The sequence below is a fragment of the Dipodomys spectabilis genome, unplaced genomic scaffold, assembly GCF_019054845.1.
Source record: "Dipodomys spectabilis isolate Male_0828 unplaced genomic scaffold, ASM1905484v1 ptg000002l, whole genome shotgun sequence".
Taxonomy (NCBI): domain Eukaryota; kingdom Metazoa; phylum Chordata; class Mammalia; order Rodentia; family Heteromyidae; genus Dipodomys; species Dipodomys spectabilis.
In genome coordinates, this window is record NW_024870679.1 from 39,745,001 (window position 1) to 39,859,009 (window position 114,009).

The window sequence follows — 114,009 nt, forward strand, 5'->3', positions numbered from 1 at the left end:
TGGAATTGTAGGCTCAAGTATTAGATTGTTAGCCTTAGAGCAAGTGAAAAAAGAGAACATGAGGTTCTGAGTTCAAGCCCCAGGACTGGCACAAATAAGAAAGAAGGAAAGAAAGGAAGAAAGAAAGAAAGAAAGGGAGGGAGGGAGGGAAAGGGAGAAGGGAGAAGGGAAGGGAAGGAAGGAAGGAAGGAAGGAAGGAAGGAAGGAAGGAAGGAAGGAAGGAAGGAAGGAAGGAAGGAAGGAAGGAAGGAAGGAAGGGAAGAAAGGAAGGAAGGAAGGAAAGAAGGAAGGAAGGAAGGAAGGAAAAAAGGGTGAGGGAGAGAGGGAGGAGGAGGGGGAGGGAGAGAAGGAAAGAAAGAGGGAGAGAGAGGGAAGGAGGGAATGGAGAAGGAATAAAGGGAGGGAAAAAGGAAAGAAGGAAGGAAGGAAGGAATGAGGGAGGGAGGGTGGGAGGGAAGGAAGAAAGGAAGGAAGGAAGGAAGGAAAGAAGGAAGGAAGGAAGGAAGGAAGGAAGGAAGGAAGGAAGGAAGGAAGGAAGGAAGGAAGGAAGGAAGGAAGGAAGGAAACAGAAAAAAGAATAGATTTAACTGCTGAAAAGAATGAGCAAACCCGAGAGAAGCCGGACTCGATGCACATATCATCATGAGATGAGATTTCACTGACTTTCAAGCAGAAACTCTAGAGTCTGGTCCAGGCCCAGGACTGGCCACATCTCAGCTGTGACCTTGGCCAAGTCACTAACTCCTCTAGGTGCCCTCGGCCTCCTCTTTGATTGCTCCATCTCCCACAGCCTCTGGGAGGATTCAATTTAAAAAGTAATTCCAAAAACATTATTTACTGGTATTCTTCAAATTGCTATCTGTACCAGGCACTGGGAAACTATGTAATGACACTTGGTAATCATTAACAAATGTGAGGAATTATTACAATCATAAAAATAAAAAACATCACATTCCTGTGTGCTATCCAAATAGCATTGCCAAGCAATATAATAGTAGATAAAATATATTGAAATCTTATTATGTTCCAGCCAGAGTAGTAAGCTTTTTATACCATTATATTGACTTCAGGATGCAGCCCTTTGAGCTAGAAGCTGTTACTGGCCCCATTGTACAGATAAGGAAACGGACATTTGCACCAGGTTAAGTAATTTTCCAAAGAACTTCTCTGTGCCAGAGGCCACTTTGGATTTGGGCCCATAGGACTTTTCACACTTCCAGTCTTGGGTCAAATCATTGTGTTTCTTTCCTTCCCAATATTTTCACTATTTCAATATGTAGTGTTTGGATGTTTTTAGATATTATTTGATGGGATCTCTTCCTCAGTCCCTGGTTCTCCCTTACGTAATTTTAAACAGGACTTGGGGGTCCATGGTGCTTCTGAAGGAAGCACTAGCCAAAGACTTCTCTGTTCCAGGCCCTTTCCTTTCCCACATAAGCGGACACGCAATGTTCCCAGGGCAGGGACCAGTATTCCCCTTTAGAGATAAGAAATGGAAACACAGGTGATAGAGGAATTTGCATAAGGGTTCACAGCATGTGACAGTGTTGGAACTAGAGACCGGATCTCCCAAGCCAGAGTCTTTACATGTTACTTCCTGGAAGAGAGGGAAAGGATGCTAACAGCTCTGTCATATTTAGCCAAATCCTGTATAGAAAAGATGGAGGAAGAATGATTCAAGCATGAAACATTTCTAGGAGTTTTAGGGACTTTCCATATTTTAACTTATTTAAGAAAGGTATTTTGAAAGAACCAGACACAGGGGCCCCATGGCTGTAATCCTAGCTACTTGAGAGGCTGAGATCTGAAGATCAAAGTACAAAGCCAGCCTGGACAGGAAAATTGTGAGCTTCTTATCTCTAATTGAACACCAAAAATCTGGAAATGGAGCTGTGGCTCAAGTAGTAGAGAACCAGCCTTGCATGAAAAAAACTAAAGGACAGAGCCCAGGCTCTAAGTTCAAACCCCAGTACCAGTTTAAAAAAAAAAGATTCTGAACAACTAAAAGAGTCCACTCGTGCTTATTCACGCTTATCCATGATAGTCAATATATTTGTTCAGAGGAAGCACAAGTTTCAGGATTTCAGAAAGAAAAAAAATCTTGCCCTTTATTTTTCTAGAGGAGAGAAAATAAAAGAGCACCCAGAATGCTTTCTAAGTATACACAAAAGCTTTATATGTGCACACGTGAAAGAAAATGTACATGTGGAAGAAAACTTTTGTTTTTTGTTAGTGGAGATTGACTCAAGTTTGCTAACTTTAAAATAAGTAACTTCAGGTGAGAAAAGTGAGCAACAGAAAAGAACATACACCATGAGTTTGGCCTGGTAAGTCATGGTAAAAATGCTGCCCTTCTTCCTTTCCTTCACCATGTCAGGCATTGCTAATAGATCATGGCACTATTTCCGGCTGATCCTGCAGAGAGCCTCAAGAATCTTCACACACCTTGCTCTAAGCAACTCCCATTAATCCATCAGAATTGACAGTCACACTGAAATCTATTTGTCAGCTCTGACAGACTTATAGGCTTTCTCTGTGGCACCAGGGGAACAAGAACCAACTCAAGCTGTTCTTACATCTCTGACTTCACTGAGGTTATCAGTAGGATGCAATCTAGAAAGGTGTTCTTGGGACCATGCTGATTTGGTTTAGACTTTACTGAAGAAGTGCTGGCAATGGTGACAGACTCAGCATGGATTACTATGCAGGTGTGAAATCTCACAACTTTTGAGTAAGCATTATCCCAATTGTTCCAGAATTACTAGGCATTGCCTTGCTTGTGGAAAGACCTAACACAAAATAATCTCTAGATGGCCTTGGTCCCAATTCAGGATTTTGTACTCAGTCAGGGTTAGTAGCAACATCTCAGAAACACATGTCTGTATGTTCAAAGGTTCTAAGAAACTTCTAGCTCAAAATGTGACAGAAATTTTCATATGTGCATATTTGAAATTTAATAACATATATATTTGCAGCACATTAAAATTTTAGAACAGAAGGCTGGAGGTGTACATCAGTGTTAGATGCTTATCTAGCATGTGTGAGGCCTTGGTTTGTCAATCTTTTAGCAAACATCACAATAACATCAATCCTTCAGCTGATTAATATTAAATAAAAATCTCCATTAATGTGTAATCCAAAGGAATGCAGCTAAAAGGACAGTAAAATTGTATAATGGTTAAATGTCTTGATTTAATTGTATTTTACTCTCAATATCATCACTCATGATTTTAACATAGGTCCCATGGTTTCCCTTATTTGCAGTAACTAGTATACATCTAGGATAATCTTACTAGACAAGCAGAAAAGGTCAAAAGCTATATATATATATATGACCCTATAAGACGATGCTAAGTAAAATGACCCCCAAGATAGGGACACAAGAGATTTTATCTTTGTTGTTGTTGTTTTTAATATATTATGTGATTTTTTGTTTCTTTTGTATGTTCTTCCTCCATGGTTTAACCCCTGTTTTCACTGTGTTTGATTCTGGTGCCCTGCATCTTGTATATGCATTTTTCAAATTTGGGGAGGGGAAGGGAAATAAATAACAAAATGCTGAAACAAGGATACAGGTTGACCCACTGTAACAATGAGATGTACAAGACAAGTATGTTGAAAATGAACTTTATAACTTTGAGGGGGAGAGGAGGGAGGAGTTGGGGAGGTGGGGAGGGAAGGGATGGGAGGGGGAAACACAGAAGGGGCACCTACGTGGATGTCTAATCGAAACTATTACCAATGTAAGAAGAGTTCAACACTAAAAATGCTTGAGTTGGAAATACAGCGCATCAGATGCCAAGCTAACTAAAAGAAAAGCATCCAGAGATTCTTGTCTAGAACAGAGGCTGGTAGAATTTTATCACATTATGTCATTGATGTTCTCTTCACAGAAGGGCCACCTAATGCCACCAACGTGGAATCCAAATGAGAAGGATGTGCTCCTATAGCAGACTGAAACTCTTAGCACAAAACCTTCTTAGGGTGTGTGGGAATCCTAGAAAACAATGTCAGTGAGCTGGGTGAGTTATTTTGCTTGCTTGCTTGTTTTTGAGACAGAATCTCATTCTGTGGCCCAGACTAGCATTGATCTCTAAATCTTCCTGCTTGGACCTCCTCCTGAGTATGGAATTCCAGGTATGACCTATCATGCCAGACTCCCTTGTATGTATGTATGTATGTATGGAGAGAGAGGAAGAGAGAGAGATAGTAAAGATGCTGTACAGAGGGGTTACAGTTACATGAGTAAGATAATGAGTACATTTCCTATTGAGCATTGTTACCCCTCCTTTGTTTTCCCCCTCCCATCCCTTCCCTCCCCACCTCCCCAACTCCTCCCTCCTCTCCCCCTCAAAGTTATAAAGTTCATTTTCAACATACTTGTCTTGTACATCTCATTGTTACAGTGGGTCAACCTGTATCCTTGTTTCAGCATTTTGTTATTTATTTCCCTTCTCCTCCCCAAATTTGAAAAATGTATATACAAGATGCAGGGCACCAGAATCAAACACAGTGAAAACAGGGGTTAAACCATGAAGGAAGAACATACAAATGAAACAAAAAATCACATAATATATTAAAAACAACAACAACAAAGATAAAATCTCTTGTGTCCCTATCTTGGGGGTCATTTTACTTAGCATCGTCTTATAGGGTCATATATATATATATATATATATATATATATATATATAGCTTTTGACCTTTTCTGCTTGTCTAGTAAGATTATCCTAGACGTATACTAGTATTGCAAATAAGGGAAACCATGGGACCTATGTTTCTCTGAGTCTGGCTTAATATAAGTTTTTCCAAGTCTTCCCATTTCCTAACAAATGGGGCAATGTCATTCTTTCTGATGGATGCGTAGAATTCATATAAATATATATATATATATATATATATATCACATTTTCTTGATCTATTCATATACTGAGGGGCATCTGGGTTGGTTCCATATCTTAGCTATAGTAAATAATGCTGCAATAAACACAGTTGTGCTGGTAGCTTTAGTATGGCCTTGTTTGTGATCATTTTGGTAAATGCCCAAAAGTGGGATTGCTGGGTCATAGGAGAGCTCTATGTGGAGTCTTTTGAGGAACTCATACTGCTTTCCAAAGTGGTTGAACAAGTTTACACTCCCATGACTCCCTTGCTTTTCAAACACTATACATATTTAACAGATTTCCAGAATGTTGGTGTCAGGCACTTTCCCAGGCTTTGCATGTATTAATCCTGGGATGGTGATGCTCACTTTACAAAGGAAGAGAATGAGGTACATGGAGGCTGTAACTTACCCACAGTAGTAAATGACAACATAAAAGTCCATAGATTTTCATCACTATGGATTTTCTACCCCTCTCAATATATATTTTATTCTGTTTTAGACAGAAAGAGGAAGAGAAGTATGATCCTTTCCTCTACCTTTAAGTTGGAATGGGAGGAAATTTCTCATCACAGTCTCCTCAACTCAAACTAAACAACTGAATGATTCTTGTTTCTAGTGATTTCAAGCAAATTCAGAATGAAGCCATGTTGTTGTTGTTTTGTTTTGTCAGTCATGGGGCTTGAACTCTGGGCCTGGGTGCTGTCCCTCAGCTCTTCAGCTCAAGGCAAGCACTCTACCACTTGAACCACAGCACCACTCCTGGTTTCCTAGTGGTTTATTGGAGATAAGAGTCTCACGGAGGAAGTGGCGCTGTAGCTCAACTGGTAGAGCGCTCGCCTTGAGCTGAAGAACTGAGGGACAGCGCCCAGGCCCAGAGTTCAAGCCCCACAACCGACAAAAAAAAAAAAAAAAGAGTCTCACGGACTTTCCTGCCCAGGCTGGCTTTGAACCGTGATCCTCAGATCTCAGTCTCCTGAGTGGCTAGGAGGCGTGAGCCACCGGTGCCTGGCAGCCATGTTGTTTTTGAAGGCTGAATTTTAACAGAACTTGGTTCAAATAAAATTGACTACACTTTATAAATGCCTAAAGCAGCCAGGTAACTGTGGCTCATGACTGTAATCCTAGCCACTCAGGAGGCTGAGATCTGAGGATCATGGTTCAAAGCCAGCCTGCTCAGGAAAGTCTGTGAGACTCTCATCTCCAATTAACCACCAGAAAACCAGAAGTGACGCTATGGCTCAAAGTGCTAGAGTACTAACCTTGAACAAAAGAACTCAGGAACAGTGCCTAGGCCCTGAGTTCAAGCCCCAGGACCAACAAAAATGCAAGTCATGTTAATAATGTGAGCGATAAAGAGCCTTACATAATTTAGTTGAGATTGGCTCAAAAAAGATGTATAGTTCTGCCAGGCATAGTCGCACATACCTATAAACTCAGCTACTAGAAGATGGAGATTAGGATAAAGGTTTGAGACCAACCCAGGCAAAAAAGTTATTCAGAACTCCATCTCAACCAATAAGCCAAATATGGTGATTCATTTCTGTAATTTTAGCTACATGGGAGGCCATAGGTAGGAAGATTGAGTTCTGAGACCCAACTGGGCAAAAATAAGCAACCTTACCTAAAAAAAAATAATAATTAAAAGTCACAAAAGGTCCAGGGAAGTGGCTGAAGTGGTTAAGCACCTGTCTAGTAACTTGGAGGCCTTGGGTTCAAACCTACTATGGCAAAAAAAAGTCTTAATTTAGAAAGAGACATTAAACATGAATGATGCCAAAGGCATACAGGTGCAAGAATCTGATGGTGGTTCTTCCTTCCATGGACGACATCTGCTTACAGAGTTCTGTCTGTATATCTTTAGGCAGCAAGTACGTGGGTAAATTCCATTTTGTTGCCTGCCTTGTATTTGCTGGACTTTTTTTTTGTCAGAACCAACACACTAACATTCATTGATTATAACACTATGAAGCTTCCATAATAAAAATTTGGTGCGGATGCACATATGTACACACACACACACACACACACACACACACACACACACACACACAGACGGGTCCAGACCTCTACCATGGGAATGTCTGTTTGTGTGGTTGGTTTACATATTATTAAACCACTCATCTGATCTCTAACGGCAGCCCTGCTGACACTGTCTGACCCAGTGTGACAATCTAGATAGAAATTGTAGGGTTGGCTGTTCAATGGCTGTGACTTTTAACAGCACTGCTTTTGGGCCTCAAATCAATTCTCTCTGTTTACAGACCATTTCACAGCCCTTTACCTGCAACATCACTTGTGTCAGTCCCATAAATACTTTGGTGTATATAATGCTTGAATTAGCATAATGGTTTAGGCCCTCAGCTCTTAGCCCAAAGAAGGACACGTCAACATGTTCTTTTCACTTAAGCAATTAAGAGCCATTATGCTGCTTCAGTGGAAATATCATCAAGGTTAAAGAGAATCCCAAACAGCCCTCTCACCTTTTTATTCCAAGTCTAATAAATGAGGCATAGAAATTGAAATGTTAGTAAACAGTCCTACTTGCAGGCTCTTTTTGCATCATGCTTAATCAGACCCTTACTCACCGGTCATTGGCAATGGATTTAGAAGTATGTCTATTAAATTGTTCATTTAGTGCAAGAAAATGGAGTTTATTGACTTAATTTCACAGAGAGCACTGATTTGTTTTTGCCACCTTTTTAAAACTTTGAGCACCGAGTTACATACAAGCATTTCTATGCTCTCAGTCTGCAGTATGTATAAACAAAGTTGTGTTTTTCAAAGGTGCTGAGGCTACTGTGCCTTTTGAAAAAGGAATTATTTGCAAGATCTTTCCAGATTGTGGTGTGTATGGTTTTTTGTCTTTTTGAAAATCAGCTGTGTAGAGCTAGAATTTGCATCTAATAAAATCCAGTTTTAAGTATACTTTGATGAGCTCAGGGAAATGTATATACATGTGTAACTATTATAATCAAAATATAGGCTATTCTATAAGCTTCACACACAAAAATCTCTTCACATTTAATCCCCTTTCCCTACTCCTGGTAACTGGTGATCTGCTTTTGGCCACTAGGAGTTTTACCTTTCCTAGTATTTTATATAAATAGAATCAGACAGTATTGAGTCATTGTGTTTGACTTCCATATTTCTTTCTGTTCTTTCTTCTTGGATGTCAGCTGTAGAAGATAATGCTGGAAATGCAACTTGGATGAAATCCACCATTTCCAGCCCAATGACCCTGAGCAAGCTATTGAAATTTTCCGGCCTTAATTTTGTCTTCCATAGAATGGAGTGGTGTCACAGAATCTGTGAATCCATGCATAGACAAGGTACCTAGAAAGTGCTTTGTGAGTGTTAGTGCCTCAGACTGGCCATTTGCTGTCTAGCTACCCCTTAGCTGCTAGCTATATACCTCACTATGATGACTGAATCCAATGGCTGCCATGAAGCAGAAGGGAACATGCTCAGGTTCTAGAAATATTCTGCATTTCAACTGTAATGGTAACTACACAACTGTAGACACTGTCAAAGTGCATCCACTGTACACTCAAAATAGGATTTTATCATATGTAATTGATGGTAAAGCTGTTTTTAAGTGTAAAAATAATAAAGGAATATGGAAAGAGTATGAGATATCCATATCCATTGGTATAAAAGCATCATGTGATAAGATATGACCTTGATCCTGTCATCCATAGAGCATGCTGCTTTATCAAATAAGGGTGGTGTCAAAGACTTTTGTAGTAACAATTATGGTACCTCCCACTGAACCAGTAAAAGCCCTGCAAGAAGCAAATGTCATCACAAAGTATTGTGTTTGTGTGGACATTTCACTTGTGTAGTATTATGAAAGACAACTGCATAAGTGTGTAAGAAAAAATGTAATTCACTGACATGGCATCAGCTATTTTAAGCAGCTTCAAAGTATCATAAACATCTGATTGGCTTTTGTACCAAAAAACCTGAGTTCAAAAACAGGTCATTACTGAGTACCAGTAGCTCGCAAAAACAGGTCATTACCAGACACCAATGGCTCATGCCTATAATCCTAGCTACTAAGGAGGTTGAGATGTGAAAAACACAGTTCCAAGCCAACCCAGGCAGGAAAGTCGGTGAGACTCTTATCTCCAATTAACTGGCAATAAGCTGGAGGTGGAGCTGTGGTTCAAGTGATAGAATGACCACCTTGAGTGTAAAAGCTAAGGGATAAAGACTCTGAGTTCAAACCCCTGCCTCTCTCTTACACACACACACACACACACACACACACACACACACACACACACACACTTCATTGAAATGCTACTTGCCTTTGGACACTGCCCCTTAAATTTCACCACTGTCATCATTCTCATTCTGAGTCAGGCACTCTGTCCCCTTCCATCATACCTGTTGTCACATTGCATTTTAATTACTGGTGTGTGTGTGTGGGGGGGGGTGTGTGTGTGTGTATCTTCTTCATGAGATTGTGAGATATTTGAAGATAAGTTCTTTTGTTTGCCTGTATATTTATATTCCCAGCACCCTGAACAGCACTTAGTAGGAGATCAATAAATGTCTGATGCATCAAATTCTAAATTCCTTTACCTTTATTTAATAATGTGATACAGACATTCCCTCCCAGCTGTCTTGTAATGTGTGCAAGGATGTGAAGTGAAAGAGTGCTACAGCGTGAAAACAGCAACCATGAGAAAGCATAGAATCAACAGCCAACCAGGAGAAGGCATAGAATCAACAGCCAACCAGGAGAAGGCATAGAATCAACAGCCAACCAGGAGAAGGCATAGAATCAAAGCCAACCAGGAGAAGGTATAGAATCAACAGCCAACCAGGAGAAGGCATAGAATCAACAGCCAACCAGGAGAAGGCATAGAATCAACAGCCAACCAGGAGAAGGCATAGAATCAACAGCCAACCAGGAGAAGGCATAGAATCAACAGCCAACCAGGAGAAGGCATAGAATCAACAGCCAACCAGAAGAAGGCATAGAATCAACAGCCAACCAGGAGAAGGCATAGAATCAAAGCCAACCAGGAGAAGGTATAGAATCAACAGCCAACCAGGAGAAGGCATAGAATCAACAGCCAACCAGGAGAAGGCATAGAATCAACAGCCAACCAGGAGAAGGCATAGAATCAACAGCCAACCAGGAGAAGGCATAGAATCAACAGCCAACCAGGAGAAGGCATAGAATCAACAGCCAACCAGGAGAAGGCATAGAATCAACAGCCAACCAGGAGAAGGAGAGCAGTAGATAAGACAAGTGCCCTCCACTCACAGAACTTCTGATTTGGGTGAATCACGTAACCTAGGAAGTTCAAGTCCCAGTTCCAGAGCCAGAGAACCCAGGTTATATTCCAACCTGACTGAACTCTGCACCTTTGAATGACTAACAAACCCCTCTTGAGCTGTGGCTTAATTTCTCATCCATGAACGAATGAAAACTACTTCTGTGTCCTTCATAGAGTTCCTGTGAAGATTAAATGAGATGATGTATATAAAGCCTTGGCAGAGTGGCTGACACAGTGTAAATACTCACAAGATGTTATTTTTCTAGCGTGACTCAAGAGTGTCATCTCTCAAGTCAAATAGATTAGATCAGAATTAAGATTCAGTACCCCGCTCTCTCTGTTTGAGCCTAGAGAGATAACGTGTCACCTCAAGTTCCCTGAGTGCAAGATGAAGATAAAAATGGTGCCCCTAGTAAGATTATTTCAAAGATTAAATGAGATACATAGCTGAGCTTGGTGGGTGCTACCTAGTAGCTAGTCATAAGGCGTAATGTCATAGGTCATAGCGCTGCTATTACTATAAAATCCTTGCTTCTCAACAGGAATTTCACTTCCCTCAAGTATGCTACAGATACTGTACAACAGCTATGGTGAGTGGTTGAAGGATGGAGAAAAACAGGTTTGAGGCTCAATGACCTGGGCTCCAGATCTGGATCTGCCAATTTCCTATTGTGTACACATCACTTGGCTCCCTGAGCCTCTTTCCACCAACGGCTGGCTTTTGGATAATACATGAGATTATATGGGGTAAAGAATGCATGACAATTGTAGGCATCTACCCTGAACAACAGGAACCAATACACAAGGACACGTGCACCTCCATGTTTATTGCAGCACTGTTCACAATAGCTAGGATGTGGAAACAACCTAGATGCCCCACCACAGATGAATGGATCCAAAAATTGTGGTATCTATACACAATGGAATATTATGCAGCCATTAGAAATGACAAAATAATGGCATTTGCAGGGAAATGGATGGAGCTAGAAGGAATCATGTTGAGCGAGGTTAGCCAAGAATGAAGAGACAAACGGTACATGGTCTCCCTGATAAGTGGATGCTAAATCCAAAATGTTAGGTGATACGACAAAACTAACAGGACTTAAGAAACAAAGAACTCCTGCTCATCTGGTTGAACCACTACTAAATATCCCCATGCTGCTGATCACAAATATGGTATATAACATGTGAACACTGTTATATATTACAGACTGTGATAGACAATTTGCTCCAGGAAAGTTAGAATGAACTTGTGACTTTAAATGAGCATCATTATTCCACAATACTGTGAATTTCCGGAAATTATGTAATCACAATCAAAAAAAAAAAAAAAGAACCTCGGGGAAGGGAGCGAGGGAGGGGATGGTAGGGGGAAAACAATGGAGGGGGTAACAATGTTCAAGAGGAAGTGTACTCATTACCTCACTCATGTAACTGTAACCCTCTGTATAGTATCTTTACAATAAAAAAAAAAAAAAAGAATGCATGACAAGGTGTTCTGTTAAACCCAGTTTAATGTCCAATCACTGTATTCTCCCAGTCAGGCACAACTGCCCTCTATTTATATCAATCAGACATCCTTCTACACTGCTCAGTCCTCACCCTGAAGCTATCCAATCATACTGTCCTACTTGGGGATATCGCACACCACTCTTCTGATTTTGCCAACTCTAAATTAATCTTAAATCTAAATTTCAAAATGTTTCTGTCTCCTAAACCTCTAACTCAGATTCTGAGCTCCACAACAGTGAGTACATGCTCTTTGGAATCCTCTAGGACTGAGGCTGCAGAGGATACAGGAGAGATGAGTTGGTTGACTGATTAAAGTTCACCATCAGAAGACAAACGATGGTAAGTACTTGCACCATCCAGAGTAGGATGCTGGCTATGGCCAAGGGTGAGAGGCTTTTCAGCAGCATCAATCCTTAGTTTCTCCAAACCACAGCAAGTCAACTTCCTTCTGATCTCTGAGGATGGAAAAGAAAGCACTGGAGCAATAAATAGACACATGGAAAAGTAGCCACAGATTATTCCATTCCTGCACTGTAGACATGAAGAACCCCTCTCAATCTTTAGATCATCAGGCCCTGATCCATAACACCTCCTTGGGCTTTGTGGCCTCTCATTCCCCAAGTTTAAGTGCTGGCTGTTTGGCTTTATTGTTCTTTTACACAATTGCCTTTGGATTTGGAATAAAACAGTTCATTTTGGCCTCTGCTCATACAAAAATGTCCACTGATATTGGTCTTCTTTTTAGACTTGAACCTAGTAAGAGAGAAACTACATATGAGATATAAGCACAAAGAGCCATAATTCTAGTGGTGGCTTTGAGTCACTGGTGCTGTCCTGGGGTAAGATCACCGGTCCTGCATTCTCAGGTTCCTTCTTCATACAACTTGGAGATCTCTCCTGGTCCTAACCCCAACGATTCTGAGTCATTGCTATGATTCATAGTTGAAACTAAAGGTTTTCTAAAGGGTTCGTGGCAATGCCTAATAAATGTATGTGGAATGATTACAAGGAATGGGTTTTCATGGTTTAACTACTAGGTTTAAAAAGAGTTGCCATAGCTACTATACCCTTCTATTAAACATACCAAATACAACAATAAATGCAAAGTTTAAATTTATGATTGAAAACCTTTAACAGTCTTTCTTCCACTATTCAAAATTACAAAAAAAAAAAAATAAATGTTTCATGTTTTGTAAGTTGTATTGTTTTGGTAAACATGAGAGTGATAGATCTAACCAAAGTGAAATATATATCTTAGATCATCTATCGTACCTCTTCCTACAGCATCCACATTACATTGCTCATAAAATAGTAAATGGCATAATAAAGGCCTTTCTTGTATCATGAGTCTTCTTTTGGCATAAAATTATCATCAAAACACCTCAGCATCCTGATATTCTAGTAACAATAACAGCTACAAAAAAAAAAAATACTAGAAAGGAAACAAACAGCCAGTTTCTAATTTTATTCTGCCTACTCGGACTATGCTAAGAGGGAAAAAAGATGACAAATAGCCAGAGAGATTTTCTTGACATCATGCTTAACTGAAATTTCAAAATAAATCAGTTGGGCTCATTTTTAAAGACCTACAACTAAATTATCATTGGGTCGTTTTGTTTTGCTCCCAACTGGGTTTCTAAGGGACTAGTGGTGAGATACAATGAGATCTGAAAATGGGCCACAGTACGCAAACATTGCAGTTTGGTTTGATTTAGTCTAACTCTTGTGTAATAACTTTCTTTGAAGTGTGGGTTGAGGAGCAGGTTAGGAGCCCGAGGCCACAAGCTCATCTTGTTCTTGTTACAACTCGGATGCCCTGCAGTCCCTGCACTATATATCAGAGGCTTGGCACTAGAGTCCCTGGGCTGATCAAGAATGGAGCCTTCATTCCCTGCACAGCACAGCTACTGAGCAGCAGGCAAACAACATGGTTGTGTTTGCTTGGGAAATCCTATTCCATAAAAGGAAAGAGGTGGGTCTTGGAGGAGCCTGTGAGCCAGAGGGGGCCTGATATTTCTCCCAAGTCAGGAAAAGAGGTGATAAAATAATACACCTTGTAAAAACAAAAAAAAAACTGATAGTTTCCCAGATCTAGGGAGAGGCAGAAGGAGTTTTCCCATTGCTGGCTGACCCCTTTACTTTTCCAGCTTTCAAATAACTATTTCTAAGCAGATCATCTGACCTAAGATAATCTCCAATAGTACATAAATAACTGTTCTGCTCCAATCCAGTCTGGTTTTCATGAGCAAATGAGGAAGCTACACCAAGCCATCTCTTAGGCCATATCCTACCCTCAAATTTAACAATTCTGACTCTGTAAGGCCTCTTATAGTTCACAAGGAACTAACCTTTTTCCTTCTACTGGTCACAATATTTTCCTGTAGCTAGTCTCAGAGCTAATCTGGACCATGTTTGGTTCTAGAAAATAATAATACCTGCACTGTTTCTTAGTATTTGTAAAATGATTTTTCATACAGTCTTTCATGTGATCCTTAGGAGGGAAAAAAACCCTTGCTACCCTCATTTCACACTGGTATGCTAAGGACAGACAAATCAGAACTGTCAGATCCCAGAGGGGAAAGGATCTAAAGAATTATAGAACCAACAGAACCCAATACAAGTATCTTAAGATGAGAGGCTGAAGGGCACCACATTAAATAAGGATGGGAAAGCCATCATAGTCAGGAGCTGAGAATCTACCTGCAAACTGATAAGCATCAGTGCCACAAGCAAAAAATGAGTTTTCATGAAGAGACAATAGACCAAACAGAAGCCTTACTAGTTTTGAACTGCTTCTTTCCTCTATGACAAACTTGGCCAATGATAGGGACAAGGGTAACAAGCATCCAATTGCTCAGGCTTTGAAAGGAAGAAGTGGGAGTTCATTTGTAGGTAGGAAAAAGTCACCTGGGACACTGGGGAAGGTAGGTGGGAAGTAACAGTTGTGGATGTTATACTCTCCCTAGACTATAGCACATGTCAAGTTCCCAACAGAATTTCTGGGTTAGTGTGTGTGTGTGTGTGTGTGTGTGTGTGTGTGTGTGTGTGTGTGTGTGTGTGTGTGTGTGTGTGTGTGTGTGTGTGTGTGTGTGTGTGTGTGTGTGTGTGTATGCTGGTCCTAGGCTTGGCTAGGCACTGCCATTTTTGTTCAAGGTTAGCTCCACTTCTGTCTTTTTTGTGGTTACTTGGAGATAAGAGTCTCAAGTCTTGGGCTGGGAAGGTGGCTCAGTGGTAGAGTGCTTACCTTGCATGCATGAGGCCCTGGGTTCAATTCCTCAGCACCACATAAGCAGAAAATAACAGAAGTGGAGCTATGGCTCAAGTGGTAGAGCGCTAGCCTTGAGCTGAAGAGCTGAGGGACAGTGCCCAGGCCCAGAGTTCAGGCCCCACAACCAAGCAAAAAAAAAGTCTCAAGTCTCAACAGACTTTCCTACTCAGGCTGGTTTCAAACTGCAGGGCTCAAATCTCAACATCCTGAGTAGCTGGGATTACAAGTGTGAACCAGTGACACCTGGCTTCAGGTTAGGGTTCTTTACCCTGAAAAAACATTCCGTTCTAGAGGTGAAACCCCTGTGAGACCCGGCCCTACCTTGGCCTGTAAGCTCTGGAGTCTTGACACAACTACTGTCCTTAGAATATGCCTTTTCAACAAATGATGGAGCAGCAATTTATTTCAAATATGGGGACAGAAAATTTAACTTTCATGGTACAAACAAGATTTGTCTTCATCCTGCTCCCAAATACAATCAATCAGATTAGTTTTGTCTAAGTCTTAAGACTGTTTCAAAGCTGTCTCCAGTGACTCATACCTGTAATCTTAGCTACTTGGGAGGCTAAGATCAGAATCATCACAGTCCAGGAAAGACGAGGCATAGTGAAGAGCATAAATTGAAGGATCATAGTCCAAGCTTGTCCAAGGCAAAAAGTAATACCCTATCTCAAAAATAACAGAAGCCAAAAGAGCTGGAGGTATGGTTCAAGTGGCAGACTACCTGTCTAGTAAGCATGAGCTCTAAGTTCAAACCCTAGAACTGCCAAATGCCTCAAAGTCCTTAATTCTTTTCAATGATAGTAACTCTGCCTTAGCTCAGGACTTCATCATCTCACCCAGAATTTTCTAGTGGATTTTCCCACTTTTGGAGAAGCCCTCAGGAACTCTGTCTCTTTACTTTTCCCTGTTTCAGTATACCCTCTATAGAGCAGCCAGACCATTTTCAGAAAGCATAAATAGTAGAGACCCATGCTCTTTTGGTCAATATTCCCCAATTGACCACATAAAATAGTGCCAGCTCTCAATGCTACATGGAAGCCCTGAAGTCTCAAGTTCAGTGATTAACACACACACACACACACACACACACACACACACACACACACACACAGAGCACAGACATTACCCTTACATACACACATATACAAACTCATACACACATACATGCTTCATACTTCCATGGTAACAAACTATTAGTATATTCTGTATGCAGAGTGCTGTGACATACATCTTTCTTTCTATATATTCTTCCCTCTTCCTGAAATGCCTCTATTCTCCCCACTCTCCTTTCAAACATACTGGAAAAAATCCTACTTGTATGTTTTCACATGTTATATGTTTGGTTGGGCATAGCCTCTCTTTCAACCTCTCCTTCATGTCCCAAAGTTAATCAGTTCTTCCTTTTTGCTCTTTTTTCTCTATCTTTGTATGTGGTTCTATCATTTTCTGAAATACAGTTACTTATATTCTGCTTCTCTGTGGTTCTTAGGCTCGAATACTATTTGTATAAATCTTCAGTACTTAGCACAATGCTTAACACTCAGTAGATTTCTGTTAGGCATCTGCTGAACTGCAATGGGGTCTCATAAACATATCTATAGTTGCTATTAAGTTAAATTTTCTACTATAGTACATATGAACATCAAGTTTTACAGTAGAAAAAAGTTAAATTCTTGACATTGCTCAGTAAGTTTATATTAAGTAAAAGGGATCCAAAACTAAGACAAAAGATCAGAATGAAAAAAGGGGAAATTGAACATATAACCTCTTGTTTCTTTCTGCTTGTGTCCTAAAATGCTTTAATCTGGAAGTTGGTCCTGAAGAACACTGGCCTCTTCCCAGAAGAGGAGATTTTTATATCAGAAATAGAATCATTCAGTCTATTCACCAAACTTTTACTGAGGATCAACTATACACAAAGCATGCTGTAGCCCTGGGATAAGCCCAAGGAATCTTTTGAAGCTATGGTGAAATAATAAAAGAATTTTACTAGAAGTATAGGTTGTTGATATACCTAAGAAGCCTCATTGCTTATTTTATATTATACCCAATGACTAGAATAAACTTTATAACTGATATAAAATAAGTGTACAGCTTTTGAGTATTTATAATGTGCTAGGAATTATTCTAAGCATTCAATTCATTCAACAACTATTTGTTAGATATAATGTGTTAAAGGCATGTAAGGATTCAACAATAAACACACAAACACACCAAAACCTATGCCCTCAACAAGCCAACAAATAAAAGAGAATTCCAGGTGGTATAAGTGCTTATAGAGAAGCAAAATCAGAATGGAAACAGAGTACTTGAGGAAAGAGGGCGTGGTTCCCTGGTAATGTTCACTGCAATTTTGTTGCCCATGAAACTGATACAAAGGGACACGGGGCAAAGATGACTTCAAGGATTTTTATCTCTGCCAATGAACAGACAGAATTGTTATTTGCTGATAAGGAAGACTATGAATGAGGCAACATGGGGAATCAGAGGACTTGGAGGCAGCTGTCATATATCCAGTTGGATATCCAGGTCATACACAAAGCTTGCCTCGATGTCACCTCTATAATAAATGATAGAAGCAGATTGAAACATGTATTCAGAAACTAGAGATGATATTTAGTCATAGAAACAAAAGTTACTGAAAGAATCTTTTAGGATCTGGCTAGTTTACACTACCATTGCCCCCAAATATTCATAAATTTGGTTTAAAACCCTAAAATAGACCTTAATATCTACTTCAGGTTCTTCTCACATCCTAGGCAAGTGAGGTTCAGTTAAGGGCACATCCACATTCTCTTCCTTCAGAGAGATGCACTACAAATAACTCTTGCTGTGTAGTTCTCAGCATCCGAACAGGCCAAAGAGCTGATGGTGAGAAACTAACCAACCACCAGTCACTGAAAAACTCATGATGTGTACACAGATTTCCCTTGTTCTCTTTCAACCAATATGGGTAGAGGTAGGAGGGAATACAAAAACAAAGAATGTGGTTCTAGAAATATAGCAATAGACAGATCCAAGGATGCCTCTTATAAATTGGAAAGAAACTGTGACCAATGAAAGAAAGACCTTTCAGAAAATTATGAACATCATATGAGACTGATTCTCAGGGTTGGAGGCAGTGAATAGCATAAATTGGAGGATCATGGTTCAAGCTGGCCCAAGGATGGCATGGCTCGGTTGGAAGAGCACTAGCCAATGACCGAACGCATCAGGTACCGACTTCAAGTCTGAATCTCAGACAGGAAGGAAGGAAGGAAAGAAGGAAGGAAGGAAGGAAGGAAGGAAAGAAGGAAGGAAGGAAGGAAGGAAGGAAGGAAGGAAGGAAGGAAGGAAGGAAGGAAGGAAGGAAGGAAGGAAGGAAGGAAGGAAATACGAAAGAAAGTGTTTCTCACTGACTGGTAGAAAAGCTTATGACAGCTCAGAGAACATTTCAAAGTCATGTCTATCAACTGCCCCCCACTCTTTGCTCATGTATAGATAGCCCATGAATACAATGAGCAATCATATTGGGTGGTTTGAAGTCTGCACCGACAGGGAACAAAAGTCACATAGCCATATCTACCTCTATTCCTCAGCAGTACATGAATGAAAATATGGATTTTTTTGCAGCTCAGACCTTACACATAATCCTATTACTATCCTAGGCACCTATTAAATATGATTGAAACAACGCCCATTGGCAGTCTTAAAACCTTAACCACCAGTTTTACTTCTAAAATAAAGTAAACTGCCAAAAGTTCTGATAAAAGTGACAATTTATATATTTTTAAGTAGTACAACTGGAATTTTCCTATAGCTGTAGACAAAGGAATTCGTACTCAGATAAGTAGAAGAGCACCAATAAATTTAAGGTAGCTTATGCAAGTTAGGCACTAATGAATGTCATCTTCTGTTTTGTCATGAAAAAAGATCTTTCTGCTGCTAAAGGAGACTGATTTAGATTATGAATAGCTGTAGTGATTTGCAAAAATGGCTCCAGAGAGATAGAATGAGACTCCATATACTCATGGCACTTGAGGTTTCTGCCCTTTTTGTTGAAAATTAATTTGTCCTGTGGGTTATTGGATTCTAGCTCAGCCAATGTATATTGCTCAGTCATCACAAATTTACTTAAAATTTAGTGGAGCTGAAGTTCATTCAACAAGACAAAAGTCTACAGTTGAAAGCTTCTAAAAATCTTTTTTAAAAACTGGCTAACAGTGTAATTGAAAGTGCTGGCTTCTAAGTAGATTCACATAATGTTTTGCAGGTATCAATATATACTATATTACTATGTGAGAAATAGATTTTTCACTTGTTTTCCAAGAAAAAGCAGACAGGGAGGATTTATTGTCCTTTGGTAAGAGGACATTTTGGTTGAAGATTCCCCATATTACGAAAATATATATCCCTAACACATGCCACAGTATATCATAGGTTTAACTTTATTAAAATAAATATTTTAAAGCAAATAGAGTATACAACTCTTCTTGCTTCTAAATCCTGAAAACATTATACACTTGAAAAAATAAAAAATAAAAGTGGGGCTGAGAAGGTGGCTTAGCGGTAGAGCGCTTGCCTCCCATGCATGAAGCCCTGGGTTCGATTCCTCAGTACCACATATACAGAAAAAGCCAGAAGTGGTGCTGTGGCTCAAGTGGTAAAGTGCTTGCCTTGACCTGAAGAGCTGAGGGACAGCGCCCAGGCCCAGAGTTCAAGCCCCATGCTGACCAAAAAAATAAAAAATAAAAAATGGACACATTCTATGTCCCTCCTTGAAGCCCCACCACTGGCAGCTGAACACCTCCAGGGAAGGGCCAGTGTCACAGGAGTCACACTTCAAACCACATCAAGATGCAAATCATTTTCTTTTTGACAAAAGGAACAGTAGCTTTGTGGTCATGTTTCCTTACCCAACAAGAATGAGATGAAAAGGAGATATTCTTCAAAAGAGGTTATTGTGAAAAGATGTAAAGGTGAGAAAGAAAGAAAGAAAGAAAGAAAGGAGGGAGGGAGGGAGGGAGGGAAGGAAGGAAGAAAAAGAAAGAAAGGAAGGAAGGAAGGGAAGAAAGAAAGAAAGGAAGAAGAGAAAGAGAGGAAGGAAGGAGGGAGGGAGGAGAGGAGGAAGGAAGGAAGGAAGGAAGGAGAGAAAGAAAGAAAGAAAGGAAAAGAAAAGAAAGAAAGAAAGAACTGGGTGGGATGGGAGGGATGAGTGAGAATGTTGGAGGAGGTGATATTGATCAAGAAGCATTGTAATCATAAACTGTTTTGTTGAATGGCCATGCCTTTGTACAACTACTTAAAGATTTTTTAAAGAGAACTAAAAGCTAATAATCTTTTTAATCCTTCAATTAATTTTTCTTTATAGACTCTATATTTCTCATTTATACCTTTAAATAAGTATATTTATAAACACATTTAAATAATATGTGTTTTTTCCTTTGAAAATCTAGATAATCTCAAGACTTACTTCAGCTAGGTGTGGTGGTTCACATCGATAATCCCAGCTACTGGGTCAGAGACCAACAAGAGCACAGTTAGGCGGGGATGGAGATTTATACTTGTAATTCCAGATAGGCATGTGTTGAAAGTATGGGGGCCCAAAGCCAGCCACCCAAACTGAGAGACCATATCTAAAAAAATAACCAAAGCAGAGAGTGCTGGAGGAGTGGTTAAGAGAACAAGCACCTATCCAGCAAGCTGAGGACCTGGATTCAATCCCCAGCACTAAAAAAAAGATTTTTAATAGTTAATATCACACCAGAGAAACTCAATTGTAATTAGGCGCCATGAGGATAGCTTCTAATTAAATTAATGACACACAGGTTGCAAAAAAGATTTATTTCATCTATTGATAGTGATTATACCAGATAATACGACTGCCTTCTACTGAAATTTATATTATTATTATTATTATTATTGTATAATTAAGAGCAGAACTCTAGCTGGGTAGGGGCACATGCCTATAAGTGCATGCAAGAAAGGCTGTATAGGGGCTGGGAAGGTGGCTCAGTGGTAGACTGCTTGCCTTGCATGCATGAAGCCCTGGGTTCGATTCCTCAGTACCACATAAGAAAAGAAAAAAGCCAGAAGTGGTGCTGTGGCTCAAGTGGTAGAGCTTTAGCCTTGAGCTGAAGAGCTGAGGGACAGTGCCCAGGCCCAGAGTTCAGGCCCCATGACCGGACCCAAAAAAAAAAAAAAAGGAAGAAAGGCTGAATAGGGCTGCCTGGCTACTGAGTAATTGGAGAATAGCTCAGATGATGTAGCAAAACCCTGACTCAAAAGTAAAAACCTCAATAAAATTAACCTAATAATTGAAAAAGCTAAACCTAGATGGTAGAACATTAGGATTTTTTTTTCTTTTTCTTTTCTTTCTCTCTTTTTTTTTTGGGGGGGGGGGGGCGGGCTCCGGTCGTGGGGCCTGAACTCTGGGCCTGGGCACTGTCCCTCAGCTCTTCAGCTCAAGGCTAACACTCTACCACTTGAGCCACAGCGCCACTTCTGGCTTTTTTCTTATGTGGTGCTGAGGAATCGAACCCAGGGCCTCGAGCATGCAAGGCAAGTGCTCTACCACTGAGCCACCTTCCCAGCCCACATTAGGATTTCTTATCTCACTAAGAAAAAAAAGCAAGTATTAATTGGGATAACCTGAACCATAATTTAGGACTTTTTGTAGGGCTGTCGAGTTTTGTTTTGCTCCTAAAACTGATCTACCACTGAACCGAACCAAGTCCAAATTTGGAAAAGATCAGCTCTTATCTTAAGGCACAATTACACACACACACACACACACACACACACACACACACACACACACACGAGCTACAAAGCAGTAACCAAAGCCAAGCCATGATCTTAAGGCACAATTACACACACACACACACACACACACACACACACACACACACACACACACACACACACACACACACACACACACACACACACACACACACACACACACACACACACACACACACACACACACACACACGAGCTACAAAGCAGTAACCAAAGCCAAGCCATGACACAAGGGACTGGAAGTTTTAGATTAAGAAATCTCTTCTAGTGGAGAACTAAATAACTTTTACAATTCTATCTATAGTTACTTGTTTCTATGAAGATTTATGGTGGCAACAGATATGCATCTTACCTTTGACTTTCTAGATTAAAGAGAGATGGTTTTAAACAGCTTCTGACTGGCATAATCTGGAATTGCAGATGATCCCCCCCTTTTTTTTTTTTTATAAATGCTAAAAGTGAACTTGCAAGCCAAATGAAAATGACTGTGCATGTAAGGAGCCTGGGTGGGGGAGGGGAGGCTCTACCAGCATACAACTAAACAAGTCTGACCTTCTGTTACGAGTACGATCTTTCGCCCTGGCCTGAATCAGCCAGGTGCAATCTGCACATGCTTAACCGAAATTAAAACTCCTCATGCGGCTGCTGCTTTAATTGATTGATGCTAAAAGTTTAGAAAATATAACCCAACCAGCTCTTCCAAAGCTCCTTTAACCAAGCCTTCGCCTTTGAAAGCAGCATCCTCAATTGAAACTGGCAGACCACATTTTTAGGTTTCAAGCAGCTCTGTCATTCTACAAGGAATGTGTCTGCCACTTCGCACGATAGCTTGAGCTGAAAGACATGTACTTTGAATCAGAGAATCAATAGAACACTTAATGGACAATTAGGAGAACAGCTGTAGGACTGTCAGAGACCCATCTGTACTCAGCTCAAATAGCAAGCCTGGACAGGGCCCGGGAAACAAAGTACACTGCTCCAGGGCACCGGCCCCAGTACAAAACCTGCCTTTCAGTTCTCATTTAATGTTAATATAGTGTTCTTTTTCATTACAAATTTTAACACGTGTAGAAAATTATGGAAATTGCTTAAGCCATTTGTCAACTTATATCATGTGAATTGATCAATAAATTTCACTACTTTGTTGTTAATGTAGATAAATTTTGGCATTTAATTAAGCTCCAGCGAAAATGTGGCCACTTTTAATTTCAGCAGATGCTGTTGTTTCATTTGTAATACATAACTACAGGGGTAAATACAACCCAATCATGAATTATCACTAAATATTTATAGACAACATAGTAATCCAGCAAATAGACACAGGAGATTTTTACAATAAGACAATTACTGTGTGGGAAATCTGAAATAGGTGGCGATGAACTCTAATCGGAGCCGTGAACTGAATCTTAATATCACAGCTCCACACAAGAATTACGTATGTATATTTTTCTCTAATGATCCTGCCTCCACAGATTAAGTCTCTATTCAGAAGAAATCCTTTCCAATTCTTTCCCCAGAATTGTTCTAAATGTTAAAAGATAGGTCCCTAAGTTTGTGGAGCTATGTTAAAATTTCTAAATTGAAAGCCCATCCTTTCATAGTTCTTCTGCACATTAAATGTGTGGGGACACACAGTGTGAAAGTTCTTTCAAAAATCTTGTCTTGCTTCTATCGTACAAATGACTTGGATTTTGTGTGTAAAGATGGTCAAGAGAACACTGGTGTGGGGAATGAAGACTAGACAGCCAGACAATGGAAAAGGCAGAATGAACCTTGTAGGTTTCCTCTATATGGCCTGAGGGGCCCCAAGATGAAATCCTGCTCAAGTCAGCCAGAAGCCCCATAGTTTTAACCCTCTGTGGCGCAGTCTGACGTGATAAACTGCCATCTCTCATTTGAGCAGGAATGGGCTGCCTCTTGGTGATTCCGCCAGTGCCTTCAGGGGAAAGGGGATTCAGAAATCACATTGCTGTCTTCTGGTGCTAGCCACTCCATGCCCACCCATTGTCCCCAGGCTTCATTCAGGAGGAGGGTGTGGCTGGCCCAGCCAGCGCTGCATTTTCAGCAGAAAAGCAGACCATGGGTGCTTGAGTGTAAATCCTCTGTAACCATTAAAATAAAGTTTAGGGAATCAAAGCTGACTCTTCGCTTCTATTTTTACAATGTCTTCATGTCAAACTGGCCATCATTGTGAAGGCAGTTTGGCACTTTCTTTTGCTCTGGCAGAACAGTACCTGGTCAGTGATGATTCCCTAAATTCTGACTCTATTAGAGAAATTAGAATTAAGCAGCCAAAGGGAAAGTGGATAGGGTCTTCTTGCTGAATCAAATTACTCATCTAAATCTCCAGCCAAAATTCTCTTTCTGGCTCAATCTCCCATGTTCATTTTTCTTTTTTATTCCAAAATTTGAATTTCCTAGGGCCCAGAGCCTATTTTTACAACCCTAGAAAGTAAAAAGAGGCTGGAAAATCTCCCTCTGCTCTAACAAAGATAATCAGGAATCCTTTGTAATCTCTGAAATCAGGGTTTCCATGAAATGTTAATGCAAGCATTTTTTACTCTCTAGTACAAGTGTATTATGTATACCTGTGACTCTGAGGAAAGTAAAGAAAAATAAATTATTCCTTAGATTAAGGAAATAGTAGATTTGTTGATATTTTATGTGGATATTGAAAAGTTAATAAAGGGAAGTTGTGATATTGCTGGAGATGGGGCTAGGGCTGTGGCACAGTGGTAGAGAGCTTGTCGAGCTTGTGTGAAGCCCTGGCAATACCAAAAAAAGTAAAAAAGACTGCCAGAGAAATAAAAATTAAGACCCTAAAAAATTGACAGTGTGGTAAATTAAAAATGACCACACACTGGACACAATGTCAAAAATGAACAATACAACTTGTGAGTGGGTATGGAATGGGAAAAACTGGGAGAGAATAGGGAAGGGTTGACTTTTCCAAAAATCAATGTACTCTTTACCTGATGTAACTGTATATAACTATGTAACTGTAACCCCTCTGTAACCTTTACAACAAAAAAATTATTTTTTAAATGGCCATAAAATTCTTTACCATTTCTCCCATCAGTAAATGAAATCTCTTTTCCCTACCCTTGAATCTAGGCTATGTTTTTGCTCAACAGAATTTATCACTGTGCCAGATCCTCATCCAAACCTGAACAAGACCTGAAAGCTGTCCATTTTTCCACTGCCATGCTATAGAAAAATTCAGGTTACACTACCAAATGAGAGGCCACTTGGAGAGTGGTACTGAAAATGAGAGACCATGGATGTTCAAGCTCCCAGCTGAAGACATAGCTTTACTACATGGAGAACCTCACAGCTGAGCCTAACCAACCATAAAAATCAAGAGAAGGTTAAGACAGTAAGTTTTGGGGTGACTTGTTACATAGCAATAAATTACTGACATCAAGATTTTATGTCTCCCTTCTCCTTTTCAGATCCTGCACTCCTTTTGAAAGCACAGCTGGCAATCAACATCCTGCCACTTGTAGAAGTGACCCAGTATTTCAATTAAAAAGAAAAAAAAGGAAACGGGCAGGGGGCGGGGGACGGGGGGAAGCTGGTGGTGTCTGTGGATCATACCTGTAATCCTAGCTATCTGGGAGCCTCTGATTGAGAGAACTGTGGCTGAGGCTAGTCAGGGCAAGAACACCTGCTTAATAAAGAGTTAGATATAGTGATGTAAGCATGTTATCCAAAGCTACACTAGAAGCCTCATAGGCAGATACTACCCTGGCATATGCTCAGGCAGGGAGTGAGATCCTATCTCCAAAATAAAGTACATAGCAAAAAAAATCAGGACTTGGGCTGGGAATGTGGCTTAGCAATAGAGTGCTTGCCTAGCATGCATGAAGCCCTGAGTTTGATTCCTCAGTACCACATACACAGAAAAAGCTGGAAAAGGTGCTGTGGCTCAAGTGGCAGAGTGCTAGCCTTGTGCAAAAGCAGCTCAGGGACAGTGCCAAGGCCCTGAGTTCAAGCCCCAGGACTGGCAAAAAAAAAAAAATCAAGACTTGAGAGTACCTGCCTAGAAAGTATGAGGAACTGAGTAAGAATTCAAACTAGTACTTCCACAAAGAAAAAAAAAAGATACTCATTGAAGTGGACATATTTTTAAAAGATGCTTAGATGGATGCTCTCTTAATTCACTATTATCTCTCTATACTATACAGCTTTCACTAAATATCCCAACTCTACATCAATACTCAAATCAGACACTGGAAGAAAGTCAGTTTCTAGAACAGAACTCTATTCCTTTTTAGGACTGTAGTCCTGATAACCAACTAATTTACTTAAATACAAGTAGACGTTTATAAAAGACACGAATTCTGGTATTTATGCTCTTCTATTAAAACTGACAGATATAAACTAAACTCTTTAAAATAAACTTTCTCTAAGCTAAAAGAACAAACCATAGTGCCCATAGAAAAAAATAGCAGCTCTGTCATATGGAACTTGGACAAATAATTTTATCTTTTTGGTCCTCATCTGTTTCCTCATCAATAAGAAAAGGACAGTCGGGCACTGGTGGCTGAGATGTGAGGACTGAGGTTTGAAGCCAGCCCCAGCATTCAAAGCCAGAAAGGGCTTAAGAGAGAGAGAATCAGATGTGAGTGAAAAGATCCAAGGTCTGAGAGTATTGATGACTTCTTCCTCTTCTTCTTCCTCCTCCTCTTCTTCCTCTTCCTCCTCCTCCTCCTTCTCTTCCTCCTCTGTTCTTCTTCTTCTTCATCTTCGTCTTCTTCTTCTTCTTTCTCTTCAACAGTAAGGAGGAAGAAGCAGAAGGAAAAGGATTAGCTCATCCTTAAAATACTTAAAACTTTGCCACCTCTCAAAGACGTGCCATTCTTCCAGATGATGTCAACTCTTAATCCCTTACCCATGTTAACTAGAAAGCTCTTCTCCATTGCCCAAAGCAGAAATGAATGTATTTTTAATCTAATACTCTGTTCCAGAATAATTAAGATGGTCATAAAATTTGCTTTCTCTCAGAAAGCATTTTTTCTTTTCTTTTTTTTTTTTTGTTGGCAGTACTGAAGTTTGAACTCAGAGCTTCTCACTTGCTAGACAAGTACTCTGTCAATTGAACCACACTTCCAGTCCAGAAAGCATAATCTTAACATTTTATAATTTCATAAAAACAAACAATCATAATAATTTGTCTTTACCACATGGTCTCTAAATGGATACCTACTCTTAAAAAAAAAAAAGTTCTTGAGTAGTCAGTGCATATTTTTCCTGTTGGAAAAACTGAGCAAAACTGTGGAAGGGCTTATAATATGAAGAGTAATAACTAAAACTCACTGCTTCTTACATCTGACATTGAAAATGCTGACTTAGAAATTATTTTGACTTGGGAAGTGCAGGCTTCAATGGAATCTTGTAACTATTATCCTATTTTACCTGTGGTATCTGAGGAAGGAACAATATGGTTTATTAACACAAACAATTCCAAAGTTAGAAGTTTTTGCCACTTAGAGAGTCAAACAGATCCAGGATTGAATCCTGAATATGTGACATGCCAGATGGACATTCTTGGACAATTTTGCTTAATCTAAGTCTAGGGTTTGTTCTCTAGAAAGCAAAGATTCTGTTATAACTTCAAGACAAATATATGAAGTACCTGGAGGAGTAAACTCTGAAAAATGCATTATAATTATAATGAGAGCAAGAACCTTATCTGTTTTGTTCATTCTTCTTTCTCACTTGCATGAAGATGTGTAAATAAAAGATTCTTACCATGGCCAATAGCCTCTTCCACCCTCTTCTCATGACCTGGTTATGCTGTTTATCTAATAGAAATCATTTGGTTTGACTGTCATCCCTTTTAACCTACTCTGCTCATTACTAATAAGGAATAAACCATCTAAATAACAAACAAACAAAGGTATAAAAGCTCATTGATTCCTATTAAATTAAGTTATAAATATGAATAAAAAAGAACCATGGCTCATATGGAATAGGAAAATCTCTACTCATAAAATGGGTACCTTTGAAATTGGGTTAATTTGTTAAAACAATCTGCTTTTTTTCCAGTTTTTCTAATGAACAAGGAACTCAGGTTTTAGAAGATCCCCGTGGAGTAGTTAAAATTCAATCCAAGAATAAAACAGTGTCTAGACAATTGCCCCAGCTCAGTCAGTGACCAGATCAAAATTAGAATCCAGTGCCAGGTGCCAGCAGCTCACACCTGTAATGCTAACTACTCAGGAGGCTGGGTCTGAAGATCACAGTTCAAAGTTAGCCTTCACAAGAAAATCCATGACTTTTATCTCCAATAAACTACCAAAAAAAAAAAAACAGATGTGGAGCTATGGTTCAAGTGCTAGTATGCTATCCTTGAGCAAAAGAAGCTCAGCGACAGTGCCTAGGACCTGCGTTCAAGCCCCAGGATTGGCACGCACACACACACACACACACACACACACACACACACACACACACACACATTTGAATCTACATTGCTTAATGACCCTATCATCCATTATTCAATTATTGACTATACTATTTGCCTCCCACTTTAAGAGAAAGTCTAATTTGTGGCATAAAGGAAACATTAGAAAATAAGGAACATGTGTTCTCTATTTTTTTCAAGTTAAATTTTCAACGCAACAAAAGAAAAAACTTGAACAATTGATCTTAAAAGCCAATAATCAAAGCTTACCCTCTGGTTCTGGGCAAGTATCTACTGCTGCCCCAGAGGAATACTCAATTCTGTTTACTTCCCTATCAACATACTGATATGTGGCCGGTAGTGGCTCAGGATAAGATTGTTCCATCTCCAAACCTATGCCTAATCAATCATCTCCAGGGAAACAAAGCAGTTCATTTGGTCTCTGCTTATAGTAGACACAAAACCAAACAAAAACATTCAACTCTGAAATAAAACTATTGTGAACCAATTTTTCTACAATTATGAAGCATTAACAAGGCCATGACAAAGCCCCAGGACTGGCGAAAAAGAAAAAAAGAGAAAAGTAGAAAAGAGAGCTGGAAAAAAGAGTTACCAGACAGGAGGCAAACCCAGATCTAAAAGTCTGGTGTTGCTTACATTTCCTAAGTACCTGATAACCACAGTATATGACATGAATTCATATTAAAACCATACTATCATCTTTCACCACTTCAACTATTATAAGCAGGAAACTAGGAAATAGGTAGGTGATAGGGAATAGAAAGTGTAGTTTATAAGACCTATTACCATAGGAATAACTTGGCCTGAAACTTGTGTCTCATTCTTGTATCCAGGACTAAAGACATACCAAATTATCTAAGAGCTTGCAGATAACCATAAATCTTCACCTTTATGTGCATAGATTCTAAGAGATAGTATACCTAAAGATAAATGCTGATAATTTCTGTTTTTCTTTTCTTTACACACAATATTAAGTATCCTTCTTTAATTGTGGAGGTCAGGTTAGCCACAGTCAAGGCCTGTCTGTGGCTTAAGACAAAGCTGATTTGAAAAAGATATAGCTTTTCTTCTCTTTCCAGAGCATATCAAATAACTTTAATAGATCACAGAGAATTGAATGCTAGTTCTTGAGAAGTTGATGTGTACATGGCAAAAATGTATATTAGAAGTATATTAATACAATTCTATCTCAACACATTTAATTTTTAAATGCTACATATACTTGTTTAATCTCCCATTTTTAAAATAGAAAAGGTTAGATTATAACATCAGGTTAGTTCTCTTTGAAGCAGGTAATAATTAAGTTGATTCACTGTTGCAATTACTGTCAAATCCCCCTTAATTACCAGAGATTTTATAGCAGCTTCATTACACGTCTGCTGTAATGCATTGTGGCCCTAAGGAGAGGTGTTGCAGGAAATTCTGCATAGCATGGATAATTCTAACCTGCACTTACACCTTCCAGCAAAAGCTCCTGCACTGAATTTATCTTTTTTTGACATTTTTCCCTGTTACTCATGCAGTTAAACGGAGGTAACATTACTAAAATACTTATATAGCTTTGAATGTTAGAATTGATTTCTTCATGGTTATGAGAAACCAAACAAAAAAAAGAGAAAGATGAAGAAAGGGTAAATTAGCCATCAATTATTGCTGAAAAAGCATGAAATCATTTAATAATAAATTCAGATTATGGCATTCAAATAGATATGAGATCTACACATCTTCATCAAAAATAATGTCTTACATTGTTTTCTTCTTATAGATATTTTATATATGAGGAACAAGACAAAAAATATTACTGAATCCTTAAGAGATAATCATAAAGAGGATAGTCGTCGCTTTTTATTTATCAATGGTTTTCCCTACCAATTTCTGGGGAAAATAATCATTAATATAAAAAAGACATTTTTAAGTTTTTCTAGTACTGCTTGTTTTCATTGGAAAAATCTTTACAAATCAGAGCCTGTAAATTGAATAAAGTTCAAAACAGATAACTGAATGCCTCTCAAAGGTCCCTTTTTCACCAAGGAATTTACTCCCAGAATATATTAGATTCAGAAAGGGCTGCAGTGTCAATGACACTATTGGCAGCTGTGTTAACAGTTAAGGGCCTGGCTTTGTACAGCAATACAGTTATTAAATTTCTCCAGAGACCATGACTCATTAATCAAATATTCATACATCTCTGTAAATACACACTGAACAGAGAATACCCTCAGAGCTGGGCATCCCAGTACAAGTGCTCTTTCATGTAACACTGACAAAATCCTGAGAACATGTGGTCATGTTTTGCATTTCTAATGCGCTATGTACTCTTTAATACTCTATTTCCTAAAAACAGAACACAAATGATCTTACTGATCCCAAGTGTTAGATGGTTACAATTAAAATTATTCCACTATTGCTTCATACCATCTTTTTTTAAAACAAGGACAATGAATTGATTCTTCTGTTCTTTGTTTACCATCAAACAAGTAATTTTTTTCCCAGGCGGATGAAGAAACTCAGGGCCATGCTCCTATTAATACAAGAATTTGTATTAGCATGAAAACAACAAATCACTGCTTAAACTAGGGAGGCCAAATAACATATTAGTAGACATGAACTTGCTATATTTTGCAAAGCCCTCAGTCTGTTTAATGCCACTGGGAGTCCCCTTCCCTCTAATTGTACAGTAACAAAAGGTCTTTCTTAATTGCAGTTTCTGGAAAATTGGGGTCTGATGGCCAGGCAAAGAAAAGAAGGCTCAAAATGTCACCTTATAGGTTCCTAACCTCAGGGTGGGCAGAATGTACCAGGGTAAAAAGGAGAGGAAAGAAGCATCTTATACAAACTTTCTACTTATCTTACAAGGCTTTTCTTTGTGTATGTGCCAGTCCTAGGACTTGAACTTAGGGCCTGGACACTGTCTTTGAGCTTCTTTTGCTCAAGGCTAGCACTTTATCACTTGAGTCACAATGCCACTTCCACCTTTTTCTGTTTAAGTGGTACTGAGGAATGGAACTCAGGGCTTCTTGCATGCCAGGCAAGCACTCTACCACTAAGCCACAAGCCAGCCCTTAACTTACAACTCTTAATGTGCAGTTTCCAAAGCAACAGGGATTTAATCCACAATACTACTTAGGTAGAAGAAAAATCTTTGTCAAATGTCCCCTCATCTCTTCTGATTACCTCTAGTCTACTTACTTAGACTGCCTGTGTTTTAAACTCTTTTTTCCTCTCAAAAAACAGGTGAAGGTAGAGCACTAGCCTTGAGCTGAAGAGCTGGGGGACAGCGTTCAGGCGCAGAGTTCAAGCCCCACGACCGAAAAAAAAAAAAAAAAAAAAAAAAGACTAGAAGTTAAAAAAAAAAAAAAAGGTGGAACATTGCTCTCTACAAGTCTTCTGTTTCCATCATATCTGGCTACTTCACCATTCTGTGTACTATTTTCTCTGCCCTCTCTTCTCTTAAAAACAAACAAAAAACACCCTATATTTCAAAAGGGAAGATTAAAAATATGTTCCAATTCAGAAGCTGATTTTTTTAATCTTAAAAGTCAAGTGAAATATAGATATCAAAAATTTTTAAAGCAGGAAGTGGCGCTGTAGCTCAAGTGGTAGAGCACTCACCTTGAGCTGAAGAGCTGAGGGACAGCGCCCAGGCCCAGAGTTCAAGCTCTATGACCAAAAAAACAAAAACAAAAAAAAATTTTTTTAAAGCAATCTTATAAAAGAACAAAATTGGAGGCTCCCTTCTCAATTTTAAAATTTACCACAAAGTTACAGTGATTAAAAAGTATGGTATTGGCATGAGGAAGACCATCCAGAAGCTAGAGATGGAGGTGAGTGGTACAGTATTGTACTTAGCATTTACAAGGCCCTGAATTAAATCCCTAGCACTAAAGCTGGGCGGGGGTGGGGGGGTGGGAGGGTGGAGGGGAGTCCAGAAATAAATCCTTATATTTATGGTTAACTGATAATCAGTAACAAAGCCAATACCATACAACAGAGAACAGAATAGTCTTTTATTTTTTAGCAAATAGAGCTGAGACAACAGGATATCTGCATTCCAAAGGATCAACCGTACACAAAAAGCAACTCAAAATGAAGAAAAACCTAAATATAAGAGCTAAAACTATAAAAGGAAATAGGTATCAATCTTTATGAATTTGGATGAAGCAATTGTTTCTTAAATATAACAGCAGAAGCAAAGGAAAAATAGAGAAAATGGACTTTATCAAAATTAAAACCATTTTGAGTTTCAAAGGAAACACTAAGTAAAAAGAAAATAGGCTTTACTTTTCACCATCACGAAAGTAAAAAAACAACCCACCGATTAAGAAACAGTTGCAAACCACACAACTGGTAACTGGTAACTGAGTTGTATCCACAAAATGCAAAGAATCCTTCAACTAAATAATACAAAGACAAAAGATCCAACTTAAAAATGAGCACAGAACTTGAAAACATTTCTTCTAGAATATAAAAATGGAAACTAAGCACATGGGAAGATGGTCAACATCACAAGTAACTAGAAAAATCAGGGTTGGTGAGGAGGTAGATTGCTGTTAAAATGCTGTAGTCACGTTGATGAAAAAAACAACTTGGTAATTTTTCAAGTAGTTAAATGTAAAGTTACTACATGACTAGCAACACCAATTCCTTTGCAGGGTCAGAAAAAAAGAAAACATAAGCCAACATAGTTATGTTGATAACTGTTAAAGAAGCATTATTCATAATAGCCCCAAAGTAGAAACAATCTCAATGTCCATCAATTGAAGAATAAATAAAATGTGGTATTATTCATCTATAGTATATTATCCAGTCACAAAGAGTGAAGTGCTGTTACATACTATGATTTGCAAAACTTTTAAAAAAGAAAAAAAAAAGGATGCTACATAGAATATAGCTAAATAAATAAAAATATAAAAACACCTTACTGAACCCGATTAATGAATGGGAGCCTAAAACAGAAAGAAAGGAAGGGAGGAAGGGAGGAAGGAAGGAAGGAAGGAAGGAAGGAAGGAAGGAAGGAAGGAAGGAAGGAAGGAAGGAAGGAAGGGAGGGAGGGAGGGAGGGAGGGAGGGAGGGAGGGAGGGAGGGAGGGAGGGAGGGAGGGAGAGAGGGAGGGAGGGAGGGAGGGAGGGAGGGAGGGAGGGAGGGAGGAGAGGCACCAGTGACTCATGCCTGTAATCCTAGCTACTCAGGAAGATATGATATGACAATCATGGATCAAAGTCAGCTGGGACAAGAAAGTCTGTGAGACTCTCATTTCCACTAAACTACCAAAACTGGAAGTAGAGCTATAGTTCAAGTGGTAGAATGCTAGCTTTGAGCAAAAGAAGTTCAGGGACATCTCCTAGGCCCTGAGTTCAAGCCCCAGGACCAGCACCCCTTCACCACCACCCCCAAAAAAGAAATGCTTTAAATCTGCATCTCTGCACTAAAACCACCTGTTCTAATTAGACTCCCTGATCTGAACTGCTAGGTGATTATCCACATCCCAATGTTCACATTAATTGTGCTGTTAGTCCATTTGTTCACAGACATCCATTGGATTTCAACTTTCTTTGTTTGCCTTTGTTGGATATAAAAGAATTTTTTAAACACATTTTTCTATTTTCATTCATGTATGCTATTTTAGTATAAAATGTATTTATCATTTATTATTACATGTCAATTATGTATCATGATATATAAATGTGTATTATAATTATCTTATGGTAAATGCAATTATCTTATGACAAAATGATCACAAACTTTTTCTTTGGTGCTGGTCTTGGGACTTAAACTCCTATCCCTGAACTTTTTTGCTCATGGCTAGGGTTCTACTAGTACAGCCACAGCTCCACTTTCAGGTTTCTTCTAGCAGTTACAAGATACAAGTCTCATAGACTTTCCTGCCCTGGCTGGCTGTGAACCGTGATCTCAACCTACTGAGTAGCTAAGACTACATGCGTGAGCCACTTGTGCCCAGCCATGAACTCATTTTCAATCATTTAAATGAATGGAGCCAGGCACTAAGGGATCAAGTCTGTAATCCTAGCTATTCCAGAGGCTGAAATCTGAGGATGGTGAGTTGCAGTTCTCAGCAAAGCCCAATCAGGAAAGTCCAGGAGACTCTTCTCACCAATTAACCAGCAAAAAGCTGAAGTGGAGCTGTGGCTCAAATGGTAGAGCACTAGTCTTGAGCAAAAAAGTTCAGATAGCACCCCGCCCTGAGGTCAAGCTCCATGTATGTGTGTGTGCACAAACACACATACTCTCTCTCTCTCTCTTTCACACACACACATACACACATTTCTAATGAGTGATAGTTCTCTATGGAATATTTCCTTCATTTCTCACTCAAGAATAAGAATATTTGGAAGGCTGTTTAAATTTCTGGAAAAATTAAAGTGTATAACAACAAAAAGTAATTTTTCTACCTAATAACAAACATCTTTTCCACAATTACAGTATTTTTCTTATCACTGTGAGAGAATAAGTAAAATCTTATAGTTTTAAATGCTTTGGCCATTGCTTGTCACCAATAATGTCGAGGAAGACTGTAAAAAAGAAAGAGAGGAAAATGCTAAGCCAAAATGTGTCTGCAGTACCAATTCTAAATATAAAAAGTTTATAGGCAATGACAAAGTCTTTAAATAACTATGAAAGCCACACAAAATTTCTTTAAGATTTTGAAACTGACTTAAGATTCAAACGTAAAATGATATAAAATTTATATTTTAGAATCAATAGGATGTTCTCAATTTTCCTGGCTTGATATTTCACCTTTTCAATTTACTCTCCCAAAACTTAGTATGGAAGCTCAACTGAATAACACTACTAAACTGTGGTGAGCTGACAATAATACTGAGGCTATCATCAATAGCATATTGTAAATATTTATTCTCTTTTAAAATTTTGGAAGACACTTGTTCTTTTATAAAAAATAATAATCCCTTATGTTTCCAAGAAATTGCTTCTATTATGAATTAAGAATTTCTTGCTTCTATTTTCCATTATTTTAAATTCTCAATTGCTTCCTCATGGTAACCTAACTGGTGATTTGATACCTACAAATTATTTATTTGCTCTTCTGTTTCCTGTTTTGAAAAAAATTTCAAAGTATTTTTTATACTTGGATATGAATTTGTATGGTCAAAAATACTTAGATGCCAAATTGAAGCTATTAAAGGTAATCTGTGATAAACCATAAAAATGAAACTTCTCCCTACTAGAAAAGAACCAAAGTAAATGAAAAGCTGGGTTGGTGTAATTTAATCAGTAATTAAATGCTTTCTGGCATGTAATAATAGAAGATTAACTAGAGATCTCCTACAGGTATCTAACCCAAAAGTGGACAGATTAAAAAGATGTCATTTTACTTCATTTCTTTTGTTGTGGTTTTATGGATTGTGTTGTGGTTTGTTTTTTTTTTGGGGGGGGGGGTCGGTCATGGGGTTTGAACTTTGGGCCTTGAAGCTATCCTTGAGCTCTTCAGCTCTAGCACTTAAGCCACAGCATCACTTCCTGTCCCCCTGTTGGCTTTGAACCGTGATCCTCAGATCTCAGCCTCCTGAGAGCTAGGATAACAGGCGTGAGCCACAGGCACCCCGCAAATATCAATCTTTTTTTTTTTTTTGTCTGTCATGGGACTTGAACTCTGGGCCTGGGCACTGTCCCTGAGCTCCACAGCTGGAGGCAAGCACTACTACTTGAGCCACAGCATCATTTCCTTTCTTCATCTTTTACTTTAATTTCTCTAAAACCAAGTTGGATTTAACACATATAGTAAGGCCTCATTAGGCAATGTTAAATCCTAAGGTTAACAGAATACAAAAGTGACCTAAATTCTTAATCTTCTAAAAGATGTCTTCTAACTAATACAAATTTAATGTGGCTGATTTAATGTAAAAGCAGAAAAATGAATACCTCAGGGAAATCTTTTTTGTATATACTTATACTATAAAAGATCTTTTCATTCGTTCAGTAAATTATGACTTTCAAAATTACCTGCCAGTGGTTCACATAATGGCAAAAAGGGATTCCAATTGTCAAGTCTTATGAAGAAACAAAAGAAATCTTCATTATCAAAAAGTCCTATCTAGAATTTAAAAATTCATTTCTGGAATGTTAATGGTAAAATCTACTATCTTAATATTGATGCCCAAATCGAGGATTCCCATCCCAATTCCAACAGAATGACCATTTTAGAACTTTGTCCTTTCTGATGTTCCCTTATTCCAGGCTAAGCACCATCATCCATAAGCTTTACTAACTGTGCTTAGTGGCTCTTTGAACTTGAAATGAAATCTGAGTTCAAAACTGAGTCTGCAACTAGGATATATACTGCTTCTATTCTAAACCTAATAATGCCATTTTTTTTGCCGCTTTCTCCCAAAAAGAGTAGCCTCATTTTTATCTAGTCCTCAGATAAAGTTCAATTAATAAACAAGCAAGATAAATCCAACAGCCTCTCTCAATTTCCATTCATGCAGTCATTTACTCATGTATACTACTGAATACTTTTTATATGCTTATTTATGGTAATGATACTCATTCTCAACATTTATTCTTAGTGATGTGGATGACTGTATTAAAAGATTTGTACATGCCCAGGCCCAGAGTTCAAGCCCCACGACCGACCAAAAAAAAAAAAAAAAGGATTTCTACATATTTTCAACATATTTTCAATGAGTACATATTTTCAATACAAACACAAAGAACGTTGCTGCCTTCTCTTACCATTGTCCAGGTGCAATTTGTTCCATTCCAAAATTGTACTTTAAAATGATCCCACAATAAGTTAGGAAAATACCAAGGCTCTTCTGTAATCCTAAGCTTTTATATAGTTCTTATAGAAAAATGCACAGTAAGTTGTGAGTTCTCTCATTGACCTATGACCACTGTGGCTATGTGGAACAGTAAATAGCAATGGCTTAGATGAAAGGACCGTCGAATAAAAAGTCTCACATACCATCAGCTTCCTGTTTCTATGCTGCCCTGACATTCTAGAAAATTAGTCTTGGACTTAATCTGTCCAGATTTTATCTAGGAATAAGAAAAAAATTAGATTTTGAACTATTTCAATTCAATAAACCATCCTTACCAGGAAATGTCAAACGCAATTTCTCTCATCAGGCATAGTAAAGCAATCTGCCCACTCTGTTTCAGTTTCACATGCAACTCTAAACAAACAGGGTTTTCTTATGGAAGAGATCAATGACTTTAGATGATACAAAATTTTATGTCTTTATAGTAAGTCACCTTTACATATTGAAAGAAAAGCTCTATAAAGTAAGATAATGTTTTGCTTTCAGAGCAACAATAGTATTTGCCTTCATTACAAATAAACAGAATTCATTTAAGATGTTATTCAAATGAAAGGATTAAAATAATCCCAACATTAAACCAAAAAAAAGGCATTTTATGTGCTCACACCTTTATTATTCATTTTATAACCCTGGCTCAACAATAACTCTTGTATTTTTATACCGTAAATTTGCCTAAGAGTAAAGCATAATATCCTATAGCAGATTTCCTTCATAAACGGTTCAACTGTTTAAAAAACATCACTACACTGTTTTATACAAATAGAAAAATCAGAGACATATTTATAGGTTTTTATATTCCATTTTTAAAACTGCCGAAGTTGAATTCCCATAAAATTTCATTTTGAGATAGGGAACAAACATTACTACTAATCCTTTGTCTAATCTAAGTGTCTAGTTACTATTAATAACAAAACCTATAGAAGGCTAAACAGGAAGTATAATAAGCTGGCATTATAAAATCACATGGCTATCACCTTAACTCAAAATTCTCCTTTTAATATACAAAAACAAAACAATTAGATATACTTCACAGGTAACAAATGCTACTTAATTATCAAGATATATAAACCACAAGTACACTCTAGCTGCATTAATAGTAGGCTCCTGGTCATTAATACAAACTGAGGCTTCTGAAACTAATTTTGTGGTCCCATTCTTTGAGAAGCCTGTCACAAAGCTCCAGTGGGCCAATGAGCAGAAGTAGAAGGTTAACAACTAAAAGGCTTACAATGAATGTAGTGATTCATTAGTAGATTTTAGGAAAATAGAAATACAACCAGAATCATTAATATTCATCAGAAAGCAAAATTAATTAAATCATTTTTCTGTCAGAAAAGGTATCTTTAAAGTTTTGTATTTTCAAATGTTCTTTCTTAGTACGACATATAAAATCAAGATGGTGAAAATAAAGCTTCAAGGGTACTCGTGACTCCTCATTTTTCCCCTTTCAAAGGTCTCACCAAGCACAAACACAGTGGTCTTTAAAGTAAGACAAATTCTTCTGTGCTAAATCTTTTTAATCGTCTCTTCTCATCCTCTGAAAACAGGTCTTCTTCATTGGTAGTAGAAGATGTAAAATCATAGTCTCTGGAATGGCCATTTACAAAAGTAAATAAAGGATATTTTTCCTTAGAAGAAAATTTCAGCATCTGTAAGAGAAGGTACAGAAGAATCCCTTATTGATTATATAATTCACACTAAAACCAAATGACTTTTAGCCTTGAATTCTCTTGTCAGATTCTTGTTACATTTATCCAGTGCTACTGTTTTAATTGGGTAAAAAAAAAAATAAAGGTGATGAACATCATACAGTTTATTTATAGGTAAATAATTCTTCTTCATGAGGACTCAAATGCCAAAAATTAAGTAAATGCTCACTTCTACCTCCAGCCTTCTCATCACATTAGCTTAGATTCATACTAAACAGTTAAGTTGTAAGCTAGGCTTGCTGATTCCAGTACCAAGGAAGCTGAGGCAGAATAAGGAGTTCAAGGCCAACCGGGGCTACATAGAGAAACCCTGTCTCAACAAACCAACCCTTGAAGAAAAAAAAAAAAACTTAAGTTTCAAATTACCTTTATCTTTTTTTGGTAGGAACAGACACGGAATAAAATGAAATTGTCTATGGTGAAATACTGGGAAAGATTGTTAACCTAACACAGATAAAAGACACATTAAGCTGAATCAGAAGGCCCTTTCTAATCTCAATTCTGCAATTTGCTTCAGTGTGACCTTGAGCAAATCACTCTTTCCCATCATCTACAAAGCAGGCCAAAGAATATCCAACTTCTCTACTTTAGAGAAAAGCAATAATGTAAAGTTATTTTTAAAATTAAGTTTGGTTTTTGCAAAATTCCTGTATTTGAAAAAGATAGTTTGGCTGAAATATTTCGGTAATAATATAGTCAACATAAAAAATTGTTCTAGGGCTGGGCGCTGGTGGCTCACGCCTGTAATCCTAGCTACTCAGGAGGCCGAGATCTGAGGATCGCGGTTCAAAGCCAGCCCAGGCAGGAGAGACCGTGAGACTCCTATCGCCAATAAACCACCAGAAAACCGGAAGTGGCGCTGTAGCTCAAGTGGTAGAGAGCTCACCTTGAGCTGAAGAGCTGAGAGACAGCGCCCAGGCCCAGAGTTCAAGCCCCACGGCCGACAAAAAAAAAAAAATTGTTCTAGGGGCTGGGAAGGTGGCTCAGTGGTAGAGTGCTTGCCTTGCATGCCTGAGGCCCTGAGTTCGATTCTTCAGCACCACATAAGAAAAAAGAAAAAAGCCGGAAGTGGCACTGTGGCTCAAGTGGTAGAGTGCTAGCCTTGAGCTGAAGAGCTAAGGGACAGCGCCCAGGCCCAGAGTTCAGACCCACGACCAGACCCAAAAAAAAAAGAAAATTGTTCTAGTTATAATCCATACTTTACCTTCTAAGTAACAACTCAAAGAATTTAGAAGGGACACCACACATAAATTTGGAATTAAAAGGCAATTTGAGCAATTTAAAATCTGTTAGATTCTTTCAAAATACTTTGGGAAGTGGGGGCTGGGAAGGTGGCTCAGTGGTAAAGCACTTGCCTTGCATGCTTGAGGCCCTAGGTTCGATTCCTCAGCACCAATAAGCAAAAAAAAAAAAAAGCCAGAAGTGGCGCTGTGGTTCAAGTGGTAGAGCGCTAGCCTTGAGCTGAAAAGCTGAGGGACAGCGCCCAGGCCCAGAGTTCAGGACTCATGACTGGACCCCAAAAAAAATAAAATAATAAAAAAAATAATAATTTAAGCAAAGCATTGGTGGCTCATGCCTATAATCCCAGCCACTCAGGAAGCTGAGATCTGAGGATCACAGTTTGAAGCCAGTCTAGGCAGAAGAGTCCATGAGACTCTTATCTCTAATTAACCACCTAAAAACCAGAAGTAGAGATGTGGCTCAAAGTGGTAGAGTGCTAGCCTTGAGCACAAAAGCTCAAGGACAGTGCTCAGGCCCTGACATCAAGTTCTAGGACCAACAAAAAAGAAAAAATAATTTTTTAAAATAAAACAATGTTTCAACAACCAAAAAAAATTTTTTTCTTTTGCTTTCTTTTCTTTTTTTTTTTTTTGCCAGTCATGGGGCCTGAACTCTGGGCCTGGGCGCTGTCTCTCAGCTCTTCAGCTCAAAAGGCTAGTACTCTACCACTTGAGCTACAGCGCCACTTCAAGTTTTCTAGTGGTTTAATGGAGATAAGAGTCTTACGGACTTTCCTGCCCAGGCTGGCTTTGAACTGCGATCCTCAGATCTCAGCCTCCTGGGTAGCTAGGATTACAGGCATGAGCCACTGGCACCCGGCTTTGCTTTCTATTTTTTAATGGTGTTTCTGAGGTTTGAACTCAGAGCCTCATGCTTGCTAGGCAGGTGTTCTACCACTTGAACCATTCTGCCAGCCCTTTTTGTTTGGGTTATTTTTGAGTTAAGATTTTGCTTGATACCCAGGCCATCCTGGATTGCAATCTTCCTATTTGTGTTTCTTCCATAATTGGGATGCTAGATGTACACTACTGCACCTAGCTATTTGTGGAGATGGAATCTCACATACATTTTTTGCCAGGATCCCCTTGCACTGTGATCCCCTGATCTCTACCTTCCAAGTGGCTAGGAGTACAGGCTGAACTACTGCTTCAAAAATTTTTAAATTTTTAAATAGTTTGAGACAAGGTCACATTTTCTATCCCAGACTGGCCTTAAATTGTGATCTTCCTGGGTATTACTGTTTTGTGCCACCACACCTAGCAGAAATAAATTTTCTCTCTATACATTCACACATACTCAGGGTCTCATACTCTACTACTTGATCCATGCCTTCAGCTCTTTTTGCTTCAGTTTGTTTTTCATACAGTCTCTCACTTTTGTTCAACTCAGCATACAATACTCCCACCTCCAACTCTGAATAGCTAGGACTAGAGACATGTCATACCAAGCATGACCCAGAAATGAGCTTTTCTATTGGCAATAAAGACCATCTAAGGATTCTGAAAATTTTACTTGAGTTACAGAAAATGCTGAAAAATCTCAATATTATTTACATCTACCATTAATCACGATCAGTTAAATATAATGTTTTAAAATAATAACTTTAGGGGTAAAACTAAATTCTCCAATGTCAACATTCAACTAAAGAATTACCCAATTCTTGTATATATTGCATTTATAGATTCTCTTGAAATCTGGCTTAAATAAATAAGCAGGCCTAGCATATAGACACACTGTTAAATTAAAAGTTAAGTAAGACAATATAATATAAAGAATTTTCCTTTCTTTTCTTGGCAGTACTGGTTTGTGAACTCAATAGCTCATACTTTCTAAGCAAGTGATCTATTACTTGAGCCATGCTCCAGACCTAAAATGCATATTTTACTTCTGTAGAAATGAACCATTTAAAAATAGCCATATAACAAAAAAACTAGAAATAATAAAAGCTAGATCTTATACTTCATATGCTAATTTACAGATTGTTTTAATCTATTATATTTACATCCTCCAAAAAAAGGCAGAGGGGCAAAATGTGACAAATGAAAATGAAGAGGCAAAGAGGGCACCAGATTCACCTGATGAATCACCTTTCATCACCAGCAAGTAGTTGGAATATAGTCCAAAATACCTTGTCACTTTACATTTTAATTTTAATGTCACATGTAAAAGTCCAGTATCTAATGAGCAAGTGTCCACATACAGCATTTTCAGATCAACACAGCACAGCTAACATTATCATCTCTCGCTCTTTCATTCAAGATCAAGAAAGAACTCATTTGAGTTTATAGCACAAAACTAAGTTGCTCATCAACATCATATTTAAAGCTGCCCCATGGGAAAATGTCAGACAGGAAATGTTTATCCCTTTGTTATAAAATGTACCTACTTTCTATAAACCCTCGTACAATGTCATCTTCTTACATATAATACCTCTTGATTCAAACTTTTGAGAATTAGAATTTTCTAATGTTTTCAGTTTATTTAAAATAATTTTAAAGGCCATTATATGAAGTCAGTGCCAGTGGCTCATGATTATAATCCTAGCTATTTAGGAGGCTGAGATGTAAAGGTTGCAGTCTGAAGCCAGCCTGGATAGAAAAGTCTGTGAGACTCTTATCTCCAACTAAGTAGCAACAAGCTTGAAGTGGAGGTATATATAGCTCAAGTGATGGAGTGCCAAACCTGAGTGGAAAAGATAAGGAAGAGCATGAAGCCCTCAGATCAAGCTACAGTACTATCACAAAAAAGGCAATCAGATGAAATATACTTTAAAGATTTATCTAAATTAGTTAAAAAGTTATGTCCACACAAATCCTGCATACATACATTTGTAACAGCTTTACTGTTTGGTAATAGCCAAAACTGAGAGATAACCAAAATACCCTTTAGTAGGTGAATGGATAAATGCAGTACATCCACACAATGCAACATTATTATATGCTAAAAATAAATAAATTACAAAGCTATCAAAAGACATGCTGAAACTTTATAAAAATCCACATTGTAAAGTGAAAACAGGGGCTGGGATAGTGACTCAGTGGTATAGTTTTTGTTTGTCTTGCATGCGTGAGGCCCTGAGTTTGATTCCTCAGCACCACATAAGCAGAAAAAGCTGGAAGTGGCACTGTGGCTCAACTGGTAGAGCACTAGCCTTGGGCTGCAGATCTGGGAGACAGCACCCAGGCCCAGAGTTCAGGGCCCACAACCAGCATTAATTAATTAATTAATTAGAAAAACAATCTGAAAGACTATATACATACTGTATGATCTCAATGATGTGACATTCTGGTAAAAACACCATAGAGATGGTAAACAGATCAGAAGCTGGGGAAAAGAGGGATGAATAGGAAGCACAGGCACAATTTTTATGGCAGTAAAACCATTCTATATGATACTATAACGGTGATACACATCTCTATATACTTGTAAACCCAATGGAACATCCAACTCATACTGTGGAGTCTTAAAGCTATGAATTTTAAATTTTAATTTTTCCTGAATTTCAAAAGGTTGTATAAGGAGATTACAATTGAGCTCATCCAAGTGTATAGTGCTTCTTGATCAGTCTTCTCATGCAAAGATGAGTCCTCTCATTGAAGTTATTGAATTTCACTGTTCCTCACAGCCACTGCAGTCACAGGATTGGACAATAAAGACATCAAATGAGAGCTCTCACACATTCAAATGTATTTATTAAATACACTCTTGTACAGTCATTTATCTTTAATGCCCACTTCATGGCTTCCCAACTAAACTATAATCCCCTTAAGATATTTGAAAGATATCAGACTAGATTTCAGAAGGATAAAACTATGAAATAAAACAAAGATCCCTCAGATTTTACTTAAAGAACATACACTAGGAGGACTCCGGGAAATGCAATCATGAACATAAGACTAAAACACTACCAATTTCAAATGAGAAATGAGAAGAAAAAGGAAACTTATTTCTCTTACACTTTGAGCCTACAGGTAAGTCACATGGAGGTAGATTCCAACCCAGTATAAGTAAAGCTTTAAAAAGAAAAAAGTAATGAAAACTATCTGAAAATTGAAAAGACATCGAAGAAACATCACATAATTTGAAATAAAGTTCTCTATCACCTGAAATAAAGATTAGATAATCTACTGCCTGGAACATGGATTGATGTATACATAAGAAACTATAACATAGTCCTTATGAGTACATATTCTTGAGTTACTATCTGAGGCTTGACTCTCAGCATTATCATTTATTAGTTGTGACCTTTATGAAAACTACTGAACCTTTCTAAATGCAAAATTCCTCATCTGTAAAATAGATATAACATTACCCACCTCAGACTAAATGAGATAATGTATACGAAGTGCTTAGCACAGTACCTGACCTACAGTAAAGACTCAACAAATGTTAGCTTCGGATTGAACAACATCAAGAGCTCTAGGATTTAATGTCTATAAAATATAAATTTAGTTCATAGCTAAAGGACAAGTGGTCAAGTGTAATTTTTCCCTTGTGTGGACATCCTTTCCCAACTTAAATGATTAATTTCCTAATATTTGTATTTTTCTTTCCAATTTTCTAGCCTCAGACATCAGCTCTATTAGGTAATATATTTGTCATTAAATCACTAGACTGGAAACAAGTAAAAAAGAAAAAAAAAAAGGAAAAGAAGGTGTAGGATTAAAAAATAATCTACAACAAGCCATTCACTAGGCAGCAAAAGAGATGTAAGCCTCAGTTCACAAGTTGGGAAGAGATGGTGTTGGCAGGGTACCTGAGGAAAATGAATATCTTGTAGAAGCTGGAGAGCAGCATACAAAGACAAAAGACTTTCCAATCATGGATAGAGATAAAGACACAATGAAAAAAAAAGAAAAACAATTTAAACCTACATAGACCCATTTTCCAAGTCCCACCTTACATTCAGTACTCTTCATCCCTACAGCACCACCCCAACAGAGGAAAATAGTCATTCCCTGGAAACAATGAATGAAGATGTAAAAGCTAGTATATTAAATGCAGTGATCATTTCAGAAGGTGAGGAATTAAGTAATAAATAAAATACTAAACTGTAGGACCCTCAGTATCCTTCACTTCTTGCACCAAGAGTACCAGTAAACAATATAAATTCCACAGGAGATGATGAAACTTCTCTACAAAAACACCAAACAAATCTTGAGGACAAGCACCACTTATTAACATGAGAGGATGAATCTATAAAAATACAAGCTCATGTGAAGTAAGCCAGGCCCAAAGAAACATAGGTCCCATGGTTTCTTTTATTTGCAATAACTAGTATATGTCTGAGTTAAGCAAAAAAGGTCAGATAAGGTGATGTTAGGAAAATGAACCCTAAGATATGTATTCAAATGTTTTTTTCTTTCATGCAATTGTTTCTGACATAGTTATAAGATTATTTCTTTGTTGCTTTGTATGTCCCTCCCCATGGTATAACCCCTGCTTTCACTGTTTTTGATGTTGGTATAATTTGTGGAGGGGAAGGGGAAAAAACAAATCATTTAAATAGGGATACAGGTAGACCCATTGCAACAATGAGATGTACAAGTCGTTATATCGAAAAAGGAACTTTACAACTTTGGGGGGGGGGGAGGATTCGGTAGGGGAGGGGGAGAATGGGAAGGGATGGGAAGGGGAAACAAAGGAGGAGGCTTCAATGCTTGATAAGAAATGTACTCATTATCTTGCCCGTGTAATTGTAACCCCTCTGTAGAGTATTTTCACAATAAAAAAAATACAAGCTCATTACATAGTGTTACTAGGACAGAAGTCATCACAGCTAAAAAGCCATGTTCATATATGAAGAACTTCTCAGCTTTTTAGTGTCCCACTCTTAAAAAGAAGGAGATACAGAAGAGCGGATCAGCAGTCATTTGGGTAAAAGCATCCAGTGGAAAACCAGATAGTTACAGGAAAAACAAAACAAAACAAAAAATAAAACAAAGAAATTATCTAGAAAGAAACATAATAGAAGAAAATTGAAAAAATTACTACAAATAAGTTCCTCAGGGGAAGAAAAGAGAGAAAACAGATCCTTTAGAAAAAGAATATAGGCAGGGACCAGTGGCTCACACCTTAATCCTAGCTACTCAGGAGGCTGAGATCTGAGGACCGCAGTTCAAAGCCAGCCCAGGCAGGAAAGTCCATGACACTCATATCGCCAATTAACTACCAGAAAACCAGAAGTAGAGTTATGGCTCAAACTGATAAAGCACTAGCCTTAAGCAAAAGAGCTCAGGGACAGTGGCCAGGCCCTGAGTTCAAGCCCCATGACAAAACCAAAAGGAGAATGAATGAATGAATGAATGAATGATATGAAAGAGGGAGAGAAAGAAAGAAAAAAGAAAAAAAAGAGAAAGAAAGAAAGAGGGGCTGGGAAGGTGGCTCAGTGGTAAAGCACTTGCCTTGCATGCATGAGGCCCTGGGTTCGATTCCTCAGCACCACATAAGCAAAAAGAAAAAAGCCAGAAGTGGCACTGTGGCTCAAGTGGTAGAGCGCTAGCCTTGAGCTGAAGAGCTGAGGGACAGCACCCAGGCCCAGAGTTCAGGCCCTACAACCGGACCCAAAAAAAAAAAAGAAAGAAAGAAGGAAAGAAAGAAGGAAAGGAGGAAAGAAAGAAGGAAAGAGAGGAGGAGGGAGGGAGGGAGAGTAGGAGGGAAGGAAGGAAGGATGGAAGGAAAGAAAAGAAAGAAAGAAAAAAGAAAGAAAGAAGAAAGAGAATATAATGGGAAAAGAATAGAATAAAGACAGAAAATAATCTTCTTCAATTTCAACAAAATTTCCCAAAATAGGAGGACAATCAATGAAAATGATTACAAACTCAAAAACATAATGAAGCTTCAGAATAGTAGAGATAAATAGTAGTATTCAACAGTTTAAGTAGAGCTACAGTAAACTAAGCATTTGTCTATTTGATCTTTAATTTTCATCAATATGAAGATTACAATGGCTAGTACAGTGGTTGTTATATTACGGTGGCTAGTAGCTACTACTGTTTTCATTAAAGAAGGTTAAATATTACATCTAAGGTTACACAATATATATACATGTTGTATTTATACAGCTCTCTTTCATATACAGAGAGAATGAGAGAGAGAGAAATAGATGGCAGCAATTGAGATTCAAATCTAAAACTTTCAGAGAAAAAAAATTTCATTTACAGGAAAAGAATTCAGAATGGCCCTGTCTCAAAAAAGAAAAAAAAACCCTCTGAAATTCTACCCCCTAATATGTCACACTCTTGTTCAGAACACTGAGGATCTCTTAAGTCAAGGCATCAAAGTATTCTAAAAGCAAGTTACAAAACTGTGTTATTTAGGCCATTATATTTAGAAGGACATTTCTTGTCTCTTGGTAACATCTCACTCACTTTGTGGTAGGTTTAAATAGGCAGGTTTCACGGACCAGTTATGATCTTTGAGAAAAATGGGATGAATACTCAAAGACAAATGTTTTTGTACTTCCCAATTAAATTTTGTCTTTAGAACTTCCACTCTAATGTATTTACTGTACCTAATGTAATCTTAGCCAAAATATTAGACATTTGCAGAGAGATATATACTAGAACATTCTTTAAAATATTATTTGGAATTAAAAGATGAAATAAATAATTCTTATTCTTTAAAACAAGCTAAGTAATAATCAACAAAACAAAAGTTTAAATAAAAATATTTAACCAGCTGGGTACCAGTGGCTCACACCTGTAATCCTAGCTACTTAAGAGGCTGAGATCTGAGGATTGTGGTTCAAAGCCAGCCCAGGCAGGAAAGTCCCAGACTCTTATCTCCAATAAACTACCAGAAAACCAGAAGTGGTGCTATGGCTCAAGTGGTAGAGCACTAGCCTTGAGCTGAAGAGCTGAGGGACAGTGCCCAGGCCCAGAGTTCAAGCCCCATGAATGACAAAAAAAAAAAATAATTAACCTTTAAATATAATATTGTAGAATTGTCTACTACACACCGTTTAAATAAATAATATGAAAATGTACAGATAAGGACTACCTTTAAGTCACTAGCAAATGAAAAAATTCAATATATATATAGATATATACATAAACACATATATATTTATATAGACAACACAAATGTTACATACTATTAGTGAAAAAAAAAAGTAACATGTAAAGGAATATATAGTGATTATATGTTATATATAATACATAGGTATTATACTCATTTAGGACAGTAGCTATTAGTGGGAGGTGGAAAAAAGGATTAAGACAGGGAAAGATAACCAAATTAAATTTTTCATAAACTCAATAATGGAATAAAGACATTTGTTCTGTTAGTCTTTACAGTTCCTATATGCCTAAAAATTAAAAATTAATATAATAAAGTGAGTATATTCTTAGTGCAGTTATTCAACTAACATACAAGATCCATGATGTTATTTTAATGCACTTTTCCAGCCTCATCCTTCACTATTTCCCATATCAGTGGTTACTAAGTCTTGGACATCTACACATCACCCTCATTATGTTTGCTATGTATGCTATCTCCCTTATGACTAATGAATATTTTTCTTTTCATCATTTGTAACTGAAGTAGCTTTCTATAATAAAAAATAGGAGATCACATGTTTAATATGCTAGTTATGCTTTTATAATATGGATATAAATAAATGCCTACAGATATTTATTTATATGTCTATAGATATATTTATATATCCATAGATATATAATGTATGCCTTAGAAACACTTAAAAACATCATCAAGTGTCACACAATTATAGGTTACACTGTCTTACACCAGTGGCCCTCAACTGGTGTATAAGATTGCAGGAGTCTTGTCAAAAATAGAGGCTCCCAGGAGACTACAATGCTTGATAAGAAATGTACTCATTATCTTGCCCATGTAATTGTAACCCCTCTGTACAGTATTTTCACAATAAAAAAAAATAGAGGCTCCAATGCTTGATAAGAAATGTATTCATTATCTTGCCCATGTAATTGTAACCCCTTTGTACAGTATTTTCACAATAAAAAAAAAAAAAAATAGAGGCTCCCAGGCCACCCACATCCCTAGGGGTTCTGATTCAGGCAGTCAGAAGACAAAACTTTTGCCCTGCATCTATCCTGGACATCCAACAAATTGTACTATTTGCCATTCTCTAGGTAAGCTCCACAGTGGGCTTCTGAATTTTTCCTATTATTGCCTCAGCTTGAAGTACTCCTCTCTCTCACCAAGTCAATGGAAATTAGACTACATTTTAAGACTCATTTTAAATATCACCATCACAATAAAGTACTTTGACTTGGATGTGACATCTCTCTCATTTCAACAGCCTTCCTTCCCCTATCAATTTATTTCCATTTCCATATGGATGCTTATCAGATTCAATGTAATATATGCCTACTTGTCTTATTCCCCCTCCTCAAGCATAAATGTTACCTGAGGGCATGTTTTATATCTTATTCAAAAGCAGAGATTATATTTCAGTCATTTTATGCTTTGCATACAATAGTTACTTACATATTTTCCGGGCTCCAGTTTAACAATTTTATTGCTATTTTAAAAATTGTACAGCACAGAATATTCATTCATAAAGCATTACAAGTATGAGACTCTAGACTCTAGCTTCACTTTCAAAATAAGAAAACCAAAGTTACATTCTAGAAAAAGTTAACTCTTAAGGTGTTTTAATTCTCAAGAAAATAGATTAATAAAAAATACCAAATTCAAGTTTTAAGAAAGAAAAGGAGGGAAAACTGTTTAATGTATGACTACCTAAGTAAAAGTATATTATTATTAATGTTTTGGTTTTTTTCTTTGGTTGGCCATGGGGTTTGAACTCAGCCTGGGCACTGTCCCTGAGCTCTTTTGCTCAAGGTAGCATTCTACCACTTTGAGCCACTTCCAAAAGCTCTACTTCCAAAAGCAAATTACTAAAAAAGAAAAAGTACTTGAGAATCTTTTTTAAGTATATTATTAAGTTATTAACTGACAGTGTTTGATGCTTGTACAAAGCTCCATTATCTCAAGATCAGCAAAGTTAACTGATCTCACAAAATTCTCAGTACTCTCAAAACATTACAAAAGAGTTTCTCTTTGCCTTAATGATGAATATTACTGATTCACTAGAAGCAATAATTTCTAGTTATTCCTCCAGTGTAAAAGACATTAATAACTCTTTTTAAACAGAAAACATCAATATGCAAGCCATCTGTAAATTGTTTTTTACTTGCTAAAAAATAATCTTTGTTCTGTTTCTACAGACTCTTCTACTGCTCGAAACATGATTATTTTAATCCAAATAGAAAACAAACTGGTGAAAATAGAACTTCTAAATGGAAGATGTTCATCAAAGCATCAATATGTCACAATATCACCTGACATGTGATATCACAATATCACATCACTTTATCAATACAATTATAAAGCTAAAATATACAAATGAATCCATCAACTGCAAGTATCAAAGAAAGAAAAAATGAAGAATGCGTGCTTTGCTCCCTTTACTTGGCCCTCCATGTCGACAAGGAGGGTACACAACAGCGCTGTGCGAGCTGAAGCGTCGGGAAACGTCCCCCATGCCTCATTTTTTCCTCTTCTCATTCATTTTCCTGTCACACTCCTGGCAAGTTTCCCCTTCTACATGTCAGGGCAAGTAAAACAAACCTACTTTATATGAGACTTTATACTTAACTTTTTATTCTATTTTTTTACATTGTTGAAAAATATAATTTCAACTAAGTATATCCATTTTCCTTAACAAATTAACTAGAAGTAAAACTAATAAAATAACTATTATATCTAAGTACAGGTTAAAAATTTTCAAAAAATGATTCTAGTATTGATTCCACTTATCATAAAGGATAACCTATAACTAGCGGTCCTAATAGAGACCCATCCAATTATACTTACCTCTGACGCCCGGAATCTTTTTTTTTATTTCCTAAAGTACTAAACACTCACAGACCATTAAGCCTCTGTAAATGTTTTAGCGGTAGTCAAGGACCAAAAACATGCAGAAGTTTAAAGGTAATAAGAAGTTAAATAACCTGTTTTAGAGATCCTGAAGTAGACTAGATCAGATTAGACAAGCTTATTGGAAGGTAACAACTCAGCTCATCTGATGTAGCAGTCCTGAGAAATCCAAAAATATCATTTCTCTTTTAAAAAAAATACAAGAACACTTGGACTAACAAGAAATAATGCACAATTTGGCTTGATCAAATACTTCATTAATTTTTTTTTATCCCTAAGGGATTGCCCTTTAAATTTCTCTTCTCGTGGAATATAACCTAATTGCTTGCTCAGGGCTACAGTTTGCAGGATTTTTATTTCAACAGTGCCACCTAGTGGAAAAATCAATACTTTTCACTTAGTTACCAGTTTTATTTGTCTCAAACACTGACTGGAATAGTTTTATTTTCTGATTTGCAATAGTTCTAACAGTAGTAACATTAAAAGAGAAATTCCTGACAGCCTGGGAAGAAAAATTTGTGAGACTCCTATCTCCAATAATCTACTCGAAAAATCTGGAAGTAGCACTGTAGCTCAAGTGGTAGAGTGCTAGCCTTGAGCAGAAAGAGGCAGGGACAGCACCCAGGCACAGAGTTCAAGCCCCAGAACCAGGAAAAAAAAGAGGGAGAGAAAGAGAGACACAGAGAGAGACATTTTATCCAGGGTAATCCTAGTACTGGGGAAGCTGAGGAAAAAGGATTCCAAGTTCAAGTCCAGATTACACAATGCGCACACACACACACACACCCCATAAAGGAGAAATTTTATAAAAGTATCACAATTTAGCATGTTTATCTTCTTAAATGCTATGATAAAAATTAAGTCTTCACAAATATAATATTTTAAATAGAGGTACCTTAGTGATTTCTTCAGAAGCTCGTTTGAAGTCCTGAACATTTCGACAGTAAAATCCTATTGTACAGCTAGGATCCATTTTTCGAAATGACATCTTTTTGGGAGAAGGGCAGTGGAATGTCTGTAATTTTTAAAGTTCTTTAGAATTAATTTGCCTTTATTTGATGGACTTAAGTATATAAAAGACTATTAAAATTTGATATGGAGCTTTTTCTCAAAACTATAAATGCACTTTCAAATGGCAATTCAGTCCTTTCATTGTCTTTCCTACTCCCCAAATTATAAAACACAAGACCTAAAATTGTGAACAATTTAATTTACCCAATTACCTTATATATCGGAAAGCAAATTGTGTTCATTTTAACACAAAAAGAGATGAAAAATGGTTTCACTAAAATGCCATTTCTATAAAATTGCAATTAAGTCTATCCTGTTAGAGATTCTTTTTTTAATGTTTACCAACCTACTAATAAGGATATCAAGACCTTTTAAGGCAATCTGTATACCTTCACTAAATGTCCTGTATTAATAGGAGGTTAACTTTAAGAATAGCAATTAACTAATAGAACTAGTACATACCTGTGCATTTTTCAATTTAACACTTCTATTGTGCTTTACTCTAAATTCCTGCTTATTCTCAACAAGGCACAGGATGAGACAGCTAAAATCTTGCCCTCTTTCTCACGAATGCTCCCTGTAAGTTCATTTCTCTCAAGTGGTCACAGTGCCAGATATAAATGGGCTGGGCAGGCTGCCCTAGTGTCTCTACCCTTGTTAATGAGATTTGGTCTAGAAAATACAGTGTGGGAAAAGGGCTAAATATAAAGCTAATCATTCCAATCTTTTTGTTCTTCACCACAGTAGTTTGGAACTGTGTTTAAAAGATATTTTATAATGTGAACACTTGAACACCCTATCCTTAAAAATCATTCATGCCACCAAGTGTTTTTCTGTAAGAATTTTTTAAAGTTTTATAAAAATTAAAGGTTAAGCCAGGCACTGGTGGCTCATGCCTGTAATCCTAAACTACTCAGAAGGCTGAGATCTGAGTATCACAGTTTGAAGCCAAGGAGAAAAGTCCATGAGATTCCTATCTCCAAATAACCACCAGAAAGCGGGAAGTGGAATTGTAACTCAAGTAGTGTAGTGTGCTCGCTCGAGTATAAGAAGCTCAGGGACAGTGCCTAGTCCCTGAGTTCAAGCCCCATGACCAGAAAAAAAAAAAAAAAAAAAACACCACCTAAGGCACTTTAACTTGAAAGTAGTATTAAAATTAAAGTAGTATTAAAATGTATATTTGTTATGTTTATCATAAATAAACATAACAATCAAAACATGGTAGGATACAACCTAAACAGAAACTCCAAGGTCCTAGTTAATACAAAGATTATCATACTGGAATTTTACTGATAGTTTCACCTACATTTTTGTGAAGAAATTAAAAACAGATATGGTAGAAATGTACTCATTAGCTAACTTATGTAACTGTAACCCCTCTGTACATCACCTTTACAATAAATAATAGGTTAAAAAAAACAGATGTAGAAAGGCACAGAAAAGTAAATAAACATGTCAGTTACAACATATCTTATTACATCTTATTACATTAGGCATACGAGAAATTTCTATGAGAAATTATTCTATACACAAGTTATATAAATACAGCCATCAGCCAAACTCATTCCAATTCATCAACAAGAATTGCTTCTTTAGTTTTTATTACTTAGGGATAAGAAAGAGAGCCAAACAGTTTGTACAAAGTTCAATAATATATTCTAATCATCTAAGAGAGTGTCCTGTAGTGTACTAAAGCATTAAAGTTTTCATATAGGAACCACTAAGTAGAATAGGCTTCTATTCACTGCAGTGCCTCCATCATCATTGTATTGCCTCCATCATCATATATAACAACACTTGTTATTTACAATTATATTGCTATCTACAAAAAAGTTTCATAAATTTATCACCAAAAACACAAATATAAATTACTAATCACTGAAAGCTGTAATTGCTATTGGAGGTTTACTGCATAAGTACTAGAATTCTTAGGCATTTTATATCATTTAAATTAAAACTACATTGTATTGTTCGCTCAAAATTCTGAAGTCAAGCCAACATTAATTTATTATTCAGAATCATTTGTTTTTTCAAAAACAAATGACTATATTTTGCCAAGTGGCTTTATACAAATATACTCACTTTGTGATAATTTCTTGAGCTTTAAAGGTATGATTCCTTTTTAATTTTTAAAATTCTAGCTTTTTTAAATAAAAATAAAAAGTGACTTTAAGCCAAGTGCTGGTGGCTCATGCCTGTAATTCTAGTTACTCAGGAGGCTGAAATCTGAGGATCATGGTTCAAAGCAAGCCCAGGCAGAAAAGTCCATGAACCTATTAAGTCCATAAACTATCCCAAAAAAGCTGGAAGTAGAGCTCTGGCTCTAAGTATTAGGATGGTAGCCTTGAGCGCAAAAGCTCAGGGACAATGCCTAGGCTCTAAATTCAAGGCCCAGGACTGGCATCTCCTCCACCCCCCAAAAAAGCAGCTCTATTTAGTATACACATTGGGGAATGTGTGAACATTTGGCTTCTGTGACAATGGCATACACTTCAAAAAAAAAAAGGCTAAAAACAATAATATAATAACTCAATAATAACTCAATAGCACATACTAAAATATTTCATAAAATAATCTAAAAAGCATTAAATTGCATATGATGTTACAAGGAAGAAAGAAAATAAACAGAGGACTTTAAAGAGCTTATGATAATGCCTTGCATCTAAAAAAGGCTCCAGCAAATGATGATTAAAAATAAAGAACTGAGTTGGTCTGATTTGGTTTCAAAATGTTCAAAGTTCAAATCTAGAGATGTTAGAACTCAATCCTGTAAGAATAACAGCAAAGAATATAATCTATTTAAACTCTTTTTCAAATTTAAATATTTTAATATTCAACTTAAGAATTCATAATCCTATTATATTTAGGCGTTCATAAAGTTTCAAGACTACAGCAATTATTTACATGGAATTGGATAATCTAAGATTTAAATTTCTATCTATTGACAAAAAAAGTATTGATCAAAAAAACTAGTATATGAGTAAATGAGGTAGGAGGGTAGTTTTAGAATACACATATAATTTACTATAACATAGTAATATAGAATAATTTAAAATCCCCTCTCTTGGAACATTATGAACTTTAGACATGACAAAAAGCAAAGAGTAAAATTTTATTCTTGTACAAAGACAACTTATAGTTAATGTATTAATAGGAAAATAGGCTGAAACAAGTAATCTAAATCCTTTCAAGAAAATAAAAGACTTTCAAGAAAAAACATCGAAATGAATCAAGATATTTGGGCTGGGAAGGTGGTACAGTGGTTGCCTAGCATGCATGAAGCCTGGGGATAGATTCCTCAGCACACATAAACAGAAAGAGCTGGAAGTGGTGCTGTAGCTCAAGTGGTAGAGTGCTAGCCTTGAGCAAAAGAAGCTCAGGGACAGCGCCTAGACCCTGAGTTCAAGCCCCAGGACTGCCCCCCCCCCCCCCGCAAAAAGATATTTTATAGAATTTCGAAACTATAATATCTACTTTATAATGCTATACAATCTACTTTATAATACTACATAATAACTTCTGTGCATTTACATTACTAGATTTCAACAATTTTTACTTTACAAAATAAAATATTTAAGTCTATTCTTCCTTTCCATTTCTCTTATCACCTCCCCACTTCAAGCTTTCATTGCCTTACTTCTGGAGGGTTACAACAGACTCCCAATAATGAACTGCCCTTTCTAATCCTGAATGCATAGACTTACTCAGGATATTCACTTACTTGGGGTCTTTGCAGAACCTCTCAAAATATCAGATGGATGGTCTCTCTATATACCATAAATACTAATAGTCTTCTAATTTGCCTATTTTAAGTAATATTAAATACTATCAACTGTTTTCCATGTGAATTTCACATATCTACTGTTTATAAGGAATCATTTTGGCCCAGATAAACTGAAAATGTAACTTAGACTTAAGAACTGGTGCCACAAAACCACCGTGCAGCAGGAAGGAAATTACACTGTGGTTCACAAAGCTCAATTCTGTGGCACCTCCCACCTGTGTCAGCCAACTAGCAAATATTATTAAGGTTTATATTCAAGATGTATGAAGGAAGGAAAAGATATTTATTTTTTAGTTGAGGTAAAAATTTAAAAGGATTCTAGGATGTCTCAATAATCTTTCTAAAGCAAATTTTAATCTTGCAGTTTATTTTCATAATCTAGTCATTAAATACCGTTAAGCATTAATGTTAGCTAGAAAGCTATTAGTAAAACAAAGCATTTAATCATCTTTCCAACTAGTCAAGCCCTTGAGCATTAGTGATTCATGCCATTCAAGTGACTGAAATTATTTTATTCAATAAAATTACTTTAGTCTGCAAAAGCATCAGCTGGGGTAAAGAAAGAACCAAAACCATGTTATAATTACATCTCCATAATAAACTCTCAAAATTTTTCTTAATTAAAATATTATAGGTCACAAAAATTACCCACACAAGGAGAAAGAAGAGGCTAATAAATAATAAAGAAAATAAATTAAACTACTGAAAACTTAATGAGAGGCTAAGATTTTTTTCAAGGATAAGATTTAATTACTATACTTAAAGCAAAACAACTTTGTAGATAATCTTATTTTGTTGGTCTACCTTCTCTTTCATTTCTCCTTTCTTTTTCTCTTTTAAAATTATATCTAAACTAAGTTCTACAGTACTGTTTAGCTATCTTTCTACAAATTTATTCAGAGGCTTGATCATTTATTTTAGTAGGGCAACAGTGTAAGTTGGAGACAGAGATAAATGAACAAGAAAGTATATCACAAATTAAAATTCAGCAACAAAGTACTTAACCTTTGACCACTGTGTTGACGATGGTTTTATAAATCAGTAAAATATTGATTATTAACTCGTCGTAATACTATACAAGCACAACTACCCAACACATCTCTAAATAATTAGCTTGCTTTATACAGTAAGAAAACAATACCAGCTCTTCATAAGTAGTACCTCAAGAGGGAAATCCTTTATGCTGACATCTACAAAAGATTGGCAGTAATGAGGATCCATGTAAATCAAACTGTCATCTACAAGGACAAAACAGAAGACAAGTAATTCAAAAAACACCTTATTATTACACTGCTTACAATCCAATTTCTATGTAGAACAGCTGAAAAAAAATTCTAGGAGTAACAGCTTGGCAGACTGATATTCATTGACAGAAGCATAGGTTTGCACAGGATAGATTAACTTTTGCATAATCAAATATGCTTGTATAAGCAGAATTTTTATAAAGTGATGAGTCTGTCATTTAATTTGGGGAGATAAAATTACTTTCACAAACACACAATTATATTCTACAGTTTGCATATGAAAAATGTATTGCACGTCTTTATTCTGGCAGGAAAAACATATTGCTTGTCATTTTATCATCAACTAACAGCACCAAAACTAGTAAAAAGTAAATATGTAAATAGCAACTGCCAGAATGTGGCAGCAGTGTCTTCTGAAGTTTAGTGAGACCAATAAATTATGCCTTGTTTATGTAATAACAGAAATTAAACATACATTTTTAGAATCCAATTATCTTGTGGGCCAAATGACAAATGAGTGGCTATGGTAGGACTGATGAATGTATAAGGTACTCATTTTGCTCTGTTAATCATCCTGCTTCCCAGATGATCACATATTAACTTTCTGACTTTAAAAAAAAAAGATGAAGAAATTACTAACCTTGAAATCCAGCAAAGTAGTATGACTGTTTTGGTTTACCACCAATAATACCCACACAGTATTCAAGGCTTAGAACACCCTGCCCAAAAGAAATTAATATAGATTTAGACTGAGACCAATAATAATTACTTAAAATAACAAATCTGTAGTACTAGTAGTTTCCAAATTTTTCACCAATTAGTTATTATTTATTATATTTGCCCCATATTCTACAGTCCTCTTCTCTTATAGACAACCTTCTTTTTCCTCTAAATTAGTCAGGATTAATTTGGCTAATCCTGACCAGCACATCTTTCTACATTGAACTATTTTGTAGTCAAGCACAGGAGGCTGAGATCTGATGATCATGGTTCAAAGCCACCCTGGGCAGAAAAGTCTATGAAACTCTTATCTCTAAGCACCAAAAATGCAGAAAGTAGAGCTGTGGCTCAAGTGGTAGGGCACTAGTACTTAGCAGAAAAGGTCAGGGACAGCACCCAGGCCTTGACTTCAAGCCCCAGGAACAGCACACACACACACACACACAAAACAATAACAACAACAACAACAACAACTATTTTGTGTCAGGGAAAAAATAAACAGCACACATTAACTTCAAGCCCCAGGAACAGCATGCGTGCGCACGCACACACACACACACACACACACACACACACACACACACACACACATTTTGTGTCAAGGAGAAAATAAACAGCACACATTAACTTCAAGCCCCAGGAACAGCACACACACACACACACACACACACACACACACACACACCTATTTTGTGTCAAGGAGAAAATAAACAGCACACATTAACTTCAAGCCCCAGGAACAGCACACACACACACACACACACCTATTTTGTGTCAAGGAGAAAATAAACAGCACACATTAACTTCAAGCCCCAGGAACAGCACACACACACACACACACACACACACACACACACACACACACACACACACACACACACACACACCTATTTTGTGTCAAGGAGAAAATAAACAGCACACATTAAAGTACTAAGATTCATGCCAAAGCCAAAACAGTGGCATTTTGGTTAGTTAGTGCAGCCTGTCACCAATCTATATCTTAATCAGATTCTTTCTGTATTGGTATGTATGTGATGTGTGCTGGAGCTCTAAGTCAGGCACTGGGCACTGTCCTTGAGCTTTTTTGCTCAAGGTAAGTCCTCTATCACTTGAGCCACAGTTCTATTTTTTGGTGGCTAACTGAAGATAAGAGTCTCACAGACTTTCCTGCCCAGGCTGTCTTTGAACAATGATCCTCAAATCTCAGATTGGGGGTGGGGGGGCGCAGACAAGCAAAAGAGGTTATATGTACATATGACCATATAACCTGATGCTAAGCAAAATGAACCCCAAGATAGGGACACAAGTGGTTTTATCTTTGTTGCTGTTCTTTTTAATGTACTTATAATGTACTATGTGATTTTTTTTTGTTTCTTTGTATATTCCTCCCCCATGGTACAACCCGTTATCACTGTATTTGATTCCGGTGTCCTACATCTTGTATATACATTTTTCTAATTTGGGGAGGGGAAGGGAAATAAAAAAAATACTGAAATAAAGATTCAGGATGAGCCCTTGTAACAATGAGATGTACAAGACAAGTATATTGTAAATGAACTTTACAACTTTGAGGGAGAGGGAAGGGAGGAGTTGGGGAGGTGGGGAGGAAAGGGATGGTAGGAGAAAAATAAAGGAGGGTGTAACAATAAAAAAAAAAAAGAAATGTACTCGTTACCTTACATATGTAACTGTAACCCCTCTGTACATCACCTTAACAATAAAATTAAATTTAAAAAAATGAGTCTCATGGACTTTTTTGCCCAGGCTGGCTAATTAAAAAATCAAGAATATTTCAATAAATCAGCATACAGGCTGGAAAGGTAGCTCAGTGGTAGAGTGCTTGCCTCACATGCATGAGGCAATTCTCCAGCACCACATAAACAGAAAAAGCGGGAAATGGCTCTGTGGTTCAAGTGGTAGAGTGCTAGCCTTGAACTGAAGAGCTGAGGGACAGCGCCCAGTCCCACAGTTCAAGCCCCACGACCAGCGAAATCAATCAATCAATCAATCAGCATATGCTTTAGACTACTAAATATTCTAAACAAAGTTGAGCCAAATAATCTAACTTTTAGAAAATATGCTTAGTAGTCAATTAAAAAATTCAGAAGAATCAATTAATGTCTTATCAATAGTTCTTGCATTAATTTTCACATTATAAAATACTACTAATGATAAAAACTCCAAAAGCATTAAATGGTTATAAAGTTCCCTTCTCTTAAATGAGAGGATGTACTACAATCTATGGACTACAAAATGAAGAACACACATAGTTCCTGACATAAAAAGGTTCAACTCAAAATTTTTCCATTACAATGGTACAAAAGCTATTATATATTCATTTGAAACCATATTTTTGACTTTTGGTAGGTTAGAAGCATTAATCACATTCTCAACTTAGAATATTTTCAAATTACAATGGCTTATTGGAATATTACCACATTATAATTTAATTTAAATAGCTTTAATAGCCATAAAATATTCTATTTTGTAAATAGAATATTCATCCCTTAAGTCCTTCATTATACATATTTAATTGAGTTATTTGAATAGTTTGTCCCCTCCAAAATTCATATCCTAGACCTCAATCCCCAATGCAAGTGCTGAAAGACAAAAATGTTTAAAGGTATTTTAATCATAATGGTTAATATCCTCATGAATGGATTGATGTGACTGTAAGGACTAGGAGTGTTCATTCTGTCCTGCTCTTCTGCTAAATGAAAACACAGCAAGAAAGGCCCTATTAAAGGCTAGTGCCTTGATTCCAAACTCTCCAGCCTTTCAATATCTACAAGAGAATAAATTCCTACTCTGTATAAACCACCCAGTCTCAGGTATTCTGCTGTCTATTTATTTGTTTAGGTAGTATTATGATTTGGACTCAGGACCATGCGTTTGCTAGGCATGTGCTCTACTAAACCCTTAGGTATTCTGTTACAGCAGTACAAAACAGACCAAATTACCCTTTAAAGAATGATGTTGGGGGCTGGGAAGGTGGCTCAGTGGTAGAGCGCTTGCATTGCATGCCTGAGGCCCTGGGTTCAATTCCTCAGCACCACATAAGCAAAAAGAAAAAAAGCTGGAAGTGGTGCTGTGGCTCAAGTGGTAGAGCGCTAGCCTTGAGCTAAAGAGCTGAGGGATAGCATCCAGTCCCAGAGTTCAGGCCCCATGGCCAGACCCAAAAAAAAAAAAAAGAATTACGTTGTACATATTTAGCCTTGTAAAAATATCAGAATTTTTTTTAAAAGGAGAGCTGCAACTGAAAAAGAGTGAAACAAAATAGCCATATTAGATTAAAATCATAACTAATTTGAACTAGCTAAAAATTATTAAAGATAAAATTTCACAAAAAACACAGGTATTTAACAGTAATAGGATATTTGGCATTAAAGATTCTACTGCTTTCCTCTTAAATAAAAATCCTTACAATGGAGGCAATCTGATCAGATGTTTGTGTCCAGGGACCTGTGAAGAAGTGAAAGCTCTAAGCCTATCAAAAGCTGAAAAAAGAAAGAAAAAAATTATAGCAAGAATCATCACTGAGTCTTCTCTTAAAAAGAACCAGTTCCAAGTAATGGAAGAAAGCATCTGTTCCTGACATCTATATTTTGTTTTCACCAGACTAGAGCAGATTTAGCAATGACCACTTAAAAGATTAGGAGCCAAAATGCCATTACATATAAAAGCCATGTCTCTGGAAACAAGAAACACTTTTCTGTTCCTAAGAGAGCTTCTTCACAGTTATCTAAGGGTGAGAATTTATTGAGCTGTATCCATAAAGCAATAAATAAGACTAGAGTAATCAGTCAAAAAGGGAAGTCTTAATTTGTCTTGCTGAAGAAGAAGAATATATTGGATATTCTTCATTCCAGGTCTTTACAAAAATAAGAATAAATATATAAACCTCTCATTGTAAGGGGTGATAAAACACACACCAAATTTCTTTCTCCTCATAGAATGTGGAAAGATGTCAGGGTGGTACCATCGCTGAAATACTGTGGAATTACCTTGAGTAATGAGTATGAAAGATCAAACTGAACAGTGAATTTTAGACTATAAATGCACATTGGTTTGGCAGGAAAATATACAACTGCTGACCATACCAAAAAAAAAAAAAAAAAAGGAGCAGAAAGAAAGAGAGGAAGAAGAGATAGTGCAGAAAAGGAAGAAGAGATGCTTACTTTTTTTAAAGACTATTTTGTTTTTAGACCTTTTTACTCAAAGTGAATATTTCTTCTTTTCTCTTCCTTTCCTATTATTTGTAATTGTATTAGCATACATTAATTTTACAAGAGGTTTCATTGCTGTTTCCCTACATACATATATTTGGATCAAATTCATCCCTTGTTAATCTTTATCTCCTATTTCCTCTTTATTTTACAGCTTTTACTGGGTTTCATTGAGTTATTTTCATATATACATATACATACATATAATGTATTTCAATTATGCTCATGTCCATCAATACGTGAATTTCTCTTTGCTTTGGCTCTTGACCAGCTCCTCTGGCCAAGCATAGCACTTACCATGTAAATTATTTTACTCAACTATTTCAGATATTTTTACCTGATAATTGAAATTCTAAAATGTCTTAAAAGTCACTGTTCTCTCATTTTAGTAGATCACTGTGTGAACCAAATTAGTAAACACTGAGGAAACATCTTCAAAAACTTGAGAAACAATAAATGATTCTGCTATCAGTTTGTTATCTGAGCCTGAGAGTATCACTTAACCTATTTTTTTTCTATTTTATTAAAAATAAAATAAAATCCTAGTGGCCCAGACCTGAAATCCTAGCTACACAGGAGGTTGGGATATGAGGATAGTAGTTCAAAGGCCGTCTGGGCAGGAAAGTCCATAAGACTCTTATTTCCAATTAGCCACCAAAAAGCTACATGTGGAAGAAAAAGATAGGGCACAGATTCCAGGCCCTGAGTTCAAGCCTCAAGACCAGAATACCCACAACACACACACACACACACACACACACACACACACACACACACACACAGAGGAAGTGAGGGAGGGAAGGAGGGCGGACAGGACAGGATGAAAGAGAAGGGCAAGAGGGAAGGAGGGAGGGAGGGAAAGGAGGAGGGAAGAAGGAAAGAAAAAAGGAAATAATACCTAAGCCAGGTATAGTGACTCACACCTATTATCCTAACTACTTGAAAGAGTCAGAAATTGAGAAGATCACAATTTAAGACCAGCCTGGACAAAAAGACCCCATCTCAACCAATAAAAAGCTAGATGTGGTAACACACAAGTCTGATCCCAGCTAAACAGGAAGGATAAATAGAAAGATCATGGTCCAAGCTAGCCTGGGCATAAAAGCAAAACTCTATTTGAAAAACAACTAAAGCAAAAGGGTCAGGGACATGGCTCAAGTGATACTGTGTCTGCTGAGCAAACATAGGTTTTAAGTTCAAACCTCTATACTGAAAAAGAAAAAAAAAAGGAATTTAAAATAAATATTTTTGAAAATCAGAAAAGGGTAACAGAATTATAGCCATATTATATATTTTGAATATTGTTGTATCTGTGTCTCACTGATTAGCTACAAAGATTCAGAGGCTTTTCATTGTTTCAGAGAACACTACACATAGACACATACACACCAACTTAATCTTCCAGTAGTGATTAAAATCTCTAATGTCAAACTTCCCAATGAACACCTAAAGTCATAAAAACATTACAAATCTTCTTTTCATATTAGCCAATACTGTCTTTAAAATAAAAAAAGAAAGAAAGCACTTTCTTATACCTTCATGAACTCCAGGTAGTCTGTGTTGGTTCTTTCTCCACCAAGTCTTACAGGAACTAAAATAATAACAGCTTTGTCATCAGCATTACCAGAAGTCATTGAAGCACTTTGTTTATCAATTACATCACAACTGTAAACTGAGAAAACAATAATGAATATGGATCAGGTATTATAAAAAGTGATTTTCACCTTTGTTTTTATCCCAATTCCACTCCCTAACACTGGCAGCCAGTCATCTTATCTCTGGCATCAATAGCAAACTAAAAAAACCTGCCTCATTTACTTATTCACATCACACTATACATAAAAATACCTGCCTCATTTATATATTCACATCAGTGGAGGTTCAGTGGAGGTTTAACAGTAAGAAAAACAGAAGAAAAAAAAAAACCTATTCTAATTGAGCATATGCTCTAGTAAGGGAAAACAGACAATGAAAAGTAAAATGTAGGTGGGGGCCAGTGGCTCATACCTATAATCCTAGCTACTGAGGAGGCTGAAATCTAAGGACTGCAGCTTGAAGCCAATCCCTGGCAGAAAAGTCCCTGTGAGACACTTTTTTTGTTTTGGTTTGGTTTATTTGGGCGGGAGGTGGGAGTTGGTCATGGGCCTTTAACTCTGTGCCTGGGCTCTGTCGCTAAGCTCTTCAGTTCAAGGCTAGCACTCTACCACTTGAGCCACAACACCACTTCCAGTTTCCTGGTTGTTTGGCTTTGAACCGTGATCCTCAGATCTCAGCCCCCTGAATAGCTAGGATTACAAGCATGAGCCACCATCTCCAATTAACCACTCAAAACCAGAAGTGGCACTGTGGCTCAAGTGGTAGGAGAGTGCTGGCCTTGAGCACAAAGAGGCTTAGGGACAGTACCCAGGCCCTGAGTTCAAGCCCCAGGAATGGCAAGTCTCTCTAGTTATCCCGAAAGGGATGATGACAGTTTGAACAAAACCAGAAACTGAAAATAGGGAAGGGTCAATGAATGGCTATGTGGAGAAAGTCATTTTATATATACTGAAGATAAAATTAGGTCTTGCGATACCTGCAATCCTAGCTACTCAGAAGTCTGAGATCTGAGGATCATGGTTCAAAGCTGCCCATCACAGAAAAAGCTGAAAGTGGTGCTACAGAGTGCCAGCCTTGAGCAGAAGGAGCTTAGGGACAGCTCCTAGGCCCAGAGTTCAAGGGCAAGAAACAGAAAAAAAAAAATAGTACTTGCTATTAAGTACTAACATGTTAGAGGAAAAAAATTAGTATCAGATGACTTGCAAGATTTTTTTTTGCGGTGTGTGTGGCAGTTACTAGGATTTCAATTCAGAGCCTTCAGCTTGCTAAATGGGGGCTGTATTTACAATATTTTGATATAAACAGATTGTAAGAGTGTCATTAACAAAGATTTAGATGAATGGGGGAGGGGACTGAGAATCCCCTTTTAGAGACCATCAGTTTTAGAACCTGTTAGGCACGAAAATAGAGGGGTTGAGTAGGCAGATAAAAAAACTGGAGTTTGAGAAAGGAACAAGGATGGACCTATAAACTTGGAAGCTGCCATCATACAGATGGTACTGTAAAATCACGGTACTGTTTGAATTCAAATCAATGTAGGCAGAAAAAAGACAGGAAATCCTGAACACAAAAGCTGAACACTAAAGCATGTTTCTAGATCAGGAAATGGGTTTAAAAAAACAATAAAGAAGGACATAAAGGAATAGACAAGGGAGTAAAAGGAAAGTCTGAAGAGCAGTGTTCTGGATATCAAATAAACAAAAGTTATAAATGGGGGCTGGGAAGGTGGCTCAGTGGTAGAGCACTTGCCTTGCATGCATGAGGCCCTGGGTTCCAATTCTTCAACACCACATAAGCAGAAAAAAAAAGCCGGAAGTGGTGCTGTGGCTCAAGTGGTAGAGCACTAGCCTTGAGCTGAAGAGCTGAGGGACAGTGCCCAGGCCCAGAGTTCAGGCTCTCGGCAAAAAAGTTATAAGGGGAAGGAAGAAGTCATCAATTGTGACAAATGCTTATAACAGACAATGTGATGTGAAAATTAAAAAGTGACCGCCAGGCTTGGCAAGATGAAATTATTGGTATGAGCAATTTAGTACAGTTGTGGAGATATGCCTAAGTGGAATAATTTAAGAGAAAATAAAGAGGTTTGGTAGAAACAAATATAGACTAAATTTTTTTTCAGAATAATGTTATCTGAAACTCACACTCTTTCTCAGTATAACCAAACTCTGTTCTTCCTCAAAGAGCTGACTGACAAAAATCTGCTACTTTTCTTCCAGTTCCTTCCAAATTTAGAGTAAGGTATCAAATTCTTCTGTTTACTAGCTTCTCTGTCTCTCAGCATTTATCTAATCCAAAGCTACAAAAAAGCCACAACAGTTCAGCCTGATCAAATGTCTCTTACTCTTCACTTTCATTCAATACACATGTGTTGATAGGCTGCTATTCATTTAGGTACTTGTTTTATGTGATTAAGCTCAATTATTGTATTTTCCCTCTACCTCCATTATTCCCAGCAATGATTTTCTTTTTTTTTTTCTTTTTTTTTTTTGGTCTGTCATGGGACCTGAACTCTGGACCTGGGCACTATACCTCAGCTTTTCAGCTCAAGGAAAGTGCTCAACCACTTGAGCCACGGTGCCACTTCCAGATTTTTCTGTTTATGTGGTGCGAATCGAACCCAGGGCCTCACGCATGCAAGGCAAGCACTCTACCACTGAGGCACCTTCCCTGCCCTCAGCAATGATTTTCAACCAAATGATTCAGATATCTTTCCTCTACTTCTGCTACCTTAGTAAATCAATCGCTGATCTAAACAGAGAAACACATCACTATAGGGTAACATCACCAAGTAAATTATTAAGTGTAACATTTAATAGTAGCATGTTAAAATGTTATGGAAAAGTTGGGTACGGGTAGTTCATGCCTGTAATGTTAGCTACTCAGAAGGCTGAAATCTGAGTATCACAATTCCAAGCCAACCCAGGCAGGAAAGTCCATGAAACTCTTATCTCCAATAAACTACTCAGAAAATGCCAGGACAGTACCTAGGCCCTGAGTTCAAACCCCAAAACCAGCACACACACACACACACACACACACACACACACATGTCATGGAAAGCAGAGGGGAAAAACAGACTGATTCTGCCTGATGTGAGTTGGGAAAGACATAATTTTTGACTGTGGTCTTAAAGAAAAAGTGAGTTAACAAGAGGCATTCTGATAAGAGGTATTCCAAATATAGACAATATATAAAAAGATATGGGGAAATATGAGAAAAATGGGAATATGGGAAAAAAGACAAGGCATAAGAAATAGCAAGAAGATTTATAGTACTTCAGACCAGTGGGTATGGAAGACAGTGTTAAAAGATGAAGCTAGAACTGTAGTTTGGGACAAATTGCACAGGACTTCTTTACCTTGTATGCCAAAATAATAATAAAGGCTTAAAGTTAATAGAAAAATCACAAGTTTTTAGCATATATGATTTCTGTCTTTTGATTAGATAGATGCAAAAAGGGAGACAGGAAAATAAAGTTAAGGTCTACAGTACAGAAAAGACAGGACCTAAATTAATGAAAACAAAGAGAATAGACTTCAGAAATACTTTAAAAGTATAATTGATAAGACATTAATGATGATAAAAACAGTCAAGAATGATAGGTTCTACCCTGAGTATACATGTGGACATGATACTACTAGTCAAGAGAAAACAGAAATTAAAGGGACTAGTGTAAGAGGAAGTTGACAACTTAGTTTTAAACACACTGAATTTAAAGGGTTTGTATGTAAAACTAAGTGAAGAGTAACAGAAAAACATGAGTTATCTCATACCAATGCAAGCAAGATCAGAGATGCAATCCAAGTCCTAGTGTATAGTGCATGGTGTTAAGTAATGAAATTCATATGTAATTACAAAAGAAGAGAATACACAACAGAAAGAAAAAAATACATAGAAAATTAAACCTTTAAAAACATTAATGAGGGCATAAATTACTAATAGAATCTAGCTTCAAGTAATTCCAAATCCCAGAGTCTAATAAAACTGCAATAATATAAATTCTCTACTTAGCACTCTTAAATATGAATGCTAACAATTTTAAGAATAACTTCAAATTAAATAAACCATTTTGCACTCCTTGTTTAATTAAGCAATTATATGTAATAATTAAGACCAAAACTGACTGATATCAATAAAGCACAAAAAAATTATTTAATAATTAGTCATTTCAGCACATCCACAGCCTTAATTAAAAGTCTTAACACAGCAAATTTTACTTGTAAGGCCTATTAGCTAAAAAACAAACATACTTACATACTCATCTGAAAATTTACAACTTTAATTTTCATATGGCTATAATTATGATTGTCAGTCTTTCTTTAACAGGAAATTAATAACGTGCCAAGCAAAAATGAATTTCATAATCATTCTTTCTACACTACAACTACTAGTTGGTTACAATGGTAGATACATTCTTATTAAATGTAATTGAAATACAATGAACTTTTGCAAAACATTAATTTCTTTTTCCTCTTAAGAAGTTTTCTGTAAAAAATAAACTTAAGAGCATACGGTGACTTACTTTGCTTTCTTAGGAAATTAAGTTCTCTATTTCTACCAAAAATAATAATAACACAAAACTCTGGACAAGGTATGTGGTTATTAAATTGTTTGCTGAAGCACTGGTGAGAAACATATACAATTCTAAAACTCAACATCTACCAATGAGATAGTACCATGCCACCATGGTGACACCCATGATGTCCAAGAATACATCCATGCTAAATTTTCCTGTCTATTTCTTCCTTCTTCATCCTTCCTCCTCCCTCCATCTACCCCATTCTCCTTTTCAGATCAATTAGCCTTGAACTCACAATCCCCCTGCCTCAGCCAAATGAATGTTGAAATTACAGTCATGCACCACCATTCTTAGTATCAAATAGCTACTTTAAAAGAAATAGAAGGGATTAAAAAGAGATAAAAGCTCACTAACACCTATAATCCCAGCACTTGGGAGGTTAAAGCAGAAGGATTACAAATCCTAGGCCAGCTTGGTCTACACAGTGAGACTCAGTCTTCCTTTTATTATTATTATTACTTCTGAAGAGGATAAAAAAAGGAGTGGGGGAAAGACTTTAAATGCTGGAATTTCCTTGAAGAAGTAGCTTTTAATATTCTAATTAATAATTCATTGGATATATTCAATAAAAACATTGAAACAAGACATGGTGACTCTTGGACATGGTAATTCAGAACATTACAGGTCAGGATGTGGTAAAGACACTTGTACATCCATATTCCTTGCTGCACTATTCATGACAGCCAAGAGATGGAAATAACCTATATGCCCTACAACAGATTAGTGATCAAGAAAATGTGGTGTATATATATGATGGAATTTTATTCATCCATTAGAAAGAAAAATATTATGTCATTTGCAGAAAAATGGATAGACCAAGAAAAAATTATTCTAAGTGAAATAAGTCATGCTCAGAGAGACAACCGGCATTATTTCTCTCATATGTTGAGGCTAGATCTAAAACACAAACAAACAATAACATACAGGGTTATATGCATACAGACACAAATTAACAAAAATTATACATAGGGGAGGAATCCAAAGGTATAAATTCTTTGAACAACTAACAAACACCACTTAACAAAATGAATACCAGGAAGCTGAAACATGTTCTGGTGAGAGGGAGAGCAACAAGAAGTTAGACAAATGAGAGGAAGGAAGCACAAAAAAATGCAGTTATTAATTCAACACACACTATGTAAAAACTGAACTATATAATTTGAGAGTAGGGTTGGAATGGGGAAATATGGGGAAAATGACGCAAAGAGTGACATTGATCAAGATATATTCATAGCCTGACTTCTGGAATTGAAACCCTTTTGTAAAACTATCTAATAAAAATAAACTAAAACTTTTTTTCAAAAAATTAGGCATGGTGGCACATGCCTGTAATTTTCCCACTTAAGGTGCAGCATTTGAGGCTAGCCTGGACTATGCAGCATGATCCTATCTAAACAAACAAATAAACCTATTTAGTGCCTATCATGTATAGGAATAACGCTATGCAGGAACAAAAAAGTTGGTGACTCACACCTGCTATTCTAGCTACTGAGGAGGCTGAGATCTGAGGATCACATTCAAAGCCAGTCTAGGTAAGAAAGTCCTTGAGACTCTCATCTCCAATTAACCACTAGAAAACTGAAAGTGACACTGTGGTTCAAAGTGGTAGAATACTAGCCTTGAGCAAAAAAGCTGACCTGATCCTGAGTTCAAGCCCCATGACTGACAAAATGTATACACCATGGTCTCTCACTTTATAATAATTTATAATTATTTATTTATAATAAAATTATGTCTGATCAAATAAATTATACAGATAAAAATTTGAATTAGATACATCCTTTACCTGTACAGTCTTGTGCAACATAAATAGTTATTCCTTGTAAATCAGGGTGTTTTGCTTCTTCAACTGCTTTTCTAAGAAAAAAAAAACATTATATGTTAGTAACTAAAGATTTAGTTTTAAGAGGGGGAAAGGGTATCATTTATCTGGCTGTCCTATTTAACTTATGTACCTGCTGTCAAAAATCTATCCAAATGATATCAGAAATCATGTTTGTTCTTTTGTTTTGCTTTGCTTTTTGCAGTACTGAGAATTAAACTCAGGGTCTCCCACTTTCTAGGCAAGCACTGTACCACTTGAGCTTTGCCCCAGTCCTTTTGCTTTTAGTTTGTTTTTCAAATAATGTCCCATGCTAACTTTTCCTGTGCTACCCTAGTAGCACATTACTTCTGTCTCAGCTTCCCAAGTGGCTAAGATTACAAAGGTACACTACCATGTATAGCCCTTAAAATCAAGTTAAATTTTCAAAGGTGAATATTACAGTAACTGTCTGGAAGAACACAATGTAAGTTATAAAATGTGCTTTCAAAAGTTTCGGGGCTGGGCATGAAGCCCTGGATTCAATTCTTCACTACCACATAAACAGAAAAATCTGGAAGTGGTGCTGTGGCTCAAGTGGTAGAAGCTCAGGAACAGTGCCCAGGCTCTGGGTTCAAGCCCCAGGACTGGCAAAAAAAAAAGTTTTAGGTGTGAAGCTGTACCATCTACCCTCCCAAAAGAATTTCCCACAACCACTTTCCTGACTATGGTGAATGCTCTTCAACAGTGGTATTTCAATATGCTTTAAGATTTGCTTCTCATTAACCTACATCACTGGCTAGGAATGAATTGTTGTACTTATCCCTTAGAAAAAATTAAAATGTTTTCTTTTCTTCCAACAACAGCATAATGATTTTTACTTCATTCAAAAAAACTCTGAAGCCAGCACTGGTGGCTCACACCAGTAATCCTAGCTACTCAGGAGGCTGAAATCTGAGGATCACTGTTCAAAGTCAGCCAAGGCAGAACTGTCCTCATGAGACACTCATCTCCAATTAACCACTCAAAAACCACAAGTGGAGCTGTGGCTCAAAGTGGTAGAGCACTAGCCTTGAGCAAAAGAGCTCAGGGGCAGCACCCACCCCTGAGTTCAAGCACCACAACTGACAAAAGTAAAAACAAAAACAAAAACAAAACCCTCTATTATGTATGTTTCTATGTATTCAGATAGGAGAGGATGGGCAACTGTAGCCCATAGGCCAAATACAATCTGTGGCCTGTTTTTGTATATCTGAAAGCTAAGAATGGCTCGGAATAGTTTTAAAGAATTAAAGAATTACTTCATCTGTAATGGCCTACATATCACCCAGTGTGTTTTCTTTTTTTCTTTCTTTTTTTTTTTTTTTTTTTGTTGGTGCGCTATTCCTGCCCTCGAGCCTTAGCACCACTTCTGGTTTTCTAATGGTTTATTGGAGATAAGAGTCTCACGAACTTTCCTGCCTGGGCTGGCTTTAAACCATGATCCTCAGATCTCAGCCTCCTAAGTAGCTAGGATTATAGGTGTGAGCCATCGGTGCCTAGTTACCCAGTGTGTTTTCTTATAGGTTTACAGGTACAGTCTAGCTATCACAAATGAGGGAAACCATGCAACCTTTGTTTCTATGGAGAGCTCAAATAGTATAATTTTTTAGAAAGACTAGGTCAAAGTCCCACAAAATAAGTACAAGGAAATAGGTACTTGCAAGAAGGGGGGCATGGGAAGATGGGTAATTAAATGAAGGGGAAAGAGGGAGAATGCAGACAAGAATTCATTGTCTATACCACAAACTAAGAAAAATAAAGGATTGGTCAAAAGGGGGGGGGGGTGAAAACGCTGAAGGGATGACACAGATTAAGATGCACTGTATACATAAACTGCTTTGTTAAATGGCAAAAAAAAATCAGTATAAATCCTAAAATTTAAGAAAAGTGATAGAAGGGATGGGCTGGGAAGGGGAGGTAGAAATGTCAAAAGGATGACATTGATCAAGATGCACTGTATTCACAAATTGCTTTGTTGAATGACAACTCCTTTGTACAACTACTTAAAGATAATAAAAATATTCACACAAAAAAGAATTAAAGGATTAAGAGGAAAAAAACTAGCAACAGAAAACTTGTGAGAATTCTAAAGCCTAAAATATTTACTCTGTAACACTTTACAAAAAAAATTACTGAGCCCTGAAACATCTTGAAAAATACAAACTATGCTTTTATAAATGCCATACTAAATTGAAATTTATATTATTTTTAACATTAGGTAATACTTTATAGATGTAAATATCTGATCTATTAAACAACCATATCAATAAGCAAAAAGGCTTTATAGTAATTTCAAATTTATATGATTATAATGGAATAAACTGATAATATACCATATTTAGATCACATACTAATGATTTATGATAGTATTAGGTCACATAACAAATAATTTAAAAACTTAACCAATGGCACTTAAAGTTTAAATACAATGAAATTTGACTTTCAAGTTTTTTCTCATAATTCTGAATGTCAAAAATCCTTTATTTTTACTGATATAATTATAATATTAATAGTTCCATATATTTACAACTCACAAGAATTTGACGTATACAAAGAAATGTTGAAAACATCAGTTTTTAACTCTTGACATTTCTTTACGCTATCAGTACATTACAAGTTACATTGTCAAAAAAAAATAAAGTTACAACATTGTACATGCTCCAAGCTCAAAAGAGTGTTTAGAACATTTCAATATGATAGTCAAATGAACATGTAGCTAAAAATCAACCTTGGCTATCTGTACCTATAAGGAAAGGAAAACTGCCAGTGAGTAAGCGAAACTCCAATCACAATGTCTTATTCTTTCCTAGTAGCAAATCTTTAAAAGTTGCACAGAGGGCTGGGAAGGTGGCTCAGTGGTAGAGCACTTGCCTTGCATGCATGAGGCCCTGGGTTTGATTCCTCAGCACCACATAAAGAAAAAAGCTGGAAGTGGCACTGTGGCTCAAGTGGTAGAGCGTTAGCCTTGAGCTGAAGAGCTGAGGGAAAGCGCCGAGGCCCAGAGTTCAGGCCCCACGACTTGACCTCCCCCCCAAAAAAAAAAAAAAAAAAGTTGCACAGAAGCCAGGTGCCTGCTGATAATACTGTAATCCTAGCTACTCAGTAGGTTGAGATCTGAGGAAAGTGATTCAAAGCCAGTCAGGGCAGGACTCTTATCTCCAATTAACCACACCCACACACCCACACACAAAAGACAATAGTCTGGGAAGGTGGCTTAGTGGTAGAGTGCTTGCCTAGCATGCATTCAATTCCTCAGTACCACATAAACAGAAAAAGCTGGAAGAGGTGCTGTGGCTCAAGTGGTAGAGTGCTAGCCTTGAGCAAAAGAAGCTCAGGGGCAGTGCCTAGGCCCTAAATTCAAGTCTCAGGACTTGGGGCGGGGGAGGAGGAGGAAAAGAGGGAAAGAGTGAGAGAGAATGAGAGAGGGAAAGAGAGAGAGAAGTTTGCACAAAATTTGTAAAAATTTGTATTTCAAGGGGTGATACTGTCCAAAAAGAAATGTACTCTACTTGATTCATATAAGTGCATCCCTCTGTACATCACCTTGATAACAATTTTTTAAATAGTATTTCTCTAAGCTTAAAGAACTCAGTCACAAGATGAAAGATTTTAAAACAATTTTACCTTAAAATGTGAGCAACAACAGCTGGTCCATACCAATCTCCAGCTTTTTTCCCCGATTTCTTTCCATATTCCACTAGTTGATGTAAGCCAAAAAGAGCCAACGGGGAATCACCAAACCAGGAAATGATTTTCCTATGGTAAATTTCATTTCGAATTTCATGATCATCAGAATATTTCTTAACTTTTTCCTTCAGAGAAATCGTTGGAGTTTTGAGTTCTCTTTCTCCTGAAAGCGATGCTTCAAAAGATGTAGTAAATTTTTTCACAGTGTGGGAAGTCCATGATTCAGAGTCTGAATTTTCAATATTCAGGGCATCAGGCCAAGTCCAAGCTATAGCAATCCCAAAGCAAGGTATTCAGACAGGTTAAATAGACAGACTTGAACAGTGAAACTAAAACAAATAGGTAGCATTGTTGTTTCATGCCTATAATCCTAGCCACCCAGGAACTGAGAGTTGAGGATTGTGGCTCAAAGCCAACCTGGGCAGGGAAGTCCAATAAATTACCAAAAATCTGGAAGTGGACCTGTGGCTTAAGTGGTAGAGCCTTGAGTAAAAAGTTCAGGGACAGTGGCCAGGCCCCCCAAAAAATAAAGTCAGATGGGTTACTAAATCAAAACTGAAAGTCTAGATACAGAAAGTACATAGACACAGCTGCTAATAGACAGTGAAAATAGCTGCCAATGGGTGTAAGGTTTCTCTGGGGCAATTCTCAAGATGTTCTAAAATCTGGTAATATCTAATATTATTTAGTAATTATCTAAAATTTTATAATATTTAGTAATAACCAGAGACAATAGCCTAAAATAGTAAAATAAAATCCTCCTACAAATAAACATATCTCAAAACATTGACTTGCTGGATGTTGGTGACTCATGCCTGGCTCATGCTTATAATTCTAACTACTCAAAAGGCTGAGATCTGAAGATCATGGTTCAAAGCCAGCTCAGGCAGGAAAGTCTGCAAGAATTGTGGCTCAAGCAGTAGAACACTAGACTTGAGCATAAAGATCAGCGCCCAAGCCCTGAGTTCAAGCCCTAAGACACACACACACACACACACACACACACACACACACACACACACACACACACACACATTGATTAATGGAAACAGATACTGTGATATTTTCCTGTACTCTTAGCATTCAGGAGTCTGAGACAAGAGGGTCACAACTTTGTAGCCTGGGCTACCTAGCTAGCTCCAGGCGAGCCTTGACACCAGATCTTGTCTAAACAGGAAAAGAAAAGAAAAGACTAAGAGAAAAATGTTACATTAGAAAAAAAAAGACTTAGGCAAGTTAATTACCAATGGTGTTTTTGATGGTTTAAAAGACTAATAAGCATGATGACCAAATAAATATGCCAAATAAACTTCACATAATTGATTATAATCTTATTTTCTAAGACAAACATTGCAAACAAAAGAAACAAAATAAAACTATTAAGATTTTTAAAGAATACTAATATTCTCTCCAAAGCCACAGATATTGACTTGTCTAGGAGTTAATAAACCAGAGATACTTCAACAAGTTCAACCAAAATGGAAAAAATAACAAAACTTAAAAATCCAAACTACCCTAATCCATGGTAGTAACAAGAATAACAGCTAGGTTGCAAGAGGTGACACTGATCAAGATATATTCATAAACAGCTTTGTTAAATGCCAACTCCTCTGTACAACTACTTGAAGATAATAACTTTTAAAGATTTAAAAATAAAATAACAGCTATAGTTAACCTATGGTTTTGAAAGGAAAATCATAAATGTTTACATAAAAGACATTTATGGCCCAATTCAATAAAAATGTAATATGCTAAGTTAGTTACTGCTAAATCAAAGAACAAAGAAATTAACTTCAAGGAGTTTTATGCAATATGCAAACGAGTTCAAATTAAAAACTAATGATAATACAAAAAACATTTAATTTACCTCTCCCAAGAAAGTGTAGTATGAGTCCTTGAGCTAAGAGCATTTGGCCAGTTCTTAGTGTACAGCCCCAACCACAATCTGTTGTCAAGGCTGAGCCCTCTATTTGAGGAAATTCTTCCCTGTAGGTCAGCCATATTCTAGAAATGAAATCTTTACGAAATTCTTCTACATTTCCCGCAATTACATGATCTTCTATTGCACATCCTGATCTTGCAAGTAATGTTTTATTTTCATCTACAAAATAAAAATATAAATTATGTAGTCTAAGTACAAAAAATATCAATAATACTAATACACTCCCATTATTGTCTTACATTATGGATTACATCACCATCTTCCTAATCCATTTTTTGCTTTGTTCTTGTTTGTTTGGAGCTTGAAATCAGGGTCTGGTGCTGTCCTTTAGCTTTTCTGCTCAAGGCTGGCACTCTTATACTGAGCCACAGCTCCAATCTGGCATTTTGCTGGTTAACTGGACTTTCTTGCTCAGTCTGGCTTTGAACTTCAATCCTCAATTCTCAGCTTCCTGAATAACCACAATTGCAGGAGTAAACCACCATCACTGGAAAGGTAAGTTTTATTCTATCTAATCAGGTTTTTACAAAAATCAAATGGGAATGAATCTCCAAATGTGTTTTATACTGGAGCCAGCCTGGTCAGAAAAGTCCATCAGATTCCATCTCCAAAATAACCAGCAAAAAGCTGGGCTGAAGGCAAGGCTCAAGTGGTAGAGTACCAATGGAGCAAGTAAGCCAAGCAATCAAGCAAGTCGAAAACCTAGTTCTGGCAAAGAAAAATGAAAAAAGACACAATATGAACTAGAGAATGCCTCAAATGGTAGAGCATTCTCCAGCAAGCATGTAGCACTGAGCTCAATCCCCAGTACCAAAAAACAAAAAACAACAAAAGAAGAAAATGGGATTTGACAATGGGTACAGAGGACAGTATACAGAACAAGGTCCAGAAGTGTACAGAGTACAGGAGCTTATGTCCCACGGAGACACGGAGTTGAGTTGCAGATGGATGTGTTCACCAGCCCAGAAGTTCACCAAACCTTGTACTTTTGAGATTTTTATGAAGGCTTCAAATGCAGGCAAATCAGTTAGCCAGTTAGCTCAATTTCCAGTTCCTCTCCTCTCCCGCAGAGCATTGAAATTAGGACTGAAAGTTCCAAGCTTCTAATTATGGCTTAGACTTTCTAGTGACCAGCTACCTTCCAGAAACACAAGTATTAACACATGAGTCCAAAAAAAAAAATATTCTAATCATCCAAAGGTATTTAGGGCCAAACTCTACAACAGAAGATACTCCCACATGCTCTATTATTAAGGACATTACAGGAGTGTTAGGAGCTCTGTAGCTAGAATAGTGGTGGCAGAAGCCTGCATATTTCTTAAGAATATATTGTGTTATTATTTTCATGTGTTCCTTCTAGGCATAATCAGTGTGCCAGCCAGAATGTTCTGAAAAAATAATTACTAAATAACCTTAGGTAACAATAACTATTATAGCCAGGTGCCAGTGGGTCACGCCTATAATCCTAGCTACGTAGGAGGCTAAGTTTAAGAATCACGGTTCAAAGCCAATCCAGGTAGAAAAATCTGTGAGAATTATCTCCAATTAACCAGCAAAAAGCCAAGAATAGAGTTGTGACTTAAGTAATAAGAGTGTCAGCCTTGAGCAAAAAAAGCTGAGGGGATAGTACCCAGGCCCTGAGTTCAAGCCCCAGGACTGGGATACACACGCACACACACACAATGTAATGTCAAGAACCAACAAATTCTAATGATAATGTTGTACAAATTCCTTCTATAATAATGTCATTAGAATGCTTATTTATACCAGATATATTACTATATACCTATGAAATAGGCTATCATTAATACTTGGGAAGATCAAAAGTAACAACTAAACAGCAAAAACAAAGAGTCAAATTCAAACCCAGATATCTGACCTCAAAGCTTATATGAACTCTTAAGCATTCTGCTTTGGCTGTTCTCTGCCTATGAAAACATGTTTACATAGGATGGGCTAACTCTACATAGATTCAAAATCCTTCTCTATAGTTTGATCCTTTTCAGAATTATCTCCCAATCAGAACTAAAGTAGGCATACATATGCCCTCTAATATTGCTATTGCTTCCATCTTGCCACTCTATGCATACTTTTTTACATATCAACTTCCTACTCAACCTTCAAGATTGTGGAAGAACTCAATGAGTCGAGACATGTAAACCACATAGACTACTCCTGGCTATCATTACTACTAAATAAATATTGGCTGTTATTATTACAAGTCATTTACAAGGTTTTAGAAAACTACTGATAAATGGTATTTCAGAGTAAGTCAACCAAAATGAATGTCTTGATAATAACATATGTTCATATACATTCATTTTCTTTACAAACGCAAGCTCATGCATTTTACATGCACACACACACTTTGACACAAACATATAAAACCGAACAAAGATGTACAGTGAAAAGAATACCAGCGTTAAAGATATATCACTGTTTAAATTTCAGATTTAAATGATTTTTAAGATTTTTAGATTTAAAAGATTTATAAATGTTTTACAACTTTATCACTTACCCTCATATTTAAAATGATAACATTTACCAAGTAATAATACAGGGGAATTTCTACTAAAATACGTCTTTGTTTTTAACACCCAACCTAAACAAAAAAAAAAAAAAAAGATTATTAAAATTATTAAAAGATTTAAAAGTACACTTCTAAAAATACTTCTATTTAATTCTAAGCCATTAATTATCACTTATAAATGTATAAGTAGTTGTACAGAGGGATTTTAATTCAACTTGTCAATTTATGATACTAAACATGCATTTTTAAAAGAATGGCAAAATATCTAAGCAAAGGGCTGGGAAAGTATCTCAGTGGTACAGTGCTTGCCTCATATTCATGAGGCCCTGGGTTCGATTCCTCAGCACCACATAAACAGAAAAAGCCAGAAGTAGCTCTGTGGCTCAAGTGGTAGAGCACTAGCCTTGAGCTGACAAGCTGAGGGACAGCACCCAGGCCCAGAATTCAAGCCCCACAACTGACACACACACACACACAAAAAAAAAAAAAAAAATCTGAACAAAGGACTAAAAAGAATGATTTATGCTACAACTTTTGAATAGTCTTTTAGGCCACATTTCATTCAAACATAAGAAAGAAAAAAAATAAAGGAAAAAAAAGTTTTTAATTCTAATTTACTTTGACAAGTCACAATATTCTGATGGCACAAAACTGAAAGGTTAAAAACTTTACTCCAGGAAGTAGTGCTGTGGCTCAAGTGGTAGAGTGCTCACCTTGAGCTGAAGAGCGCAGGGATAGTGCACAGGCCCAGAGTTCAAGCCCCATGACCAATCAAAAAAATTTTAAAAAGACAATACAGTAAAAAAAAAAAAACTTTACTCCTGTTTCCCTAATGCTAACTTCTTTTCATCTAAGCAATAACTATTAACAATTTCTTCCATCTCAGGTTATTGAAGGCTTATATAGAACTAATTTAGTGGGGGGGAATATATATATATATATATGTAGTAGCTCATGACAAAAGTGAGTGACCTCTGAAAGTTCCAAGAGAAATTTATTTTGATTTCTGAATTTCTGAATTCTGGCCAATGAGACTATCTGAATGTGAGGCATGACACTTCAGACATCTTCCTCTCAAATTTTCAGCCTTTCAATTCTCAACCCCTGACTTTAGTTGCAAATTCTTAATTCTTCTAGTTTTGGGGTGTTGTTTTTTTTTCCTACTAGATTGTAAGCATGTAAAAAGTGGCGTCCTATTTTGGCTTTTCACAATGGTGTTAATTTTTATTTTTTTCTTACTACATTGCTGAATACTTTCAAGCATATGAAATCCCTCACTACTAAGGGTAGTATCTTCTAGAGGTAGGCATGGTGGTAAATATAATCCCAGGACTTGGGAAGCAGAGGCCAAAGGATATATGTAGTATCTGGAACTGGAAGTTGACAGACTTGAGGCTAGTGTTCAGTAAACCATCTGGGTTTACATATATAAAACACAGTGCGGCTAGGAAGGTGGCTCAGTGGTAGAGCACTTGCCTTGCATGCATGAGACCCTGGGTTCGATTACTCAGCACCACATAAGCAAAAAGAAAAAAGCCAGAAGTGGCGCTGTGGCTCAAGTGGTAGAGCGCTAGCCTTGAGTTGAAGAGCTGAGGGACAGCGCCCAGGCCCAGAGTTCAGGCCCCACGATTGGACCCAAAAAAAAACAAAACAAAACACAGTGCTACAATGTTGATTTTCTAAAGACATGATTTTTATGTAGTTGCTACATAATGTACTTCATACAAATATGTATTTAAAATAAAAGTGATACTAATATTAATTTGGCAATAATTTAGAAGCCAGATGCACCAATTCGGCTTCGTTATGCTTCACTGGAATTACACTAGAACAGTTGCTGTAAGGTCAGTCCTTCCCCATTCAAATAAATGCTGCTTAACACTACCAAATTAAACTCCCTGTGGCTCAGCTTTGATCAGGTAATTTTTCTGCTCAAAAAAAAATTCCTGTTGCTTGCTAACAGATTTATTATGAACTTCTCAGTCATACAAAGGACTTTTCCTAATATGATAAAGATTATCTTTATGATCTTATCCCACTATCCATCTCCACTCAAAGTGGGCTTTGCCACTGGCATATGCTATCACCTGATAAAAACATCCTTCTCAATATCACTCTGTCTAAATCCTAGTATTTCTGGCTCTTCTTTTTTTTTTTTTTTTTTGGGGGGGGGGAGTCCAGTCATGGGGCCTGAACTCTGGGTCTGGGCGCTGTCCCTCAGCTCTTCAGCTCAAGGCTAGCGCTCTACCACTTGAGCCACAGTGCCACTTCCAGCCTTTTTTTTTCTGCTTATGTGGTGCTGAGGAATCGAACTCAGGGCCTCATGCATGCAAGGCAAGCACTCTACCACTGAGCCAACTTCCCAGCCCTATTTCTGGCTCTTCTAAGCCATTTTTCCTTTTTCCCACCTGAGTCTGATTCTCTTCAGCTCAACTCCAATAGGAAATTGAAATTGGTACTTATCTACTGAATACTAGGAAAGGACTATTTATTTAATTTCAAGCCACAGATGTGCATTTCTATTATTATCTTTAGTTAGTTGAAAAAAGGATTTCAATGTCAATTTACAAGTACTAGATGTATTAAAATTTTATATATACTATCTTTTAGAAGTATGATTAGTATCATAATGGAATAATTCTAATCCCCAAAACAGTAGCAACCTTCTATCTCATAAACATAATATTTTCAAAGTAAATCTTAAGAACTTAAAAAACAAATTCAAATGAAAAGAAACAACTTTTAAGCATAAATGTCTCCCTTTATCCCTATCGTTTATAATCTATCTACTTCTACAAACACCCTTCAAACCTTTCTCAAGAAAGGAAGAGTTGTATATCTGAAAGGTCAGAGCCTAAGGCACTGCAGGGGTGTACAATTCACAAGACACATTGCTTTATAATTTAAATAGAAACCATGGAGTATGTACAGTTACTCCTTCCTACTTTTCTATTCCCTATGTAGACCCTGCCAAAGACTCTCTCCTGATAGACTGACTTCCTTTAATACTCCTTGAAGTTAGGTGCACAAGAGAAATGAATTCTCATAAGGCCTCATTATCTTTTCTCTTTTTCTACATGCATGTAGAAGCTGAACTATGTTAACATGTCAAAAGATTAACTATGTATAGCTACACACAAAAAAATAATAATAAAGTTGGACCTCTATCTCATTCTATATGAAAAATTAACTCAAAAGGGATCAAACCCTAAATATAAGTGCTAAAACATTAAATCCCTCAGAAAGAAACTCAGGTATAAATTTTAATTTAGGCAATAGTTTATTATAATATTGAAAGCACAACCAGCCAAATACAAAACAGATCTACTGATTTTATCAAAATTTAAAAGTTTTGCATTTCAGTAGACACTGTCACCAAAGAAAAAAAGACAAGCTAAGAATAGGAAAAAAATTTGCAAATCATATGTTCCCTAAGGAATTTTTATCTAGACTATATAAAACAATTCATACAACTTAATTATAAAATGACAACTAAACATGAGAAAAGAATCTGAATAAACATTTCTCCAAAGAAGATATAAGAGCTATCCAGTATAGTCATAAATAGGTGTTCATGATCATAAGTCATCAGGAAAAGGCAAATGAAATCTATAGACAAATCCATGTCACAGCCACTGGTATGGCTCTAGTAAAAAGATGAGTAACAAGTGTTGGCAAGGGCCTGGCAAAATTCAACCCCTCAAACACTCCAGAAGAGAATGTTAAATGGGGCTGGGAAGTTGGCTCAGTGGTAGAGCGCTTGCCTTGCATGCTTGAGGCCCTGGGTTTGATTCCTCAGCACCACATAAGCAAAAAAGAAAAAACCTGGAAGTGGCACTGTGACTCAAGTGGTAGAGCACTAGCCTTGAGCTGAAGAGCTGAGAGACAGTGCCCAGGCCCAGAGTTCAGGCCCCACGACTAGACCCAAAAATAAAAAATAAAAAAAAGAATTAAACTTAGAAGCCAGGTATCATTGGTTCATACCTATAATCCTAGCAGGAGGCTGAGATCTGAGAACCATGGTTCAAGGCTAGCACTGGCAGACAATTACTCCAGACCCTTATTTGCAATTAACCACCATAAAAAAACCAGAAGTGGAACTGTGGCTCAAGTGGTAGCCTTGAGTGAAATATCTAAGGGATAGCACCCAGACCTTGAGTTCAAACCTCACTAGTAGCACAAATTAATTAAATACCACTGTTAGATATAAAATGATGTGTTCACTACAAAACATACATGAGTGCTCAATAGTAACACCGTTTATAATGGCAAATAGTAGAAAGAAGACTGAGTCAGGAGATGCATGAGTTAGAGGCCAGCCTGGACTACCTAGTGAGTTGCCTATATGAAAACAAACATAATAAAGTAAAATGTGCAGGGCACTTGTAGCTCACATCTATAATACTACCTACTCAGAAGGCTGAGATCTGAAGATCTGAGATCTGAGGATTTAAAGCCAGCCGAGGCAAGAAGATCTGAGACTCTTATTTCCAATTAACTACCAAAAAGTGGAAGTGGAACTGTGGCTCAAGTAGTAGAGTGCTAGCCTTGATCAAATAAGCTAAGGGACAGTACCCAGGCCCTGAGTTCAAGCCCCAGGACCAGCACAAAAATAAAGGAAGGAAGGAAGGGAGGGAGGGAGGGAGGAAGAAAAATTGGTTCAAGTAAGGAAGGTGGGTCAAGTGGGAAAACTCTAGCCTTGAGCAAAAAAGCTCAGGTACAGTCACTAGGCCCTGAATTCAAACCTCAGGACCATATCAAAAATAAAAAAATAAAAATGAAGTACTAAACCTCACTATAACACAAATGCACTTTGAAGCCGGGCACTGGTGGCTCACGCCTGTAATCCTAGCTACTCAGGAGGCTGAGATCTGAGGATCGCGGTTCAAAGCCAGCCCGGGCAGGAGAGACCGTGAGACTCCTATCTCTAATAAACAACCAGAAAACCGGAAGTGGCGCTGTAGCTCAAGTGGTAGCCTTGAGCTGAATAGTTCAAGGACAGCTTCCAGGCCCATAGTTTAAGTCCCTCAACTAATATAAAAAAAAAAAAAAAGGAGATGGTATTTTTTTTGATGGTATTATTTTTATAGATTGTCTAGCATAGTCAAATCTAAAGACAGAAAGTACATTGGTAGTTTCCAGGAACTACAGAGAGGAATAGGGACTGAGTGCTAGTACAAATACAGTCAGTTGGGGGCTGGGAAGGTGACTCAGTGGTAGAGCACATGCCTTGCATGCCAGAGGCCCTGGGTTCGATTCCTCAGCACCACATAAGCAAAAAGAAAAAAGCCGGAAGTGGCACTGTGGCTCAAGTGGTAGAGCGCTAGCCTTGAGCTGAAGAGCTGAGAGACAGCGCCCAGGCCCAGAGTTCAGGCCCCATGACCAGACCCAAAAAAACAAACAAACAAATACAGTCAGTTGCCTTGAGGATAACTAATCATCAGATACTGATGATGGTTTCTAATATATTTACTACTTTGTACATATATTAAAAACTAGTGTGCTATATATTTTTAAATTGACAAACTAAAATTCTGATGTGAGCCTACCATCCAGTGATAGAATGTATGTTTAAACTGAATTTTTAAAAAATTAAAATTTGAATCATACACTCTGAAAAAAATATTTTACAGTATGTGAAATATATCTTTTTTTTTTGGGGGGGGGTCCAGTCGTGGGGTCTGAACTCTGGGCCTGGGCACTGTCCCTCAGCTCTTCAGCTCAAGGCTAGCGCTCTACCACTTGAGCCACAGCACCACTTCCAGCTTTTTTCATTTTGCTTATGTGGTGCTGAGGAATCGAACCCAGGGCCTCAGGCATGCAAGGCAAGTGCTCTACCACTGAGCCACCTTCCCAGCCCCTGTGAAATATATCTGAACCTTAATTATTCAAAACTTAAGCCAGGCACTGGAGGCTCACACCTGTAATCCTACCTACTCAGGAGGCTGAGATCTACTGATTGTGGTTCAAAGCCAGCCTGGACAGGAAAGTCCATGAGACTCTTATCTCCAATTAACCATCAGAAAACCGGAAATGGTGCTGTGGTTCAAATGGTAGAGCGCTGGCCTTGAGCTAAAGAGCTCAAGGAAGGGAACCAAGCCAGAGTTCATGAACAACAATACGTAAATAAAACTTTAAATGTACATTCAATGTACATTTAATGTAATTTACATTCAACATGTAATGTTGTATTACTTCCAAGTGACAGCCATCTATATAACTACCTGACCATCACTTCCAGTGGACCAAAAGCCAAATACTCATTGTTGTAACTTGAATTTGCATTATAAAACACTTCATTGAATTTTGTTATCATTCTTACTTTATGGATATGAACTTCTTTCTACTGAAACTAATTCTGCCAGAATACTTCTCTCTCTTTGAGGGCTTCTTCACCTTCAACAATCCTTATCAGATTTGTTTGGCAAGAGTAACTAGCTAAAAACAAAGACCTGAGAGTATAATAAAGTCAGAACTTTATTATACTGAACTTCTATTTGGTGTGTTCAGAAGTCAATTTTGTTTACTTCCTGATTGAGAGGTGAAGATGCCAAAAATTGAATATGAACAACACCGTTATTATCACCTGAATAAATTCTATCTGCTTTGGAATGTTAAAAAAAAAAAATTTAGGTCGCCTGGTGACTCATGCCTATAATCCTAGCTACTCAGAAGGCTGAGATCTAAGCATTGAGGTTCGAAGCCAGCCCATGCAGGAAAGCCCATTTCCAATTAACCACTAGAAAACCAGAAGTAGTGGCTGCTTGAAAAAGCTTGAACGAAAAAGCTCAGGCAGAACACCCAGGCCTCGAGTTCAAGCCCCAAGACTGACAAAAAAAGAAGAGAAGGGAAAGGGAGGGGGAGAAGGAAGGGAGGGAAGGGGAGGAGTCCTAGCTATTCAGGAGGCTAAGATTGGGAGGATTACCAGCCCAGACAAAAAGTCCATGAAACACCTATCTCAATCAATTTAACAAAAAATGCTGGGGGGGAGGGGACAATTACTGGACAGTCATTCAAGCTAGAAGTGAAGGGTAAACAGGAAGATCTCGGTCCAGGCTAGCTCCAGCAAAAAGAGAGACTGAAAACTAATGAAAGCAAAATGACTGGGATGTGTGAATCAAGTAGGATAGCAGATGCCTAGCAAGCATGAGGCTTTTAGTTGAAACTCCAGTACCTCATTATAGTAATAACAATAATGATAATAATAATATGATATCTATATATTCTATCAAATTAGGGGGAAAATACTACTCAGTAGAGTTTCTAAGCAATGCTCATAATAATATTCAACTCTTTCTTTAAAAGATTCTTATCTACACTGCTTATAGTCTATGATAAAGTATTTCATTCAAAAGTAATGGTGACCTAAAGAAGATAATATATACATCTTTAAATACTTCTTTGTATTTAGATAATGGACAAATCATACTCACTGTATTTCATGTTGTTCCAAGCAGATACAAATTTGGTTTTTAACTTGTCAACTTCATCTGTTCCTGTGGCCTCCATATTCAAATTCTAAAGAAAAAGCCATCACTTGATTGTATTCTATTGTAGACTTAATCTTCCATACTGACTTAAAGAAAAAGATCAGGGTAAAATTAGTAATTAGTATATATTGCATGATACCATACGTGTGTGACTACATAAAATTTGAAATAACAGAAACAATCTCTCACTTTACAGAAGAAATATTACATAATATTCTGTACTTTAACTAAACAAAACATTCAACATCAAATGTGAAACAATTATCACATAAAACCAAATAATAACCTTCAATTCAATAAAACCAAATACAATAATTTTAAGTAACACAGCTCAGCTGTGATGCTTATATGTCTATGTAAGATTTGTTTTATTTGTAATCAAAGAGAGTAATTTAAAAAACACTATTTTCAAAGTGGCGACTTCTACTTATATTGATTAAGTCATTACTTCCATAAAAACTCTAGAGGCTTTGTTTTATTTTTAAATCATGGCATATCCTACATTTCCTTCCAATCTCAATGCTGAGGCATTCTTGAAAAACAAAATGGCTTAAATTTACAACAGAATTTGTTTTACTTTAAAAACAAAAAAGAATAAATGAAGCTTTAAATGTTTCATAATATGATAAAGGAAAATTGAGGAGTGATATAACCCAAGAGCAAAAATTATGACTGAAAATTCTTGTCCTTATTTGCAATCATTCATAAATAATACTTTATTTTTCAAGAAAAGAATACTGTAGGGAATATTACTCTTTCAAAGTTGTAAGTATCTCCTCAAAAATATTGATACATACATTTCTCTAACAATAGGCATCCTATTTTATAATATATAACAAAAGCTACTATTTATATATTTATATAAATATTTATTTATATATTTATATATATACTATTTATATATATTGTAGTTTTAAGGCAGAAAAAAACAATCTACTGGAAAAAAGTTAAAAAGCTCTAACTTGTCGCCAGGCACCAGTGGCTCACGCCTGTAATCCTAGCTACTCAGAAGGCTGAGTGAGATCTGAGGATCATGGTTCAAAGGTAGCCCGGGCAGGAAAGTTCATGAGACTCTTATCTCCAATAAACCACTCAGAAAACCAGAAGTGGTGCAGTGACTCAGGTGGTAGAGCGCTCGCCTTGAGCTGAAGAGCTGAGGGACAGTGCCCAGGCCCAGGACAGTGTCCAGGGAGAAACTAACTTGTCTACAGCACAGAAAGTCCAAAAGAGTGACACAAGATGTAAGTACACAGTACCCTCCAGATCAGGTTGGATGCTAGTTATTCACACCTGAAATCCTAGCTACTTAAGAGACTAAGATCTGAGGTTTGAAGTTCAAACTAGCCCAGGCAGAAAAATCCATTTGACTCTTATTTCCAATTAACAAGCAACAAGCCAGAAGTGGCAGTGTGGCTCAAGTGGTACAGCACCAGCCATAATAAATTCAAGCTCCAGTACTGGCATTCAAAAAAAAAAAAAAAAAAGAGCTAGTCGCTGACGTAATCCTAGTTACTCAAGAGGCTGAGATCTAAGGATTTCAGTTCAAATCCAGCCCAAGCAGGAAAGTCCATGAGACTTTTATCTCCAATTAACCACCAGAAAACAGGAAGTGGCACTGTGGCTCAAGTGGTAGAGCACTTGCCTTGAGCTGAAGAGCTAAGGGATAGTGCCCAAGCTCAGAGTTCAAGCCCCATAACTGACAAAAAAAAGAATTTTGTTATCTATCCTAAAGGCAGATGATTTCAAATAGGAATATCAGACACAGATTTTGTAGGCTTTGTGTTTATTATTATTGTTCTAATAAAAGTATGAATAACAGACTGAAAAACCAGAGTAGACAGTGAATATTTGCTACTACTGTACAGCACTAGGACAGAAATGGGAGTCTACCCAGAAATAATAAAGATGGACAGAAATGGATACATAAGGAAACATGTCACAAGGGCTAGAGTTATGGCAGAGCATTTGATTTGCACAGTTCAATCCCCAATACCACCAAAAGTTTGTTTTTTCTTGGTGATGAATAGTGAAGGTAAAGGAAAATGTCAAAAATACACCCATGGGGCTGGGAAGGTGGCTCAGTGGTAGAGCACTTGCCTTGCATGCATGAGGCCCTGGGTTCGATTCCTCAGCACCAAATAAGCAAAAAGAAAAAAACCGGAAGTGGTGCTGTGGTAGCCTTGTGCTCAAGTGGTACAGTGCTAGCCTTGAGCTGAAGAGCTGAGGGACAGTGCCCAGGCCCAGAGTTCAGGCCCCATGGCTGGTCCCAAAAAAAAAAAAAATACACCTATACAGATGGTACCAATCATGGAAACAGGGAGCATTAGGAAAGGGACAGATTAAAGGGAGATCAAAAATTTGATATGAAGCTTATGGCATCTGAGATATCTATGAAAGATACAAGTAAAAATTATTAATTTGTTTAATCATTTAGTAAATTTTAACAGGCATTGTTCTAGGAATTAAGAGAGCAGAGAACAAAGGCAATGAATTAATTACTTTCATGTAGCCCACACTGTAGATATATTTAACGGGAAGTTAGTTATATAGATCTAAAGTCAAGGAGAGGTGTAGGCTAGAGATTAAAATTAATTTGTAAACTGCTGATGTATAAACAAAAATTAGAGCTATAAACACATTCCTCAAGGGCTTTGCCTTGTTCTTATTTGTACCTTCAACAATTGGCACATGTCTGGTACTTGAGGATATTTAAGGCCTCCATGAAATAGCTCTGCCACTTACTGAGCTTCCTCAAGTGATATTCCCTCACATGTGCCACATGATGAAGCCATTTTTTGTTTATTCTTTGCCAGTCCTGGGGCTTTAACTCAGGGCCTGTCCCTGAGCTTCTGTTTATGTGGTACTAAGGAATTGTACCCAGGGCTTCATGCATGCTAGGCCAGAACTCTACCACTAAAAGCCACATTCCCAGTCCTGAAGCCATTTTTACTACTAATATTAAAGCTTCTTGAACTTGACATGCCATCTGATACTTCCTTGCCCTTGTAAAATTTGTTTCCTCTGCCTAAAATGCCTTCCCACTTACCCTCACTGTTAAATTATCTTACTATCACAAGCCCTAGGGCCCAGCTTAAGTCTCACCTCCTTTAGTAAGACTGGTTAAAAGTTACCCAACTTCACATATTAAGTTAAGACTGGTGCCTTCCTCTTAACTCTCATGGGATCCTTTGTCTTCCACTATCACAGTGCTCATCACATTACATAATCATCACTTACTTTTTCCCTGTCAGCTATACTAGACAGTAATTTTTTTTAACTGTATTTTTTTGTCTTTTTTAGTATTGGGGATCAAACCCAGGATGTTGCACTTGCTAGGCAAGCGCTTTGCCACTGAGCTACATCCCAGCCCCAGACAGTAATTTTTTGAGTGTCCTTAAATTCTGTCTGGCATACAATTGGTTCTCAAAAATATTAAATGGATGGGGCTGGGAAGGTGGCTCAGTGGTAGAGCACTTGCCTTGCATGCATGAGGCCCTGGGTTCAATTCCTCAGCACCACATAAGCAGAAAAAACCAGAAGTGGTGCTGTGGCTCAAGTGGTCGAGCGCTAGCCTTGAGCTGAAGAGCTGAGGGACAGCGCCCAGGCCCAGAGTTCAGGCCCATGACTGACAAAAAAAAAAAAAAAAAATATATATATATATATATATATATATACATATATATTTTAAAAGGATCACTAAATGATAAATCAATGAAACACAGGTAAATGGTAGTAACATTTCACAAGAATTATAATTATTTATAACTGACAACTAAAATTTATGTTAGTCTGTGCTAGCCAGGTACTGGTGGCTCAACCTGAAATCCTAGCTATGCAGGAGGCTGAGATCTGAGGACTGAGGTTCAAAACCAGACCAGGCAGGAAAGTCTATGAAACTCTTATCTCCAATTAACCACCAGAAAACAGGAAGTGGTGCTGTGGCTCAGTAGTAGAGCACTAGCCACCCAAGCTGAGTTCAAGCTCCATGAAGGACAAAAAAAATCTGTGCTTTCATGGCAATAGTATCTGTTTTATGAAATTAGGTATATGTATGTATATAAACATTTACAATTGTTATCTCCACTTAGTAGACTGTTACCTTTCTCAATATCACTTTTGTTTGTCTCTTCTTAATTTTGTTTTTAAGTCTACTTTGTCAAAAATTAGTATAGCTACTCTGCTTGCTTCTGGGCTCCATTTGCTTAGAAGGTATTTTTTCCTATCTTCACTTTAATCTTGTATTTCTCTTTCTCAATACAATGTGTCTTCCATAAACAAAGACAATGGGTCTTGTTTTCTATAATCAACCTGCTGATATGTATCTTTTGATTGGAGAATTGAGGCCATTAACATTTGGAGTTATTATTATTATTATCATCATTATTGTCATTTTGTTTCTTTCAATGAATGGTTCTTTTTCTAATCCTCATTTGCTTTCAACTTCTCTAGTGAGATTTTTTTTTTTTTTTTTTTGTCAGTCCTGGGGGCTGAACTCTGGGCATGGGCACTGTCCCTCAGCACTTCAACTCAAGGCTACCACCCTACCACTTGAGCCACCACGCCACTTCTGGCTTTTTTCTGCTTATGTGGTACTGAGGAATTGAACCCAGGACCTCATGCATGTGAGGCAAGCACTCTACCACTAAGCTAACTTCCCAACCCGCTATAGTGAGATTTATCTCACCTGTACTTCACTGGTTGTGTTTATCTTTCTCTTCTATGTGTAAGATGCCTTTAAGTATCTTCTGTACTGCTGGTTTGGTAGTTCTGAATTCTTTTAATTTTTATTGATCATTTCCTTTAATTTTGCAGTATAGCTGTTTTGAATATTCTAAGTTAGCAATTATTACTTCCAAGTCTTAAAATATGTCTTTCCAAGCTCTCCTGGATCTAAGAGTTTCTACTAAATTTGCTGTCCTGATGGATTTCCCAGTGTGACTTGTGACTTCTCTCTTAAACTTTCAATATTCTTTCCTTCTTCTGTACATTTAATGTTTTAAATATATGTCTGATCCGCATAGGGAAAGAAGAAGTTAAACTATCCCTTTTTGCAGACGACATGATACTATACCTTCACGATCCCAAAAACTCCATCCCCAAACTCTTAGAAATCATAAATCACTTCGGCAAAATAGCAGGATACAAAATAAACCCACAAAAATCAGTTGCCTTCCTGTACACTGACAATGTACAAGAAGAGAGGGAAATAAAGGGAGCAACCCCATTCACAATAACCTCCCAAAAAATAAAATATTTAGGAATTAACCTAACCAAAGATGTAAAAGAACTATTTAATGAAAACTATAAAAAGTTAAAGAAAGAAATTGCAGAAGACACTAGGAAATGGAAAGACCTCCCATGCTCTTGGATAGGCCGACTTAATATAATAAAGATGGTAATACTTCCAAAACTAATATACAAATTCAATGCAATTCCTATTAAAATCCCAATGACGTACATCACTGAAATACAGAAAACAGTCCAAAAATTCATATGGAACAACAAAAGACCTAGAATAGCCAAAACAATTCTAGGGGATAAAGACAATATGGGAGGGCTATCCATGCCGAACTTCAAACTCTACTACAGAGCTATACTAACAAAGACAGCATGGTACTGGCACAAAAACAGACCCGAAGACCAATGGAACAGAATAGAAGATCCAGAAATAAATCCACAGGCCTACAGCCAGCTGATATTCGACAAAGGAGCCAAAGACATACAATGGAAGAAACACAGCCTCTTCAACCGCTGGGGCTGGGAAAACTGGGCGGCCACATGCAGAAAACTTGGACCCCAGCCTATCACCATGCACCAACATCAACTCAAAATGGATTAAAGACCTTAACATTAAACCTGAATCTCTGAAACTACTGCAGGACAGAGTAGGAGAAACACTTGAACTAATAGGCACAGGAAGGAACTTCCTGAACAGAGTCCCAGGGTCACAACAAGTTGGAGAGAGACTCGACAAATGGGAGCTTCTGCACAGCTAAATCTATCGCAACTAAGCTAGAAAGATAATCAACTAATTGGGAAAAAATATTTACCAGCAATATATCAGACAAGGGGTTAACATCCTGTATATACAGGGAACTCAAGAAACTAATCCCTCCCAAACCTAACAAACCAATTACTAAATGGGCAAGGGAACTAAAGAGGGACTTCTCAAATGAAGAAATAAAAATGGCAAAGAAACACATGAGGAAATGTTCATCATCCCTGGTGGTAAAGGAAATGCAAATAAAGACAACCCTGAGATACCACCTTACCCCAGTCAGAATGTCCCACATCCACAAATCAGCCAACGACAAATGCTGGAGGGGATGTGGAGAAAGGAACCCTATTACACTGCTGGTGGGAATGTACACTTATACAACAACTTTGGAAAGCAGTCTGGAGGGTCCCTAGAAAGCTAAAGATTGACCTCCCTTACGACCCAGTCATACCACTTCTAGGCATCTACCCTGAACAACAGGAACCAATATACAAGGACACGTGCACCTCCATGTTTATTGCAGCACTGTTCACAATAGCTAGGATATGGAAACAACCCAGATGCCCCACCACAGATGAATGGATCCAAAAATTGTGGTATCTATACACAATGGAATATTATGCAGCCATTAGAAATAACAAAATAATGGCATTTGCAGGGAAATGGATGGAGCTAGAAGGAATCATGTTGAGCGAGGTAAGCCAAGAATGAAGAGACAAACGGTACATGGTCTCCCTGATAAGTAGATGCTAAATCCAAAATGTTAGGTGATACAACAAAACTAACAGGACTTAAGAAACAAAGAACTCCCACTCATCTGGTCGAACCACTACTAAATATCCCCATGCTGCTGATCACATGTATGGTGTATAACATGTGAACACCGTTATATGTTACAGACTGTGATAGACAATTTGCTCCAGGAAAGTTAGAATGAACTTGTGACTTTAAATGAGCATCATTATTCCACAATACTGTGAAATTCCGGAAATTATGTAATCACAATAAAAAAAAGAACCTCGGGGAAAGTAGGGAGGGAGGGGATGGTAGGGGGAAAACAATGGAGGGGATAACAATGTTCAAGAGGAAGTGTACTCATTACCTCACTCATGTAACTGTAACCCTCTGTATAGTATCTTTACAATAATAAATAAATAAATAAATAAATATATGTCTGCACTGGTTGTTTTCTGATCTTATCTGTTGAGTGTCCTCAAAGTTTCTTGTACCTGAATGACTGACTCTCACAAGTTGGGAAATTTTCCCCTATTGTTTTATTGAATTGGTTTTGTTTTGTTTTGTTTTGTTGTTGGTCTTGGTGTTTGAACTCAGGGCCTGGGCACTGTCCCTGAGTTTTCTTGCTCAAGGCTAGTGCTCTATCACTTTGAATCACAGCACCCCTTCCAGTTTTATGGTGGTTAACTGGAGATAAGAGGCTCATAGACTTTCCTACCTAGACTGGCTTAAAACTGAGATCCTCAGATCTCAGCCTCCTGAGTGGCAAGGATTACAGGCATAAGCCACCAGCAACCAGTTTTGATTGTTTTCTTATCCCTTTGGATTCCACCTCCTCTCCTTCATCTAGGCCTATGATTTTTACTTTTAGTTTTGTAATACATACATGTTCCTAGAATTTAAAGTTTATTATTAAAGAGCCATAAACCGGGGCTGGTGGTAAAGTGCTTGCCTTGCATGCATGAGACCCTGGGTTCGATTCCTCAGTACCACATAAGCAGAAAAAGCCAGAAATGGTGCTGTGGCTCAAGTGGTAGAGTGCTTGCCTTGAGCTGAAGAGCTGAAGAACAGCACCCAGGCCCAGAGTTCAGGCCCCATGACCAACCAAAAAAAAAAAAACCATAAACCTTGAATCTTCTAAACCCAAATTTTTTAGGCAAGAGAATGTGCATGCATATATTTTCTTCTGCATCAGAAAGTATGACTCTGAATAACACTCTGGATAGTTGTTATTAATAAGGAAATGTACATGTACTAGAGTAACTGAGAGAAATAAAGACAATGAGAAGTTAGGTGTTTTGAAAGGGAAAGTGTGCATCGTAAATAGTAAGTCCAAAATAACAATAAACAAACAAGGTAAGATATACAACAAACACAGAAATTATTGAGCTTAATATGACCTCAAAAAATTTAAACTGGCCCATGCAGAAAAGTTCATGAGACACCAATTAAGCACCAAAAGCCAGAAGTGGAGCTGTGGTTCAAGTGGTAGATCATTAACCTTGAGCAAAATAACTCAGGGACAACACACAGGCCTTGAGTTCAAGCTGCAGGACCAATGCAAATTTTTTTTTTTTTGGTCCGGTCCTGGGGCCTAAACTCTGGGCCTGGGCGCTGTCCCTCAGCTCTTCAGCTCAAGGCTAGCACTCTACCACTTGAGCCACAGAGCCACTTGCGGCTTTTTTCTTTTTGCTTATGTGGGGCTGAGGAATCGAACCCAGGGCCTTGAGCATGCAAGGCAAGTGCTCTACCACTGAGCCACCTTCCCAGCCCCTTTTAAAGAAGAAAGTAGAGATGAGGCTCATGTGGTGAAACCCCAGTCCTGAGAGCTAAAGCAAAGCAGGGGTTCAAGGCCTGAGGTTCAAGCCCCAATACTAGTACACACACACACACACACACACATACATACACACACACACACACACACACACACACACACAATTTTTTTTTTTTAGTCGGTCATGGGGCTTGAACTCTGGGCCCAGGCACTGTTCCTCAGCTCTTCAACTCAAGACCAGTGCTCTACCACTTGAGCCAGAGTGCCATTTCCAGTTTTCTGGTGGTTTACTAGAGATAAGATTCTCATGGACTTTCCTGCTTGGACTGGCTTTGAACCGCAATCCTCAGATCTCAGCCTTCTGAGTAGCTAGGATTACAGTTGTAAGCCAATAGCGCCTGGCTCATACAAAATTTTTGAAGAATTTCAACTCCAAATCTCCAAATATAAAACATAAAACATCTGAATACTTTATTTTCACTATTTATATAGAGTTGAGGATAACAAAATTATCATCTGTGGTCAAAGTAAAGCTAAAACTGTACTATTTAATAAGTCATATGGCCACTTTTCATATGACTAAAATGAAATTCCATTCTTTCATAAAGATTAAGGCCAACTTTATTTAAATGACTGTTTCTAAAACTCTTTAGAGCAATCAGAGATTATTTTGTAAGGTGATCCCTTGAATCATGTTGTAAAGTATTATAAATTGAGACATTTTATAAAGAATTAAGCAAAATTTCCTAATGAGATTTGCCTGGTAGTATGTTAAAATTCATTATAAAACTACAGTAATTAAACTTTAGTACTATTTAAATTTATTATTCTTATTAGCACAGAATGACACCGAATAAAACATACTAGAAAGTAGAGCAATAAATCCCAGCATATTTGAGCACTGAGATTAGCAATATCTCACATCAATTAGGAAAAAAATAGCTATTTTAATAAATAGGACTAGAATAACAAACTAATCTGTTTTAAACAATAAAGCTCTATGACTACCTCATACTTTGTAAATTCTAGATGGTCAAAGATTTCAATGTAAATGCAGCCAAAAGTGGTGGCACACACATATAATCCCAGCATTGGGGAGTCTCAGGCAGGAAGATTTAGAGTTTGAGGCTAGCCTGGCTATAGACACACAAGTTCCAAGTTAGTGATTAGGAATGCAACTAAGTAGTAAAAATCTTAACAAGTTCAAACTCCAGTACCAAAAAAAAAAATCAGATTAAGGCTGCTCCTTAACAGCTCTACAAGTGTTATATTCAAGACAAACTCTGTCAGAAGAAAGAGAACATTTGTGAAGAAAATCAGTACTATTTTTTTCTTGAAGGTGAAGGATGATACTCAAGGCAAAGAAGTACTTGTTACCAAGATGGTGAATGTGAAGAAGAGCAAAGGATCAGTGCTTCTCCATTCAGGTAAGAAGCTAAACTGCACAATTGATACAACTAACTCAGACCTGCTGGCTTTCATGACTCATAATGAATACTCAGCCTCCTTTCAAGATAATTTCAAAGTCATAGGCAACATGATCTTAGCAATGAAGTAATAAAATCTTCAACTTCATCCAGGCAAATATAGACATTTATACATATATTTCATTATCAGAACTTAGGCTGAAACTTCACTTTGGCAAACAGAATTTGTTGTTAAAAGGGAGTGAGTAGAGGCTGGGAAGGTGGCTCAGTGCTTGCCTTGCATGCTCAAGGCCCTGGGTTCGAATCCTCAGCACCACATAAGCAAAATGAAAAAAGCTGGAAGTGGCGCTGTGGCTCAAGTGGTAGAGCGCTAGCCTTGAGCTGAAGAGCTAAGGGACAGTGCGCAGGTCCAGAGTTCAGGCCCCACGACCAGACCCAAAAAAAAAAAAAAAAGGGGGAGTAAGCAATCATGTTTTTTTCCCAGCTCTGAGAAAGAGAGACTCGTAGTATCGTAGTATACTACTGCTTTGTGGAACCGCATATCACCACACACAATAAAGTTAATAACTATGATTTAGAGTAAATAGGAGCTTCAGAATAAAATTAGGAACAGTTAAAATCTTTAGATTATATAAACAAGAGAAAAGTATATTTAAGGGTTACTCTGCTGAAGATTCAATTTAAAGGTATTCCTTCAGGGAGAGTGAAAGAGGGGCGAGATTCATTGGAATATATTAAATACATATCTGGAAATGTAACAATGAAATCTCATCTGTATAACCAATAGAATGTGTTTTATTTAAAAAGGTTTCCTTTAGAGAACTGAAGACTATGTCTCCATAAAACAAACAAAAGGAAGTAGCACTGTGGTTCAAGTGGTAGAGCACTCACCTTTAGCTGAAGAGCTCAGAGATAGTGCCCAGGCCTAGAGTTCAAGCCCCATGACCCACCCAAAAAAAAAAAAAATCCTTTGTCTACAAAGGGTAAAGTGCACTCACTATACTTTAATCCTTCTAGTTCCCTCAAAGACTTGGCTTGGTTTGACTATTCCTATGATCAAACTGATAATGCCAAAATTCTTATGTATTCTATGTAGTGTCATCAGAGCCAGTCTAGAGAAAACTTCAAAATAATACTTTATAGTTTCCAAATTACTTTTAAAATGTGTTTGTCTTCCTTCTCCCTCTCTCTGTCTCTCTGTCTCTCTCTCTCTCTCTCTTCCTCTCTCTCTCCTTCTTTCCCTCCCTCTTTCCCTCTCTCTTCCTATCTCTTTTTCACGATGGTAGTGGGGCTTGAAATCAGGGCCACTCTGCCTTTTCTGCTCAGGTTGACACTCTTACCACTTGAGCCATACCTCCACTTTTTTTTTTTTCCCATGGGCCTGAACCCTGGGTGCTGTCCCTCAGCTCTTCAGCTCAAGGCTAGCACTCTACCACTTGAGCCACAGAACCACTTACAGCTTTTTCTGCTTATGTGGAACTGAGGAATTGAACCCAGGGCCTCATGCATGCAAGGCAAGCACTCTACCACTGAGCCACCTTCCCAGCCCCCATACCTCCACTTTTTACAGGTAAACTGGAGATGAGACATTCTCCTGCTTAAGTGTTAACTGTGTTTTACCATGAAGTCCTGGTAAAGACTTTGTTGTGACTGCTTATTTAGTCCACTTTAGTGAGAAATGATATTTAGAAACCAAGATTTTGTCATTGAACATGTTAATTACTACTGGTTATTATTGCTTCTAAACCATTTAAATAAGGCCTTTTTCTCTCTCACTCTCAAAAACAGAAGTACCGGGCTGGGAAGGTGGCTCAGTGGTAGAGCGCTTGCCTTGCATGCATGAGGCCCTGGGTTCGATTCCTCAGCTCCACATAAGCAAAAAGAAAAAAGCCAGAAGTGGCACTGTGGCTCAAGTAGTAGAGAGCTAGCCTTGAGCTGAAGAGCTGAGGGACAGTGCCCAGGCCCAGAGTTCAGGCCCCACGACCGGACCCAAAAAAAAAAAACATAAGTACCACTGTGTCTCAAAGTGGTAGAGTGCTAGCCTTGAGCAAAAAGAGCTCAGGGACACTACCCAGGCCCTAAGTTAAAGCCCCACAGCTGGTTTAAAAGAGAAAAAAAAAAAGTCTCTCATACTTTCTTCTCTTGCTAGCTTCAAACCATGATTCTCAGATCTCAACCTCCTGAGTAGCTAGGACTACAGGCATAAGCCACGGGTGCTGAGCCATGTTTTAATATATTACATATAACTTCAAAACAAGTTCCAACACATTTCCAAATGCATTTATCTAGAACTTGATTCCTCCTCATTCAAGGAAAAACTATACAAAAAAAACTTATTGCACATAAACCATTACTCAAATATACTAAAGTAAAATAATGACATATAAGGGAAAAATTAAGAAATTAACCTTGGAATATTATTGCCAAAAAACTATATATATATAATATATATTATATATACTTAAATTATATATGAGTAATTGAATATATATTTCATATATATAATATAAATGGAATATGTATTTACATTCCATTGCCCAGTTCTATCCCCAAACAACTTGGGAATGTACCCACTCCTATCTTCACTTATTCTTCTTCATATATCAACTCTCATCTAGATCCATCCAACAATCTCTTTACTGACCTTGCCCATCTGAATCTTTTCCATTCTTAAAAGCATTTAACAAAGCTGTAACTTCGCATTTCTTAGCATACAGACTATATTTACTCACTACTAAATCACTATGGTCTAAAAGAGTGGCTAGTTAATAAAATCTAAATCACTGAACATGGTGCCAAAAATTATTAATTTATCTATAGTAAGAAAAAATGAAGATAAAGTGGTTATAAGATACCAACTGGTCCATTATTTGCCACCATCCCTAATTTTTTTCCTGTATAATTTAGCTTTAACAATTTTATTTTTCTCTCAATTTCTACTATTCTATTTAAATTCCAGATTAAATCTTACCTTCTTTATGGAATCTTCCCTAGTTTTGTTTTGCTTTTTTGCTTTTGTTTTGCTTTGCTTTTTGGTCAGTCATGAGACTTGAACTCATGGCCCAGGCACTGTCCCTAAACACTTTTGCTCAAGGCTGGCACTCTACCACTTTGAGCAACAGCATCATTTCCAGTTTTCTGGTGGCTAATTGGAGATAAAAAGTCTCACAGTTAAGAAGCTTGCCTAGACTGTCTTCCCAATTCTCACATCTCAGCCTCCTCAGTAGTTAGGATTACAGGAGTGAGCCACCAGCGCCCAGCAAACTTTCCCTACTTGATCTCACTTTTTAATTTTAATGTTGTAAAACATAAATATCTAATATATATGCATTAGTCTTTCTAGTTCTTGAAGACAAAGTTTTACATATCCAACATTCCACTAGAGTATAAATTTCACAAAGAGCAGAGATTTCTTTTTGTCTCTTGTTCTCAGCTCTATCCCCAACAACTAGTCAAGCATGTGGTACAGAATACATGTTATGCAAGTATGTGTTAATATTATTTATAAATTATAGATAAAACCAATCTTTGCAGTTGTGGTACTTGGGAGTCAAAAAAGAACTGTATTAAAGTAAACACTATGAGCTTTAGTGTCTGCCTACTAAATATAAATAGTATTGAATAGCTCACTAGCTTGTTATAATTAATAGAAATAAGACTTTAAAAGCAGCTAGTACAGAGATAAGGATAAGATGTTCTTAGTGATAAATGTTTTCATTATTTCATTAAATAGTAAGTATTCTAATAAATAAATAAAATCTCAGGAAAAAATATCAGTTGGAAACCTAGAAATCTCAAAAAGATATAGAAAGTTCAAATAATGTGTAGGTTCTTATCATTTTTCTAACAAAGAATTCCACAAATTAATTCAGTAAATTAATCTGAAATATTCTACATTTAGCCTCAAATAGTAAACACAGCTGAAACCATTTCAGATTCACTAAGAATAACTTCAAATTGACAGAGTATAAATTTTAATATATTTGTTTTACTGAAACATACTGATATATTGCTTAAATACATGATATGGACAACACTTTGGAAGGCTGAGGCAGGAAGATCAAAATTCAAGGCTAATTTGGGCTTAGAGCAAATTTCAGGACAGCTACATAACTCAGTCTCATTTTAAAAAATAAATAAATATAATCTTACTATTAAAAATTATTTAGTATAGGAGCTGGGAATGTGGCTTAGTGGTAGACTGCTTGCCTAGCACACATGAAGCCCTGGGTTTGATTCCTCAGTACCACATAAACAGAAAAACCTGGAAGTAGTGGTGGCTCAAGTGGTAGAGTGCTAGCCTTGAGTAAAAGAAGCTTGGGGACACACTCTGAGTTCAAGCCCCAGGACCGGCAAAAAAAAAAAAAAAAAAATTCTATGTATAAGAATAAGAAAAAGAAGTGGAGGTATGGCTCAAATGGTAGAGCACCAGCCTTGAGTGAAAAACTCAAGTGAGAGTACAAGGTCCTAAGTTCAAGCCCCAGTACCAGCACAAAAAAAATTTTTTTTAATTAAAAAAAAAAGCCAGGTGCAGCTGGCTCATGCCTCTAATCCTTTCTACTCAGGAGGCTGAGATCTGAGGATCACCGTTCAAAGCCAGCCAGAGCAGGAGAAGTCTGTGAGACTCTTTATCTCCAATAAACCACCAAAAAACCAGAAGAGGCGCTGTGGCTCAAGTGGTAGAGCGCTAGCCTTGAGCTGAAGAGCTCAGGGACAGCGCCCAGGTCCAGAGTTCAAGCCCCATGACCAACCAAAAAAAAAAAAGCCAGTGGCTCACGCCATAATAATCCTAGCTACTCAGGAGACTGAAATCTGAGGATCTCAGTCAGAAGCCAACCCAGGCAAGAAAGTTTATGAGACTCATTTCCTTAATCACACACACACATACACACAAGCTGGAAGTGGAGCTGTAGCTAAACACACACACACACACACACACACACAACACACACACACACACACACACACACAACACACACACACACACACACACACACACAAGCTGGAAGTGGAGCTGTAGCTCCAGTGTAGAGAGCTAGTCTTGAGCTAAAGAAGCTCAGAGACAACACCCAGGCCCAGAGTTGTAGCCCCAGGACCCACAGGAAAAAAAAAAAAAGGCAGTGGGTGAGGGAGCCACAAACTTCAGTTGTATAATCCCCAGAAATGAAGGACAAAATTTCTGTCTGCAAACGCAAAAAGCTGTTTACCAGAGCTATCAAATGATCTAGAAACACCTCATTACAAATCATCACAAACATATTTTTCAAAACTCACATCCCATTTTACAGGAAAAGCATTCATTAAGCAGTTTTTAACCTTTTTGCTAAATTATATAATTCCTTGCATTGCTCACTTTGTAATTTTTAACTATTTTTTGGGGGTAGGGGGTCCAGTCATGGGGCCTGAGCTCTGGGCCTGGGCACTGTCCCTTAGCTCTTCAGCTCAAGGCTAGTGCTCTACCACTTTGAGCCACAGCGCCACTCCAGCTTTTTTCTTTTTGCTTATGTGGTGCTGAGGAATCAAACCCAGGGCCTCATGCATGCAAGGCAAGTGCTCTACCACTGAGCCACTTTCCCAGCCCTTCAACAATTTTTTATAGCAAGTGAACTAGCCTCAGATTATTAGACTAATCAAAAACTCTAGGGGAAAAGCTTTATCATTTTAACACTCAGAAAATACACTGACTTTACCTTTTTAAAGCCTTTCCAATACCTCTGGGACTTCCAATGATTCATAACTTAATTACAAATCACAAGCAAGCAAAAAGGAAAGATGACTCCCTTGTGTCTGCTATCAACTGACACATCATTTCAAAGACTCCACTGAGACATGTGGTCAGTAAATGAAAAACAAGAAAATCCGCATCTAAGTAACTGTATGGCCAGGCATTCTCTTAACGCTAGGGTAGCAGTGAATCCCATGTGGGAAAATAATCAATACAAAAAAATGTAAACCAACAATCAGATTACACATCGATGGACATATTAAACTGAAACTTCCTTGTACAACTATTTGAAGATATACAAGCTCAACAGGCAGAGAGTCATGCCTCACGGACCTTTGGGGTCTCGTCTATGTAGCCATCATCTTTAAGATTCTAGACTTTTAACCTCAAAAGTTCTGAGGTGTGGATGAGATTAGGAGCTTGAGGGAAACTATGCTAAAGGCATAGGTATATCTGAAGTGGCAACAAAGACCACCCCCAGGGGGAAAAGGTCGCAAGAAAAGGGATTGAGATCTGGAGTTGAGCTTAAGTTTGGTTTTGCTTGTCTGCATTAAAAGAAGAAAACCCGAGCTGACTGACACAGGGAAGGTGTTAAATGCTACAGCCAGGGTGGTGCCAGGAGCACCTAGGAAATCCTCAGGTTAAGAAGAGAATCGCTGGCCCACATGTTTGCTGTCTTTGCAGCCCAGGACAGGGCGAGGAGGAGACAGACGACAAAGACAGATGGATGACACGTGAAGGGGAGACGAAGGGCGCGTCCAAAGACCCCTCAAGGCCCCAGACGGCCGGCCACGGGTCCTTTCACCGCGGGCAGGGCCCCCGGGAAACCCCGTCACTCGGGGCAGGAGATAGTCACTCCCAGCCACCTCGACTCCGCGGGTCTGGAGCGGAACCCTCACCGAAACAGAAGACGCTGGAGAACTGTACAAATGTAAAGCAGTCACCGACCGAGGAACCGCCGCGGCGCGGGCGGCGGCGGCCACCAGAACCACCACGCGCCCGCAGTCACTGCGGCCTCGGCGCCGTGGCGGCAGGAACTGCGCGCCCGAGGCCCCGCCGGGCCACCATAGTCGGAGGCACGGCCTCCGCTGTCGACCCATTCGCCAGTCACTTCCGGGACACGGGAGCATCCCGAAGGGCGGCGGCGGCTGAAGCGCTCCGCCCGGAGCTTCTTTTCCACCGGTTCTACTCCAGCTTTCTAGTCAGCAAGGCAGCCAGCACCGAGAGAGAATCCATCCGGAAACAACCTAAGGCTTGTCTCTATGATAAGACATTGCGGCTGCCGTACGTTTCTGTTTAGGGGTTGGACTTCAACTACCAGCATGCCTTGCAACATAATCACGCTTGCCTGCGGCGAAGGAACTACAAGGTCCAGCGTGCGCTGCGGTCCCCCTCACCGCCCCCCCCTCCCCCCCGCCTTTGTAGCTCTCTAACCGAGCCTGGCTTTGATTTTAAAAACAAAACAAAAAGTACCCTCTCTTATCCTGTTGTTAGGGTACTCCTAGCAAACCTAAAGTTGGAACTATAGGCTAGGTAATTGGAAAACATCCATTTGTGCATTCATTTTCCACATTCAGGTTCCTTTCAAGGAGGCCTTACTTTTTTTTTCTTTTTTTTCTTTTTTAGTGTTATTATAAAGGTGATGCACGAAGAGGTTACGGTTATATAAGAGGAGGCCTCATTTTTAAGAGCTGTCGAGACAAATACTAATTATTGCTCAATGTGAGCCTACAGTATTCTTAGGTGCCACAGATTTCGTTGGAACAGAACTAAAAGACATTTCTCCTGAAATGCATAGGAAATCACAGAACTTAGAAATATTTAAGGCTATGCTGCTTAACTATGAAACAACACGGGAATAAAAACTATCCAGAAACATTTTTCAAGTTTTGCGTGTTTAGAGGTTTGGATTAGGTGGTGTTTTGTTATATTTTGGGGCCATACTGGGCCAAAAGCAGTTTTTCACTGGTTTATTTTTAGGATAGAGTATTCTTTCTGCTCTGGCCTCGGAGCTAATCCACCTATTTGAAGCTTCTTTTTGAGACAAGGTAGATACAGGGGGGAAAAAAGGAAATTGTTATTTTCAGCATATACCAAAAGGGCCAGGCCCACAAATTAAATTAAGAAGTAAACTTAGAAATTATGTAAGCTCCCCACTAACATTTGCTTTTAATATTAAATTAGAAGATTGGGGTGGGAGTTGTGACAATCTAAATCTGTTTTATCCTTGGAAATGGTAAAACTGAAGGTCACCTGCGTTTTGGTTGTACTCCACCCAATTTACCCACCCAAAATGATTGTCTAAGGATTTGGAGTTACTGACAAGCATCTATTCCCCCAGCTCTAAGAGAATAAAGGCAGCAAATAACACTTGTCATCTTGAGTCCTTAACTCCCATTTTAAGTATGGGGAGCAGAAAATGTTTCTCTTTCTCCCTTGGTTAAAACTTTCGCCTTAAGCCAGGCACCAGTGGCTCACACCTACAATCCTAGCTGCTCTGGAGGCTGAGATCTGAGGATCTTGTTTCAAAGTCAGCTCAAGCAGGAAAGTCCAAGAGACTCTTACTTCCAACTAATCACCAAAAAAAGAAAAAGAAAAGCTGGAAATGATGCTGTAGCTCAAGTGGGATAGAGTGCTAACCTTGAACAAAAGTTGCTTAGGGACAGCACCCAGGCCCAGAATTCAAAGCCCAGGATGAGGAGAAAGGGAATTTTCAACTTATGAAACAGTCTTTTTTGTGAAAACTGGGAAAGGTAGGGAAGCCATCATTCATTTCCTGATGACATTGTCATCCTGGGATCATAGGTAGAGTATCCTGTCCAGCTTCCTTCCTTGTCTGCCAGGGCTATCCGAGAATCTTGATCCTCCCCATCTCAGCTTCCCATATGTTTTGGGATGATAGACACATACCATTGCAATTAGCTATGGCTTGATAAGGAGTCTTATAAACTTTTCTGCCCCAGCTGGCCTCAAATCTTCCGATTCTCAGTCTCTCAAGTAGCTAGTGTTACTGGTAGGAGCCATGGGCATGCTGCTTTTGTTTTGTTTTTTAGGTAAAATCTATGTAGCCCAGGCAGGCCTTGAACTTGTGATCTTCCTTCCTCAGCCTTCCAGATGCTAGAATTACAAGACTCTGCTACCACAAAAGGAAAATGAGTCCATTTTTTATTTATTTTTTATTCTAAGGAGATAACTAGAGTAACTAAATCTATCCATTTGCTACTCACATGTTGAGCCAATCATTTAACCCATCAAACAGGGTATGACAGAATACCAACTAGATCATTTATTAGAGTGAGTGAACAAACAAAATAATTGTTTTCCGGGCTGGGAAGGTGGCTCAGTGGTAGAGTGCTTGCCTTGTATGCCTGAGGCCCTGGGTTCGATTCCTCAGCACCACATGAGCAAAAAGAAAAAAGCTGGAAGTGGTGCTGTGGCCCAAGTGGTAGAGCGCTAGCCTTGAGCTGAAAAGCTGAGGGACAGTGCCCAGGCCCACGACCAGACCAAAAAAAAAAAATTGTTTTCATACTGTGGTTCCTGTATTTTGAGATATAGACCTCTTTCTGATTGTTTAGAAGAATCACCATGAATAAGTGCATAAAGATTTGGTGTATAAAGGTGAATATAGGGGCTGGGAAGGTGGCTCAATGGCAGAGCACTTGCCTTGCATGCATGAGAACCCTGGGTTCAATTCCTCAGCACCACATAAGCAAAAAGAAAAAAGCCGGAAGTAGCACTGTGGCTCAAAGTGGTAGAGCGCTGGACTTGAGCTGAAGATCTGAAGTACAGTGTTCAGGCCCCATGACCGGACCCAAAAAATAAATAAATAAAGGTGAATATATTTTATTTTTGAATTTTGCATTAACAGGACTTGAAAAACAAAGCTTGGATTTATAAAATATCTCTATGAACATTAGACCAAATTAAATTACCTGTTCAACAAATATTAACCTTCTGTTGATTTATACCAAAACAAATTTTAATTAGTTAGGAAAAGGAACAGAATACATTTTATTTTTATAACTTCACATAGAAGTCACAGAGGGACCTTATATTCTCTAACACTGACATGGCATCAGCTACCATACAAACTGCTTTCCAACTCCAGTGTGCTAAATTATGCAACACAAGCATGTAAATATTTAAAATCTATGATCATGGCAGGCAATCTGCTTCTTTCCATGCTCATGAACAAAAACAATATGATTAAATGTAGAACATTTCCACTAGTGACTCAAAGGTTATGTTGATAAACCATAATTAGGTAAAATGATATTCACAAATAATTTTATTAGGCAAATATATAATTGAATCTACTTATTAGTGATATTATTAAGGAAGCCTTAAAATATATTAAATATTTGATGTACATATTGCTAAGGCAGTTTCAATAATCAATTGTGTAAATGAACTTGGAAGAGAGTTTAAAGAGTACATAATTTATGTAACAGACTGGTTTTTAGAGTTTCTTGCAGCTGTAACATTCAGCAATAGTCTCTCCTCTACCTGTCTTTGATTTTTTTCAATACAGCTAATTTCTAACCACACAAAAGTTTAAACTGAACAAGCTGTTCATTTCAGTCCAACAGATAAGATGATGAGTACTATTACTGAAGAACAGATAATTTCCATAATTAGGAAAGATTTAAAAGGAAAAAGAAAATCAGAGAAGAAAGCTTGAGCAGAAATGAAAAACAGAAAGGAAAAATATATATATATAATATTGCCAGATCAGTATGTTATTACTTGAAAGTGTATATCCCCTAATATACCTGCTAAAAAGCAGGTGCTATGTTTTAAATATCTCTGTCCCTCTCAGATCTAAGCACAATACATTGCACAGAGTAACCAGTTCTCAATAAATGTCAGAACATAGTCATTGGAAACTTTCTTCTCATTCATACTACACAGTTTCTTTGTTCCTGTGCTTTTTTTTTTTGTTTATTTGGCTGGTTGGCTGGGATTTTGTTGGATGATGATGATGATTTATCATTGTTATTTTGCTTTATTTAGCAGTACTGGAATTTGAACAAAGGGTCTTGTACTAGCTAGGTGAGTGATCTGCCACCGAGCAATGACCCTAGCCCCACTTATTGCTTGTTATTTTTGAAATAGGGTCTCATTTCTTGTTTGGTGCACACCTGAACCACAATTGACTTAGGCTTCCCATGATTGCTGGGATAACAGGAATGTGCCACTGAGTTCAGCATCCCTCTATTGAAATGGAGTTTTCAGAGTTTTCTGCCAAGACTCACCTAGAACTGAAATCCTCTCAATCAACCTCATTTCTACCTGAGGATGACAGATGCACTCTACTGTACCCAGCTATGGGTTTTTTGGTTTGTTTGTTTTGCCAGTCTGGGGGCTTGAACTCAGTATCTGGACACTGTCCCTGAGCTTCCTTTGCTCAAGGCTCTCTAACACTTGAGCCACAGCACCACTTCCAGCTTTTTCTGTTTATGTGGTATGGTACTGAGGAATTGAACCCAGGGATTCATGCATCCTCGGCAAGCACTTTATCACTAAGCCACAATCCCGGCCCCCAGCTATGGGTTGAGAAGAGTTTCACAAGCTTTTATTGCAGGCTGGCATTGAACAGTGACCTTCTAGGTCTCAGCTTTCCGAGTAGCCAGAATAACAGGTATGAGCCACTGTTGCCCAGAAACATATTGCATAGTTGTGTGTGTATCTGTGTGTGTGTCAGTAATTGGCTTAAACTGAGGGCCTGGGCACTGTCCCTTACCTTTTCTACCACTTGAGTCGTAGCTTCATTTCTAACCTATAAATAGATGGTTTTAGTTTTTCTTTTTCAATCTAGATACCTTTCATTTCTCTTTCTTTCTTCCTTCCTTTTTTTTGGTTGTAGGGCCTGAACTCAGGGCCTGGGCTCTTTCCCCACCCACCCCGCTCACAGCTAGCACTCTACCAGTTTGAGCAATAGCGCCACTTCCAGTTTTCTGGTGGCTAATTGGAGATGAGAGTCTTACAAACTTTCCTGCCCTGGTTGGCTTCAAACCACAATCCTCAGATCTCAGCCTCCTGAGTAGTTAGGATTATAGGCATGAGCCACTGGTGCCAGGCCTTTTTATTTCTTATTATCTAATTGCCCTGGGTAGAATCTTTAAAGCAATTCTGAATAAAAATGGCAACCATAGTGCTTTTCTTTTGTTCTTCATCTGAGAGGAAAAATTAGTAGCTGTTTGACTTTGGACAAAATATCTAACTTTTCTGTGTTCAGTTTTTCTCATATTCAAAATAGGAATAGTGCCTACCTTGTAATGTTATTGTAACAGTTACAAAAAGTATTAAATTGTATTTTTAAAAGCACTGGAGGAGCCGAGTGCCGGTGGCTCACACCTGTAATCCTAGCTACTCCAGGAGGCTGAGATCTGAGGATCATGGTTCAAAGCCAGCCCGAGCAGGAAAGTCTATGAGACTCTTATCTCCAATGAATGACCAGAAAACCAGAAGTGGCACTGTGGCTCAAGTGGTAGAGTGAGCTGAAGAGCTGAGGGATAGCACCCAGGCCCAGAGTTCAAGCCCCACAACGGACAAAAAAAAAAAAAAAGCACTCGTTATATTTTGTCTACCCTATATGTTCATTTTAATACATATTATGTATCTTCTCATCATTGCTTTCAGTGTAATAGTCAAGTTAGCCAAATTTCAAAGAATTCCTAAACATGAGTATTTATATTAGAAATTGTGAAGATTATATTACTGATACCTTCCCTTATACAAAATAGCATATGAAGTCCTGGCTGATCGAACTTACCCAGAAGGTTGCTTAAAATACCATTTATGGGAGAGACTGTTTGACATACAAACCTAATGAAATAATATATTTCAATGAGCTGCCAGTAGATGGCTCTCTTAATTTGCTGTTTTATTTTCAGTACAGACTATAGTGTTTTTACACTTCACATTACATCATAAGACCTCAAGAGAGGGGCAGACACGGTTCACCAGGAATAATCTAAATCATTTTCCATATTCTGGTAATGTTTAACTCCACAGTTAAACAGAAGTACCTCTTCCATTGAAAGCAAGGGCTTCTTAACATTATTTTAAAACACTTCCAGTTTGAACCTAGAATTTCAATTATTTTCTTTTTTTTTTTCCTTTTTTTCTTTTTTGTTAGTTGTGGGGTCTGAACTCTGGGCCTGGGTGCTGTCCCTTAGCTCTTCATCTCAATGCTTGTGCTCTACCACTTGAGCCACAGAGCCACTTCTGGCTTTTTCTGCTTATGTGGGGCTGAGGAACCCAGGAGCTCATGCACGCAAGGCAAGCACTCTACCACTGAACCACCTTCCCAGCCCTAATTTCAATTCTTTTTATATGACATGATAGATAGATGAACATATTTTATCTATTTAGTTAGTGGTACTGGGGATTGACCCTAAGTCCTTGCTTACTCTAGAGCAGTGCTCTATCATTGAGCTACACCCAGACTCTTGGAGTTTTTTGTTGCCTTTGAAATAAGGACTCGCTATGTAGGTCAGACTGGCCTTGAATTCACTATGTATGCCTGAATGGTCTAGAGAATATGATCCTTCTCCATCTATCTCCACACTGCTGGGATTACAAAATTATGCTCCTACACTCAGCTTATGTTTAATGGATAATATGCTTCTAGTTTTTACCATATTATTTTAATTTTATTTATTTCCAGTAGTATATATTCATTGTACAAAGGGATTTCTTTGTGACATATCTATACTTATATATAATGGACCTTAAATAAATTTGCCCTTGTATTACTCTTTCTTATCTTCTTCCCCCTACCCCTATTTTGTGGGTTTTCTTTCCCCATTTTAATGGGTTTTATTATCCCATTTTAATTTGCACATAAAATACTTCAGTCATATGATTCAATCATATGATCTGAAGTTCATGTTCGTTCTTGATTTATTGATTCAATCATGTGACTTTGACCACAGGCCCTGTGAAGGAGTCTGGAAATGTAGATAGAAAACCCTGCTACCAGAGAGTACATACTTTTAAAAAGAAAAGTAGATTTAAAACGAATAACCATTTATGCAATGTGTATTATAAGAGATAATAATAATGTATAATTATAATAATTATATTCTTATAATTATATGTTATATATAATAATTATATTCTTATAATTATCTGATCTTGAAGTAAGTCAGTCTCAGAAAAACAAATGGAGCATATTTTCTCTTATACATGATAACATACGCAAGGTTTTTATGTATATACACACAAACTGACTAAAGTATGGTAAGCTTAGGGGAGGAGTCCAAAGATGTAACTCCTCTGAACAACTCATAACTGTTTTTTTTTCTTTTCTTTATTGTAAAAATACTATAGAGAGGGGTTACAATTACATGGGCAAGATAATGAGTACATTTCTTATCAAGCATTGTAGCCTCCTCCTTTGTTTCCCCTTCTCATAACTGTTTAACAGAATGAATATTAGGAAGCAGAAACATGTTCAGGAGTGGGGAGGAAGGAGGCAAGGTAGGCAAGTGCAGTTGTTACAGTCAATGTATATTATGTAAAAAAAATGAACTACATAACTTGAGGGTAGGGATGGGAGGGTGGAGAAAAAAAATGGATAACAGAAGATAATCTGAATTCTGAATTAGAAAAATTGTCCCTGAGAATGTGCCACTTGTAAGTGAAACAAAAGAATAGAAGTTGGTACCATAAAGACAGAAGAAACACAATACAAAGCAAAATAACAAAGCAACAGACAGACATCAGATTTAGGAAGGTCCTATAAACTCTTGCAACCATTCTTTACCATGATGAGAGTCAGCCATGTTACAGGCCATGTTAAGTCATTTCAGGCTTTAGCATAAAAACACAAGGCAGTCTCTGTAAGGTTCAAAGCTGAGAATTAGATGATAATCAAGTATTTGGGTTTTTTTTGGGGGGGGGGTCCGGTCGTGGGGCCTGAACTCTGGGCCTGGGCGCTGTCCCTCATCTCTTCAGCTCAAGGCTAGCACGCTACCACTTGAGCCATAGCACCACTTCTGGCTTTTTTTTTCTGCTTATGTGGTGCTGAGGAATCGAACCCAGGGCCTCATTCATGCAAGGCAAGCACTCTACCACTGAGCCATCTTCCTAGCCCCTAATCAAGTATTTGTTAAGTGCCATGCTTTATTCTACTACATGGACTGATATATGACATGTGTCAGTATTTTTATGACATTATAAGGTTGGTATAATGTCTTGGAATCAATTTTTAGGGCAGAATGAAAGATTCCTTTTTTTTTTTTTTTTTTTTTGTGAGTTCTGGGGCCTGAACTCAGGGCCTGGGTACTGATACTGTCCCTGAGCTGCTTTCTGCTCAAAGTTAGCACTCTACTTCTGACTTTTTCTGTTTCTGTGGTACTGAAAAATCAAGCCCAGGGCTTCATGCATTCTAGGCAAGCACTCTACCACTGAGCGACATTCCCAGCCCCTCATTTCCTTTTAAAATGACTAAACTTGATAGCTTAGATAGCTAAGATCATAATACCAGGTTGCTTTGGCTACATACTCTTTATGGTTTCAGATCATCTATTGAAGGGAAGAGTGTAACCATTGAAAAAAGATATAGAAAACAACAGAGAGAACCAGCAATCATTTATTACCCTGAATCTTCCTGTCTGTGGAGATGGATCTATTTCTGCCCTTTCTATACTATGGCTCATGTGTTCCACAAAAGCAAGGATCTCAAGTGCCTGGAATATAATAGCCAAAATTAATTGTAGAGATAAAGACTTCACTTTGGAGCTAGGTAGAATGATGTGCTAGATTTACCTGTCCATATGAAGCAATTTGCTCACATTTTTATTGGAATATAATTAATAGTACAACATGGGGCATTTCATTGTGATATTTCTATACATCCCAGATGCAACAATAAAAATGAGACAAAATATGTGAAACAATGTTCTTTAGACACTGGCTATCAATTGTTGCAGAACAGTGATATCTAAGAGAACAGGCGAGCTTGCTCCATAGATCCAATTTACTGCCCATATTTCAAAGAAGAGAAACTGGGTGACAACTCAAAGGTTCTCTGAGGTGAAGAGGGTGGAGCTGAGGGTCTGGGGAGGGCCAAGTAGTTAAAAGTTCTCAAGGTATCATACCAAAGAGGAGATTGCTGCATGAAGAGAATATGTTGTCCAAATGGGATTAATCAGGACGGTATGAGAGGAACTATTAGAGATGAGAGCTTTTCTTTAAAAAAAAAAAAGTCTTGAAGTCAAGTGCCAGTGGCTCACACCTGTAGTCCTAGCTTCTCAGGAGGATGAGATCTAAAGATTGTAATTTGAAGCCACGTGAGCCGGAAAGTCCATCATGAGACTCTTATCTCCAATTAACCATCAAAAAGCTGAAAGTAGATCTGAGTCTCTAGTGATAGAGCACTAGCCTTGAGAAAAAACAGCTCAGGGACAGAACCCACGCCTGAAGTTCAAGCTTCAGGACACACACACACACACACACACACGATAAAAATTCTTGGGAGAAATTGGGGAAAGTGAAAAAAGGGGTCATATTGCCCAAAAAGGAAATGTACTCATTACTTGGTAACCCCTTTCCAGCACCTTAATAACAACAATCGAATTATATTAAAATTTTCTTTACAAGTTTTTTCTAGCAGACATATTCTGATTTAGAAAATGAACTAACATTTTGATAGTTATAAAGATATTTTTAAATGTAAGTTGATACATATTTCATCTTTTTTTCTGAAGCTGAGTCAGTTGGGTTTGTCATTTGTCAACAAAGATCTTACTCAAGACATCTTACTACTTTTCAGAGCTTTTCTTCACAAACCAATAAAGGTTCCAAAGATTTGTGTTGTAGGAATGCTTATTGCTTTCAGTTATAAATGTAAAAAAATTAGAAACAAACAAAATGAAGACTTTTATGTTAATAACAACAAATTCGCTTAATAAAACACTACATAGTAACTAATATGACATTTGAGTGCCTTATTGACAGAGACATATGGCCATGATATATAGATGACTTTTATACCAGACAACAAAAAAGTTTTGGTTTTTTTTGATCGGTCATGGGGCTTGATCTCTGGGCCTTAGCGATACCCCTCCACTCATAAGCTCAAGGCTAGCACTCTACCACTTGAGCCATAGCACCACTTCCTGTTTTCTGGTGGTTTATTGGAGATAAGAGTTTCACAGCTTTTCCTGCTGGGACTGGCTTTGAACCACAATCCTCAGATCTCAGCCTCCTGCGTAGCTAGGATTACAGGCGTGAGCCACAAGCACCCAGTAACAAAAAGTTTTGTACAGGATTTCTATATAAAAAGAGGGTGTATATCAGATAAAATTTAGAAAGCCTTATCTCAAATCTTCCTTCCTTCTGGCTGATAGAGTTTGGACACCTTTTTTAAAAATTCACTATATCTGAATATTTTACAATGAATTTATTTCAGCCTTTTTTTTTGGTGGGGGGTCGGGTCGTGGGGCCTGAACTCTAGGTCTGGGTGCTGTCCCTCAGCTCTTCAACTCAAGGCTAGTGCTCTACCACTTGAGCCACAGCGCCACTTCCGTCTTTTTCTTTTTGCTTATGTGGTGCTGAGGAATCGAACCCAGGGCCTCATGCATGCAAGGCAAGCGCTCTACCACTGAGCCACCTTCCCAGCCCAGCCTTCTTTTTTTTTTTTTTTTTTTTTTAAGGCTTGTCTCCTTATTTGATCACTAAGATTCTAGGTTTTGTTTCTTTGTTTTTAGAGTTCTGATTTCCATCTTAAAGTTACCCCTGGTTTCCAGTTTATTTACAAAGCAGAGAAGGCTGACACACTTTTAACCAGTAGTTGAATAGAATAATTCATTTATTTCCTATTTAAATTACAAACACCTCCCATTTCCCCAAATCCTTTCTCAGATCTCTACAGTAAGACAAGTGTATACTATAAAAATACTATAGGCACGATAGCAACCACTAAATAGATGGCTGTTTTCTCACTAATATCCTAAAGGAGAAACATACAGTCAAAAGTACATGTTCAACAAAATGGGGTTTTAGACTTTTAATAAAACAGATTGAGGCAGCTGAGTTATTAAAGCTTAGAAATATTTTTCAGTGCTTGGATGAGCTAATGTTTTGACAAACACTGACAGTACCCTATGTCCCTAGGGGACACATATTATATCTAAGGATTTGATGTCTCAGATTTTCCAAAAGAGATTTCTCTCTTTGTTTTTCCATAACAAAGTTCATTCCTTTAGTGGATTTTGACTTTCATGTTTCTGGAGGACTTTTTCCTGTAAATAAATTCATGGACTAAAAAAAAAATCTTAATAGATAACAAATCCAAATATTTAATGTAGAAAAGATAATCACCAAAGCATCAGGTTGGAACAACTAATCCTCAGACAGAATAATGTGGAAGATTTGGGACAGATAAGGATATTGGACATGCTGGGAGCCCCTGACTCATGCCTATAATCCTAGGTACTCACGAAGCTGAGATCTGAGCATCATGATTTGAACCCAGCCCAGGCAGGAACATGGGTGAGACTCTTACCTCCAATTAACCCCCAAAAAGCTGGAAATGGGGTTGTGGTAGAGTGCTAACCTTGAGCAAAAAAGCTCAGGGACAGTGCCCAGGACTTGCATTCAAGCCCTATATGACAGGCACAAAAGAGGAAAGGAAGGAAGGAAGGAGGGAAAGAAGGAAGGAGGGAAGGAAGGAAGGAAGGAAAGAAGGAGAAAAAAAGAGAAAAAATATACAGCCTTGAATTCACACAGGGAAAGGAACTAGGAGAAGGTAGGAGGCTAGTTTGGTTTATATATCAAGATACTTTCTCAAAAGA

General features: G+C 37.6%; 1 protein-coding gene across 5 annotated transcripts; it reads right to left on the reverse strand.

The window, feature by feature from the left end:
* Nucleotides 1–37,561: 37,561 nt before the first annotated feature.
* On the reverse strand, nt 37,562–102,224 carry Atg4c (autophagy related 4C cysteine peptidase). 5 transcript variants are annotated; one of them, XM_042681638.1, is made up of 11 exons: nt 102,152–102,224; nt 85,485–85,623; nt 78,040–78,123; nt 75,447–75,680; nt 73,517–73,847; nt 69,836–69,906; nt 63,410–63,546; nt 57,569–57,647; nt 56,846–56,922; nt 51,785–51,904; nt 37,562–38,622 (listed from the first exon to the last, which is right to left on the reverse strand). In XM_042681638.1, the coding sequence occupies exons 2-11, from the start codon at nt 85,558–85,560 to the stop codon at nt 38,455–38,457; spliced, it is 1,377 nt and encodes a 458-aa protein (XP_042537572.1). In that variant the 5' UTR covers nt 85,561–85,623; nt 102,152–102,224; the 3' UTR covers nt 37,562–38,454. The 5 variants fall into 5 exon arrangements, with proteins under 5 accessions (XP_042537572.1, XP_042537547.1, XP_042537538.1 ...); XM_042681613.1 differs by having other exon boundaries at nt 102,103–102,192; XM_042681604.1 differs by having other exon boundaries at nt 85,485–85,627; nt 102,103–102,192.
* Nucleotides 102,225–114,009: the final 11,785 nt, after the last annotated feature.

Coding starts and splice junctions, on each gene's coding strand:
- Atg4c (XM_042681638.1), bottom strand. CDS start 85,560: ATGGAGGCCACAGGAACAGATGAAGTTGACAAGTTAAAAACCAAATTT. Junction 63,547..69,835: donor TGTTGCACAAGACTGTACAG/GTAAAGGATGTA, acceptor TTGTTTTCTCAG/TTTACAGTTGTGATGTAATT. Junction 38,623..51,784: donor CTTCTGAAGAAATCACTAAG/GTACCTCTATTT, acceptor CTTCTCTTACAG/ATGCTGAAATTTTCTTCTAA.